Raw genomic sequence first — 134396 nt, forward strand, 5'->3', positions numbered from 1 at the left:
AATGAGTACAGCTGCCTAGCTGCAGGCACACCAGATAATGGACTAAGCTTTCTCCTCTTTCCACCACTGATATGTAAGCTCACATTCAAAACTCCCAGCAAACAGTCCACTGAAATAAATTAATATACCTCTTGATACAGGTGGCTGGTAAATAACTCCGAAAAAATCTGTGTTGACTGTTTTATGTCTAGGCATCTTGGCCCAGAATTAAAAGAAAATGTAAGCACCTAGAAGAGGCAGTTTTCAGGGATAGGACACAGCTTACCACTAACTGGCACTTGGTTTCAAACCCTAGAAATTCACATAACTTTTCTTTACAATCAGATGAGAGGTGTAGGCACCCCAGTGAGGAGACTGCAAATCTTAAGTGAGGTGTCCAGGAGAGCTGGGATGATTCTCTGCCTGATGGTGCCTTTCTCCCTCGCTGACTATGGTGTACCATAAGTGCCTTGCATAGACTTGCAAACTACTTGGTGGGTGCAATCTGGGAGTATGTGTTGAGTAAAATCCTCATTCACACCCTCAATGGCTGCCTAACACTGCTGTTGCAACTAGAAGTATGAGTATATATACCAGCCAGAAAATTAGAGATCACTGTGGTAGAAACGTTTAAAAACCCAATAAGCTAGGCCAGCTTCAAACTTCAAAACAAGACTTAACTAGATTGCTACTCATTAACAATATGTAAGAAGTGGTTACTTCTACTCATTATCAATCATTATCAGTACATATTCAAGATATTCAGTCCTTAACAATCATATGATACATTGGTTGTGACTACACAGTGGCACTGAACTGACGCAGTACAGTCAGCTGGCTGACAGCTGTGGGCCTTGATAGCCTCAGCCATCTAGACTGGGATGACGAGGTCTAAGAGCCCTTCAGTAAATAGTCATCAAATATCTTTTAGGATTTTAATAAACTAAAAATCTTGCAAAAAGTATTAAATTGAAAGCACTTGACCCACTGATTATAAGAAGCTAATGGTTACTTACCGTAATTTTAAGTTTTACTTCTGCTACAGTCAAAATACCCATATGAGGAAAAATGACACACCCTTCATGAGGAACCAGAAATTTATTTTTAGGCTAAATAAAATCTTAACAAGTTTGATTGTGGTTACAGGGGTCCCTTCTTCCTCAGCTATAGCAAAGTAGACGTAATTTTACCATACTTAGTAAAAGCCCACAAGTTCTACCCTGAGCTGAGAGCCCAGCTCTGGGGGCTGGCCTGGGCTCAGCTTGGCGGGCGCAGGCTGGGCTGTTTCAGCGCCGGCCTCGGGGCTGTGTGCCCGCTGCCCTGGGACCCTGGACCACCAGTGCCTCCCTGGGAAGGGTCTGGGCGTGGGGAAAGCGTGGGGGTTGCACTCACCCCTCAGCTGGGAGCAGCCAGAAGGCAGCAGACCAGGGTGAGGAAACGTAAACCCAGGTAGAGCCCAGCACGGAGTACGTGGGGACCCCCATCAGCAGCGCTGCACTTCTCCCAGGGAAAAATCTCAGGATGGCGATGACTCACTGTAATGGCCCAGCACCACTCGGCTGGGGAAGGATGCCTCCATTGGCCTTACGGGCTGGAGGGACACTGCGAGGCTGAGCACAGCAAAAAGAAGCAGGTATTAGAAGGGGTGGTTTTGTATAACATTTTTAAGGATATTAGCAGCATTAAGACATTTCTGTATTAATTTGGACTGCTAGTGCTAATATTATTGTAATGGCTTAAATTACAACCTTTGCTGTATTTTGATTAGGTTATTAAGATTTTAATTAAGCTAAAAGTTACCTCTTAGCTCGTATATGGGGTGCATCTCATTTTTGGCTCACAAGAAGATTTTGAGTTTAATACTTCTGTCAAAGCTCAAGCTTCTTCAACTACAGAGTCAAGCAGAAAAATACCATTCCTCAAAGGCACATTTTAATGGTGAAGATGAAAATAAATTGAAAAACCACCCTGTTTACTGGTTACCATAAGAGGACTGTCCTGCAAAACAGCCATCAGTTAAATAAAAGATACCTGGTTTGTTCAATGCCCAAGTAAGCAGCAGGTTACAGTACCTAGGCAGCTCCAGTCAGATCATTCTCCTCTCATGCATGTTTCTGGATTTGTAGATAATTTTATTTACATTGCAAATGTAAATTAATCTAAAGTACTGGCTTAAGGCCTATTAAAATCATTAGGAGACTTTCCACTGACTTCAGTAACCTTTAATTTACTCTTTAAGTCTTAACACTATATACAAAGGACTTCAAAATTATGGGTTTATTTGAATAGCTATTCCAGCCAGCTTTCTGCAGTTACTACATGACATTGCTTTATGTTGAACCAGATAAGCAAAAGCTTTCCAAATAGATGGGTTACATATAACAGCACAGGTGCTATCAACAATCCATTGCTGCTCATCTAAAGATCTAGCTGTAGGGATGAAATTCCTTCTAGATGCAGTTTGGTTGTCAGCAATCATAACAGCTCGTGCTGAACAGAAGGATGTTTCATTTCTGCAATACATGTGAGAGTCAGGGAAGATAAACCTTGGAGAGCACTGAAAGTTGTGGTGTACTGAACACTTTAAATTCAAGTCCATCCAGTACATTCTGATGTGTCCCTGCAGCAATCAAATGAGAAATCAAATGTCTCAATGGGTCTTTGGAGGTTGTGGAAGGACAACAGTGTGTGAGTACAGATGTGCTACCACTTTTTGCAGACTTAGAATATAGTTGTTCACTGGCAGGGTGAAGGAAAGGAGCAGCCAGGTGAACTAGAGGAAAGGGAGAATTACTATATAAACATCACAATGGCAGCTGATGAAGATGGAGTCAAGATAAGTGGGTAAGCTTCTGATCATCACAAGAAGAAAGCATTAAGACAAGATAAGGAATGTGGTAAGGACACATTTCTCTCCAAAAATGGTATACCTTAACTGATAATCCTGAAGTTCAGTTTGAGTACAAATAACCTGAGAAATCATAGAAACGCTTTAGCAACCAGTTGAAGAAATACCTTTAGGCACTAACTGAAAATGTAGATGATGTACTGGTTGACCAAATCCTTTCAGTTCTGGTCACTTTTCACAGACAGTCAAAAAAGGAGCAGAGCCAACCTTTCACATTCAATCTTCTAACAGTCTTGGATCACTGATGAGATAAAAGTTAAAGCTGACAACTATGTAATCCATCGCTTTTCCTATACTATAAGAACTACTCTTAAACTGGATGAGTGAATGGGTGGGTGAATGAATGAATGGAAGGATAAAATGAGAAAGATAATGGGTGTGTGCATAAGCATATGTATGCACACAGATTTCATGTGTCTAGAAGTACATGTGTACATATATATCAAAAAGTATATTTGCTACATGTAAAGCTTAGTTCAGGCAGACCCCTGGGGAATGCATTCAAAAAGAAAAAGAAAAAACCCCAAACACAGCACTTCAACAAGAAAGCTTTTGAGCACCCTGAAGTTAGCTGACAAACATCCTTTTCAAGCAGATTCAAGCACTGCGGCATGCAGGAATGGTAGACAGTAGTGGCAAACAGAACAGTTTGCACTAGTAAGAAAATCTGATGCTGTGCAGTAGCTAAGGTAACATTTTTTAATTTAAGAATCAAAACAAAGAACTCTAAAAAAACCAAATTAAATAGATGCAGTACAGCATACACAACCTATTAAGTCAGGCACAACATTTCTGTTTTATGCTGCTATTTTAACCACAGACTTCCGATTTTTAAACAAAGCTCCTGACCTCATGCAGGGTTAGCCTAGATTTTAAATTCTGATAGAAGTGATTTCATATGTTAGAGAAAACTCAAAAGATGGAAAATAGATTGTTTTTCTTCAGTGATTATTTTATTCCACAGATCACGGAGCTGCTAAAGGCAGTGGGACACTCCCCTGTGGTGCTTTTTGCTTCGTATTTGTCAAGTGAGTTGCAGAATTGTTCATCCGGTACTAATAAACAATCTCATTAATGCCGTCTGAGCCCTGCTGCCTGCTCCAGCAAATCTGTCCAAACCTTCATAGACTAGCCACTTTTACTGCAACACACTCTCTCACTTGTGTGCAAGGAGAAATCCTCCTCCCTTCTGCATTCCTTATCTCCCTGACTATCTCTTCATGGTCTTAGTCATTAACACAAAAAAGAATCATGTAGAGAAACTAGCATACCAATTTAAGAGATTTACATTGCTTTCACAAATTACAACTCACTAAGTAATACACACCATATGATTCAGGGGACTGAATTTTTCATCCCCCCCATTATTCATGGACCTTTCTTACTCATTGCAAACAGTCCATTAAAACTAGAGAGAAAGCTGATTTACAAACAAGGCTTCAAATCCCTTTTAATGGTACCTCGGATGTCATTCCTTTAGGAAAATCACATTAGTTTGCTCTGCTAGAGTTCAGAGTGGCTGAACTAAATAAAGCAAATAAAGTCTCAGGACTCATTCCTATTGTCTGATTAGACACTACTCAACCTGGCAAAACTTTGCCCACATGGATGTTTGTGTGGTGGGTCACCAGGAATTTCCACCCCAGGTAGAAGAAAGGTGAAATAATTAATAGTTTTCTGGAGAAGGTCCCTTATCTACAAAAGCATTTAAGAATTTTTGTATCTCTAAATAGAGAGGTAGGTAAATAGCCAGCTCTGTTTTTCTGAGACCTTTTTGCTTTGAGAGTTTAAAAACATTAGTTTGGCTTTTTCTTATTCAGTTATTTTTTTCATTGTATGTAAAGTCTTCATAGAGTATTTGTGCAATAGACTTACAGTTCAAAAAGACGTTTATCCGAGTTATGAAAAGAGGAACCATTAATGACAAAATGACAAGCCAGACTACACTTAGAAGAGAAGGTTTGCAGATGTAAAGATATTGAAAAAAGCGTTTAGAGCATCTACATAATATAAATATAAGATATGAAGACTCTGAAGCCTCCAGAGTGAACAAACTCAATAAAAGAAACAGGAAAATAACAAGAGGTAATTACAGAGAATGTTTCTATACAGCCAGAAATCTCAGCTCCTGTTTTGAAAGCTGATCTACACACAAAACATCCAGGTGACAGATTTCTTTGGGATCAGGGGAAGGCATTCATGTGTGTACATGTCACATCACCCCTCTGCTTAGCCCATTTGGGAAGTGAAATGTCAGGATCCTTCTCTTAGAAAATTGTGATGACAGAGGGTCACTCCCTTCTGACTGAGCTAGAGTGAATTCACAAAAAGGGATAGTGCTTTCTAAAGGAATAGTAAAGTAACTGCTATAGTGAGGATCTGGGTAACAGTTTTCCCTTCAAACCTTGCTCACAGCATCCAGGGCATCTGGATTTTTGCTGTATTGCCCAGAATTATTCATGCACATCAAGAAAACTGATTTATTTTATTCTTTGTAAAATATGCTTGGCAATTTATTAACGCCAAAAGGAGAAAAGGAAGATTATTCTTTACTATCAGATTCAGATGTTGCTTCAGAACTGAAAAGCAGAGATTTAAAAGTGGGCTGAGTTCCATTAATGCCATTTCATAAGCTTTTCTTCTGCATTCTCATCTGAAACTCTGCATCCTGCCCAGCACAGCAAACCAAACAGCTGTCATATGAGAGTGACACTTAGTCACTGCCATGCCTAGATCCACCATTCAAGGCAGGTGAAATAGGAAAGGCCTCATATTGTGCTGCCCCTGCTTTCTAACAGAAGTTTTTTACTAAAAATATGTAAAACAAACAGTTTTTCAATATAATTTTGCTTTAAAGATGTAACCACAAGTGTAAATGTTTTCAGTAATTAGTTCTTAATGAATGTTTCCTTGACAAACGAGAGAAAAATGTCAGTAGAATCTGAGATAGTTCCTCAATGCCTAAAATTAATCACGAGTTGAATTCACATGCATAAAAAGTCCACGAAGCACATGGTGAACTCCTGGAAAGAATCCAATACATCAAGCATTCTTAGCTGAATTAGATACTTCTGGTATACTAGGTTGTTAGCTGTCCACCTTTTTTTCTAGACATGTACATCACCAAATCATGGAACACAAGGAAGTGGTACCCTCAGCTACAACAGGCACCATCTACACGGTAAACAATATATATATATCTCTTTAAAAATGTTGCTCTTGAGCTATTTGTTTTAATTGTCTCTATATGTAAAAAAGAACATTACATGCTTAACACAGGTTTGCTTTTCATTTTATGACATTATTAGCCATCAGTATGAAATAATCCCAGTGCATGATTACACTGAATAACCAGTCATCTAGGCCATTTCAGTAAAACCTAGTTTATAATACTCTAGCAAAAGGAGACAGAAATTAAGAAACAGACCTATGATGAAATAAAATCGATTTATTCCTCACACAATTTTCTTATTATTGCCATTGTCCATTTTCTCTTACCATTCCTGCTCATATTGTCAAGTCCAATTGTGCTTTATTTAATTTCTTCTCCTATTTCCATGTTTTTTTCCAGTTTATTTCCAGTTATTTTCACCAATTTTATAGTACCATTTCTATTATCTTTTTTTTCCTTTGCAATTCCAGTCTAAAGGACTTCCTACATTCTTCATCTTTTTTCTTTACAGTGATTCATTTGGTTCCTGCAATCTCCTGTCTAAATTTTCTACCCAATCTTGTATTCTGAACATGTACTTCAAATATTTATTTTTCACTTTCTTTTTTTCCACTGAATTACATTCACCCATGCTCACACTACACTGTTCTGCTTCCTAATTTTTAATTCCCTTAGACATTAGCATTGTACCACAAATTGTTGTTAACATGTCAACCATTTACTAACAACAAAAAAACCGAACAAAACATTCTCAGGTAAGGAAGTCAAAGGTTTGGTATGATTAATATTGTCTTCAGCATGACTGAGCAACTGAGGGGAGGATCTCAAACTTATCCTATTAAATATCAGCAATTTAGAAAAAATCATATTCTTTACTTATACAATATATGCAACTGCTTACATTTTATTCAGTTCTGGGTTTGCACATATATGACCTTGATGAATTTGAAAGATGCAGGCCTACAATGCATATCAGAGTCCAACACGCAGCTCCCTGGTTTCGCACTGACTGCCACATTTCAGTGAGGTGACATGCAGTCAAAACAGCTCGGGTTGGGAAACAGCAAAAAGATTTCTGGGCAGTGCTGCATCTGACTAAATGAGCCCCATCTCCCTTGCACATAAGCTGCAGAGTAACACAGTTATGCTTCACCCCTGGGTCCCAGAATGCCCTCCAATCTCTTTTACACCGCCAGAAGGCTTACCTAAACCAAATGTTTCTGTACTCATGATGTAGATGGGTTCTTAAAATGACAAAGGACAACCATTCTCGTGCTCTTCTTTGGCACCATGGCTGATGGGCTTTTGTACTCTGAAAAGAAGCAAATCTGAACCCATAGCAATAGCATTGCTGTAATTTTGCAAATACTTTTTTTTTTTTTTTTTTTTTTACTATTGCTATGTAACATTAATTTCCAGGGACCCTGAGAAACGTGTGAACCCTAAAATGAGGATGTCTGTGTGATGAGGAACATATCAGAACTGTATTGAATTCCATCTGGAAAAATATCACCGAGATACCAAGGCTTTTAAAATGTCTTAAAGAAACTGTATCTGAAGAAAATTCCCTAAGTTATCCTGACAAATACCTTAAAAGTTTTAGCTGCCTGTGAAAGGTTATCCACAGACAAGCAGCAGATCACATTAATGCAAGCTGGAGTCTTTGGTAGCAAAAACGATCAACCATTTCAGCAACGTAAGTGAAATCACCTCCAAGCTGCATATGCAGGAACTGCAGCAAACACTGCAAATATGCGCAAGGACCCCTTCTCTTCAAAATCAAGGTGCAGAAATTATTATTGTGATGTGCAGTACTGTACTGCTGCTTATTTTAAGAACTGCCTTATCATAAAAGGGAAACACAAGTCTCATATTTTGGCCTCCACTTTACCTTTATGCTCAGTCTGATTATCTGTCCTTGAGGTTTAGTCGTAAAATTTTGATGCAGAAGGCTGATCCCTTTTTGGATAATATTTAAGCTTCTGTGCTTCAGTGTCAAGACTCAACAACCCCGTCCAAGGGAGGCAGTATAATTTGCAACATCCTTCTATGTCAGGAAGCTAATCTAGCACATCAAACATAGGACTACTTCCCAGGCTTGTGCTTCACCACAGTGCTGACTATCACATAGTGCCTATCGAAGCATATATATGTTATGTCAACACAGTACCACCCCACAGGACAGGAGAATACCCCTAATTTGGTACTGATTCACATAACAGCTGTGTCCTTAGTCACATAAAAAGAGCACAGTCACAAAACATTCTTGTGTGTGGTGGACAACACGCAACTCTGATACGAGAGCATCTATGTGAATCCACCACTCCTGTAACTGCAGCTCTTCGCAGCCTCTACTGTGCTTTTGGGGTGGGTTAGCTTTGACTGGCTGCCAGATGCCCACCTGGCTGCTCTCTCACTTCCCCTCATTAACAGGGCAGGGGAAGAAAATAAGATGAAAAACCTCATGAGTGGAGGTAAAGACAGGGAGATCACTTACCAGTTCATGGGCTAAACAGATTTACCTTGGAGAAAACTAATTTAATTTATTGACAATTACAATATCTTTGAAAAATGAGAAACCAAGATTAAAACAGCACTTTCTCCCCCCTCCCCAAACACATTTTCCCAGGCTCACCTTCACTCCGCCATTCCCAGCTCCGCTGCCCACCACCAGCCCTCGAATGGTGCAGGGGGACAGGGGGCTGTGGTCACTGCGTTACTGCCCCTCTCTGCCTCTCCTTCCTCCTCACACTTCTCCCTTGCTCCACTGTGGATCCTTCCATGGGCTGCAGTCCTCCAGGATAAACCTGTTCCACCATGGTGTCCTCAGGGGCTACAGGGGGATCACCTCAGAGCACCCCCTCCCCACCTCCTTCTCTGACCATGGTGCTCACAGAGCTGTTTCTCACACCTTTTTTCCTCTGTCTCCTCACTGCTGTGCAGCATTTGTCTCTTTTTTAAATACATTTCCTCAGAGGCTCCACCACATACGCCATTGTTGCAGCACTCTCCAAACTAGCCAGCTGCAACAAGGTCATTTTACCATCTCATACCAGCACACTCTTCATACAGTCCCTCTGCTGCCTTCTCCTAGTCTCTCCTCATCCAGGGCACTCTCTCTCTTCTCCCTGCTTCTTTCTCCCCTCTCTTCCTCGGCCGCTCCCTCTTCACTGGTTACCCAACCCCTTAACAGAACCAGCCACAGCTGCACCTTACCTACATCGGCCAACCCACCACCCCTGAAGCCAGCCCACAGCTGTATGTTATCAATGCTAATTAACCCAGCTTCATTCCTCTACAATTCCCCCTTTTTTTCTTTTTCTTTTTCACATTTCATACCTCATGTTTTTACCAATCATCACAAACTTTTTTCAAATACACTTTTCATACAGTCCTCTATAATTCCTCTACAGGCCATGGTGCCCAGCGGTGCCCTGCAGCGGGGTGGGTGGGCTGGAGCCAGCTGGAACCGGCCGTGCCCGGTTCTGGGCAGCCCCATCTGCCCCTCACAGAGGCCGCCCCATCCCCACCACAGGCACCCGCAACCAGCTCAGCGGTTTTTCATCACCCTGTGGTGAAGGAATGCGGTATTTGCTACTGCCTAGGTTTGAAAACAAAGACACAGACAGGTTAAATGAGTTGCCCCAGATCTTAACTCTCGAGTGTGACAGAGCAACCTCAGCAGGTGATTACAGCTTGGTGTCAGCCAGAAATTTCTGTCGGGACCCTCAGATTATGTGATTTACAGTGGCTGTGGCTGCGGGCTGTGAGCTGCAGCTGCGTTAGTTCAGGGTTGTGCACAAACACAGCGGAGCAGAATTTTCCTGATATTTATTTAAGCATCTTTAGATATTTTTGTCATTTCGTCCATGGCCAGAGAGGTTATTACGTAAAATGTTGCATTTTTTACCTTTTCATTCCTTTGATTTGTTTAGTTTGCTGCAAGGTCAGTAGGACGTTTTAGCTCAGTGTTGTTTCCTAGATCAAAAAATGCGCTGTGGCATGTTCTGATAAATATACAACCAAAATTCTTGCAGCTTTCCTTACTATAATATCCAAATGCCTTGCAGCAGTGATAGCATTTACACCATTTTATATTTAGTAAAGGCCATATAGCTTCACATGCTTTTAACAGTGTTTTAGGGACTGTATTTTGTGGATCCTGAAGGAATCTCATCTGTAGGGTTTAAGAGGTATCTGTAGTGGTCCGTGTGTATCAATGTGTTCTTCAACAGCTCTGACTTCAACAAATGTTTCAGTTCAGGTGCTCCCATGAAGAATTAACATAATAAGACAAAGACAAACCATAAAAATAAAAATAAATTTATATGAGGAGAGGAGAGGAGAGGAGAGACAAAATAGCTGCTGACTGTCTTGGGAATTCATACAGAAGAAGGAGAGCAACCAAAATGCTTACTTACCCAGCCAGAAGAAAATCCTCATTTATAACAAAAATCAGCTTTTTATATAGAAAAAGGTCTCATTGTTTATATTTACATCTGTTGTCTATAGGTATATCAGGTGGAAAGGTGAGTTAGATGTGCCACGTATTGTCAAAGTTGCCTATGGTCTTCACTGGAAAAGGTGAGACAAGGATGGCTTCAGACCTCTGCAAGCCCCCTTGACCAATGGCTGCCACAGGGACATGGAGAAGTTAATACAATGCAAAGCAATTTTACCCCTAATTTGCACTACTTCATACCTACTTCCTACTTCATACTACATCCTCTGGATTGTAGGAGCAGCCAGGGACTAGGAAGTACTGTACCCTCTCGGTACAATTTCTTTATACTCTGCCAGACTACCTCTGCCACAGCAAACTCCTAGGTACTTACATAAAGGAGCATTTTGTGCCTTTGATCTGCTCTGAGAAAAGATCAAAAACTAATCTAGACTATTCAAAAATGTATATTTGCTTGCCCTCTGAAACTAACATCAGACACATGAAGTCATTTAGCACAGAGAGGTATTTGCACAGTACTAGAACGGTTCAGAAATGTATTGTGGTTGAAATAAGTCATAAACTCCTTGTGATTGAATGTATTCAGGAATGATGTACTATAGATTCTTCAGTGGACTGCACTGATGATAATGATCTTGAATGTAGGAAGTATAACTTTCTGCAGCTTTGCAGCTGCCTTTTCAAATATTTTAGTCTGTTTTCCTCATCTAAGCTTTACGGAAAGCATCTGAAAAAACAAATAGAATCCTTGAGTAGGTTTTCCACTGCTGAGGTTCTTTGACTAAATCTGAATATTGGATAAAATGCCATTCGCTGCCAGAGGACTGCAAAAGGTCTTCTCTGAATATAGCAACCTTCAAATGTCTGTATAATACTTAAACGGCCCTTAATTTAGTAGCTGGACTGAACTAATTATCACAAACATCAAAAGGTTTCCAGAAATACAGTCATTAAATATTTTTTTCCTTTTCCTAGCATTAAAAAGCAACTCCTGGCTTTATTAGCATAAGTTTTCTCTTTAATTGGGTGCTAATGATGGTGCTTTTTCAAGGATTTTCACAGCTAGTACCTTGGGGTAAGTAAACATATAAATAGGTCTGGTAAGCTTTGGGGCTGAAATCTCAGGTTAACAGCATCATTATGCAGAGGATATACAATTACAACACTAAGTATTTCCTTAAATCAGCTTTGGGCTTTACGTATCAAAAAGACTCATAACATGACCAAAGTCATTAATATATGCCCAACCATGAAAAAAAAAAGTTATTTTCTTACAGCTTGAGTCAACCTCTAAACAATCATTTACCAAATTTCAGTGATGCATTGTTTAACAGTATCCTTGTTCTTTTTTATTATTATTATTTTTTAAAGAAAACTCAGAAATGGGGAAGACTCCTCTAGCAGCATGAAAACACCTCTCAAACAACTGGAATGTGAAGAAACAGAATCTCAGAGCAACGTTCTTAATATATACTTTATTTTTCCAGATATTTAATTAAAGACTACTTGCTCACTATAGTCACAACTGATGTTTATTGGTATATTGGGTCCTTCTATAACTTACATTATGTGTTACTTTGTGCCCAAAGATTTCAGGGAGATGATTAAGATTCTGACCTTCTTCATGACTTAAATGGGTTCGGGCTAAGACTTTTTCTTGTATCTTATCATTCCGGTAATGCAGGTGGGTATGGAGGAGTGAGGGCTGTCACTGGTGACATTTGATGCATGAGGTTTGTCAGTGATAGAGCCCCATAAACCCTGGTCCTACCTTTTCTCAGCCTAGTGGTAACACATGTCATTATTCTTTAGGAAACCCAAAACAGCCTGCTGTCATTGACCTCTAGTGTTCAAAAGCACTGTCTTACACCAGAGACGATATTCCTGTTCTCAGAACATAATGACTTCTGCTTTGAGATTCTGGGAAAAGAACAAATCAAAATATTATTAATGTGGTTTATCCACTGACCTTAACAGCAGTGGCTTTAGCTCAGAAAATATTGCTTTTTAGTAAATATTCTTTCCTATTAAAGTGCTTGATACTCTAGGGGATTTAAACCTTCCCCCAATCACACAAGGAAGAAGAGAAGCTGGCAGCAAGTGAGCGACAATTCAGCTATTCTCCAGATTTCCTAGGTCGAATTTCCCTTTACCTGAGATTTTAAAATGTAAAATAATTGCCACACACATGAACTGGAAACACTAAAATCTGCAAGAATTTTGAAAATTTGATGAAAATGATAAATTGGTTAGCCTATGAAATAGGAACGAGGGGGAGGGAGGGAATAGAAAAGTTAACACTAAGTTCATCTTCAACTTTTGTAAGTTTATAGTACCTTATAGTCTGTCCAAATTTTTACATTTAATATTTAACATTTTCTTCATTAAATGAAAAACGGAGCATGATTCTTCTTTTATTTCTCATCAAAAACTTCACTGAAAGAAAGAAGTCCATCTGAAGCATCTAAAAGAGATGACTGTCATCTCTCAACACTTCATAAGTTGTTTGGAGGCAGTGGAGTACTCAGTGTGTACATGCACTGAAATAAAGGCAGCCTTCATCAGAAAAAAACAGAATGAGACTCTCTCTGCACTGTGGTGTCTTGACATTTCCAAGGCCACTGCAGAACATTTCCTATGCTGCTGAGTCACAGAAATGGTATGCAAACTTGCTCCTTGTCCCATGCAACCTTTTTAATTTTTTTTACCCCAGAAGTCATATAAATTGAGATTCTGAGCATAATTCTTGCAGGTCATTTTCCTAACATTCCTGTGGAACTACTAACAGTACTACCTCCCAGATTTTTTACAGACAAAAAATGACAAATTCTAGTGATTTTACTAAACAAATTCATGGTTTGTTTTTTTGTTGAGTTTCTTTTGGCATTAGGTAACATTTCATTGTGAATGAACAATTTACTTCAAAGCACTTTCCTTCTGTCTTTGAATAAGGTGCAACTATAACAATCTGATAAGCCCAATTAAGACCTGGTTCTTATTTTTTACAACTGAAAAGTTTGCTCACTAGTGTATTTGTGCTTTTAGCAGTATGAATGCATCACCATCTTTATTAATGCCCTCTGGTCAGCTGGCTTTCTGCACTAGGCATTCAGCTCCAGACAGATGTGGGGAATATTAATCATGCCCATGTTTTACCTCCTACTGCCATGACCTTCACTGGGGAAAGCAAAGATCTCAGGAATAGAACAGATTAATTTGGGATGAGTCCTCTTCATTTTGGGCCAGATCCCAAGCCAGAATCAATCTAAAGACTCTGCTGAAGCCGACAGAATTATGTTATTGAAACCAGTTGAATATCTTTTGCCACAGCAGACTCTGCACCCCTCAGGATATATTATTTTTCAGTTGATTCTAGGTTACCTGAAATATTAAAAACACTGAAGTAAGTATATCCATATTATATGTAAATGGTACAATTTAGATTCCTTGGGAGCCAGACTAAACCTATCATGATTAGTATTTTGCTAATTTATCTAATAATAATTAATTTCAGTCTTACAGGCTATTTCTCAGATAGCTCTGCAGGCTATCTCCTTGCTGGATTTTTTTCAGCACCTTACTAGTACAATATTGTGAATATATGAAAACATCCAGTCCTGATTTCTTGTTTTCAAAGAAGGATCTAGCCTTTAGAGCTACAGTAAAAAGAACAAAAATATATCTCTTATACTTTAATGGATAAAAAGTTGACATAGTAAATTAAAAAGAAAAAACAAAACAACCACAACACAACCCCCCCGACCCACCCCACCCCCCAAAAAAAAAGCCCAACAAACCTCTGAATATTAAAAACAAACTGGTAATATTCTGAAATGCTGTTCATCATACTTCAGCTTTTGGGACTGGCAATGCAGCTGTTAGTCTGATTTCAGAAATGAAGAAACTGAAGTAGGTTTTTGGATTAGCTGAGGTGAGCTGCTTTTGAAAATGAGCCAAATGTCAGGGTTCAGAGGCAGGAGGGAGCTCTAAGGTTCCCAAAAGCCCCAGGTAAAAGCTGAGACTGTATTCATCTACTGTTTGACTGTATCGTCATGTAATGAGCTAAAGCCTCAGAGAAAACTAATCAATCCTTGTCCTTTCAGGGTGATCATAGTGACAGGCTTCATTTTGGAAAGCCAGAGACCCTAGCTCAAAACCATCAAGCAGTTCTCCAGGCTATGTAACCCAGTGCAACATCATAGCAACAGTTGATTAGCCAGATTTGTATGAAAGTAATATAATTTATTCCAGTGTAAATAATGTAACAAATCCTCACAGATTATTTAACAGTGTGGTACTGGAAGTTGGCAAGAAGCATTTGTGACAGGAGAAAAAAACCCAACTCTTTAATTGGAAAGTGTATGTATGGCCTTCATTTTTAACAAGGAATAAATGTTCATAAGATCTACCGCGTCAATAATTCATAACTTCCTCCAAAAGCAGCCACAGCTGGGGCAGGAGCTGAGTAAACACGCCGATGACAGCAGGTCCAGGTCGGTAAAACTCTGACCTGCGGGACGGGAGAGGGGCTGCCTGCCCCACCAGCCTAGTCACTTCTCAAGACAGCGGAGCACCTGCCCTCTGGGGCAAAGTCTGGCGCTGGCACGAGCTAACAGCTGCCACTGAAGGATCTCGGTGTGCCAGGAGCCCACAGCCCTGCGGCAGCTCCCACGCTGCTTGGAAGTAAAAGGTGTGCCAGGTTCTACCCGCCTTGTTTGATGAGATCCTGCCACCAGATCTTGACTCAGCTGTGGTCCTGAAAGGGACCTGCTCTGCCGTTTCCATGCGGTGAACACACCAGCTGATACCAACATTTATGCTCTCCAGGGTTTGCAGATTATTAGAAACAAAAATACCGAGCTTGGGCAAGGTAACTCCCACCAGGGGCAGTTCAGCTCTGCAGAAGGATGAGGTGAACTGTAGGAAAGGTTTGGAAACCAGAAGTACCACAGACCCTCAGGGTCTGCATGCTGCTGTGGCTGCCACACCGAAGGGCCAGCAGCTCTCTAGTGACAGTCACACTCAGAATGGCACAAGTGCAAGTTCCCTGTGGGCTCAGCCCCTGCCCCGGCTGCGGGGCGCAGGGGGGGCACACGCACGGACAGCTGCCCCCTCCGTGCCAGGCACGCTACCTCCGCCACTGTGCAAACACAAACGAGCCAGGCACTAGAGAGACTTTTGGACACAGCCTACAAGCATGATTATCACTTACCACCATTTTTAGTTTGCTTTGTGAAGGCAAAGGCAATAAGCTTTGAGAGAAGAAAAAAAAAACAAAAAAAAAACCCAAAACACAAAAAAACAACAACAAACAAACCACAAAACTACGACTAAATGTTCTTTTTTTTCCCCCTTCCTCCTTGCCTAGAGAAACCTCCCACAGCTTAACAGTGGGAACCAAGGCCCCGTAGGAAAGAACTGCGAAGAGAGACTTTGGAGCAGCAGTGCAGTATGAATATCCAACTGCATCTAAATCTGCTTCCCTCAAAGTAAAACAAAGTTATTACAGTCTGGGTTTAGAGGAACAAATGCTTTGCATGCTGTTCTTATACAAATCTCAGCAATACAATGGGGTTTTTACACAGCGAGTAATTTTAGAAAAGTTTGGCTTGGTTTGGTTTAAATTATAATACTTTCTATAATAGTTTTTTTTGTGATAACCTACAAATCCAAACAGTCAATTAGGATGTTCATGCCCTCCAAAGTGATTTCTCTTTTAATTTACTTTTATTTTGAGGATACTTTATCTTATGTTTCTTAATGTATGTAACAAGTAAAAAAATAATATTGATCATTCATGCGTTTGCTGAAGAGAAACATTCTCATTTTAATTATTCTACAAATAATACAGCTCTAAATGTAGAAATACAGACTAGCAGTGTACACAAGGTTGTCAGAAATGGTCAAAGAAGAAACCCTGCTCACATATACACACTATAATGCTTCTTCAGGCAGTTTGCACTGAAAAAGAGCTCCTGCTGGGACATTTTAAGAACAAAAGCAATTAACACAAATAAAGGTTGATTGTTTATATTCTCAAGACCTGAGCTCTCTTTTATTAAAAGCAATTGAACACCCACCCCACCCCCCATTACATAACAATACTTAGATGAGACCTTTGATTTTTCTGTCACTTTTCTGCACTGTTATGTAGGTATGTGTTTTGCTGGCATTAGAGGTAAAATGAGAAATTACATGGGTAGGTTTTCTTACTGTTTAGATTACCCTTTTTTATGAGCTTTCTACACAGTGTGAGGATCAGATCTAACCTTCCTACTAGTATTTCTGAATCAGAACTTTCTTTAACAAGCATGAGATACTAAGGGAGAATTATTGCAGACTATTCTAAATGCATTTCACAATCAACTCTGTCAGTGGAAGACACTACAATTCAGTAATATTGCATTCTGGTAAGCTTTGTTTCCCCAGAAATACTAGCTGATATGTGCAAAATACGATTTTTCTCGCACATGCTTAATCAAAAAAATATTGCAGGTGATGAATAGAGGTGAAATAGATTTATTAAAACACTTTGTGTAATGTCTCATAAAACTCTAATATCTCCAAAATTAATTTCAATTGGAATAGTAATAAAGACAATTGTACAAAGTGGAAACTATCTGAATAGCCATAAATACACATCAGTAATAAACATCAAATTTTAGATTTGTGGGCAAAATATTGAAGATCCAGTTTTGTTTAAAGTTTCCCTGTCAGATCTGGAAAGCAGGAGGGAAACTTGATGCTGACAGCTGGAAGTTTGAGAAATAAACCCAAGTATCTAGAGAAATTAGAAATGTGATATCAAAAAGTGGTACAGCTTAAGGATCTACAGTCTCATACCTCTGAGTAAGACCAATGTAGATGACAACTTGAAAGGAGGAGAAACCAGGAAAATAACTTACATCACAAGGCATCAGGCTGATGGCAACTTCCTAAAGCTGTGTGATAGTGTCCGCTCCTGCCAGGCTGCCTACACCTATATTTTCCGGACAAAGCCAAGGCTACAGCTGCCTAGATGAGCTCTTGTCTGTTTGCACGGAGGATGAGCATAGAATCAGAGGAAGGCTTCAACTGACACAGTTCTCTATGGCTACCTTAGCTTTTGTCCCCCTTTCTGAAGGACATGGAAGACCAATCAGGATTTCTGCATTTTGTTTTCCGCCAATCCTTAATCTTTTAACTAAGCCTAGTGAGAAAGAGGTCACAATAGTCTCTGTATACTTTATGCTTTAAAGAAAGGTAGCAGCACCTCTTTCTGATCCTCAGAAAATATAAATAAAATCTAATGCAAGAAAAGAGGAAGCTATTTTTGTTGGCTTTCTTTCAGATAACTTCCTTTTCATGCTTAATCCTGGGATTTTGTCATTTCCATATCCCAAATTCAAGCCTTGGCTAGTTGAGGTGCCCTGAGCAGTAATGAGGCGGGACAGTTTGTTTACTGAATGAATGCAAATAAATGAAGGAATTGATTTATTTATTTTTTTCACTAAGACTAGCAAATGAGGGTTTTCATTGTCCAGGTTTTGAAATATTTTAATCTGGAGGAAACAACTAGACAATCAGAACTCCAGGGCCAATACATATCTGTGACACTTGTGCTCTGCATGTCCTCCTCCAAACACCTTCTCAGGGCCTCCTGCTGCCCATTTGTGAAACCATTTACAGCAAGGCTGAACTGTCCCCTAGGACTACACGAACAACTACACCATGTTAAATAGCCTCATCCTAGAACTGGCACAATGTCTTTACATCTTTCAGTGCCCCATGAAGTAAATGAGCAGCTCCTGCCAGGGTGTGCACCAAGGTGATAATGCTGAATTCAATGGAGCCACACTAGTTCACAAACTTGAGAAGCTACAGCTGTGGTGACTTGCTAAATTCTGATGGCCTCACATTGAGTCAGTGCAGCTCTAATGCAGACTCCTGGAAGCCTGGTTAGTCTGAAAGTGCATCCTAAGTGAAGCTTTGGTGGGATGTAGACACTTTAACCCATGTCTCCTCATTCTCTAAAGTGATAGATACCTAACAGCTGTGGGCAACCATGCTACTGCTTACACTGCAAAGCTGCACCCAGTGCAGAGCCTTTTGTGTGGTACAGCAGTCTGCAGTATGAAAATGCCTGCATTTTGGGTCTCTGAAGGCTGTTACATATCTGAAGTGGTGCTTCTGCCTGCCCTTTGGCCATTTCCTTAAGACCAGAAGAAGGGCTGCCCACCAGCAGGACAGTGACTTGTCAGGTGTTTCTTCCCTTACATCCTTTGAGAAACACAGCTGGAGCTGTACATAGTTAAAGTCTGCAAAACCCCTGTCTCTCTATGGATTTCTCCTAAGCCTTCCTGAGAGAGAAAAAACACTTGTTAAAAGAAGCAACAGTACTTCCAAATTCATAACTTGCTGAGAGGTTATATGTTTTTAAAAGGAGATTGTCAGAAGTTTTAATGCTGTGGTAGGGACAGGGTGAGGTAACATTCACATCCAGCAGATAAAGTGCAGTATGGTTATGTTTGAGGCTTTTGTTTGCATTAAACATACAGAAACCATTTAGAGCTACTCATGCTACTAAACAGCCTCTATACTTTTTAAAAGTTTGTTTCAAAACTGGCCGCTTGAATTAGAGTGGAGATCACTAGAAACTGGTTAGAGCAAAGGAACGTGTTTTTGCATTACTTGAGCTGCCAATTTTGAGGATACTGGGGCACATCTGAAAGTGCCTCAGGGTCAGTTGTAGTGCAGCCCCAGCCAGTAGCACAGCACAGCACACTTCAAATCTGCTCCCAAAGTTGGAAACAGCAGCCAAACTATTAACAGAATTTGTGAAGGCACTCCTAGTCCAAGATTGCCATCTTGTGGACTGCAATTGCAGAAGAAAATTTTTAAAATCTAGGCTTGCCATCGTGTGTGCAGCAGTGACAAATTTTGTATCATCTAGTTTATTGCACTCTAAAAAAAAATTATATTTTAAAGACTTTTTAATGAATCTTTAAGAACAAAGTAAGGCTGTTAAGTACTCCTGAAACAATCAAAGGAATTGCATTTTACAAAAAAAGTAATAATATGTACTAATAAATATTTTACAGTTGCAATGTTTTACCCCACCTGGAGTGCTTCATCCAGCTCTGAAGCCCTCAGCACAGGAAAGACATGGACTTGTTGAAGCAGGTCCAGAGGAGGCCCACAAAAATGATCAGAGGGATGGAGCACCTCTCCCGTGAAGACAGGCTGAAGGGAGTTGGTGGTGTTCAGCCAGGAGAAGAGAGCTCCAGGAAGACCCTAGAGCACCTTCCAGTACCTAAAGCAGGCTTGTAAGAAAAATGGGGACAAACTTTTTAACAGGGTTTGTTGCAATAGGACAAGGGGTAATGGTTTTGAACAAAAGAAGAGTAGACTTAGACCAGATTTAAGGAAGAAATTTTTCACACAGAGAGTGGTGAAGCACTGGAACAGGTGCCCAGAGAGGTGGTAGATGCCCCATCCCTGGAAACATTCATTGTCAGATTTGATGGGGCTTGGAGCAACCCGATCTAGTTGAAGATGTCCCTGCTCATTGCAGGGGGGTTAGGTTAGATGACCTTTAAAGATCCCTTCCAACCCAGACTGTTCTATGATTCTATTCTATGATTGATGGTTTATAAATTCAGACATAAAAATTTAATCACATCTTTCAGAGAGATAGTGGCTTGGTAAAGAAATCTGCTTTTCCAACAGATATTAGCTAGGAAAGCAGTTTTGATACAAGACTGCTCTCCTAGCACACTTACACAAGTGTGGTTTCTTTAAAGAGGTTAGTGGGCATAAAGTATTCAATTTACTCAGTATTTTGATTTAAAACATTTTAATATATCTGCATCCTATTTAACAATATTTCAGAAAGTTGCTTTAAAAAAAAAATGCATTCAGTGCTCAAGGAAAGATGAGTGTAATAAGGGAGAATTTTAAGCACCATTACCTTGATCAGGTAGTATATATCCAATATACATATATGATGCAGCTTTGTGTGTATGATTTACTTAGTTTTACCATTGCCACACTTTTTCAAACTGCCTGCTTTGTAAGCGAACTGTCCTCCTGGAGTCTGATTGCTGGGCTTGGGAATCTTAGGCAATCAGGTGCTTCCAACAGCAGGGCACATCTGGAGAATGCAGGTTCATTACAGGGAATGATAAGCTCTGCTCCCTGCTCTGTCATCTGCTATTAAGGAGACTATTTCATCCAAAGATAAAAGCTAAGAGCGTTGTTTTATGTTTTCCAAGGCCTTGCAGTATGTGTGGCTCCTTCTTTGTACTGTTAACATGTAGCTTACAACAAGACCTCTAAATGCCAAATTCACTTGAGAACCCAATGAACATGTGATGAAAGGGCCTCTTGATCAATATTAACAATATATTGAGGATATGTGATATAGAGGGTTTTTTCTTTAAACATTTTGCATTTCACTTTGGAGATAGAACTAACAATAAATTTGAAATCTAATCACATAGTAGCAATCCAGTAATAATCAATTACTATCAGCCTGACTTGCATTTCATCTACAGGTTCATTTTCTTAAATGGAAAGTTTCCTTTAATATTTTATACTGTATTGCAGCCATTTTAAACTACAGGTTAAATATGTAATATCAGCTAGTTAGCTGTAAGAGGATTCTGGTGCAATTTCCTATAAAATTTTATGTAAAAATTACTCATTCTCAGTTAACTTTGTCTCTGCTCTATTTACTCTGCTAGTTATCTAGTATAGTAATGCACAAAGGAGATTCTAAGTTAACTCACACAACTTCTATCACAGAAGCTGAAAAAATGAAAAATTATTCAGCCATTTGTGTCCATAATAATCAGATGAATTTTAACAGTGAACATCCATCTTGACTTTCCAAGTTGAAATTATTTGTACCTGATTTTCGGAAGCTCTTAACTTTCTCCTGTCTAAATTAAATGAACAGAAATATCGCTGCACTTTTGAAAAAAGAATCATTAATGTCTTGAATGGGGCATGTAAGAAAGGTTGTTGTATTTGAAAACGTTCAACGTAATGCCTCAATGGATACCAGTGCATGTCTAAAAGGCTCAGGTCTACAATGACATGAACATGACGTCTGTAGGGCAAAGAACAGGGCAGAATATTTCAGTCCTTAAAAACATGAAAGACAAGCAAACAGGCCAGCTCCCTTCCATCAGATCCTGAGGTGTGGATTGGGCTAACAGAATGCACTCCCATGCTAACATAATCATATCTCAGAAGAATAAAAATCATGGACCTCCACTCAGCTGCTATGCAGGATGTAAGCACAGAAGAACAGATATGCAATAAGCAGAGATAAGACAAAACCAATGTTAGAGTAAGCTGGCAAGTTTTACTACTTTATCTCTTGTTCAAATCCTGCAGCTTTGGTACTTTTCACTATTATCAAATTTCTTGTATGAGGTATGTGAGTAGAAACAGATATTTTGAGTTACAACAACACAAATATACAGAGGATCATAGAATGGTTTGGCTTGGAACGGACCTTAAAAATCATCTAGTTCCAAGCCTCTGCCACGGGCAGGACCATCTTCCACCAGACCAGGCTGCTCAAAGCCCCATCCAACCCAGCCTGAACACTTCCAGGGAGGGGGCACCTACAGCTTCTCTGGGCAACCTATTCCAGTGTCTCACCACACTCATAGCGTAGAATATATCACATCTTTTCATGCAATATATTTTTATATGTTTATATTATCAACTTTCTGTTAAATTGCAGTTTTGAAGAAAGCATCAGATGTTACACCAAACATCATAAAAAGGAAAACATAATTGTACCTATAGAGAATAACTGCATCTAGGTAGCTAAAGAGTCCATCTACTCTTTAATGTCCCTGGATATCAGCTGACAAAATCCAAAATATTGAAAGTGACTTCTAACACTAAAGACACAAGCATTTAATCTGCTCCATTGTTAATTACTATTGCATCAAAATGTTTCTTCCAACATGAACCATTAAGTGATGCCTAATTTAAAGGCATTTAATGCAACACTGCTGCATATAGACCCATTTGCCACTGAAAAAAAACATAAAGAGATAAATACAATGAGCTCCTGAGATGCAGCTACTAGCTTATAGCTTGTATTTTATGTTACAGCCCAAAGAGACAGAAATGTAGAAAATTCCACACTAAATGAAAACGGCAGCTCCTCTGCCTGGTGCTACAAAGAGAAACACATAAGGAATACTGCTGTGAACCACACCTAATAATTCCTCAATGAAATGAATAGGAAAATAAGGGCAGAATTACTGTTTGCATATGTGAAAAGTAATCTGCGAGTGTCAAAAGTTTAAACTACGACTAGAAAAAAATGTAGGTGTATTTTACTCCTTTGGAAAAAATCAAACACCAATAGAAATTATTTAAACCTGTATCTTGGTCATCAACAGCATACATTTGTGTTATTTTACCTTTCAAGCAAGGGCTAAACTTCTCCAGGCTGAAATCAATAAGGTTAATGCTACAGCTGTGCACATCAACAGTTACAGCTTTCTAGGGCTAACACGCTTCATTCATGCAAACAGATTTATTTTTAAAAAATTATTTTAGCACAGAATAGAGCCCAGTGATTACTGGGAATAATTTCTCATCTATCAAAGCAATAAGGATTTCTTGGGAATTTATGTAAGCATATACTAATCATCTGCTGGTCCATATGTTTGCTTCAGCCACGTTCTGAAATCCACTTTAAAATTTCCATTGATTAAAAAAGTCACCGCCATTTCTCAGAAATCCACTTTTCTGGAAAGACAAACTTGGTCTGCTTCACTGAGTTTAACAGAGCCTCTTATTTACAAAGACACTGAACCATCTCGTTGTGCAGAAGCTGACAGAGCAAAATCTCTTTACAAACCAGCTTTACGTTTTAGCGGTTTTAGAAATGGCTTGAAAAGACATTTCCATACCAGAATACAAGACTTAAAGACCCAAAAGCTCTGATGTATCCACACTTGCCTATGAAGGAACATGCTTTCAGTCTCTCTCGCTCTTACGTTGTGTTGAAAATTCAGCCTAAACGTTTTTATACCTACATTTCCTACCTGCGCAAGTATATAATCTTGGTGGAAACACAGCAATAAGCAATAATTTTAAACAATGCCACAAAACAAGCCTTGCCGTTATTGCTGGCAGGTCTACCATGTCACGGGAACTCTCCCAAACCCAAGAATTAAAATATATTAAAACCACATGACAATATATATTCTTTGTACTTTGTAGCTAGACATTTTTGTGACTCATTTGCTAGGCTTTTCTGGGGGAACAAGATTATGGGCTCCTCTCAATTGCTGTAAGTCACTTTATGTAGAAATGAAGCTAAAGCTGTGGGTATTGTTTTCCATCACCCTTTTAGGGCCAATAGTATATGAGCAGGCTGACCAGAGCTCTAAGGTAAGTGGTTTCTGTGACAGCAATAGCAATCAGCTGTGCTCCTACCGAATTAACCAGCACAAGAGGCCTGGGTCTGCTCCTACAGACCCTTTCTCTGATGAAGGGAGGAGCCGAAGGGTGAGGAATTGCTACCGTGTCTGTAAAAGACTGCAGGAAAGAGCAAGGTGTAATTACAGCAAGGTGCATGTGCTGCTGCCAGAGAAATGTGGCTGAGATTGAGGGATTCACTCTCCCTGGTCTGCTGCTGCTGCAGAAGAGAGGTTTCATCTATGTTCTCTTCGTGATGGATAGATATCCACAACATACAAATGGCAAGAACTTTGCAGGAACTTTCAGGCAGTGAATTGATTGTCGGAGGACTATCTTAGCAGTGCCCCAGATGTCTCCAGGAAAAAGGTAGAAATACAATGTAATGCAATATGATTAAACTCTGCTGCTTTTGCCCTAAATTAATGTAAATTCTGTCCTTAGCACTTAGTGTTTATTTTTTTATGCAAAAGAAAATAATTTTAAAGTCTCAAGAAAACCACCTCTGAACAGGGGGTAGTGGTTTTGCACCCAAGGAATTCATAGTTTCATCTTAAAAGTCACGTAAATATTTTAAACAGACGTATTCAGAGATCTCTGAGAAGAGCTGACCATCTGTCAGGAATAAGGAGAAATCCCTCCAGGTCTTGTTTTGGGCAGGAGGCTGCGTTAACCACCTGTCTGTACATATGTCTATAGGGACATTTGGGACTAGCTCAGTATGACCCCTGTGTTCTTTTAGACTTATTTTAACAGGCAATGTGTTATGTTAAAAAAAAAAAAACGGTTCTGTGATATCATCCATCAAAGAGAATACCCGCAGCATAAAGAGCGGGCCTTCATGGGGGGAAACACACAATCCTTTTCAAAACTGTAAATATTCTTGAGGTTTTATTCAAAGAGTAGTGGGAATACTCTCTGGGTAAAAGTTGGGTGCAGTTAGAATGGGCGTGTTGATTAAAGGTATTAAAACAGGATTTGGATGTGAAGTTAAATCAGGGCTGACAGGAGGAAAAGAACAAATTATTATGTTCTGGTACCAAACCAAGGAACCGCCTGGTTTTAAGGTATGGATGTGAGGAAATTTCTTACATCTTATGAAGAAAGAGGTTTGATAAAGGTTTTGTGACATCTAAACTAGATTTGTAGGATGTTTTTGCTCTCCTTTCTGTAAGCCTTCAAAATGTTTCTGGGCCCTTTTTTTTATCAGATTGATGATAAGATTTACAGTATCAGGTTAGGATAAAAAGATTTACACCTCAGCCACACACAGCTTTCCTGTTCAGAGCACTTTTATGAGAATTCAGATGATAGCAAACCCATAAAAATGAAGTAATTTTCTATTAAAATTATAATAAAATGCACTATCCAATCTCATTGTAGAACAAAGGTGTTCTTAGAGTTTCAACTATGTTACTAATTTCCATATTGTTAACTCTAATACTGATAATGTTGTTTTAAATGTCAGTACTATTAAGTGTTTCACAATTAAAGACTAAGAAATGTGATGAGACTCATTTTAAATACCTGTATCAATATTATAAATACAGATAGCATCAGGCACATGGAAAAACGGTTCAAATGAAAATGCATTTGTGTTTAATAGGTCAAGTGAAATGTCTTGAGCATGAAAAAGTGCAGTTTCAACAGACTAATTTAGCATTACTTTTTCATTTTTTAACACAAAATCCAGCAAAAATAAGAAAATTACTTATTTATGTAACTTTCCACTGATAACTGATATGTTGGTGATTTAATCTCATAAAATCATTTCTTTTTTTTTACAACAAAAATAATTGTGAACTTACATATTGAAATTTTAGCTAGAAAATTCCAAGAACTTTGAACCATTTTTAATGGTTCAGTTTTTCCGCTTGGAATCTTTTTAATTCAGAAACTGCCTATTTTTTTTTAACTCCTGGCAAGTAAGAAAAAGTAAAAATCACTTGCATCAGATGTAAAAGTTTTCATCACAATGAAATTTGCAGTAAATGGGGATTGAAATACTACTCAACAAAAAGAAAAAAATAAAATTCCATCCTGAAATTATTTAGTTAATTTCTCTGTTAAGATAGTAAATAGCAAAAATTCCACAGAATCCATCAGCCATCTAAACATGGGTTGTGAAATTACTGCTATTAGGGAGCTTTTCCCTTAATGTCAAACCTAAATCATCTGGATTCCAATGAAAGCCCACTATTTCTTTTCCTACAAAAAAGTTGTTGCAGGAAAAAAATAATCCTTTTTTAGCTACCTTTTATGTGTTGAAGGCTCAGTTTTCCCTTCTTAGAATTAAAAACCACCAGCAGTATGAGTACTAGACATTTATCCTTCTGCTGAAAATGAAATCTTCGCTGTTGTCTGAAGACAAAGCCAGCTTCACACTGCATAAAACCTCTGGAACGATGAAGGCAGCATGGCTTGTGCTGCTTTGTCTTTTCCTATTGCTGCTGTTAGGAGAACTAAGCAGGAAAAAGCTGACTAGATGACTAACATCATGAGAAGAAAACAGTCTTTGGGCCCTTCTAGATCCAAACGTTTCTCACTCAGTTATTACTAAAAATGTATGTGTCAAGCATATTTTTTTCCTGTAAATCTTAATTTACATGAGCCTGAATCCTGCAGTAAGACTTGTCATGTAATCACACTGCAAGAGTAGGACCGTGGCCATCATCCAGACCAGCAGCGTCAAAAACCTGCAAAAATTGTCAGGTGTATGCAAAACTCTTAGTAGGCCGTAAAATGATCAAACTGTTCCTTGCTGGCTTTTCTCTGTAGCTTCGTGCCTCCATACATGCTTTTTTACTGCAACATGCAAAGAGGATGGATAACAGCAGTGATTCTTCAGCCTCATTAAGGGTCTTGGGACATGGCTAGAGATTGCCTGAACCATTTGTTATCTTTTATACGCTTTAGGTGCCCTGCAACATAGAGTACTTGGAATAAATGAACAGTCCCTGTGTGAACTGGATTCCATTACACAGGTTTACCAATACATGTATACAGTCACATAGAAGCTGAATTATCCAGGTGGACTCATCAGAACAATGTTTCCTGTAATTAATTAAATACCGCTTTTGTTCCTAGACCTCAATGAACTGTTTTAAGTCTTTGTTTCAGCCTCATATTAACAGCAGAGCTGCAAATAATTGCAAAAAAGTTCTTTTGCATAGATTCATTTGGTATATACTATCAAGATATCTGAAATTGTTGCTGGTTCTGTGCCCTTTGAAGTAAGAATCATTTTTACACTACTTATTTCTGAACCCTTGTGACTCTAACTGATTATTCAAATATGAAAGAGAAACTGTGCTTTTTTGAATCTGACTAAACAGTCACCTCTCAGCCTTTGAGGTTTGTTGTCACTTTAAAGCCTTCACTAACAATAGAACAACTGTCATAAAATATCTGTTTTAGCATCAAATTCCTCCAAATTGTGCTATGTTGTTCATATATAATCCAGACTGATGGATCTGCATCCCATCGGCCCAGCAAATACTGATTTAATGGAAAGCCGCTCAATAATTTCAGTAGATTTTAGGAGAAACTCTAACTAATGTATTTTGATGTGTTGGACAGGCAGTGATGAATCAGCATGTAGAAACAGCAGCTTAATGATCAGGAACCAGGAAAAGCAAGAAGTTAGTTCCAGCTAGTCACATTGTGGACTGAGGGGAATAGTAGCACTCTGCAAATGGTTTAAACAAAAGAAATTTGGAAAACAGAAAAAGTTACTAAATGATATCCCTAAACTACGCTGATTTTGCAACAGGAGTGATCCAGCAGGGATGAAAATATACCGCAGCATTTAGGTAACTGGTTGTATGTTTAACATACAGCAGCTTAGAGTGCAAGATTCTAATACTTCTATAGGTACCTGGATAGGACTTCGGTTATGGGAAAATGACAGTTAGGAAGAAAAACATTTTTCAAATAGATAATTTAGTTATTTGAAAAGGAGATTCAAATCTTTAAAATAAGAATTGCCTTTTAATTATTATAGGAAAATCACCTTGACAGGGGGAATTAGAGAAAAATTACAGACCTAATAGAACTTGTTGTATTACAGAAAGCTTTTTAGGGTAAAATACAGCTATTGCCTTCAGAATGGTTGGCATGCATGGAATGTGAATCGCCACAGTGCCCCAGGCCGCACAACCTAGAGGAGCAGCCAGGAGAGCCTAGAGTGGCCAGGCTCTGCTGTACTCCCTGCAGGATTGGGAACCTGGTGGTGGTACCAAACAGCCGATAAGCTGCATAGCGGCTGCCAAATGGAAAATATATGATAAGCTGTCCATTGCTGGGCCAACAACTGTGGCGAAGACGCAAGCAGGAGCCTTGTTATCTGTGAGAGAAGGTCTGGAGCTCGGCCCACTCAGCTTCCAGAAGGGACAGTTAGTACAGACGTAGATGAGCTCAACAAGAATGTAAATAAGGAGCCTTCTGACACGGAAGAGATAAGACTTAAGGATGCTAGGATAAAGTAATTGTGGTAGTGGGTGATCACAACCTCCTACTCAAATAGTCCCCCAAAAAAGGGTGGATTCCCCACTCAAGGAGCATGTGTAGTAAATTTAAAATTATCTGTATCTTTTTAAATGAAAGCGAGAGAATTTTACATCAATCATAATAAAGGAACATATGACTAGAGTTGCTCAAGCCTCACCTGAGTAAAGTATAAAAAGTGAATGAATGAGGGGACAAGTGCGGAAGACGCCACCGAGACTGACTCATGGGACTGGCCAACGGGCTGAGCCTTTCTTCTCCCTGCCTTGGGACACTTTGGGTGAGACTTAAACTAAGCGCTTCTTCGGGAAACTTAAAAGTATCTCTAGAGAGTTACTTTTTAATATGTATAGCCAGGCTGTATTGTTTGTGACTTTTTCCACATGTTTTGTACTTAATAGCATTTTACCTGCATGTGCTTTCTTGCAGACAGTCACTATCACTGGCAATCTAAACACCCGTATTTCTGTTGCACTAATAAAACTGCGCTGTTAAGTAGCTGGTTGTCGCAGTTTCCCATTGAATGTGACCAAACCCTAGCGTGTGGCCATGCTAGTTCATGAGCACGACTGGACTGGTTGTGCAGACTGCTTTAGTATGTCCAGAACTGTAGTAGTTTAATATACATATTAAATGTGACTGGACTTATAGTGGTAAACTGGTAATCACTCAGAATTTAAACCTAGCCGCACCTAACCTCCCACCTTGGTGAGGAGAGTTAGAACACAAGGGGGTTTATTTTCTGCCAAATTACTTCATCTCCATTAACACAACAGTTACTTACTCCAAGACTCTGCAAAATGTAAGAAATTAAAACAACAAAAATATCTGTTTGATTTAAAGCCAAGCTTTTCATCTGAAGTCCTTTAAAATCTATAGAGTTCATTGCTTAGCTGAGGCCACCTTCACTCTGGAAACCCTCTGGAGGTCTGGAAAGATGTTGGCTCTATCAGACGTCTGGGAAGCTTCTCACAGAGGCCACCCCTACCCCCTCGCTACCAAAACCTTGACACACAAACCCAATACAAGGGGTTAACTAAAAGGTCTGTCTTGGACTCCAGAATATTCATTTTCAAAGCCAGTGATAAAGTTTCTCTATATCATGGAAACTTAAGGTTAAGGTTCAGCAAACTGATATTTTTTTATTAAGTAAACTTGTTAAAATTGAAAAGTTCTTTCATACTTGTGCCCTAGAGATTTATCCTTTGCTGGTGTATCTTCCTCGGAGCACAAGTCAGGATTTAATTCTGTCACACCCTAGGGTTTCCCATGATCTTCTAAATAGTTAACTTTCATAATTTGGTCTTAGAACATTATCAGCTTTCTCTGCCAAAGACCTATTGACATTGCTATTATCTATATGATCCTTAGACATCGTTAGCAGTAAGTCCACTCTCTGATTTCGGTTAAAGTTGAAGGATGCTGCAAACTGTCTCTCATTTCTGGACTGCATGAATTAAACAATGGCAAATAGCAATAGGCTGAGTGGAAAAACAACTGATTTACTTATTAGAATATTTTTGTACAAGTGTTCCATAATTCAAAAAGAAGTACCAATCTAAAACTCATTAATTTACCAAAACAAATTGAACATGAATCTATTCTACTTTGTAGAATGCAGGCATATTTACTGAATAATAAAAAGTTTTAATTACTTTTACATTACTTGTGTATATTTGTTCTGTTTGAACTACTAGTTGTAGCATATTGCCTGGAAATCTGCATCTTTCCAGACTTGTATTTGTCTGTATGTGTTGTACACTTGTATGTGTCTGTAATATGTGTTGTTTTAAAAAAGTTAATATAGGAAATCAAATCAAATGGGTAGTTTAAAATGTCTTATTTGATATGTATTTTCATGCAGTTGTAAATGCTTTAGCATTAATCTTAATTAAGACCTTTACTTCAGCAGGCCTGTTGGGGTGTACAGAGCAGGATCTAGCTAAACCCTTTCTTGGGCACCTTCTTAATCTCACATTGTGCCATGGTAAAATCCCATCCTGAAGAACTGCTCGGTTTGTTCACCACCTTCAGAGTAAACGTTCAATTTTCTTTCTCATTCTCTACTTTGAGAGAAGAAATTAAAACAAGTGGGAACCTGAAAATGTCTGTTAAAAATAGACCCCTAAGGAAATAAGATGAAGGAAGATGGAGAAAATGGAAGACAAGGCCCAGTCCTCTGCATTTCTGTTTCCAGGCAGTTATTTTTCAGTTTTATCCTCGAGAAAGGCTGTCAGAAATTATGAGGGATGATTGGAGGGAGGGACAGTATGGCCATATATAACCTGTGTCCAGGTCAATCTTCATTTTTGGGCCTGGGGGAAGTGTGAAATGGCAGGCATCAGAGCAGCCCAGTGGTGGCTCTGTTTACTCGAGAGCAGCTCTCCTACATATTAAAATAGTTCTTATTAATTAAGAAAGGAGGTCTACCGTGCATTAGGATAAACCTTTCCAAGGTATTAGGATACCTTCAGCATTTTAGCAACTCCACAATTAGTTCAGTTACATCAAGCAAATGGCCTGAGAACAAGTTTTCTGTGCTTGCATTTTTATAACTCCTTTAAAACAAGCAAACAACCTTAACAGAGGGAAAGTGCTAGGTTTAGTCTTTTGTCGTCAAAGGTTGTTCTGTGGCTGTAATTTTTCAGTCATAATAAAGGAATTTTAACCTAAACCTGAAGTTTGGGCAAAAATCAGACCGTGAAGGTATTTATATCTTACTTCTGAGGGAGAACTATTTAACTAAGGTTGTGGTCGCTTAGTGAAAATTATGTTTGTGAAAGATATATAAGCAGTTTATAATATCATTGTGTTTTCACAATAAGCTGGTCTTAATGAGAAAAGTTTTCCGCAAGAAAAATTATGCCTACCATAGCTCTCCTACGTCTTTGTAGTATATTTGTACTACACAAGCAGCCCATCCATCAGAATGAAGTACTTAAATCCCTTAAAGACCATTGTGCTAATTTAGTGCTGTCGTTTGATTAATTCTCAGTGTGTCTGCTTTTCCAAAATAAGGTGTGGTTTTTTTCTTTTTTTTACTAATTTAACATACATTTTGGGAATCATGCTTACAACCTGTCATTTTTTTGCCTAGAGATCTAGCAGTATAAAATTAACTTACAAAGAAAATTAAAATATTCATATTTCAATCAGCATGTAAAGAAATGGAAATAGTTTCTAAATAAAGAAGCAGAGACTTGTAAACCCCCATAATTTTAAACAGAATAAAGATGAATTTAAACTCTTTAACTACATGCACTAATTGTTTGTTTTGGTAGTCCCAGAATGCACAGTAAAACTTCTATTCAATCCAGTCCTGTCATGGCATACCTGTATAGATTTTATACTGGGAACAGCTAGTACAAGCAGTCAATATAGCCGTAAATAGATTAGGATCAACTACTATCTGTTTTATGAAAGTTGTTTTATATTGTGCCTCCCATCTGCAGCACAGGAGCAGAGATGAGGTAGAGTCAGGATTTATGAGCAGACAAATAAGAGGACGAGATAAATGACTGTATTGATGAGGAATTTTTTGATTAAAATTATTAAGCTGGTTTTTGTAACAATTTTAATTTTTTGTTGAAGCATATTCATTTCAACAAAGCTTCTTTTAGATGGCTTCCTATTTACAGATGGATGGTTGAGGTAACAGGAGCACAAGTTCAACGCCCACAGATGGGACACGGAAGGCTCACAGGTAAGTACCTGTGCCAAGTTCAAAGTGGGGCCTTAAGTGCGAGTCTCCCATATCCCGTGGGATTGCTCTCACTACAGCACTATTGACTATTCTGACAAAAGGTTAGAAGACCTCTGCCTTGAAAAGAGATTTAAAAATCTATTGTAACAAGCCCTTTGCTGCTGATGCAAGATGAAACCAAATTGAAAAACCTCAAACTTTTTGTTTGATCTGGCTGGAATGGAGTTACCTTTATTTGCAGTACCCTATGTCGTGCTGTGGTTTGGATTTGTGACTAAACCAGCACTGATAACACAACAGTGTTTTGGCTCTTGCTGAGCCGTGCCTCCACAGCATCAAGGCCTTCTCTGTTTCTCACTCTGCCCTTCAAGGGCGTAGGCTGGCGCTGGGCAAGAGGCTGGCAGGGGTCACAGCCGAGGCTGTTGACCTGAACTGGCCAAAGGCATATTCCATATTCACTTACTAAACTGTCTTCATCTTGGCCCATGAATTTTCTCACTTTTGCTCTTCCTATGCCCTCCCTTATGCCCCTGGGAGTGACCAAGAATCTGTGTGGGAACATTGCCTCTGGCCAGGGTCAGCCCACCACACTTCATTTTCTAACAAAATTCACTGAGTGGCTCAGTTAGTGATTAAGTTCTAGATTTAGTAGGTGGTTAAAAAAAGAAGCCATAATTTGGTGGTTGAGGCAGAAGCGTGTTCAGTCCAATTCCTAGCTCTGTCCCAGACTTGGACGAGTCATGGAATTTCTGCTTCGCTCCCTTCTCTGTCAGCCACAGGTAACAACACTTCCTATTATATTCTTCTGTTGCATCTAAATTACAGCCAAGCCCCTCAAAGGGCAGAGGGCACAGGGCAATACAAAACTGAACACAAGCAGGGGAAGTGCATTTCTCTTTAATGATCATTAACTGTACCTTCATAATACCACATACATACATACCTGTCTATCAGCAGGCATGGTAATCTACTGTTTAGTTCTGCATGCCTGACTCGAGTGCAGGGCCACCCCAACTAATGGTTTTTGTTTGCAGACTTACATATATTACGTATATTACAGACTTACAAGATGATTTCACCTGTGCTGTCAGCTATGGGCAGTATTCAGAGATTGCTGCACAGTTCTATATGTGGCCACCATGTGGACATGAGATCTCAATTAGGAGGTTTCTTTCCTAATTTTTTTTTTTTATTACCATCCTTTGAGATAGAGAGTTTCCCTTGATTCTTTAGGGTAAATACTTTTCCACCAACAGGAAGTTTCTGTTTTTACCAAAACTAACTTAATTTCAGCACCAGCAGCACTAAGCCATGTATTGTTTTGTCTTGCCCTAGAACTATTTTCCTTCCTGTTTGCATTCAAATGTGGCTATCTAAACTTACAGCCACACAACCTCTGGCTTATTTTTATAACGGATCCCATGAAGATCAGAAAAGAGAGCGGTAATTTGATTAGGTGTGCTTGAGCAGACTAGCACCTACTACAAAGACTTCACATGTTGTCTTGCTGCAAACATGACAGCTAAGGGTGTGTGTGTGTGTGTATCTTCAGCTTTGTAACTGTTTTTCAACTTTCCAGGGCTGTTTGTTCTTTAGCTGATAATTGTACACATATGGCATTAAAGAGACAGTTGAATACAAGAGCTAACATGAACTTCAGGCTGTCCCCAAACCTAATTTTTAGAAAGACAGGTAATAAACCAGACTTGTGTAGTTCATTAACTACACCTAACCCTAGGACTGATTGAATACATCGCTGTCGGCTCCAGTAACCTTGGACGTAGAAGATAGTGTCACACTAACTAAGATTAATGAAAATACTGAATGTTAAATATGAAACAAGACCAGAGTTTTCAAAGCCAAAACTTTTTATTGCTGAGGTGTTAAAATGCTAATGGTTTATTTTTACGCAAGTAGCTTATATGAAGCATGGAAGATTTGATAGACACTTTGAGCAATTGCAGTAATAAGATGAGCAGGGGCTCTGGCACACAAGGCTCTGGAGGAGGTGTCATGCGACTGTCTGCTGCTGCTGGTGCCTCTGACCTTATCTTTTTGTATTCTGACTCTAACCTGAAAACTCTGCCCTCATTTTTTATGCAGCCTCCTATTCCTTGCCTAGAAATTAGGTCTTTTTAAATAACAACCTTTTTACTGTTGTTTGTCAAATTAAGTTTTGCCTTTTTTTTCTTTGTATTTTCTGGTTGCCAGATATAGTATCTGATAAATCAGATACTTCAGTAACATTTCATTTCTCCCTTACTGCTTGTTTTGATGAAAATGGTTTTCACTCCATTCCAGATCTGAAAAATGGAAAAAAAATTACAATATTGTTTACACATTCACCTGAAATATCATTATCTTTAATAAACTAGAGCTTGTTTACCTCTTAATGATATGCCTTGTATAAACAGCACCCCAACCACCCTTGGAAGAATGCAAATTATGATGACATAAATAATAAAGAGAATGTGACAGTAAGTTAACAAAAAAAAGAGAGCAAAAACCCCAGCACATTTGTTTTTCTTATCTGGGGAACCATTAGCTGTGATGACTTATTCTGGCTTTAATATATGAATTGGGGGAGAGGGCAAAAATCATTCATAGGAGAATTTGACTTATGAAAGAAAAATAGCTAAAAATCCAAAACCAAGTCCTATTTACCTATCATGGGGCAGCTTAACAATTAGGAAGTAGCAACACAGTGTCGAAGAGACCTTCTGGGTCAGCCAGGGCAATCACCTGTTGTTGCAAACAACTGAGTTACATAGTTCCTGTCGCAAAATTTATTAAGCTACCTTTTTTGTTGGTTTGCCCAGTTGTCTCTATGCCAGGGCTTCACTGGCCACATGTCAAATCCATTGCAGAAAGCTTACTTGCTTTCTTTGCCCATGCGTTAATGCAGTGCATGAATCGTGGAGGGGAGTCACTGCTGCACAGAGCACCTCGGCAGGGATTGTCCAAAGAATTGTCTGAGTCATCTGCTCTCTTCTGTGTAACATCTTGTAATTTCTTCTCTTTCCATGCTTCCTAACATGTATTGGTTTGCTGTTATAATTTTCACTTTCAGTGAAAGAGAAACAGCTGAGGAAGAATAGTTTAATGGTAGCACTAAAAAATCAGAATTATTGCAGAAGAAAAACTTGCGGTAAATAAAGCTGGCCCTTTTATTTTTCTAAATTATTTTTTCTTAACAACATAAAATTATATTATCTGTCTTAGTTATTTTCATTATAAAATGGTATGTACAAATGTGCTAAAGAGAAAATCTTAAGCAGCAGTACCTTAGGAACACCACTGTGATCTTTATATTTTTAGTGAGTCCTAGGAAAAGAACGGAAGACGTGATTGGTTTCCTCACAACTTCCCACCCTCAGCAAGGTGCTTCCTCATTTCAAGTGCTACAAAACCTTCGTGAACTCTGCACACTGAAAAATTAGTTGATCTTCAGGAAGAAGGTTAATGGTCCCCTGGGCTAAACTAGACAAAGTATTGGCAGCAGGTTGAGGGAGGTGATCCTTCCCCTCGACTCAGTGCTGGTAAGGCCACATCTGGAGTACTGCATCCAGTTCTGGGCTCCCCACTACAAGAGAGACACGGACATACTGGAAAGAGTCCAATGAAGGGCTGTAATGATGATTAAGGGACTGGAGCATCTCTCCTGTGAGGAAAGTCTGAGAGAGCTGGAAGCGTTCACCCTGGAGAAAAGAAGGTGCTGGGGAACTTTTACAGTGTACATAAATACCTGAAGGACGGGTGCAAAGAAGGCAGAGCCAGGCTCCTTTCAGCGGTGTGCGGTGACGGGACCAGAGGCAATGGGCACCAACTGAAGCACAGGAGATTCCGCCTAAGCACCTGGGAACACTTCTACGGTGAGGGTGACCGAGCACTGGCACAGGTTGCCTGAGGAGGTTGTGGAGTCTCCATCCTTGGAAATCCTCGAAAGCTGCTAGATGTGGTCCTTGGGCAACCGGCTTTAGGTGGCCCTGCTTGAGTAGGGAGGCTGGACCAGATGACCTCCAGAGGTCCCTGCTGACCTCGGCTGTTCCTGTTCTGTGACATCACAAGCACCTACCATATTTTTAGCAGTTTGACACAATCCTCCACTTATCATACCTAAAACCTCAGAGTCAACAACCCCAGCTCCAAGAAACAGGACTAATATCTAATACCCAGAAAATCCTTCACTGTCGGATCTACCCTGTTCAAAGGCTAAAAGTGCAACATTTCCAGTGTACCTGCTTAGTATTAGGTACCTCAGATTTACCCTTTCTTACTTTACTGCTCACTTCCCAGGCCAGGGAAGTAAATTTAATTGCAATCATGGACATTATTTGTGAATCTAATGGTCAGAAGAATGCAAAAAAGCCTTTGTAGCTGTTAGAGTATATATGGTGGTATGCAAAATGAAAAGAGGTAAAGGCTCGGCAGTGCTGTCTGTCAACAAACTAAAGCTATGAAATATAACATTATGCTTACAAGATTTTGAGAAGACCGTTCTGATCAAGATGAATTTGTCAGCTGAGTAAGATTTGAGAATGCTGAAGAATGAGGAAGTCTCGGATGGATTCACCTACTCCTGGATGAAAGTATTACTCTTGTCCCCCAAAACCACCACCAAAGAATCTGGGTGAAACCTACCGTGTACATGAAACCATACACAGGGCTGCTGGATTCTACTTGATACCAAAGGCTATAATAAACATTTCATTACCTATTAAAGACCAACTAAGACTGTCCTTTATTTACCTCAACATTTTTATGGCAGCTGAAGTATTAAAACCAAATAACTAGTCAGTTACATTCAAGATAAAACCAGGAATTTTAAGAGATCTTATAGAATAAAGTTGGTTTAAAGATCTTTGATTGAAAAGGGTGTAATGGAAACTCAGAAAAAAAAGTAACAATTTCTGAGTTTCTAAGAGTATAACACAAAATGTATACACACATTTCTTCTTCCAGTCAGACACTACAAAAAGCCTTTTCTCTACACTGCTGAAATCCCCTTTTAGAGTAACATTTTCATTAAAAGTTACAACTATTTTCTAATGCAATCAACAACACAACCAAGCCCTGTATTTTTCTCAGCTGGAGACACCTGCTGACAAGTACTGCATCAGGCATTTTCAGAAAAAATAAACTTCTGTGGAAAGAAGCAGATAATTATGCAGCAAATTAAATTAGCTTGGTTCAAAATATTTGATGAAGTTGATCTGAAAAATAGATCTTCATGCTTCATCAGCATCTTACCGACAACTTGTATGCATTCGCTCCATAATCATCATCTGGCAGAAGTGCAGAGGAATAACTTCAAATTCACTTCTCTTCTAAAACATCTAAATTAAAGATTACTCAGTTGCACCATTATAAATATGGAACTTTTAGAAAAGGCATACAATTTAGATTGCTAGTTAACTTAATGTACAGTCCGAGTGTAGTTTTACTCGCCTTTTGTTTATCTTGCAAGTCATTTTCCTTGTGCATAGACAACTATTTCCACAGAAAGGAGGAAAAAAAAAAGGCACTTTTAATACAGGTCTTTAATTTCTAAAAGAACTGCTGCCCAAATGCACTATCTTGTCTTGGTTTGGACAAATAACATCTCCTTAATTCCAACTTCCTCCTGAGAGAAGAAAAAACAAACCCTACCGGCATTCAAGTACCACATTTTATGGTTAGTTCAGTCAAGGCTACACATCAGTCTGTAAAGAAACTAATTCTGGGATGTCCATATCATGATAGAAAAGTTGCATCAAGTAAGAAGTGAAGTATGAGCCACAGAACTACCAAAGCAAAAGTTCATTCAAAACATGGGTGTAGATAAACATAAAAGACCTAGACTAGCATTTAAGAATTTTGCAGTGCTATTTAGCATGATCGTATTAAATACTGTTCCCTAATGTGCAGACCCAGAAGGCAGGCTATTGAAAGTGGTCCCCCAGTTTTCACATCAAACCATTGACAGTTTGAGAACTGCTGCGGTTTTTCAAAGACCTGTTTGTTCCAGGTGAGTTTTTTGTTGTTTGCTTAAGAAAACAGGATGAAGAACTTCAAAAGCATTGGTGAGGTCAAAAGTAATTTCAACTGTTACTTGTCTCTTTATCCAACATTAGAACTGTTATTCTATCCTACACAAGTAATAAGTATTTTGACATTAACTAAAAATTAAATTCTCCATAACAACCTTTAACTGCTTATAAATCCACCTAATTTCTATCTTTCTAAAGTAGGAAATTAGGAAAATACCATTGCCCTCTCTCTGCCCATCTCTCAACTATTCCCTTTCCACCTAAAATCCAGCCACCATTGCTTCTCTCCCCATGTCCTTGCAGTGGCTTCATCTTTAGCCAGACTGGTGGACAATTCCCCAAATCCCCCTTTTTAAATGATGACCCTACTTCAGCACTTCTCCAGTTATTTAGAAACCCCCAAGTCTGTCATGAGTTCATGACGAATATTGCTGATGTTTTCCCTATAGTTCCCCATTGATTATTGACAAAAACTGCTAATGTTCTTCCTGTATTTCTCCACCTACTTGAACATGAGCATCAAACCCCTACAGCCCTGAAGAATAATTAAGATAAGGAAGATACTATTGACTTCTTTTTATCAAAGACTAGGAATATGACAAAAAATGAACTGTCATAATCTCAAAACAACTCTCTGTAAAGAATAAAGCAAAGAAATCAATCAAAACAACACCAATCCTTCCTCATCTTTGCATCACCTATTAGCAGCTGCTTTCCCCTTAAAATGACAGGCATAGATTTTCTTTGTTCTTGTATTTTCCATGTATTTAGATAAGGTTTTTCTGGTTTGTTTTATGCTATAAGAACATGAAAATTCCCATCCTCGCAGAGCCAAGCGTGGAGCAGTGAAGGACACGGTAATTAAACATAGATGAGGAAGATGTGTGGGCTCTCCTAACCCAACTTCTTAGGGTAAAATGAATCTTTTTTTACCTGGGGCTGTTGCCAGGTAAGTTGTACAGGGATACAGCCAGCTCTCCCTAGGGTTCACAAAGTGAAGCCCTTCATGATGGAAAATGGCCCCAGACAGCTTCTGCAAGACCAAAATCGTAATAAAATGCAGATTAATGGGGAAGATGGAAAAAGTAGTATCAATAATTAGGCTCATTGTGCAAAGAGAAGCAATCACAGACTGGACATGGGAACTGTTTGCATTACCCTGGACCTCTTTGTACACCCAGACGTTAGCCCAGAGAGCTGAGACTTCCCTGGTTTGCTGGCAGTGCTGACTTGTTGCAGTGAAGACATCAAAACAGATGAACAAAAAATGAGCTGAGCTTAGAGCAACTCTGAAAACAACCAACAGAGGCAGCACAGCTGCAGTTTGACCAGAGGACTGTTTTCTAAGATACGTGGTATCACTGGGATTCATTTTAAAGAACGATTAAATTTAAAAAGGGGAAAAAAAAAATCCTTATCCTGTCCCTCTCTCTCCACGTACTATTTACTAGCACAAGATAGAACAGGGTGACTGCAGCCACTGCAGTGTTAGATTTTTAACACTATGGAAACAACTGAAAAAGATCTTGAATAAACTTAACTACGGCTGCCGAGATGTTGCATTTTCCTCCCTGACTGGCAGAGATGGAGTTTCTGTGCACAGGCAATAAAAGAAAGCTGAATAAATAGGCAGATAAAAATAAGCTCAGAGCCCTCTCCCATCAAAGACCAATTTCAAAAAAAGTTTTTAAAATCTTATTTACCCGTTTCATGCTATTCCAAAAATGTTTTCTCAAACTTTAATTAGCTTGAATTTACTCTTTTCCTACTTTATAAGAGAAGTTCTAGAGGAAATAAGTCTTTCAAGAAAGAACTGATAAAATAGGTAAGTCATAACTGAATGGCATTATACAAAAATGTAAACGAGCTAACCAAAAGGCGTTAAGTAGAATGTGGACAGCAAATGCTTCCCTCATTTACGTTTTGCATTACACTTACGAAGCAGAGGGAAGTGTCTTTTTCCTTATATAGATAACAGCCTTTACCCACACCATCACGTCAGAGCCAAGTTTATTTAATTCCCTTGTGCATATCCTCAAGACAACCCCTTCGCCAGCCTGCAGGACAAGCAGTCGTCCCATCTCGAACCTTCACGTCAAAACTTGAGTGAGAATGGCTGCACGTGTGACTTGCACTGTCACTAGCAGCAAGCAGCTCCGAGTCCCTTTCTAACACTACAGAATGCATGCGTAGCAGTACAGCCGTGAGCAGAAAATCAACAGCTAAATAAAACTGTAACTCACCCGTCGCTAGCAGACAGAGCCAGAATCCAGTCGCTGTTCTATGTACTGGCTCTGCAGCTGAAACAAGCGTTCCCCAAACGGCCCACTCGCAGCAAGATCAGAGAAAGCTACTTTTGATGGACTACAAATGCTAGAAGCAGAAAATACTTTACCAGCAACAAGTTTTAATAGCAGCATTTTGAAAAGAGAGTATCAAATGTTACCTTGGGAATGTCGGTGGCCTGTGTGCGCTGCTCCCTCTAGTGTAAAAAATACAAATCACAATCAACAAACACAAAACCCCCACAAGTTTAACTGTTCCTTTAAAAAAAGGTAATCCTCTTATCCACGTTTTTTTCCTTAAATGTTTGTAACATGATCTCTCACAATTCTAATACAAATGAAGACAAACTTAGTTTCAGCTTCTGATCTGGGTCTCTCACCTTTATTAGTGGGAAAGGATGGTACCAGAAAGGAGCAGCGAATTACGCACACCTAGGCGCCCCACTTACGGCTGCGAACACTCACCCAGAGGTCGGCAAGATACAGTGTGGCATTTACCTTTCCTTCGTCCCCCAGAATACCGATTTCCACTCTATGTTACCAGTTATTTATGGTGTCATAGAAGAACTTGGTCTAAAATGTAGTGAAGCACGTTGTGAATGCACAGATTCATCCGACAGCTGTACCTGGCGATGTACGTCCCAGAACCTGGACATGCAGCGGTTCTGGAGACCAGACTTTCCCTTCCTAAATAGGTATGAAAGCCCTTTAAAACCACACAAGCCACACTGAAGACTGACAAGTCAGAGAAATTATTTTAGACTTTCACCCAATCTGAAGAGCCACTGGATGATACTCGAGCTGCTGCAGCCTCCTCTCAAGCAGCATCTGGAAGAAACTCCTGGGACAGTTTCCATCACGTGTACAAAAGACGACCAGCATCGCCTTTCATGCCAGCTTCACCAAAAGAATATGCTGTGTGGTTCATTAGGATACTTAATGGGCTTTTTGTAATCAGTCAAGTTTTCCAGCTCAGAATTCTCTGAAGCACATACAGACACCTGCAAGATCAAGGCACCAGATTTACCTTCTCCAAGAACTGATGAAGCGGTCTCTGAAGATGAAAGTCAGAAAATGAAACTTGGAAGCCTGAGCAAAATTTGAACTAAAGCTTTCACTGAAGATGCCATTAAACAATGTTACAGACTAATGAAATGAATGCTCTGCTTTTGTTTTACAAAAAAAAGAGCTCTTTTTTTCCTCTCCTATGTTGCTACCATCAGAAGCAGCTGAGAACTTTGGAAGCCTTCTAATGAAATCATTTTGCAACTGTCTGTACGCTTTTTTTTTTTTTTTTGGACTTTTACGGGGACATCATACTTCACAGGTATCAAAATACTTACCATACAAATACCAAATTATCATCTTCCAACTCCTATCGTAACCGCAATTTCAACTTTGCAAGGTCTAACAAATCCAAAAAAAAATGTTTTCTCTTTCTGCCACAACCAGGCTGTGAATCATTATCCAGTTTCACACACACCAAATCCGAGTGTATTTGGTGGAACAAGCCTGAAATAAAATCTGATGCAGGGTGTATTTTTGGAAGACACTTACTAGGCAGTCCTACCAGCTGCAAGTGGTTCTACTGCCCTACTGTTTGATCTAGCTGGAACTAGCGCCTCTGTAAAAACTCAAATCATGGAGAAAGAAAATGGGCACTACAGCAAAATCTCAGGGGCTAAATCCAGGACAAAATTAACAGTTGAGAAAGAAATTTTATTTCAAGCTTCTAAGGGGTTATTACAAACAATAGAGAATAAAAACATTAAAAACTATTTAAAAAGTAATTGTCCCTTTAAAATAAAGATTCAAGCAGGTTTAACAATGAAGTATGCTATTCAATGAAGTTTTAAAAAAAGATTTAAAAAGTATTGGTTTTGCTGTATTTGCTAATCCTTTATAAAAAAGCTGGGCATAAATACTTCGTGCATTCATATGCATTATTTGGTGTTTCAATATTATATAACTTGGTACAGTATTTAAGATATCACTGCAAAAGAGTTCAAACACAGTGCATTTATAAATAATGGAGTCATTATAAATCACATTGCAAACATACCTTGCCATTTTCATTGTTACAAATTCAGTATCTCAGTGAAGGTAGGAATAAAGTAGCTACAACAATCAATATCTTGACTTTATTTTTTTTTCTTTTTAATATAAAAATGCAGTTCTGGAAACCCACCCTCCTTCTTCCCCCTGCCCAAACATAATGCTTTACTTCTTAAAAATAAAAATAAAGTACTAATTCTATATACATCACATGTACCATACAAAAATGTATCCAAAGTTTCTATTGCTACCAAAGTGTTCTAAATTAAAAGTTACATAAATCCCCTCATTGGAAACAAAAGATTACAAGTTACCAAAAAATCAAATTACACACAAACCATCAAGTTATTTTATACAATTTCCAATACATTTTCTCCCAAAGCAAGTTGTCGTCTCATGTGCCTGTATAAAAATGCATATCAATATATTTGTCAATTTTATTTTTCATTATAAAGCAAATTAATACATTTTCTACAATAAATAAAACACAGGGAGGCACACATATCAACAAAATTAAATCAATGGGAGTTAAATGGGATATGGTTTTGAAAAAAAAAATGTGCTTGTAGGCTTTAAGCCAGTTTTTTTTTTTTTTTTTTAAACAAAAACAATCTTAAGTTATTTTGGGCAACAATGGAGTGTTTTTGGTGATTTGCAAGTGATGTACATAGTATAATTCTTTTCGTGATGTCTTTCCCACAAAGTACCCTCCAAAATAATGCAACTTCCTTTCTTAAAATACATATTTGTAATCGTAAATTTACATCAATCTTAAATACGTGGTACTTTGTGCAAAGAGCAACAATTTACACAAACATTCAGAAGTCTTTTTCAGAAGCTACAGACCAAGGAAGAAATGATACAAGCAGCACCATATTGTATATGATTTAGGCAAACATATTGGATGCCATTTTGATATTAGGCTTTAAGATCCACTAAACACCTTCAGCTGGAAGATGGTGCTTAGGTAATTTAACCTCAAAAAGAAAGAAAAAAAAAGTAAAAAAGCATGGAAACAAAAAACAACTCCCTCCCCAGCAAAATTATAAAAGGAATTAAAGAGCTACTTCTAAAATCAGAATAAGTTAAGTGTTGAATATACATTTATGTACAATTATGAACACTATGAACAAGACATTTTAACAGATTTAGTGGAAAATCCTCCAAACTACAACACGATAAAATCATGAATCAATATGGCAATGGTGATTTAGAAGAATTGCTCAACTATTTCAAGTTTGCAGAACTCAGCCACTGAATCAACAATTAAGGGGTTGTATCTTCAATACATTCTTTTAGACAAAGAGGTTCAATTAGTAGAGTTCAAGTCTGTGTGGTATTTTTCATGCCTTGGTAGAATCTCTGTTAGTCAATATCACTGAAGTCACTGACTGGTTCTCCATGGACTCGACTCAGGTGATTCATAGCACGATCAAAAGCAATTCTTACTGCTTTTCGTATGCTTGAGTTACGTCCTTCCATCATTTTTAACTTGTCTATGGTCTCATCTATCCCAAGGGGAACCATTTTGGATTTGGGAAGCCACTGCCTGTAAGAAAGGGTAAAATAAGTATGTTAAATGTAGAATAAAAATCAAGAAGTTTGTCCAGAAATGTCGGTGCTGCTATATTGTGTTTCTCATACAGCATATCAGGTTTACAGTCTTAAATAAACTGATACAATTCCTTTTAAGATGGTACTTACTTGCCTTAAATATTTTAAGAATATGAAATATTAAGAAAGCCTCTTCCACAAAACAAGGAGTACAATCCAATTCAAAGATACTTATTTAATGATTGATAGCAAGTATCAACTTAAAAAAAATACCATGAAATACTGATACAGTTTTAATTTAAGAACAGGCAGCAGCAACTAACAATTAACAATGCTCAAGATTCACTTGGGGCAGTTTGTTTCTCTTCTTTCTTTCATTTCCGCTATTACAAGGAATTTGCAGATGATGAATTTTTGCCTGCATTTAAGACATCTCAATTTGGTCTTTGGGGAAAGCAAAACTGTCAAGGAAGTTCTGCACAGTGTGCTTTTACTCTGAAGTATGAAATCCCACTAGTTCAGTATTCAGAGTATTTCTCCATCTTAAGCTCCATGAACATCATTAATTTCTGGGCGTAGAAGAGTGATAATGAAAAAACCTCTACATTCCATTCTTCTAGTTAAAGCAAAATATTTTATAGATGAAATATTCTCAATATTTAATTAAGAAGTGTAAAGTAAATTTACGTCATTTCCGTAAATATTTATCTTAAACCTGGTTGAAGTTATGGGTATTAAGGAAAACAAAAATCAGGTAAATTAATGACTATCTCTTAAAGTATGTTACCGTAGTCTGCAATCTCAACCCTGCAAATGGCAGAAGCCATGCTTCTGTTTAAAAACAGAACCTCAGTTTGGAAGTCCATTTGGAGCCAAACCATGTGTAATTCAGACAGTAAAGTTCAATATAAAACACTTTATTGAAAGATTTTTTTAAAAACTGAATAAAATTGTCAGTTGAAATATTATTTTTATTAAAGCACTCTAAACTACAAACCTACCGTACTGAGCACACACACTGAAACCAAAAAAATGTCAAGAGTCAGTACAAGGATACAGACAAAACAATAAAGAATCGTAACACCAGCATGACAGGCAGCAGTCTAACCATTATCAGTTTTAATACAGATCACAGAGAAGTTTTAGAGAAGGTATTTTTAACAGAAAGCTTGCCCAGTCCTCCAGAAGCAAGCAGTGAAGGTGAAGAAACAAATCTGATTATCTGAAAAGGTAATCCATAGGTGATAGAAGCTGGTATCACATACTGAAGATGACACATACCCTGCAAGTGAATTGTAGTCATACACATGGGTTCAGGAGTAAAAGACTAAAGGGAGTTAAGAGGGACGAGTGCCAAAATAATCAGGATAAAAGAACCATAACCAAAAAGATTTGGGGGAGTGAGGATGGAGGGGAAAGGGGCTGGAAAAGTATTTAGCCTTTCCTGTCCATCTATGCAGAGTATACGTTAAAGCCAGCTTCACATAATACTTGCAAGATTTAGGACCAGCAGGATTTAAGTTGGATGACTCCCAAGATCAAGAAGCAATCACAGCAATTAAAGTCGCTAGGGAGAGTACACATTACACTTGTGATACCAATAAGAGAAAAAATGAGAAACAGAACACCGAACATGTTTAAATTTGGATGTTCTCCGTGAACAAAGGAGAATGCAGGCTCTTGGGGAATCCTGTGCAACTGAACAAAGGAGATCATGAAGTACCACCAATTAATTAAGAGAAAACCTGAAGAACAGAGAGACCAAGGCAAAGAATCATGATTATGCCAAAGGATCTATGGGGACAGAAAAGCAACCATCCGTTCTGAATTTCAGACAGTAAGTTATTTAGGTGATACCGTATCGAGATGGAGTCAGGAGAATGGCAGCATTACGAGGCATCACATATAACCAGCTAAAGGGGACAATGATTACCTGAAAGTGTAAGCAAATTCAAGAGTAAAACTGAGATATAAAAAGATTCAAAATTAGCTTGACCTGTGTAGAAACACGGAGGGGGGAGAGGGATTAAGAAGAACACAGGAAAGAAATATGCAAGTTGATGAAAGGAGAAAAAGAGGGGTAGATGAAAAGTTTCCTTATCTGGCAAAAAAGAAAACCCAACAACCCAAAACAAAAAACCTAGAACAAACAACATCCAAACAAAACACACCACAAAAACCCAACCCAAACCAAACCAAACAAGCTAGTGGAAGGGAAGAGAATGTTTCATTGCGTGAATTATCCCTTCGGGCTCCACAGAGTATATTGCTAATAATGGAAGAAACAGAAAAAGGGAAGGTTTCATGAAAAAAATTTAGAAAGGGCAAAGAATTTGAAATGAGAGTGTTACTAAAGCATTTACACAGGTTAAAATTTTAAAGAAAATGCACTTGAGCAGACTAGGAGGAAAACAAGTGTTGGCATTCAGAAAGCAATGATGAAGGCTGATACAGATAAATAATAAAGACTATTACCTTAAAAATTTCTTCCAAAGAAGCAATTTTATCAGGTCAATAAATAAAACCAGTTTGCAAATCAAACCAAAAGACTATTAATGACTTAAAAGTATTTTCTCCCAAACTGACCATAAAACGGTCTCTTTCAGTGATGATATTATGTCTTGGTCCAAGAATAGACTCAAATACAAAATTTTAACATTACAGTTGATACTTCCATAGGAAAGATATCCAAAGAAAGATAAAGTTTCAATTTTTTTTTTTTTTTAAAGGTACAGGCTTTTAAATTTTCAACTCACTACATCAAACAATGCATTTCAATAACATACCAACTCCTTTTATTGTCAAAAAATAGTACTAAGAATAGCTTCTCATCTGATTTGGTCTGCATTTGTTCTCCGATTTTCAGTACATCCAGGGGTGGCACTGGTATAGTAACACCGTTGTGATGGCCAGCAACACGAGGCATCTTAGGGTCAATAATCTATAAGAGAGAAAAAAAGGATAGTTCCTAATTTTTAAAACTACATAATTTACTTTAAGAGGTATTACAAATAAAAGTTAATGGGGGAAAAAAAATCACAAACTAAGCAGCCACTGCATATAAATTGGCTTTATGTTACACTTACATTACTTTTTGATACAAACTGAATAGGCATAGCAGAATCACAGGAGTAGATATAACTGGAAAAACTCTCTCTAGAGCATTTTTCACCCATATCTGTTCTTAAAGTTACACCTGAATTTTACTTAAGTACAAAATTCCAGACTGACAAGCAGGTTTCAGAATGAGAAAAGCTGAACCAGGATTTCTAAAAGCCATAACTGGCCTCAAAGTCTGGGTTTTGAATTTCAGGTACCTTAAAGAAACAACCTATATTAAGGTGCAAATATTTGTCTCTGCAAAATACAAGCCCCACACTCATAATCTGGAGAAAAAACACCCTCTAAACAAGCAAAAAACCCCAATGGAAAAGCCATAAATCAGAAATCACTTTCAAGTATCTTACATATCCAATTTAATGACTCTGTTTTCAGCAAAACATGCAGTCACAGTCACAAATCCTTTCTAAACAGCGTTGGGGGAGGAGGAAAGATGCTGCTCACACTAATCGCGCTGATGGAAAAACTCCTTCGTAGTCAGATCACAGCCTTATCGAGCACCCAGCTTCCACCAAAGAAAGAGGGGTTATATGGCTCCGTGCCTGTCCCACCCATCTCTACCCTACAAACTCCCGTTGTTTTTCTAGCATCCACACTGGCACCAATCTTAATCCACAGTGAACTGATTATGGGAACTAAATCAACAGAAAGCTAACACTGTAGGAAGTTTGTAGAAATCAGGAGAACAACTTTCTTCTCTTGACGGAGCTTTAATTCCTCCATCAATTCTTCACACACTCAGATAAAGACACCAGTGCTGACACAGGAGTGGGCAGAAAAGGAGCCCTTTAGCGTTCGATTTAAGCTGATCATGACTGAAGGGCTAACACCATTCAAGAGACAAATCAAATCATCAAACTTTCAGCATCTGACCCAAGACTGTCTGAGTCACCCTCTGAGGACGTAAACTCAAGTGCTCTGAATCTCACCTGCACAGGTTTTAACCTGACGCTATGATTACATTTCCAGATGTCCCCAGCACATTTATTGTGTAAGTCACGACTGTTCAGTCTATTACAAGCCATTGTGTATGACCTGTTTCTATAGCGCTAAATGTGTGAAGTCAAACATTTTCTCAACAACGTTTTCTCTGCAAGCTTTAAGTAGAACTGTGTGTATTCCTCCTAAAATAACATGGGCACAACAGCTTTACGTTTCCAGGACATCACTCACAACTGCATACAATCATTCAATTTATTCCAACTCTACCGGTAAAGTTTTTTGTTTCTTTAATGAACTGCAGAGTATTTTTATATTCATTTTGTAGCAGAAAATACCTTGCGGTTTCAACACTAACAAGATTAGGGACATGGTTTAGTGGTGAACTTGGCAGTCCTACGTTAATGGTCAGACTTGATGATCTTGAAGGTCATTACCAACCTAAACGATTCTATAAGGCTTATTCAGGTGACCCTTTGAACAATAAAGTATATTGCAGAAACAGTCTACTGAGAAAGGTGTGCTGGTTTTGGCTAGGACAGAATTAACTTTCTTCATAGTAGCTAGGATGGGGCTATGTTTTAGATTTGCGCTGGCAACAGTGTCGATAACGCAGGGATGTTTTTGTTACCGCCGAGCAGCGCTTGCACAGAGCCAAGGCCTTTTCTGTCCCTCACCCCACCCCACCAGCGGGTGGGCTGGGGGGGCACAGGGAGCTGGGAGGGGACACAGCTGGCCCCAACTGACCAAAGGGATATCCCATACCACATGACATCGTGCTCAGCGATATAAAGCTGGGGGAAGAAGGAAGGCGGGGTGTTCAGAGTGACGGTGTTCATCTTCCCAAGTAACCGTCATGTGTGACGGAGCCCTGCTGCCCTGGGGATGGCTGAGCACCTGCCTGCCCACAGGGAGTGGTGAATGAATCCCTTGTTTTGCTTTTCTTGGTTGTGCAGCTTTTGCTTTACCTATTAAACTGTCTTTATCTCAGCCCAAGGGTTTTCTCACTTTTACTCTTCCAATTCTCTCCCCCATCCCACCAGGGGGAAATAAGTGAGCAGCTGTGTGAGGCTTAGTTACTAGCCAGGGTTAAACCACAACAGGTATTGCAAATCTCAAAATACAGGTAGGGTAGTAGAGATTATTGACTCAACATCTGATCTTGCAATAATTTTACCATGCATCCAGTTTGTAAAGAGGGCAGAATAATCCACCTTTATTCAATCTGAATGGGAATTCATCAGTTACCTTAAGTTCACACACCAATATTTTCAGACCAGAAACAGTAGTGCATTGATGGGAAGCTGTGTACTTACCAGAGCTGGATAAGAGGGATATCCACTGCATTTGGCCCACACTACTTTTAGAGGCTCAAGAACAGATGTTGCAGCATCAGTTGAAATCCACATACTGCTATGCCCAACTTCTAAGAACAAATAATAATTAAATATAAAATTAAAATGTTAAAGAATGAAATCTCAGACAAATCTTCTGCAGTTCTTCACTTCCTCGTCAGTTTCTTATGACCATTAGAAACCAGATACCAATACCACCTTTCATGTACATACCAATAAAACCAGGTAACATTCATAACGCTCTTCAAATGATATTAGTACTTCAAACTAAGCCTACAGATACAGAATGAGGTTTTAGACACTTCTACAAACAGCATAACTTAGAACACCTTAATTCTCAGAAAGGAAGTGTTTGCCAAATTCTAATAATCCTTTCCCTTTGAAAAAGCTCAAAAGAAAACATAAAATTATGGTACCCCAAATAAGCAGTTTCTTTTGAAACTGCAACGACAATCCTGTCAAAGAGATGATGCTACTGAAGATGCAAACTGCATGGTATGTTTCCAGAGTTTTGGATATCCATAGTAGGATTAACACCTGATAACTTACAATGCTTGTCCGGTATGCCTTTCTATTCTTATGCCTAAATTCTAATCTGCATTTTAAATTCTACTTATTTATTTACGTTTAATCAGCCCTCTAGGCCTCTGCCCAGCCCCTTCCTGCAGCAAAGTTCAAAAAGACCAACAGGGTTCAAGGAAGCGGCTGCAGTAGCAGTTTCTTCCTAACAGAAAACTGAGTTTATGTTACTGCTCACTTCTACCACAACCCTTCGTTTTCTTCTCTGTTGCTCACTACTGCACTGAAGCATGAGACGGGCTGAAACCTTCTGGTCAACCAGAACCACATTTATAACGCATGCATGCAGATATACATTCTATCTCAACATCACAAAAAGTACTGGAAAAAAGTGGTTTCAGACTTTGTAAGAGTCTGAAAAAGCAAGGAAAATTTGTGTAAGGTGATCACAAAACAAACAAAAAATCAGTCAATTATTTCTCACAACATATTCCAGGTCAATTTTCAGCCACAGCCCAATTAATTCAATTATAATTTATTTGGAAGGTATGTTATCAACACCTCAAGAAAATACTTCATTGGGAAGTCTAACTCTAGAGATTCACAACTATGTAACATCAGGTATCAAAATGCACTAGTTCATAATAACTTGTCGCCACAGCATAACGAGACGTTAGATGTTTTTGAAACTAAAAGTTGGTTTATGTTCTATAATGGGTGTGGGTATCACAGGAGAATGAGAAACAAATGCAACTTTTCCCGTGTCTTTAAGACCTGAACAAGTCTCCTAAAGAAAACAAGGATCTTTGCTACCAACCCCAGCAGGCTTTACAGAGGTCTTTAATTAGTGCATTCTATTATATAAAACCATAAAACCAATCTGTTTATTTACACTGTTTCTTACTGAACTACATAACCCTGGAAAAAACAGTTCCTAAATTTATTTACTATTTTATTTATTTGTTCCTTTCTGTATCTTTTTAGAGAGGTCATTCTAGGACATTCTTCACTTTCTCCTTAAAAGCAGTAATAATATTCTTCAGTTGTACAAACATGTAATACACAGAAATAAATTACATACAGGCATTCTTATACTGCTAAGAGAAAAGCAGACTACCTAAAATACTGGACATTATGAAACACACATCAAATCCAGATGAATCATTTCAGTAGTATCTCAGAATAAAACAACCAGAGCAACTACTAACACAATAGTAAAAGCAATCTAGGCAACTTCTTTATTTCTCTATTAATACCAGTATGTCAAGTATTCACATGCCAGTTAGAAGGAATCATGAAAGTTTAGATTGATGTATCCTTCATACATAAACTATTTTGAAAAAAAGTAAAAAAAATAGAGAGAACTGTATCTCGTACTTAAAACCAGTACAAGTCTCTTCTTCGGGGCATCTAACGAAAAAGAAAAGAAACCTGCATTATTCCCAGCTACAGAACCGATAGGAAAGAAAGAAAATGGCATTTTAATGCTGAGTAGAAGCACAACATGTCAGGAAGCATACAGCCAGATTCCCTCAGAGATTTCTCAGGTGTATACACGGTAGAGAAGAGTCTCAGAATTTTTCCTAGTTGAAATGTATTCCATATGGTGATAGGGGGTTAACTACACTAGCACATACAGTTACTAGTTTTCTTTTATAACGTAAACCCCCCTTTACTTCCTCAAGCCATGAGAGACAGCATTTAAGTTAGCAGTCAGGCCAACATACTGCTAAAGATTTTAAATAACAGTACTCTCACCAGCTGAAAACCAACAGTACCGAAATACCACCAGACATAAGACCCTGCATAGTTTAAGATAAGGATGTCTTCTTACACTTTTCATTCCCTTAAAGACTTTCTACTTACAATATTTTTAAAACGACTAGCCTCTGTTTCAATACCATTCTCCTAACAGAGTCACTGTGTTTAATCTTCTGTGTTAAGTTCAGCAAAACACCCATTAGGTGCCACAAGCCTCAAAACTTTAAGGCACTTCAGCCTTCAGAAACAGAGCTAAGAAATTCACACCCAGTGCCTGCATAGCTTTCAGCAAGGAGTGCGAGCTCTTCATAGGCCAATTTTATTTTAAACCAGAAACTTCAGCCACAAACAGGAAAGTCTACTTTACTGAAAGATGATCAGATTAATAGTGCACAGTGCTGAGGGTTTTTTTGGGAGTTTTTTTCTTTGTTCATGGTGGTGTGGCTCATGTTTTGGGTTTTTTTACATAGAATAAACTTCGATTTTAACACCTAAATCTGCAGACAAATCCATTAACACTGAGCATATTTAAGCTCCAAAACTACTGCCACCTAAGAGGTAGCTGTGGTATCTGCAGTGTAGATTTATCATTTGTGCTAAAGAACAATCCATCAAGACCTTTCTTTTACTGTGTAACTCTTGGCTGGACAGTGTTCTCTCTGCTGTCGATGTTACCTGTTGAAATGAAGACCACACAGAGGGGAAAGCTATTTTGAGTCAAACGCAGCAAAATGTTCCCCTACAATGTGACCCTGCCCACCAGTCTGGTGTGACTGAAAGGGAAAACAGCATCTAGACACTGCTGGAAAAAATACTGTTGCTAAGATTTACTGAGGAAAAAAAAACTGACAAGAAGGTGAATCAACTGGCTGGACGAAGATGGGGACAAAGAACTGAAAAAACTGGGACAAAGAGCACCTGGGAACAGGAGAACATCAGGGAACAAGGCATAGCCAGGCAAAAGGATTAGACAAGGTTCAAGAGGACAGGGGGAAGAACACATTGCCACTTTTGATGCAGCAACTTCCTGACCCTGCTAAGGAATCCAAGACCTACAAACCTCAGGACATCTCTGTATACAGCAGCTATTAATGAAAACCACTCATAGCACGTGTCTATTCATCTTCCAGTGCTCCTGCACACCAAGGACAACAAGCTATTACATATAGATAATTCTATCTGAAAACCAAAAAACCTCTCCTATTAAACCTACAAGTCCAAGCCCCAAAGTTAAACAGAATTCTGAGTCACTTTTGAAACTTTACTTCATCCTCTGTGTTTATATCTCAATATAAACTTCATATTTGAATACAGAACTTATTTTTCCATAATAACTTGTCCAGTACACTGAATGGACCTGCCCCTAAAGCATATCTCAGTCTTACAAGTCAGAAGTGCTGAACAGCACTGTTACAGAAAACAGCATGCCCTAACTTGCACACTTGGCTTTGTGATTTCAATAGCACCCTTATACTGAAATATGTTAGTCCAAACACTAACAACGTTATATGTGCACTACAATGATTACACCTATTAATCAATGCAAAACCGCATCCCATCATAACTGCAGGACTCGATGTACCATACTGCAGGTTCTGAGAGAGCATCCTGTAAACAGAAACAAGATTTTCCTTGGACCTGAAGACAGCAGAAATGCAAGAACTGTATTTGTTTCTAAAGCATTTAGAAATTACTGTTTGAGATATTTTGCCAAAAATGAACAACGCTTAAGTTTCTTTGTAAAATCTGGGATTTTACTAATAAAAGTAAATCATGTTAAAATTCCCCGTTATGCACAGACTGTAAGCAGGAATATTCACCTCACTCCTACTTATTTCCTCTTCTTGATATGCTGAGGTAACAGGGTGCAGAAAGCAGACAAAAGAGCTCATATTAGACAGAATACATAGTAACATAAAATAATGCTGTTAAGTGTCATACGGTCCTCCTTTTAGGCAGCTGTAGAATGTATCTGAGAACAAAGAATTAAGAGAGATCAAGGAGAATTCTGAAAAAACAAGAACAGAAACTTGAAGTGGAAATTGTTAAATTTAAGACTACCCAGGACAGAGTAAGAAAAGCAAATGATAAAGGTTAAATGCCGTATGGTTACCATACAGATAATAAAGATACTAAAACTGAAAGTACTGAAGCATTAGCTGGCAACAGATTAGCTTCAAGAAAGGAAGACAAAAACTGATCATATAAGGAGGAAAGAATAGACTAAGGCAAACAAAGAGCCAGATAAAAGCACTAGAAAGACATGAAAGAGTCCTGGACAAGGAACACCCGTGATGAGTGAGAGAAGAGCTGCAAGGTCAGAAACTAAAGTCAGGCCTGCTAGACGCTGCAAGGCTGAAACACAGTTCTACGTACGGAAGAGAAGACGTACTTAAAGTTTGTAATGCAATGAAAATACTAAACAGGTAAAAACCATACCAACAGAACAGTTCTTTCCCTAAAATTTGTTATCTTACTATCCTCTACATTCCTAGAAAACTCCACTTCCTTCCAAATTCAAGTTTTTCCTGAATCAGAGCAGACCATGTCTTACTCATCTGTCAACATGTCTATACAGAACAGTATACGAGGAGTACGTTCTAAACCAAAAAGCCGAACAAGGAAAAATATCAATGGAACCACAAGTAGTGCTTCAGGCCAAGTTTCATTTGTATTACTAGAGTAGCTTGCGCACTTTAAATACCATTTATTAATCAAAAAACCAAGATCAGGTACCATTTTCTTCAGTCTTTAAAGAATTAAAAGCAGAAACCAGTGGTTTCTGCAATGCTATCAACCCCACTTTCAGGATGTTTAATATATTTCAACAGCGAAAACAGAATGCTAGAATCTGTGAAATAGATGGACAAAATTATAGACATTCAATATTATTAAGAATGCAAATTATAGTTACCAGCTGCAATTCTTGCTGCTTTGGCATAGTTCCCATTTTCAATGCATGATATCAATTCACTTCGGTCTTCCAGTGTGTGTCTTCGTATAAGTGCAGGTTTTCCTTTACCACATTTCGGTAGGCTGAAACTACCAAAGTATTAATATTAAAACCATCATTTGATAACTAAAATTGTTCACTATAAATCAAGACTTAAAAAAAATAATTTAAAATTCATCAGTACACCGTAAAACCAGAGCCGCAAGCTCTAACACATTTTACGTAACAAACACAAACTACAACATAAAAGCCAAAACCTCAGATTATTTTCATGTACAGATTTGCCTGGTTATCAGCAAAAGACAAAGAGTACGTGACTGCATCTCAATTGCTCTGCAGGTTATACGTGCACAAATGACAGAAGCTGCTTTGTCTTCAGTGTTGAGTGGACACTGGCCAAATGAAAACACGTTCCCTCTGCTCCAACAGTTCCATTACATAGGAAACCCAATTATTTTGTCTTTCATTTTTCACTACAAATTCAAGTCCTTCAATTGCAGAGCACCTATACGCAAAATGGGAAATTCGTTCTCTGCACACTTATGTAAGAGATCACAGAATTTGAGCAGTAATTATTCTAAATCAACTCCTCAATATATCACATTTACAAGAGATGCAATATTCAGTTCTCTTTGTTTCTGAAAGTCTGTTTTGCCTGCGTCAATGAGTACGTTAACACCATTCCCTTAAACAGTTTAATACTGATCTTGAACACATGAATAAAGCCTTCTTCTTTTCCTCCAACAGATTTACCCTGTACTCCCATATGCCCCATCCTCATAGCTCTGGAATGGAGACAGCTACCTTCTACCCAGAGATTAGCGTGCTTTTACATGATACGCACCACTGGTGATGGAAAAATATTTATCAATGGTGGCAGAGGTGACCACTCTGACAGTCTATCTTTAACCGACTTCACAAAGAGAAGGTCAATAGTAGGTACACAGGTGCTATCGTCACTGCAGTAACTAGACAGTAATCCAAACCACAGACTGATAATCTACAGTTTCACAGCTACCGAATTTACCTTGCCTGTGTACAAAACTCTGCTTTGGAAATGGCTTCTCTCCTTCCCTCACCAAAATAAACACACCCATTTCTACTGACAGGATTAGGAAGGTAACTAAACCAAGATACTATACGCACAAATACGTATATGTATAATCTACATAGTGCAAAAGATGCATAAGTCAAGTATAAAGTGTAACTGCCCGAATCTGCAATAACCTGAATTGATCAAAAGAATACTAGCGATCCTGAAAGTTGTCTCAGATTTGATACACAACTGAGAAAATCAAAAGGTACTCTTCTTTTAAAAAATCTACGCATCCTCCGATGTGGGTCACAAGCAGTATAGAAAACTGATCTATTCAGTTCCAATTCTGTATTTTGGATTTATAGTTTTACCTTGAGTTACACAAAAGACTGTTACTAGATGAAATACTAGATTCTGATGCACAGCGGCGACGAGGTTCGACTTTTCTTCCCGGAGTATCATCTAATGCTCTCTCTTTACTTCCATCTCCAAAACCATTTGACAGACCTACAGCATAACACAAAAATAAATTGCATCAAACCAGAAACCACACCATTTTCATTAACAACTTTTTGCTTTCATTATTTTCTGCACTTCAAGTATTTTGATGTGATGAAAAAGAAAGAACATGAACATTAACAACATATTTCATTTCAAAACACAGTATTATAAATAGGAGGTTCCTGTAGTCCAGATTTTAAAGATAGGATGGAAATTTGGGTATCATAAAAAAAAGTGAAGATTGTAATATGGGAAGTGCCAAATGGAATATCAAATCAGTTTTTCTATGTAATGTTTCCAACCACTACGACAGTCAGGCTGCAGAAGTTGGGTAGGAAAAACAAGAAGAAAAAACAACACACCAAACGTTACAAACCAGGCAAATTTACTAATGACCACAACGCTCATTTGAATGCAATGTTACACCCTTAGGTCAAGAAAACCCTTTTCAAACACTGGAAGTAAAGAGTGGTAGGGATTCCCTCCTGATGCTATCTATTTCTTCCTGAAAGTCCTTCTATTTTAGTAAATTCAGACGGACATCATCAAGCCTGTTCTCTGTGTTCAACAGTTATATGCACATTACTACTTCTGACTATCCTTCCCCTGGCACAAGTTTACATACCTCCAAGGATATTACATGTTAATTTCATAATTGTAATGAAAACATTAAAAAGGCATTTATATTACAAACTACTGATTTGATGGGCTGCCACCAATCCCACTCTGGGTTTGCTAATTCACAAACAGTATGGTTCCTATTAAGCCACTTCCATATTTGATTAAATAGACAAGTTAAGAGGTTTAAAATACTGTTTTAAAGACTTTTCTCCAAGGGCAGGGGGTGGGGGTGGTGTGTGTGTTTGTGTACATTAGGACTTAAGACAGAATCCAACACAGCCTCGGGAATATCAACAGAAACAAACTGGCTAGAGACAATGATACTAGCCTGCAAACAGCTACTGCAAGCTGTAGACTGCAAAGAGAACAAAATTTTAACACTAATTCAATTCTGAGCACACTTATTTCCTTATAATGAAGTTCTTACTTAAGGCATACAACCAGCATGCTTCTCATACTGCAAGAGCGAGCTACCCATCCCAGCCACCCTATTATCAGTGTCTTAAAGGTCATTGTGATCTTCGTTCATTCAGACATAGTCAAATAACCTTATATAACTTCACATGCCCCTCCATAAGGCATTATACTGTAAGACTTTACTAGTTTTAATTCTTCCAGTATGTCTTATATGAAGACCTCCGCAAAGAAGGCTGACAACTAAGGAACTTGAGCTTAGCAAGTTATTTTGTACAATCCAGTCATGTTTCAAGGCATTCCATACAGCAATTAAAGGGATTTCCCCCTCCTCCCCAGGAGACCTTCCATTTGGATTGTCAACACAATTTTAGATTTTAAAGAGAAAAATGGAGAATTTATTTAATGGTCGGAAAGATTTATAGATAAGCATTCTCTTTCACTGTCATTTAGTTTGCATTGTAGAACATTCATTTAAGAGAGTGTTTTTTAACTTCTGTATTTGCCTTTGATTTCCTATGCAAAAAAAAAAAAAAAAAAAAAAAAAAAAGGTAGCATTGTCTCAAGTGTTCAAGCACCAAACTACAGGCTATTGATTAATCTTGTTCTCGTTCTCAGCAAGTCAGTACAAATAGCTGGAGATTAAGAAGTTCAGTCTCAGACTATGCTGAAAGACCTGTCAAAACAGAGTATGCTTTATGAGAAAGCTTCAGTTCCCCTACACACTATTGCAGCACACTTCCCACAGCACCTGAAATGAAAAGCTGAAAGAACATTCTGCAAAGATAAAAAGAAATAAAAGAGATATCTCAGAACTCTGCAAATAACTATTTTTTAATTCTTAGACATCCTGTCAGACCTATTTTTCAAGTAAGGTGTAGAAACGGTTTTGTTTTCATTCTGCCACAAGCCAGAGACACATTACTCAAGTTACCATTCAGGCATCCAGCTAATCTCAATCAGCTATCAGCAGAAGCAAGTCAGATCACAGATTAAATTTTAAAGACAAAGTAATTATTGCTACCAGAGGCAGAGCACAGTTCAGTTCCCAATAGACCAAGAAAGTAGAAGGAAACAGCTGTTTATTCTTGTAAGACTATGTATAAAATGTTTAATCATATGTATGCCAAACATGGCTTGGCAACGTATCTCTGTGCACACCAGTTCTGTATGTGTATGTATATCCAGGACAAAAAAAAAAATTAGGGACTAGATTTACATTTTGATTGCTTCAATCAGTTTATGATCATGCTGCCACTGAAACAGCCATTCTGGCGTTCAGTCATCTGCCATTTTTTTTCTCCTCATCACCACATCAGTACCAAAAAATACATGGTTGTGGTAGTGAACGAGTTTTCAGTGATGCACTGGGCAAAGCAACCACGCGGTTGCCTGACTGCCGATGCTGAGAAACAAGGGATGCAACAGAAACACACGGCTACAGCGACAGAGACAGCTCTCTGCAGTAGCTGTCAAGCCCTATACTAGCTTAGACTCATACTGTAGGTTATGTTTATTTAATGACTCATTTAATTCACTAACTTAGGTTTTTAAGATTACAGTAAGCAAAGTTTTTCCAGCCTGTAGAATGGTTACTAACAGTGGGGAAAAAACTTTTCTGACAAATAGGGAATATTAAAATGCAACGAATTCAGAGCTTCTCACACACATTTCTCTCTTGCTTGTGGAAGTATGAAAACCAAAGCACATGCAGGCTATCAGCAGGAGTAATCTTCCTGCTTGTAATAACAAGCCCCAAATTACATGAGCTTACGCAATCCACAAGACTCAAATTTATACAGTCCACTCTTCAAAAATTATAAGGAACATACATTATTTTAAGAAAGGAATACCTGAATGCTTATTTTAAACGAAACACACTCAGATCTTGTCACAGATGCAGCAGTTCCTAAGTGACCTTGTAACTTGCCAGAAGAATCCAGGCAATAAAATGCAAGTGCTTTATGGTATTATCAATGCGCAAAAATTAAACAGATATACTACATTTATATGCTATAACAGGGAATTTGGTTTTCTTCACTCATTACGAAACTCATTCTCCCATGAATCAAGAAACACTCCATCTCCTGTAGCTACTAGAATAAGTGAGATGAAAGAGCACCGTTTGCTTCAAGGAATTTGCATTTTATTGGCTCGAAAGATATTACTAATAAGATCAAATAAAAAGAATCCATAGGAGAAGTAACTCATCCTGCTTTGAGGGCTAGTAGCCTGGGTAAGCTTGCAACAAACTTCTATGAGTTACTCACATTTTCCAAAAGCTCATGATTTAGCTATATCAAATGAGCTTTCTCTGCAGTCATGGAGAGAACTTTTATTAGGTCAGGTACTTAACTTCTTACACATACCTCCTCACCAACACCCTTGATTAAGAGCAACCTCCCTCACCACAAAAATCCCAAACAAACTAAAACCTTGAATTAGTGGACGATTCCTTTATATTTTCCCCTCTGTTCTTAAGCTTCATCAAAAAAGCAATGCACTAAGGGGCAGAACTCAACTTTTTTCATTTAAAAAAATAATATTCACAAACAGTGAGTCTGCTATTGATCTTAAATGCAGGGTTCCTGTAATTTCCAATCTTCAGTTTTAGACTTGAATTTACATAGAAAGTTTACTGCTATGTCAATAATGCTATATAATACAACAATTAAAAAAAATAATAATTGCTAACAAACAGCTACAAACTGAAGAAAATAAAAAGGCAAGCCAAAGATCATCAACTTAATACTTTTTCACAGGTTTCTCACTACCCTGAAAACTGTATTCATAAGGGAAAGTTGTCTCAGCAGTAGGATTTTTTTCTTAAACTGCAGCTAAAACTTCCACTGACTACCCACATCAAAGCAAGTTAGAATCTTGTTGCCCATACATAGCAAATTAATGGAAGCAGGAAAAGGTAACTCTTGAAAGACAGCAGAAATTCAGAAAAAGTGACAGAACAAAACTCAGGATAGCTCGAGGAGCAGCATGCTCCATCAGTGTACAAAACGCTGCCATGGAATACAGAATTGTGCATTTCAGACTGTGATCGCATCTTGTAGTTCTGCTGGAACAAAAATAAAGAAACAGAACTTGTATAAAATTATCTAAAGCAATTAAAACTTCGTTATACACAGCTTGATGCAAAACTAAGCATATCCAAATGTAAGGTGAAGTGTTGTATTAAAACCACAGCTGAAGAGCTGAGAAATAGTGAAAATCATTAAATAACTTCAACCACTAAATAAGTGGGAGCATTCAAAAAAACTAATGCACACAGCGCACCAGCACTTAACACAACAATATTTAAGTTCATTTTACCAAGCAAGGACTAACCCAGTCCTGACTTGTGCACTTACCCAGCACCAGTGATGTTAAGTCTTCATTAAAAAATACATATTAGAGAAAAATGTGTATTTTTTAGTAAAACTACATAAATGCACAAAAATAGGTAAAAACATTTTTTTTTGTACACTTCTCCAAGGAAGATTAGACTGGTTTTGGGGGAAGGGAAGAGGATGGAGATGGAACATTCTTAACTAATCTGCTCTCACAGAGCATGTTCTGGGAATAAGAATGCTGGGACTGGTAAAAATCTGCGACCAATTTGTGTCACATATACTACAACATGTACAACTTCATAACTTACGGAAATGGGGCAATATATTGAATGAAGAGCATAGTTTCATATATGTCAAAGACTTCCTCCAACAGTGTTCATTTTTTTTTTTGTTTTAAGGATGGCTGGTGTCTCCAACATGATCCAAAATAATTACTTCAAATGTAATTGTCTTTCTGCGTTCCAAAATGATCAGTTAATTGAATTCCATTCCATGTTGAGGATAACAGAAAATAATTAGGATCCAAAGAGATAAATACCCAGCATGATATTAGTTAATATGAGAACCTGGAAGACAGTGAAAAAGCCATTAAGTCTCTCTGAAAGGAAACAGAGCTTTCAAATAAATAAGCCATCCTTACAGCAGCGTCCAGAGACAGTGAGAATGCTACAAGTGTTCCATGTATTCTAACACTAATGCTCAGCTAAAGTTTCAAAAAGGGCAAAACTAGATTAAAGTTTCACTTAGATTCTGTCCTCCTTCTTGAAAAAGAAAATATATGCAAGTCATTGAAAGCACAGAATACAACCTCCATGTGCATGATATGCATCAAGAACATGGTTCTGAAATGTATCTAGAAATCCCTCCATTAAGAGTAAGAAGGGGGATGACCCTAATTTAAGAGGATTTATATATACAAGTATGCACAGGCAGGATAAAGGAATACCTTAAGGTAATAAATAGTAAGAAGTCACTGTATTCTTAAATATGCAAACCTCAAAAACAGATGTACTGCAGCAACAGGAAGGTATCCACAAAGTTGGTAAAAAGTGAACCTTAGAGCAACCCTATAAATGTCTACTTCCAACACTAGTGGAGTGCGATAAGAATACTAGACATAATCCTTCTTTTCAGAACACACAGATGAGTATCTGAGTACATCAAAGTTTACAGGTTTTAAAACAGTCTTCAGTATGCAGCCAAAATGGGAACCAGTTACTCTCAAAGATGATGAAGTTTGGTGTGAAGAGTCCCCCTGGATATAAAGCTTTTAAAACTTGCTGAAAATTTGGTCATGGCCAAAGACGGCAAAGAAAGCTCAGTGTGAGCCCATGACACGGTACCTACACACTGAACAGCAGCAGCTTTCAGTACCCTAAATAGAAATATTTCACCTTTGTTGGTTTAAGTAACACATAAATGAATACAGTTTGGTGGTTCACTGAATAATCAAAGTTTGATATGTTTCAAAAGAGTGCTTAAGAATTTGAAATATAGAAATAAGAAGTGTCTTTGGCTAATCAGATGAGAGTCTGCTAAAACAGCTGAATCTGAATTGCTCATCAGAAAGGAAAACTAATCAACATTTAATAACTACAGCTTCCAAAATATAAGGATTTTCTGTTGGTCTGTGCACAACACTAGGATCACCGTCTAGGATGATTTGTTCAAGACATTTTAAAATATACAAGTCTGAGGCAACAGTAGCGTAGGAGCTTGAAAACATTCCAGAAAAATCTGAAAGGAAAAAGAAAGCAGAAACGTTTCTCAAAAAAAAAAAAAAGTTTACAACAACTTCTAGACAGTATCATCTGTGTCTCTGGTATAGAAAAGACTGATGACGGTAGTAGTACAGTAGAAAATGCCATTAAAAAGTGCAAGCACAAAACTTGAAGAATTTAAATCTAACTTTACAAACTGAATTCTTTAGTCAGCTCTAGTTTATATGATTTATGACATGTAAAACACACAGATGACTAAGTGCCTGAATCACACATAGGTCAATGGTAACCATTCAAGATACAAGAAATATCATGGCTATAGAAAGTCAATAGTATTTAGGATCATTTACTTTAATTATCATGACAAAGACTACTTATGAGGATCTAAGATCACAATCTCTTTTCCAAACATTTTTTCTGAATTATGCAGCAATGCAAACAGTAAAGATCTTCAGGAAAAAAAAATATTTTCTTACACATTTTCCATTTGAAGATTTCTATTTTCTCACCTAACAAATCTTGATATAAATTAAAAGAAAGAAAAAAAATAAAGCAGTCAAAATTATTTTTCTTCTCAATTTATATTGAAAAAGCACGATAATTACCTATCAATATACTGCATCTAACACCTAGCAATCCTTCAGAGCAGTCCACCACAACTCACAAAGGCAACCTAATCCATTTCCGAAACGGAACTAACTTCTTTTTCTTAAATTACTATGTAAAAGATTTTATACAGAGCTTTTACCAACATTTTTTTTTTTTCCTTTTTTGAAAGTAAATGTTTCCTTGTAATTGTGAGAACATAATTGCTTGGCATAGTATCCAAAGAAAAGGAAACAGACAGATGAACTTTAGAGCTCTCTACATATGCACATCCAGCAATCCTCTGTTAAAAAGGAAATAAGTAATTTGCCAATCATTTGCCTTCTACAGCTATTTAAAAAAATTGTTTATTAATTTGTGCCTCATTCTAGGACAGGGAACAGAAACTGAAGTTGCCATCTGAAAGAAAGATGAAGGCAGGAATGTTTACCAGAGATCTGCCGCTCCTGAGATGACATACAGGACAATGCAGTAAACTGCAAGTTCTTGAATTAGCCTGTTGCTTCATTAAGTTACCAGCTGCATTTGTGGACCTAAGTTTCCAGGCCTTTTGTACCCTGAGAGGTATTTTGCACAAGGAGATGAAAACTTCACGTGATTCAGTATAAAAGATCCAGTGTATGATCTGAATCATCTTACAGACTGTAACATCGCTTTAAAATTTATTCCAGCCTAGTAAAAAATTAATTGCGCTTGCAATCCTAAGACTGCCTTCCTGGCTTCAACAAAAGGAGCCGAAAAGACAAAACAACACGCTTCACTGCTCATGCAGTCAACCTGACAGTGCTTGAAGCATTGTAAAGTGAAGATAATCAAGGGATATTAAACACCAACCCAGCGTTGCTATTTTTAGGCAGCACTGAACACAGAGTTAAAATTAAGGCCACCTTGCCTATTGACACCATTGTATCTAATCAGATGAATCTAGAGTATGTTCCCTGTCCCCTCCTTCAGATCTAAAATACTTTTCAAGAAAAAGATATTTTTATAGAACTCGGTATTACTTAACCATTCTTACCAGCTGATGATTAGTTCTTAACATCTGCTTTCATCTCCACTTTTTTCCAATTACATGTTGTTAGAAAGTAATTTCTGAGTGACAGCTGTATTATTACAGCTTTGGAGGGAGGAGAAAAGGAAAAATAAAGGAAGAAATGAAGGAAAAAAAGGAAAATTAAGTGGGCAGAGAGTTCCCATGTTAGGATAGCATGGTCTGACAGTCCAAGTGAGAGCACAACCAATGAACACTGTTTGGGCACCAACAAAAGCAACTTTGTTTCAAGTATTTTACCTGTTCTTGAGTAATACCTGTTTCTTTGTATGGGATACCTTCTCAACCTGTACACTTCCTCTATGCACACCAAAAAACCTGTGTCTGGGTACTACAAGGGGAAACACTGAAGAGCGCTATCAAGCAAAACCATCCCAAAATACTGGCCTGTGTGTATGACATAGTAAAAGAAAACATACTACCATAATTACTCTTTATGAAAGGAGGACCTCCCTCTATGCATGTAACTACATTATCTGTTCTCATCTAGGGGGAAAAAGTGGAAAGTCAAAAAAACCCAAACGATTCAACCCACGCACAAACTTTTTCTGAGCAACATTCATCTTGCAGTCAATCATGTAGGAACTGTGTCTCCCTCTCTCCGCTCATAGTAGAATAAGCCCCAAGTCACTTCTATTTTTGAGTGTCAGGTTCAGTGCCTGAAGTTACTGTACCTTTAATGGTCCCTACCAACCCAAACTATTCTATGACATTGCAGATAGGTCAAATATAATGGTGATCTGCTCAATTCTGGCACCCGATGTACCTGATACAAGGGACTTCACGATATCTAAGCCTGTGAACTGGAAGACAGAAGGTTATCTATACTCAGCCCCAACACCATGGCAAGTGTGTTCTTAATTTATAAGCACAGTATGGATCTCCAAATTCGTTATTTTTTTTTTTTTTTTTAATATCTTCAATAAATCCCACACTTCTCTGTTTACCATCTGCACCACACAGAAAAATTAGTGTTAAATGCCACTGATGAAGCACATAAGGGACTATGACTTTATTTTTAGAAACCCAAACCTGGGACAAGAAATGAGCTAAATTTTTTTTTTTTTTTTTTGAAAAAAGAAAATACCAGAATACAGTAAAAGGCTCCACAATTCCTACAGCATCAAGAAGAACAGAATGGCATGTAGAAATATTTTTTGTTTATTATTACAGAAGATTCAGTTATACTGATCTCAGAGAACACAGCAATTTTAAGTCAGGTGCTAATAATTAACATCTTAAAAATAACCCAAAAAATAGTACTTTCAAAGAAATTAACATGTTTAAAACCCAAGAAAAACTTCTGAAATATCAATGCATACTATAACTTAACGGATGCATAACTTCACAAGCCTTAAAAAAGAACAAACCCCCCATATACATAGCTGTTCATTAAGTCCCACCGCTCTTGCCTATGTTGCTCAAAATTCCCTCCAATAATATAAATCAAGAAATAAGGAAAGGATTTTTAATGGTGAGGAAGTTAATACTATGGTTCTTTAGATGAAATAAAAGGAACATTTATTCTCTTAAATGTCATTGCAATTGCTGACTGGTATATAATAGTTTCCTTCCCCCCTCCTTCTGTCTTATGCGGTTATTTTATTCCACATTTATTACAACAATCATCTCCTCTTTCTCAAAACTTTTCCAGAAATTAAACTGGCAAAAACTTCAGCAGGGCTGCCAGAATTCCTGTCTAAAGCTTGAGTGGGCCAAATACAAATAAAGAAATTAAGCATTCAGTTGTTTTCAAATGTGTCCCCTTAAACTGGCTTATTTTCTTAGCAAGTGGTCAAAGTTCCTTAGTGGCCTACTATCCAATTAAAAAAAAATAAAATTAAAAAAACACCAAACACACAGAAAAAAGCCCCAACCAAACTTGTAAAAAACCAAGCACAAATCCACTATCATCTCCCCCAATAATTTTCGTACTGTTCTAGTCAAGCTTCATTTTTTCAGCCTCTTTGGTACTTATGGGCTGCTGTGCAGCCTAATTTTATCCTGACAACTCAGCAGTGGATGGAGCTCCCTGTAGTCCCTGTGTCCACACACTGACAAATCTAACATGCCAGAGGGTAATTCCTTTTAGGCCTTCGCAATCTCCAATGCTTTGTTTGTTTGCATGTGCACCATAAAAAGTTTTGGTTTGAAACTTCCTGAAGGCAAACAGTTGAAGTTTTTGGATATCGCTAAGTACTTAGATAACTACACTTCACATCAGATTTTACAGGAAACAACCACTATGCATCTAAAGAAAAAAGAAAACAAAAAGAGTAGTTTTAATTCAAAGTACAATGACTCTAGATCTGTCAGTAGATATAGTCAAGTAGTCAAGTAACTGCATCTTACTCGTGAATATATGTATACGTTATCATTCTTGTCAATGTTAATCAGACGAGTAATCATGACAATTTGTTTTTTCACTAAGCAATCTCTAGTTTAAGTTTGTTATTAACTTAGAGGATGTAAGTTACGTTCTTAGACATGCATGTTTTACTTTCATTTCTTCCATTTAGAGAATTGTTCCTGAATGCTGCATAAAGCTTGATTTTTAATCAAATTGGCTGGTGGTCCAGAGCGCCAAGGATTTATTAGAAATCAAGTACTGAAAGAATTCAAAAAAGAACCTGTGTTCTGTCTTACCCAGATATAATCTCTATACTTATCACACCAAATAAAATTTAAGTAAAAATGGTCATTGCTACAATATTCAATTGTATCAGATACAAGTGGAATTCACATAAAGGTAATTTGCAGACAGTTAAATGCTGTCAAACATTTTGTAGTGATTGGGCAGACACAAAGTCAGCCCAACATTTACTAATAGATTTAATAAGGTACAATTGCATGTTTGTTGTATAATGACAACTGCATGCAAAGTATATATTAAGAAATTATAAATTCCCTCATCCCCCCAAGAAATCCTGCTCTTTTTACTGTGTTAAAAACTAATTCAGTGATCCATGTTATAAATATTTGTTTATATCTGTTTCAGTGCCTTGAGAAAATCTGTGTAGCTAGAAGCAAGAATACCAAGTAAATTACATGTTTCACTTAATTTTTTTATTACTGCTATCTAGCCAAGAAATAATAAAAAGCCAACATGCTGCACTATAATAATCACTATTTGCAATTTTAATTCTATAAATTAAAATGATTGTTTTAAGATAATATATTCTAAGTACTCACATAGTTTCTTACTAACTTAATATTTATGTAGTAGTTTCTAATTAAAATAGAGGGTGTAAACACAGTAACTGCAAATTACTATCCTAAATGTGTGAAACCAAGAACAACATGAAAATTTATTCTGAACCTAATCTAGCATTTTACAATGCTCAGAAGTTATCTTAAAACAATCATTTGTTCCAGGAGTTTATTCTACCTCTACACAACTGATAGAGGCAAAGTTTCAAATGGTCAGTAAAATCTACCTTCTATCCATTAATCAGTTTCATTTTTCTCAGATGTAATAACTGCACCAGCTAATTTCCTGACAAAAAAAAAAAACCAAACCCAAAACCAAAAACCAAAACCCAAAAACTACTCTTTGTAGCAAAAGAGGAAGGTAAGCATACAATGGATATTTTGAAAAGGCCATTGAACTGTTGCAGTTAAGATCTACCATGCCTAAACTTCAAGAATCATCAATCTCTGATGTGACCAAGATTTCCTAAATCAAAACAACCTATCTTCTTTTAGAAGTTGCTAGATACCATATGAAGTAAAACCAAGACACATCAAATATGTATAGGAAATTTTTACACATCTCTCCACTATGTACTTGTCAGTTTCCACATAGCAACTACGGAGAAAGATGTGCTGTGTATCTAAGATGTGCTATATGTGATAATGCTCTAGTAGAAGGCTACAAAATTAAAATTTAAGGTTACATTATGCTCTTGTTTCATATTTTTTTAACGAAGATTGACATATGAAGGGAGGTCTGAGTATTAAAGTGAACTGCTTTCAGTCCTCTCTGAAGGTAAGTCGCTGTGCAATAATTGCCTATTTCTGAAAAAAGCTAGTAGTTCAGTAATTATTTTGTATATGAAAACTAACAACATATAGGACCACCATACTTATAAAATAGTATGCCAATGGATCCTGTATGTGCCTTTCTTGAAACTAACTGGCAAGCACACCAACCTCAAATGTAATTCAAGAGAGCATAAAAGGCAGTCTATGAGTAACAAAACATCAGACAAAGTAGGTGTGGTTTTACTTAACTAGGTTAGCTTTAGCGTGTTCCTTTGAACTTCTTCATATAGGAATACATGTGAGTGACATGAAAGCAGGAAAAATTGAGGAGACTGAGTAAGGTGAAGGACAAAACAATAAAGCATCCTTAAGTAATGGCAAAACCCCCACACTGGTTATAAAAAGATAAGGACGAAAAAAGATGTGACAGTGCAGCTCTTGATCACTTAAAAATTTCAATGCTTTGTATATCAAGCAAAGTCCTTTTAAATGATTTTTTTTCCTGTATCCACTAGAACTGAGAATATATACCATTCACACCAGTCAAAGAAAACTGCAACAGTAATGCATTTTCAACGACAGTGATTGCTCGTTAAGTTGCTAACTCAAAAGAACACATGTAAAAAGCCTGAATCACATACCTTTTCTATCACAGTATGGCTTTGGAGGGAAAAGCTCATGTCTGCTGAATTCTTTTGAATCGTAACGTTTCTTAGCAGCAGCATGAAATTAAAATATTGTGAAAAATAACCAGATAGAAAAAACCCCCAACATATTACTGTATAATCTAATTTATTTTTATCAGAACAGAGACATCTGCATGAATCCACACTAGTTTGCATTATGCGAAAGTAAAACAATTCAACTCTGTTTAAATCCTGAAAAGCATCTGAGGTTTATGCTGGTTTCCTGCTGAATCGTAGTTCAAAATAGCTGCCAACTGCAAATTGCTTAAATTAGTGTGGAGAGACAACTCTGAGAATAACATGAGGAAAAAAATCTCCAACATGACAGCAAAGTATTTAGTTGTAAAGGGAAAAAGAATCACTGGAATAACACTTGATAAGCTGACACATTGGTACGGACCATATAAAACATACTATTAAAGAATAACTAGAACACCTTCAGGTGAATTTAATATGGCTAAAACATTTCAATTCACATACACAGTCTCTTCTTGAACAAAGAAATTAAAGGTTTAAATATAAACACCCCCTAAGTATTAGTTCTATGTAAATTTAATTTTGCGCATATCTTCATTAGCTTCAGGAAGAGGCTACAGAATTTTATTTCTTTTTTTTTTTTTTTTTTAAAAAGGTAATCTTTTAACCTTTTGAATTTTATTCCTGTTACTAGCCTACATATTACATAAAAAAAAAATCCACAAGCCTAGAAATTCTGAAATGGGAAGAGTACTAAAATAAGAAGAAAACATCCATAATTGTTTGGGTTGAGGTTTTTTTGTTTTGAAGATAATCAAAAGCATATATGCTCCACATACGCCTAACTCCACAGACAGAAATGGAACAAAATGACAAGATTTTAAATGTATTCAGAAAACTGGTGGGATTGTCTTTGGTCAAGAATTAAGTCAGTTTTCATATATAATAAAAACATTTTTTCCACAAAAAGAAATAAATTACAAAGTTTAAGATGAAGAATTCAAGGAATCAGTATTAATTCCTGGTGTGATCTAGCACAAAATTATTCAGTGTGCATGTGATAAAATGCAATCTATGTAAGAAATTACCTAGATTAAAGACTGGTATATTGGAATATTTGGAAATGAAAGCTTTTTATGTCACTACTGAAGATTAACTCATTTGTATCATCATACTACCTTCACATGATTCCTACTTCAGAACTAAAGTACCACATCAAATCCATACCTCTTTCCAAGCTGTTAGAAAAAAGAATGGAAACTGGGCTTTCCAAAGAGGCAAAACAGAAAACCCAAACAAGAATCTAAATGAAAAGACACACACACACACACATGTCCCCCAATCTTATACAGACAGCTTTTGAATCACATGTTCATAATAAACGTTCAACTACATTACTGTATCTTTCACTCAAACCCACAAAAATACACATGCTGTTTTCATACCTGCATACGGGTTATCAACATGACAATGAAACAAAAATAATTATTTCAAAGGTGATATTGAAGTCATAGCAATGGCCATGGATTGTTGTTAAGGAAATATACTTAAGTAATTTCTTTTTGCTGCTGTTCTTCCTCAAAGAGGGTTTTATTCAAATGTCTCCAATAAATAGAACTACAGTTCACTAAGAAAAGGTGTAATTAACATCTTCAACTGTGCCGCACCGATGTTATCAAGATAACTTTTTTGTTTCTATAATGCTCTTTAGAGAAATCTCACTAAGACCATAATCTTACACTTAGATTCTTCAACTTTAAATAAAGTGCACCGACTAAAAAAAAGAAACACAGGAAATGTCATTATACTTTGGGATTTTAACACTTCCATAAAATACATGGGTACACAAAGCACCCCACACACAGTCATCAGTTTCATAATGTGAAAATATGCTTGGAGTAACACTATAGCAGAAAAGTCATACATGGAAGATGTATTTTCCATGCTCCTCCTCACAAGAGTTCTAGTTTTGGCACCATATATGAAGTTTCCATATAATTTCACGGGGAATTTTTTTAAAAAAAAGGTGCTGATTCACCTTTCCTATTGGTTGCAACAAATAAAACAGAACACTGCCTTAAAAAAAAAAAAAAAAAAAAAAGGGCACCCACCCACACATGTAAATTCAAAGATCCCACTGCTAAGCGAAAAAAGTAAAACTTGGTTCAGGTCTAACTACATAGGGCCAACACAAATTAATTTTCCAAACTGTAACTACTCAAATGTAAGGAAAAACTGTTCTGAGTGCTAAAATCTGAAGATTACCAATTACATGTATGTCAAAAAATTATCAGGTATGTTAACTTTCGAGATGCATCCATTCAAATAAGTTTTGTAACATTTACCTGTATCCAAGCGCTTTACAGGGGACTCATCATCAACCTCAGAATCTCCACATGCACTCCTTGATCTTTTCCTTGGGTGCAGAAGTGTCTCCAACCTTGGAAGGACTACAGACAAAAAGGTTTTGGTCCCTAGCTGTGGAGAAGTTGGCTGGGTTTCAGTGTTCTTTGCAGACTTTTGGGGGCTTATACTTTTCGATTTGCAGAAGAGAATGGATGTACGTCTGTTTACATCAGTTGATGACTCAGCTACAGCAGAAACAGTCGACTCATTGAGATTACTGTCAAGTAAGTGTTCTGGAGTGTGTCCATTTATTTCTTTCTGAATGGAAGTGCTATATAATTCATTATCAAATTTTACTCTTTTGTAAAGCTTACTCTGCTCTGGATTGAGTTCTACTGGTTTGAGGGTTGGTGGTTCTGAATTAGTCTCCAAGTTTGAAGGAAGAGGTAATGCATCTGATGGTTCAAGTTTAGGGGGAGATTTATCTCCTGAAAAAATTATAAATAGAGTGTGATTTTTGAAAACCTGTAGTTATAAAGTCTATTATAAAACTCACTATAAATGTGCAGCCCACCAAATAAATTTCTGTTTGGAAACAAAGCATAACATTTTAAAAACAAACCTTGTCTAGCAACAATCTGTCCTAGTTAGTAGTTCCTACTTTTATACTGGGAATGTAACAGGGATAGAAAAGTAGGTGTTTACAACTGGTGTTAACAATTGACACCTAGAAAAATACTTTTTACTTCTCATGCAGTTATGTTAGTTTAATTAACTAAAAAAAAAAAAAAATCAATCCATTTTTTTAAATATAAAATTGGGGTAGTGGATGATTATCTGTTAAATGCAATTACACTGCCATTCAAGAAAAATTGTTGATAATATACATTTTTAACTATTTCACCTTATCGATAGTTACCTTACCTGCCTAAGACAAATTTTATCACAGAAGCATAAAAAGAAAAAAAAAAGTATTTGTAACCTGATTTACTAGAGTGACCTAAAACGTGGTATAAAATTTACAGAAAGGCAAGATTTGCAAAGCTGTTTTACAGCTGTGGAACCTTTTATACTTCCTTAAGGGGAGGAAAAAGAGCCAACAACCATCTCTGAAGTCCTGCAGCTTGATTAGCCACTAGTTGGCAAATACACACTTGTCAATGTAGACTTGATAGGAAAAATCAGAAAAACCACCCTCTACCATTTTTTCTTCCTTCTTCTTTGTGGTTTGTTTTGGGTGGGTTTGGTTTTTTGCTTTTTTTTTTGTTTGGGGTTTTGGTTTTTCATTTGGTTGGGTTTTTAATTCTTCTCTCTCCCCCTAACATGATCATGTCCCAGTCAATTCCAGTAATTCCATGCTGGGAAGAGACAACGGAGATATAACTGTGACCATACAAAACTAGTTTCAGTTTTATATCCCAAGTGACAGGGAAGAAAATAAACGTTCTACTGTTGCAGAATTCCCAAATAGAAGGATTTCCTAACCCACAACTGTCCAACTCAAAAGATATTAAAACCTTCTTCCTAGCTTCCAAAATATACTTTTAAATTAAGAAGAAAGAAGATGCTTACTCTAGAGTAACTGTATGAGACCAGTGTAATATTTATGCTATCTCATGAAGTTTTAAAATTTAGTTAATTTTTTCTATGTCACCTGGAAAAAAGGTGTTAACAACTCAAGGGTTCAAGCCCTTTATCTGTAGTGGATTAAATATTAACCCTATGTTGTTTTGGTTTTGGCTCAGCAATGCTTACTTGGGAATCAATGACTTCTAAGTGCAGAAAAATCTCTGCCCCATTGTTTTAATCAAACAACAGCAGAGTTCACATTAAAAATATATTTTTAAAATGAAGTGTCACTATGCTCACATCCTTTGAAGGCACACAAGCACTAGAATTAGTATTTCAGTATTTCAGGAAGACATTTAGAATGAAAATTACGATCAGATAAGCACATTTAAAGTACTACCAATTAAAAAAGCCTATAGTTTAGAATGTCCAAGGTGACTGTTCTTTGCGAACACATTCTGATTTCCTTACAATTAATTACAAAATAGTCACAAAAAGATTTAAGCACAGAAGAACACTTGAGAACTATTTAGAGACTAAAACCTAAATTAGTTATTCTGGCACTATATTCTTCACATGATCAGAAAGTGAAAACAGAATTACAAGGGAGTAATCTACAGCTCTTCTAAAATCAGCTCCTACAGAGATCCTGGGCACGGATTCTGCTACTTTCCTCATCTTTCTTTTTGGCAATTTGTTTTCTTCACTCCTCTAAGTACCTTCCATTTCAGAACTGAAATTTGAACTAATGACTATTAGTCTTCACTAAATCAGAACTGTAACAACAACGCCAATCAACTCCGGATCATGCTCTTCATTATGCTTTTTCTAAAAAAGCACACTGTAAATACAACAAAACAGCTACTACTCATTTTTGGACTGTTTTGGACAGCAGCTGCAGTGAAAGACTGTGTCATAAAAATGTTAAGCTACAAGTTAAATGTATTCATTATCTGCCAGAAACTACATTCCTGAAGAACTATATTCAGTAGCATCAACATTTGAAGATTAAGTAAAATTTTAAAAAAATCATTAAATGTTTTAAGAATACTTAACAGCCTCAGAGCAAGATAAGCATGCTGATTCATGTACACTGTTTCTACTGTTGTTCAAATTTCAAACATATAACTTGTTTGAATGAATAAGAATTAAAACACCAAGCTGCTGTTTGAATGGCAGTTAAGGACAGTCATTTTAATAACTTTACCTTTCAAAAACTCTGATAGCAACAAGCTGCACCAGACACAAACTGCTTTGTTTATTACCATGCTTCCACTTTCCCTTAAGCTTTTTCCTGCTCCCATTTAATGCATTTACTCAAAATGAAACATCTCTTTAACTCTCCTAAAGCACAAGTTAGCTTTTTAGAGAAGAGCTGACGGCGAAAGAAAGTCAAGATAGCTTTTTTTTTTTTAAGAGAGACTAGGTTTTCTTTGCATAATTTAAAAATGAGCAATACAGACCTCAGTAACTGATTTAAAAGCTAAAAATGCAAATATGATATTCAACTGAAATATAAAGTTAGTGCTCTCACTGAAATCAACGGGAATTTGCCAAAAGCACATGCAGTCCCAAGACCAATGTTTTGAGGAGTAAGAGAAGCTCAAGGGGAAAGGCTGGTTAGATATAGATGACTTGATTCTACAACGTGAAGTTTGTTAAATCCTATCAATAGTTAGGTTTATTTTAAAATAAATAAAACCCCAACCAAAACCTACCCTCCCCCCTCCCCAGAGTCTGGAGTAGAGAATAAAAAACCAAAAAGCTATAAAAGATAGTACAAAAGCCAGAGTCTTCAGCACCACTGAGCTAGGCTCACATGATCCCTAATACATATTTTAGGCATTTAAGTGTATTTCCAAAAGTGTGTTTTCCACTCAGGCATTTGATTCCTTTTTGTACAATTGTCTGTATTTTCAATTCTTAACACCTCAATTATTAAAAAGCCTTGCTATAACTGTGAAAAATAATGGAGGGCGGTTCTGTTTAAGATCATTCTCATATTCTGAAAACATTTGTTGTGATTAAGTGGCTATTTTATCCATTTAAAAATTAAATAATATTCATAGTAATAACAGTAAAACAATTCTTTAATTCACATGATTAAAGCACCTGACTGAAGACATTTGGAACAGTACTGATTTAAACATGGTTTAAAATCTTACCTTCTTCTTCTCCATCTTGTTCTAACGCTGCACTTTCTTCTTCAAAACTTCCAATACCTGATTCTATTTGAGGAGCTTGGTTGTGTTGCTGACTTAGTTTGTTGCGAATAATGCTGATTTCTTTCTTTAACAGCTTTGCTCTTTTGCTCCTTGACCCACTGGATTTCATTGCACAGGTGAGATCCAGTTTTTCTAGCAACTCTCTCAGCTGTTCTTCCAAGGACATATGCGCCCTGTTTGCAGGATTCAGTAACCTATCCACTGAAGTCAAAACATGTATAATTGGAAACGTGTTAGTGTTTCCCAGAATACCACCACCAACAGGAGGAAAAAAAGAATAAAATTCACTTGCCAGAATTAAAAAATATCATCAAATAGCTACTTAAAGTCTTAGTAGCTTCACCGTTACCAGTGAAGAAATGTCTAAATGAATTCCTACTATATAATTATTATTCTTCTTGATCAGCATTTTGAACAAGAAAGCTAAGTAGCAGAGCAAAGAATTAAAAGGTCAGAAGGAAGACTAATTAATTCTTCTCACCCTAATAGATGATTTCCTTCTTGTCAAAGAGAAGGGCAAAATTATGGTTATAAAAGAAACATGTTAATTACTGTCCTTCACTGCCAAAACCTCATACAACTGATGTCTGTGTCAGAAGTAATTTTAATTCCTAGTATTACAAGTGTACTTGATTTTTTAATTCAGTACGTTATTTAAGAATGTGCTTAAGTTTACGTGCACTGGTAGCCATTTTCCATGACTTTAAAGCACATACAATCATGTGAAAAAGCACTCTATTTAAAAACCTTTTTCATGTATCTTGTTAAATTAGGTTCTGGCATTGTCAGCATCAAAATCTGGATAACACTGTTTTCTAGCAACAGATGTAGTAGAATAGAAACACTTGAACCTTTCAAGCAACGTTTTTAAGCAGAGGGGTGTGAACACTTAGCAAACTGAACAGCAACATTACAACATTTGTATGGAATGTACAGGCTGTATGTAATGAAAAAAAAGCAACTTTTAAAAGTAATTGAAAAACATCTTACCATCTTCCCAAGAGAAAGGCTGGGGTGACTCAAGTTTAGGCCGTTCAGGTAAGTGCATTCCAGTTTCATTATTATAACCGATTCCTTCAGCATCTCGCCTAGCTTGCCTGAGAACTACACCTCCTTGATCTCTTAACCGCACTGCAGCTCTATAGAATATTGTATCTTTTGCATTGTATTTCATACAGTTATCTATGATAAGATTGAAGTCTTCTTCAAACTCACTGAGGTTTTTATAGCCTTGAGCATCTAACCGTTTTCGCATGGTAGAGAAATCCATAGGATGTTTAATATGATCCAAATAGTCTGGAACCTTTGAATAAATATTTAAAACACAAATGGGTAAAATTATCTTATTACAGACAAAATAACATTAGCTATTAACTGATCCACATTTTTAAACATCTTTTGTAACACCTCAAATCAAGAACTTTAAGATGTAGCTTAGAATTGCACATCTTGATATTGCAAACGTTTGCATGCCAACAGAACTTCACGTATTACAAGACCCTGCATCTTGGGCAACAAGCTGGAGCTCTGCTAATAGATGCTGAAACTACATGATTTTAGAATTCTGTGGTTTTATATACATGTTATACACGTATTTATGCATCCGCCTACTTAGAAATATGTTTATACATATGTGTACGTATGTATAATATATACATGTGTATGTAGCAAATGTACACATATATACAATGTATATAGGCATGCATGTTTACATATTATTTATACACGTGTGTTGCATATGCACATATGCACAGACACTCTGTATCTAGTTTCCCGGTGAATGAAAACGAGTATCACCTGCAAACAAGAACACAGCATCTACATTCAAATTTTCAGGCACCCTTTGAGTTTGCTATATCAAATAATCTTATTGCAAAAGATCAATATGTACCCACGTCATTCTGTACAAGTATTTCCCAGAAATTATTTTGGTATATAAGCATAGACTTTCATAGCAGCAAGTCATAACTCATAATGTAAATTATCAGAATAGAGATTAGAAGTTAACATTGCTCCCAACTCTGCATGCAATGATTTCTTTCTTGTACTCAAGGGCCACCAAGTCATATCTAAACATAAGGAAACAAAACATACCTCTTTAAGGTTCACTGGCTGAGCAAATATACGAGCAGAATCCTTTTCCTGCAGCTGGTCCAGAACTGATCGCAGAAGTACAGTGAATGGAGTAAGCTGCAGTTCCATAGCAACCTGCTCAATCTTGACCTAAAGTAGTAATAATTATCCAACAGAGCATTTTTCATTAAGATACCCTTTTAAAGTTGTTTTGCAGCAATAGCGAAGTACTTTAGACATGGAATACAATATAAATGTATTTAAGTTTAATGCTACTTTCAGTATCATCAGTTGGCATTTGTCTGACAAACATTTTCAGCTGATGACTTTATAAGAAAAGTCATTCTCATCCCCTCATTGTAGACTCGACTTCAACTCCAGCTTCTCAGAACTCAAATTTGTATTTTATCTATGAATTATTTTCCATTTTTTTAACTGTATTTTTCTTTGAAAAGATGTTACATAACAGCTTTACACTTTGCCAACAATTTGAAAACATGACCAACAATTTGAAGTTAACATGTTTAAAATTAAATTTCCGTTGTATTGCCATGTTCAAAGTGTAAAAAGAGAAACCGATGAACATTTACAGGCTACCTAAGGCCAAAACAAAAAGTAATTTTAAAAACAATGTTTACTGTAAATTCCAAGACAATAATTTAAAAAAAACAGAATCAACAACGTATTCAAGTACTTGATCATCCTTCAGAATTTTCATTATTTTTAGCAATATTACAAGTCCTCTATAGTTTTATTTTCAGGCCATTTAAAAGGATTTATCAACATTTGAACAGTGTCATTATGGCAAAAATAAATGCTTAATGACACATTAATGGGGTGCGTGTATACATATAATAAAAACACTACAGATGCACGTACACACATAAAATACATATGTATTGGAAGTGATATGTAAATGTACAGGAATGATGCATGAAAATTCCAGAAAGCACTCAAGAATTACAAACTATGTAAGCTTGCAATCAACGTTCACAGCTTGCAAAAAGTAAAAATGGAATAGTGCTTTTATAGATAAGGACAAAGACTCTTAAGTGCAAACATTTTGCTTTCGAGGTTTTCATATCAAATGCTATCTTTCGGCATTATCACTTCATCAAATCTCTTCTCCCAGCAATGTTAACTCTAGTCTTGTAGGACTCAGATGCAGCTTTATTTTTTGGTGACAGAAGAATAAAAGTGCTACTCAGTATAGGCACATGTATTGGGAAAGCTTGTAGAGATCAAAATTTCTACAGTTCTTCAGAAACCAATTGTCTCTACTAGTCTAACAAAATGGATTGTTAAATAATTTCTCTACACCAACGCACACAGCATGGGCAACAAACAAGAAGAGCTGGAGTCCACTGTGCTGCTAGAAAGCTATGACCCAGTTGCCATCAGTGAAACTTGGTGGGACAAATCCCATGACTGCAGAGTGGTTATCAACGGCTGAAGGCTGTTCAGAAGGGACAGCCAAGGAAGGAGGGACAGAAGGGTCACCCTCTACATCAAGAACTAGACAGACTGTGAAAAAGCTGTCTCTGAAGAATAGCCATGAGCAGGTTGAAAGCTTATGGGTAAGAATTAAGAGTTCAAGGCAAAGGGAACCTTGTGGCTGGTGTTCACTACAGGCTGCCTGGTCACAGGGAGCCTATCGACAAAGCCTTCTTATCCCAGCTACAGGAGGCATCAGGCTCACAGGCTCTCATCACTCTGGGGGACTTCAACCATCCCAACATCTGCTGGAAAAGTAGTACAGTGAGCTGTAGCCAATCCAGGAGACTCCTGGAGTCCATTAAGGATAACTTCTTAGGCCAGGTAATACACAGCCTGGCCAGAGGGGATGAAGTACTGGATCTGTTAAGTCACCACCAGAAGTGAGCCAACTGGAGACATCGGGATTGGAGGCAGCCTGGGCTGCAGTGATCAGGCACTGGTGGAGTTCACAGCCCTGACAGATATGGGTCAGGTGAAGAGTAAAGTCAGGACCCTGAATTTTAGGAAAGCAAACCTCCAGCTGTTCAAGAAGTTAGTCAATAGAAACCCCTGGGAAACTGTCCTCAAGGACAAGGAACAGAACAGACCTGGCAGATCTTTAAGGACATTTTCCATAAAGTGCAAGAGCTCTTGATCCCTAGGTGTAAGAAATCAGGAAAGGAAGTTAAGAGACCAGAACAGGCAAGTCAAGACCTGCTGGTCACACTAAAGGGCAAGAAGGAAATGCACAGGCACTGCAAGCAGGAACAGGTATCCTGGGAAGAGTATAAGGACACTGCCCAGTTATGTACAGATGGGATCAGGAAGGCCAAAGCATGGGTGGAGCTGAACTTGGCAAGGGACAAAAAGAGTGGTAAGAAGGACTTCTAAAGATAAGTCAGCCAGAAAAGGAAGGTCAAAGAAAGCATACCCCCTGCAATGAACATGACTGGCGAACGTAACAATGGATGAAGAGGAGGCTGAGGTACTCAACAACTTTTTTGCCTCAGTCTTCACTGGCAACCTCTGCCCACACCTCGTGAGTAGACGGACCACAAGATGTGGACTGGGGGAGCAAAGTCCCTCCCACTAAAGATCAGGTTCATGACCACCTGAGGAACCTGAACGTATATAAACCTATGGGACCCAACAAGATGAATCCCAGAGTCCGGAAGGAACTGGCTGATGCAAGTTGCCAAGCCACTCTCCATGATATTTGAAAAGTCCTGGCAGTCAGGTGAAGTCCCTGATGACTGGAAAAAGGGAAACACTGCACCCATTTTAAAAAAGCATAGAAAGGAGGACTGTGGGAACTACCAACCTGTCAGCCTCACCTCTGTGCCTGGGAAGACCATGGAACAGATCCTTCTAGAAACTATGCTAAGGCACATGGAGGACAGGGAGGTTATTTGGGACAGACAGCATGGCTTCAAGGGCAAATCTTGCCTGAACAAACTAGCAGCCTTCTATGGTGGAGTGACCACATCTGTGGACAAGGGAAGAGCTACAGATGGCATCTATCTGGACTTCTGCAAGGCCTTTGACATGGTCACCCACAACATCCTTCTCCCTAAATTGGAGAGATATGGATTTGATGGACTGACAATTTGGTGGGTAAGGAACTGGCTAGATAGTCACATCCAGAGAGCTGTAATCAATGGCTCAATGTCCAAAGGAAGATCAGTGCAAGTGGTGTCCTTTAGTGGTCTGTACTGGGACCAGTACAGTTTAATATCTTCATCAATGACATGGGCAGTGGGATCAAGTGCACTCCCAGCAAATCTGCAGACAACACCAAGCAGACTTGTACAGTTGACACACCTGAGTGATAGGATGCCATGCAGAGGGACCTGGACAAACCCAAGAAGTGGACCCATGTGAACCTCATAAGGTTCAAGAAGGCCAAATGCAAGGTCCTGCACCTAAATTAGGGCAACCCCCAGTACCAATACAGCTTAAGGGATGCAGGGATTGAGAACAGCCCTGAGGAGAAAGACTTGGGGGTACTGATGGATGAAAAGTTGAACACGGGCCAGCAATGTGCACTTGCAGCCCAGAAGGCCAACTGTATGCTCAGCTGCATCAAAACAAGCATGGCCAGCAGGTTGAGAGAGGTGATTCTCCCCCTCTACTCAGCTCCCGTGAGACCCCACCTGGAGTACTGCCTTCAGCTCTGGGGTCCGCAGCACAGGAAAGACATGGACAGGTTCAACTGGGTCCAGAGGAGGGTCACAAAAATGATCAGAGGGATGGAACACCTCTCCTATGAAGACAGGCTGAGAGAGTTGCACTTGTTCAGCCCGGAGGAGAGAAGGCTCCGGGGAAACTTTACTGTGGTTTTTAAATACTTAAAGAGGGTTTACAAGAAAGATGGGGACAGACTTTTTAGTCAGGTCTGTTGCAACACCACAAGCAGTAATAGTTTTAAACTAGAAGAGAGTAGATATTCAGACTAGATTTAAGGATGACATTTTTTACAGTGAGGGTGGTGAATTACTGGGACAGGTTGCCCAGAGAAGTGGTAGATGCCCCATCCCTGAAAACATTCAGGCTGGACGGGACTCTGAGCAACCTGATCTACTTGGTCCCTGCTCATTGCAGGGGGTTGGATTAGATGACCTGTAATGGTCCCTTCAAACTCAAAGCATTCTACAATTCCACATTAACTTTATATATGAGGAACGCATGCACATATATTTTTTGATCCTACATGAGGGTTAAAAGACAAACTCTGCAGTCTTCCTATTGCAAAAACTCTGTGTGAAAATACTTAAACTATCTTTCCTTCAGAGAAGTTTCACCAAATTAAAATGTGGTCCATTTACCTGTTCTCTTTTTAACTTTTCACGCTTACGTATAAGTTCGATCAACAAACGTGCTCTTTCAAGATCATGGCGCAGCCTTTGCCAGTACTTCAATTTCTCTTTTAAGGCTTGCATTTCTTCATCATCTTCTCTCTAAAAAAACAAAAGGTTTTCATGAAATTAAAGCCACTAACCTCTTTTTATAAGCTAGTTTTATGCAACTACAGAATGTATACACAGGAAAGGAGAAACTACTGGTCAGAGTACTTCTAGAGTTTCTTGACCTTCTAGCTGAAAACAAAAATCTATAAGCTGGAAAGCAATCCTATGGTGAAGGCTATTTACATCAGAAAAAGTAATATAGCAAACAGCAACCTAGCGGTATAACAAGTCACAAAATAAGGTTTGGTATTTTCACATCAAAATCCAAAACAGGTGAACATCATCAGCTTCTTCAGAGACTGAAGCCTGGTAGAAAAAAAATTTTGTTATGCTCAACACAGCACACCTCCCCCCGCACCCAGCACAATTAAGACACATGCTTTAACAGAACAAAATCATTAGGACTTCTGAGGACAGGAAATGAAAAGCAATCACTTAAATAATATAGTAACTTCAAATGGCACTGCAAATGGGTAATGCAGTAATACAATCTTGCGGTGAATGGAGGAATTTAATTCACACATTTCTAGGAAGAAGTAGTGTTTAAATACTGCAAGTACTTAGTTTGATATGTACGTACAGAAAACAGCCTTTCTTGTTTTTATTTTTTTTCCATAAAAAAGGATATTGTAATACTACCTATAGTGTTCAAATGGTATTGGTAATTCACCAGAAACAAAGCCATAAGAAAGCAGAAGTCCTAATATTAGTACCAAATACACAAAAGAAACATTTGCTTTGGAAAATTATTACATTTAAAATGAGTATTTTATGAAAGAACCTCAGAAACAGATCCAAAACTTTGTACGCTTCCCTGTAACTATCATAATCCAATAAACACTTTATAAGTAATCATGGGTGGGTTTTTTTAAACTAAAACAAACAATACATTCAGTAAGTTATAAAAAAATAGAAGACAAAGGAATAAAGAAAACTGGCCAGGCAAATGAACAATAACCAACATTGCAAACTGTTACATTCAAAGCAAAAACCTTCCAAACAGAAGGATAATTTTAAAAGTATCATAGGTCCTCTAAAGGAAGCTTTGCAATTTTTCAGACAGAAGGTTCTGAACACAGAACTGTAAAACCTGGCAATTCAAAAAAATATCTAACAGATTTGCAAGTGCTATGATTCTGTGATCTGCATCACGTTCTACTGCTTTATACATTTTGTGAAAGCAAAGGCAAGTATTTGTGGAAGTTAGTTTAATTCAGATCTGACTTCACTGAAGTTGAAAATCGTTAACTATCAACTATCTCTGTATTACAATACAAGAATCTGGAATCAACTGTTTGTTCCTCTTTTTTTTTTTTTTTTGGGGGGGGGGGGGGGGGGGGGACCACAGGAGGAAAAAAAAAAAGACAAAAAAATTTGTAGCTAGAAACTTCTAGTTCCCTTTCCTAATGACTATTACTACTGACAGTTACAGTTTCTTTTAACGAGTTAAGTTTTAAGACGCAACCATTTAACTGTTGAGGGTCAGAATAGTTCAAAGTAGATTCTGAAATAAATAAAAAAATTAATAAGCACATTTTCAATTCCTTAAAATTCTCAGACTCAGTGAATTACAAAGTCTACACAGCCACTAACTGCTGCTCTCTTACACCCCTTCATCTCTGAGTACAGATCCCACGTGTGGAAAAACAACCTAACTGTTCACTGACATAGCTACAAAATTTTTCCATAGTTTCACTGTTTTTTCAGATCTCAAATGAAGTTATGGCTATCGCTAAAAGTGGAAGGCTTGTCCTCCCTTTGCTTGCAGCCATTTTGTCCTATGTAATTGCATAGTTCAAGAAACTGGGGAAGCAATCCTGTCTGAAAGCCAAGTCAACAAAACCACACTAGTTTTAGGGTGGGTCAGGAAAGTTAAATACAGCAAGAAAAGAAAAAAAAAAAAGTTACTTTGTTACAGCAGATTTTGCAGTAGTTCATTAGAAACTTAAGTATTTGGCTAAATCTGAAGGTATAGTTGGCTTTTTCTTAAAAAAAAAAAATAAAGCTTATCTTTTTAGTTGAATCATTTGTTTGACCAATTTTATTCCATAAAATAGGCAGGTAGGTGTAAATCTGCACATGTGGCCCTAAGTATCAAGAGGACCTTGCTTGCCCCCTTTTTTTGTGTGTGCACATACACTCCCTTCTTTAATGCCACTCACGCTTGGGGATTAATAGCTCCAAGACTACAATTTTTTGACACTTCTATGCAAACCAACGTTGGCAGACATGGTTGTAGTAGCTAATACAAACCTCCTTTACCCTAACATATTTATTACCTGGCATACAACATATACCTTAATTGCATTAAAAGATCCAGGCAAGCTCAAAAGAGGTATTGGAGGTATTGGAAACCAGAGCATTGTGCTAACTAGTAATAAACTTGGATAAAAAGAGTTCTTTTCAATTTTTTAATTTTTTTTTTTCCAAAAACTTTCTCACAAGGAAATTTCTATTAACTTCCTTGTAAAAGAGTTCTTCCAAATCTTCCTTTCTATAACAAAGCCAGGAAGTTTCTTCTGGCTGATGACAGAAAGAAACTCTCTGGTATTTTCTGATTGACTTAGTTCCTGCTGACCACTAAATATTACCTAGAAAAGCTAAAACTGACACAATTTATTAAAGTTGAGGAAAGAGGGAAGCACTGCTAAGTCTACACAGAGAATATGTATCAATTGAACTGGTCTTCAGCTCCAACTCCCACAGTGAGTACGTTACCAGTCTCTGCATACTAGCAGGAAGACTGGACCAACAGATCACTCCTTATGCTGGATGTGAATACATGGGCACAGCCTCACTCCCTACAGGGACTGTAATTTAATATGAGCCAAACAAAAACAGAATTGTGGTGATGAAACGGGACCTTGACCAATACAATTATTTTTATTAAAACTCTCTGCCGGCACTTGTATGCCAATCAGGCGAAAACATTCAGTAGTTGCAACTTGTGTTCTTAGTGAAATCCTCAGTGCAGATGTCCTTAGCCACCTGCACCTTCCACTTTATTTCTCTGAACAGCTGTTTTAAACCAACTGCATTACAGCTGCAACAAGTTACTGCACTTAAATTTCACATCTTATTCAAGCATTCTTTACGTACAGAAAAAAAAAATAATGGGGATGCAAGTTTATTTGAGTATTTCCAATATCTTTCCTGAATTTCTAAGTAGAGAGAGAAGTGATAGTATAAACCATTATTTCAGAGGGTTCCTTGCTCCTGCAGATGGTGAGGTAGTATGTAAGTTAAGATCTTCTTGCCTGGTTTGGAATTGTTAGTTGATATAACGTCACCTTCAAAAGCATACCGTAACTGAGCTCTGAAACACATTCATTAGGAAGTCATCCTAAATCATGAATGCTTCCCCCCCTGTCAAATTTGTTCTAGTAAACAATCATTAGAGGGATCAAAACCACCTTCCACTAGACATCTTGAAACCATTATCAGGGTTTTGATTCCTCATAACATTTCTTTTCGGTTTAAGTAACAACAACAATAATAATAATTTAGAAAAAAATCTCCTCTGAATCTGTATTACATCAGTGTTTACATTCCTTTGACTGACTGAAAACCTATTTAGTATTCTCGACTTTCTGACCTCTCACATAAAATAAGGTAAAAAGAATTTTCCTTTTTAGACCAAAATAACCATCTGTATCCCCAAAATTTTGAGGCATTCTCACAACAGCTATGCCACAGCTGTTTTAATAAAATCTTCATTATGGTTTGGCTTATACTTCGAGTAACAAAAATGACTAATGCATCAAATGCTTTGCAGTTACAATTATTTTACTAGGTATTATAAATACTTATTGATGCTGTGGAGAAGAGACAGTGTCATATACTGGACACTTGCTACTCACCGAAAAGCACTAGCTACATATTTTTCATCAATGGAATCATTTAATATTCAACTTTGCCTGAAATTTGCTTTTTTCTTTTCATAGGACAAAGTTAGTTTCAATTATTAGTTTTGAAGAATAAAGTCTCAAAGTGCCTCAATTTTTAATAAACAAATCAAGTATTTTCCAATTTAGAAAATGATGACATTATTTTCTTACTTTCTTCTTTTTCTAATTTCTGTAATTGGAAAAGAAATAGTGTTTATACAGGACTGCAAACAGGCAAAGATTTTAAACAGCCACTACCTAAGGCATATTCTATTATACCAAAACATCAATTATAAGAGTAATATTATCTTGGTAGCTACTGTTTAAGTATTTAGAAATGTTGCAGTCTCATCATGCCATCTCAATAGGAAAAGTACTTTTGAACTGCCAACTAGCAAGTATAATTTTTCAGACACTAATTATAGTCTAGATTGATAATGCCACATGAGCCCCAGATTTTTTTGCTTGATTTTATTATTTATAAGGACTCAAGCTCATTTTTTTAAAAAAGTCTACTATCTGAATACATTAATTTCAGCTATTATAAGGTCACTGCCAGGCACCACCGTTCAGAATAGAAACTTCTCCAACAGAATTAAAAGATTAATCCAAGATCAGAAGTAGAATACAAAATATTTTAGAGAAGTTACAACCCAAAAAAATAGTATTAAAATGGACTAATATAGAAGCAATGAAAGGAAGATGAACAAGTGGCCAATTTATATTCAAAGTTAATTCCACCTAAAAGGAATCTATCGCTACATTCCACCTAAAAAGAATCAGAGATTTCAGCTATGAGGAAAGGCTGAGCGCGCTGCGGCTGTTCAGCCTGGAGAAGAAAAGGCTTAAGGGGAGAAATGTGATCAATCTAGGGAAATGTGATCAATCCAAACAAATACCTCAAGGGAGGCAGAGCCAGGCGCCTTTCAGTGGTGCCCACTAACAGGACAAGAGCCCAGGGGCACAAAGTGAAAAACAGGAGGGACCCTCTGAACATCAGAAAACACTTTTTTGGGGGGTGGTTTTGGTTTTTTTTTTTTTTGTGTGTGGTTTTTTTGTTGTTTCTTTGATTTTTGTTTGTTGTGTTTTGGTGGTTTTTTTTTTTTTTGGATTCCTGTGAGGGCGTTGGCACTGGTTGCCCACAGAGGTTGTGCAGTCTTTACCCTTGGAGATACACAAAAGCCGTCTGGAAGTGGTCCTGGCCAACCTGTTCTAAGTGGCCCTGCCTGAGCAGTGGATTTGGATCAGATGACCTCCAGAGGTCCCTACCAACCTCAATTGTTCTGGGAATTATTAATTATTTTCATGAAAAGCTAAGAAAAAAAAACCATACACAAAAATGTCAGATCAAATAATTAGGAAGCAGTGTTGACAATTGTATTTTTATGACTACATCAATTAATGACTTAATCAGCAAACAGCAATGCAATTCAAACAAAAATAATAGTTAATCCTTAAAGAGGAAAAAAACCAACCTCAATTTAATACAAGTGAATTATTATCAAATACATTCTTAAGTCCTAGAGGCTATTTTACATGAACAATTCCACCGGAAATCAAACACCTGGAGAATGGAAAGAACACTGTCAGCAACATTTTCAGTTCAATTAGAAAAGGTAACTGGGATGCAGTAAGAATTTCCACGTTATGATGCTTCACAGTGTTTCAAGGTCTACACATATGGATCCATACATGGGATTCAGAAAAAGACCTTTTAAAGTATTTTCGAAGACACCCAGTGACTTGAAACCAAAACAAGGAAAAACCTGCCAGACCCTCTAACATCACTGAAGAGCTGTTCATATTACAAAAATGGGAAGCAGAAGAGTAACACTTTCTGAATCTGATACACATCTGGAGTGACCATTTTCCTGTTTTTCAGCAATTTTGATGGGTAAATGTATACAACTTTAACCAACCTAGACATATTTTATCTAGGATGAGTTTGACTTTTCACAAAATACCAGCATGTTTATGCTTGTCTACAATCCAATTTAACTACACCAAAAGTGAAACTAAAAGTTGAAACGGGTCTCTGAACTTCATCAACAGCTTGTTCTTTGTTCTGTTTTTACCAAACAAGACGGGCAATAAGGATCTGAAGTAAAAATACCCCTTTTCTTAGTTACAAGTATTGAAGATTATATTTGCTTTACATTTTTTCATGAATTTAAAACAAAATTTATTTATTTTACTAACTCACAGCACATTGAGTCAGTTCCAAACACAATACTAGTCAATGAACAATGGTATTAGGATAGTTTTGGTGACAGCATTTTTGTGAAACATTTAAGCAAAATGAAAGAAAAACCCACACAAATATTTTTTTCTACCTCACAAATTAAAATGGATTAAATAATGTCTGATTTTCAATATAGGTCATATTACTTAAGAATAAATAAGACAAAGAATTTACTCAGTCTTGAAGAAGAGAAAGTTTTTACTCCGTGCTGCTTCCTGGTTAATTTTTTACTCTATAAAATAGAGATTTTCTGATTTCTTCTTAGAAGTAAAAAGTGTATCACATACCTGTTGTGTGTTTCTTTGTGACTGTAAACTGGACTGCAGCCTTCTCAACAGAGGAACACCATTCCTAGACAGTCTTTTAAGCAACCAGTAACTGTGAACTCGTTCAACAAACTGCTTCTTCCGCTGAATGGCCACCTGATTCATAATCTTATTTAATCTAAAATATGGAAAAACTGAGATTGTATTTTTCACAGTAAAGTATAGAAAGTATTTGTCTATGGAAGTTAAACATCAGATATGCATGAATGTATAACATAACAGCAGCGATCACCAGATTACTAATTTCTTTCAATGACATCCTTTTTAGTACAATTATTTCTGAGAAGTACATTACAATCAAATACATCTGCTTGACACTGTGGTTTCTACCAAGTATGTTCAGGTACTTTATAAAGCTAAAGGGTATCAATTTTTTTCATGATCATTATCCCAAGAGCAATCCCAGATTAGGGCTGTGAATAAAGCTTTATTCAGCATAATTTTCCTATTGAAAATACAATCAGAAATAAAGCTCTAAATGCCTACGAAAGTTTGCAGATAACTTGTTACCACCTTCACACACAATTAGTAATTTATTTTGAACATAATACATGTTCAAACTTTTTACATAAAAACATGCAACAAAAAGCTTGTATGACTCATCTACTAAAATTAAATTTTGGTAAATAAAGCAAACAAAAAATGTCAAACAGAACACTTACGATTTTACCCCACACATACAATAAAAATGTCCACACAGAAAAGATGCAAGAGAGGATGATACAGTTAAGCAAAGCATCTTGATTAAATAAGTAGTATGTTCTTCAAACTTGTTTAAGAGATGCAAATACTGTTTACATACCCTCTGTTTAAAAATAATAAAGTGCTGTATAAATATTACACACAACAATCTTGACTATTTTTTGAATAATGACACGTTAATATTTCCAAGTCACACACATGAAAACTAACCTCTCAAAACTTGCCCTAAAAAAAAAGTTTATCTGAAACAGATCTTCAACTCTCTGTGAGAAATCAAGGCAAAATATTTCAAAAAAAAGTTAATGGTTGTAGAATTAAAAAGTTTTGGTTTTGTATGATATTGCAGGGATTTGTCACAGGTGACAGTCCTTGCAAAATTAACACAAGATGCCCCAAGGCACCAACCACCTGTATTGTTAGGGGGATTGTTCATTTGTTTGAGGGCATGGATGAGTTGGAGAGAAAGGATCTCCCCGAGCTGAATGTAAAAATTACAGAAAAGATAGTATCAATGAACAGAAATCTGTCAATTCTTCACTCAGTATATTACTGCCCATAGCAAAACTCTACAATGGTAGGAGGTTTATCAGAGAAATAAAATTTAATAACATAATAGGAAAAATTAAATTCAAGAAGTGTCTGATTTGTAGAGCACAACCACAAAGCATTTAAATGGGGAAAAAAAAACCACCCAAGAAACACCCAAACCCCAAAACATGAACATACACACATAGTAGTCTTTTCCTGCTTTTTCCCTTTTATTATTAGAAATAAAGCAGTTTCTTAGGTGAGTGACAGAAGAAAAGTAGTTAAATACCTAATTAAAATTTAAAGGTGTAAGTAAACCTTGGGCAAAACGTTAATTTTAAGAACACCTGGGAGATGTCAATGATGATTTTCACTGACATAAGTGAGTCTACCCTGAGTTCACCAAAGGTCATCTATCCCTGGTTGTTTTTTCTGGGACTGCATAGAAGGTAACGTGCAATATAGGTCTACTCAGTGCTATGCTAACTGTAGCTACAGAGCTTTGAGTCGTAAAGACAGAGCAAACACAGGTTTTCTTTAAAATACAGTCCCACTGTGTCCTTCAGTTCTTCAGTGACATATTTTTTTCAATTAATAACTAAGCCAGTTAGGCATTCTTGAAAAAAATTAGCTTAACTTAAAGGTGAGAAAGCCTCAAGATGGGCTTAGGACTGTCTTTTAAGTCTTTCACTGAAGGGCAGAGGCAAGCTCCACAAAGACTCACTCTATGCAGAACACACCTTAATGTGACCATATTAAACTTCAAACACAACAGAATTACAATTAATTATAGAATGCAATCAAAATGAAATAATTACTTTCACATCTCTTGGAAACAGCAAAACCTACTGAACCAAGTCAAAAAGCCTTAGCAAAATATATACCTACTTGGAAAGATCAGAAAATCATAACTTAACATGAAGAAAGGTGCCTTGGCTTCACACCCATCAGATGTGGCAAGACTAGGCAAACATCTTTAATTACAGCTTTAAGTACATTTGCCCATTCACATAACAAACCATTCTATTCATAGATAATTACAATGGTAAAGTGCTAGAATAAGCTTAGTAAAGATGTTCACAGAAGATATCTTCTGTTTATTTGTATTTTGAAAGTTGGAGGAGAATAATTTGGAGTGAAGAAACTACTTAACAAGGGGTAAGAATCTACTCCTTTCTGCCTTCCCTCCCAAAAAACCCAAACAAATACTGGCTGTTCATACTTCAGGTAGACACCGGATTTCAGTAGTGGCAATACACCACCAATCACCCCTTAGTTTCTCAAAATACAAAGGTCAGAAGCTCTTCACAAGGCATTTATCTACAGGGCCTCTACACTATGATCTTACTGATATAACATGTTTATCTACTGCTAGACCCTAAGAACCCACTAACTATAGCAATTTCTTGATCACCTTTTTGCTTTGTCAGATACTCCCAGTAGACGTTTACTGTCCAAAACACTTTGACAGACAATACAACTGGTTTGAGAAAATAAGACACAATTTGTCCACTGCTGTAGAACGCTAGGAGTAGCACAGACTGGGTATTGATAGAGAAGCTCCTACCCGTGGCAGCACTACCATTCTAGTAAACAGGTTCTCACCACAAAGATACGTCCAGCCACAGCAAAGCTGACCACAAAAGCACGAAATAAGGCATACAGGTATGCACCAGTCTTGGACAAGCTCCTTTCTGCTACCTGAGCTTGAACTAAATTTCTAAATGTTGAAATTAAACCGTCAAACTAGAATTTTTAAATTATTAGTCGTCTTAAAGGAGTTTGCTGCATATTCTACATTTTTTTAAAAAAAATTACATCTATGTTGGGAAAAAAGCATTAATGAAGAGCAGAAAAAAAACACAGATCCTTTTGAAACCATAGTTCAGGCTGAAGCATAAATTATGGCATCAAAAATATGTTGCATTTACAAAAGCAACACAAGGACGAGAAGAAGAAATTGGTTTGTTTTGAAAGAGTAAGCAAACTCAAATTTAAATTAAAATGAAAATTAACAGCTTTGGTGAGAAACTGTAATTTATATGCTGCACTACATTAACCCTCTATTCACACAGACATTTGATGGATAATCCACCCTGTAAAGAGTGATACTCCTAATGCACTGGTCAAAGCATTCAGAGAAAGCTAAGTGTTACTCAGTCCTGTATTTCCTCATTTTTTATAAATGCATAAAGTATTTTTTGTCAACATAAGAGATATGATCCTCTCATATTTGTAACCTCACAGCTTCCTTCTTCCTACTCATGACTGCCTTCCTCTCCCAGTTTGTTATGTGTCACTGTGGCAACTACAGCAACTGGTTACACGAAAAAGTGAAAACAGTATTTTTGGTGACTATGTGGCAGCTTAACCTTAGAAAGTAAATGACATTCAGCAACTTTTCTATTAATCATCACTAACTGCTCCACAAATCATACAGGGTTTTTAGTCTCATATATAATTTCAATATTATATTCAGACTTCTATAGCAAATCTCCATTCTCAAGTTTTCAAAACAAACTGAAGAGAAAATTTCCTTAAGCAAGTACGTGCTGTTGCCAGTATTTGCAGAAGAGGAACTTAATATGAAAATCTGTAAGATCAAGTAAGATCAAATACCCACTAAAACAAATCAATTTTCAAACTTGAACTAAACCTAGTATTTTAATTACTATACTTCCCCTGAGCCTCCAGTTTCATCAGTTTTATTTTGCATCCTCCTTTATCTAACATAGCTATATTAAAGGTACACACAAAAAACTGAGACTATATTTTATTTAGTATCACTAAAATACCAGTTTCTCTTGAACTATGGTAATACCCATACACGATCACATTAAGTTCCACTTTACTGAGCAAATAAAATACCCTTATTTTCCCACACAAAGATTGCAGATACGTTTCTAAAACCTGTCAGAACTAAAAAAAAAAAAAAATCTAAATTGAACAAATGCTAAAAAGTAAACAGACTTTCAAGAACATCTGAATTTTCAAGCCTTGCTCAGTAGAGTTCCACAGAACATACTGAGACTCATAGGAAGCAGAAAAGAAATAAAAAATTACCTACAAACGACTATGGTAATTCCAATTACACTAACTGGAAAAGAACTAACAGAACAAACAGAATAAAAAGCTATGGAAGTGTCTATTTTGGGAACTGGAATTAATTCTGGGGTCTTGCCAGCTATTCCTCCTAGTTCCGTATCAAAAAAATCCAGCTTTCAATGATAAGAAAGCCTGCTTGGACAGATGAAACCCTACCCTTCGCAGAGAACCTTTGGCAGCAGATGCTTATCATTGTTTGTACAATGCCTTTCCATATACCAAAACCAAAAAAAAACACCCACAGTGGAGACAGCTTTGTTGCTGTGTCTGCATTTGTAATACCCTCAATAAAAAAAAAAAAACCAAAACATCAACTTATTATACTGCTTCCTCACTAGAAAAAACCCAAAAGCAAGAAAACCTTTTGATCAGCTTTCAAGACAACACAGATAGATGAGTAAGTAAAAATGGGAGTCCATTTGCATGTCTTTATTTCCTTTGGAAAAAGGACAAGGTTTCTTTTGTAACCAGCAGAAGTCCGCTGGGTATCCAACAGGGTGCATATCAAATCCCGGAAAGGGTGACAATGATTTCATTTAAACTTCTATAGAACACAAGTCTGCAGAGTCCCCATGTGACAAATACACGCTTTCCTAATTATAACTACTTTCCAGATTTTGTATTGAAGATCTACTTTCCAGATTTTGTATTGAAGATTTCAAGAAACAGAAACGTCCCGTTCCCAGATCACTTCCCTCATAAGTCTACCAGTTTTGAATCACCTTCACATTCTTTCCTTTTTGTCTGTATATTTTAAAATTCTAGCTACTGATTTTGCCTTTCTCTGCTACGCTAATAGTCCAACAGGATATATTTTATCTACTGACACATCTTCCTAAGCCTGAAAGTCTCTTCAGGTTCCTATTCTTTATTCTGCACTTACTGGTATTTAAGTAGTATTTGGTTTTGACTGAACATGTAGGAAGCACTTTTTCTTGCTTCAGACGACTATGAAACCAGCCATCTATTTTTCTACTTGAGCAAGCAGCTTGTAAAATTTTTCTTGGACAGGAAAGTAGAACATTGTATTTAAGAGTTAAGAAAATTCTGTGTTATTTCAGTCAATTCTCCATTAGCTATAACAAGTTACTTAATTGTTAGAATAGAAACAAAGTTCGTGATCTTCCAAACCTCTAGATAAGGATAAAAAAGAAAAAAAAATACAAAAAAAACCAACCAACCCCACCCTGTCACATTGGAAAACCTCTTTAGCCTTCTCACAAAAATCACATGTATAGATTTACTTCTGCCACTTCCTACACGTAATACTGAGTCATGCCTTTTCCTTAAAATTACTCAAAATATTATTCTGTACTTCTTTTTTTATAGTATTTTTAACCATACTACACATGATTTTGAAATCTAATCTCAAAAGGATTCATCAAAAGCCTTCAAAAGCAGAAGATACAAGTATAAATCAAAAATCCATAATAAAAAGAAATATCGGTATTTATCTGCTAATTTTTGTGCACTCTAACTTGTCTATTGAATGGAAAACTACCAGGAGATATTTCTTCAGACAACACACTCTGCAAATCATGTTTTTGTATAGCACTTACAAAAGGCAATGCCCTCTAATTGCCACCAAAAAAACCCCTCTTCATGAAAGTTCACATAACTGGGGAAATTCAGAAGTATCAAAAAATAAAAACACATTAATTTTGTTCTTCATAACTGCATTATCACATATATAATTAATTGTGGACTGAAATCCTTAGAGGACACACAGAATACTAACGATGCACCTTTTACAGACATATCTAACATGAATTTCTGTTTCAAGCTTCTTTGCCCTGTACATGCGAAAAAAAACAAAGAGAAAAGAAAAAAAATATTCTATGTTCTGCATATTCCTATATCCACTTTGTGAAAAGGGCATATGTGAATACGAGACAGCAATTCTATCCTCTGGATTTTTAGCTGGGGAAATGACCCCTTGGACATCAATCAACATGTGGCTTTTAAGACCAGATACAGAAGTCTTTTCCCAATTTTTTTTCCTCAAAAAAATCAAGATCCACTTTTACAACTATTAAATAAAGTCACACTTCCTAACACACATTAATTCCCATTTAACAAGCCAACCAGAGTCAAGATGAACTAGCTTGAAAATAAAAGTTCTAAAGCTACCTTTTTTTTCTTTTTTCTTTTTCCTAAATACCACTGCACCAAAGTTAGTGAACACCATAATAGCTTTCTTCTTGATTCAGGTGCAAATTGTTTTCTTATTTAAACACAGAGGTCAGGATGACAGCAGCAGTAGTTTCCACATGTATCAGAAAGGTTTCCAAGAGAATCAATCTTACAAGAAACATCAGTGGATGATGACTGCTAGTATCTCCTCCCACTTTACCTAGGTGATTCCATCATTTAATTATTAGGTACAGCCACAAGGCATACCAGCATCATAGTCTCCTGCAATTAAAGTATTTCCGCATGATTTTGTGAAAGTATACATACATGTATATTCAAGGATAAACAGCTAACAGACATTAGTCTGGGTTTATTCAGCTTTCAATTTTTTTCACAACGCAGCCAGCCTCTAGTAGTACTTTTCAATGGCTTTTTTAATGCTGAATTTTAAGTGGCATTTCTTGTTCTTTTCCCCCACTTAAAAGCTTTCTGAAAGCAATAAAAAAAATCCCAGTACCCCAAAAAATATTTTAAAAAATCCCCAGAAGAAACCCACAACCCACATATATGATTAAGAAGCATCATCTACGAATGCAGGCTAACAGTGTCTCAAAGGCCTTGTAAATGTTCCTTTCTGTTTATGCTGCGTTTCATCACTTTGTGTTCATTTATTTTTTTGATCCATACTTCATTTTAGAGACAATCAAGATTCCTGTGTTGAAATAACAAGGCTACATTTAATTATCTGGTAAGAAAGTTCAGGATAGTTCATCTGGATAAATTCTAAAACAAAAGGAAGTATTGGTTTGGCCTCGAGACATACAGTAACAGATCCAGTTTTATTACCCAGTGTAACGTGCTTTCTAATAAAAGCAGAGGTCAACATAGAAAAATCAGTTAATGCACAGTACATAAATGTTGATTTCTAAAGACAGCTGAAAATATTTTTTAAGAGTCTCAGCAATTTTTGCTCAGTTATCTGCCCACTACTTACCTACTTTTATAAGGATATTTTAATTCTCTTCCAGTAATATGACACAACACAACTGATGCATATGACATGGAAAACAAGTGTAACACCTCATTCCACCTTGTTATGAAAGTGGAGCTTTTTTGCTTATCTTTTGCTCTCTGTACAAGTATTGCATTTCAAATGCTTTCTTAATTTCAGACACTACAAATATACCATGTAGAAACTAAAACTAAAGATGAAAGCAAATATTTGCTTTAAAATCTCTGTTTTCACTTACAGTAATACTTGCATGAATGGTATTTTAATACAGCAGATTATACTGTACCTCAGTGTAACTTTAAAATTATTGAAGATTAAGTATTTTACATCACATTCAGTTTCCCCAAAGTATACAGCCACAATATCCTAGTTTCACAACATTTTCAGAGACCATGAATATTGATACTGGCTTTGCTTTTCATGAAGTAAACAAATTTTAAATGCCTCTTTCAACATATAAGATTAAAAGACTACACCAAAACTATGTTATACTAAAGGATCAAGCACTCAAACGTAAGAGAAACCAGGTAATTTTCACAGCTAACACTCCAACTCTTCTCTGTGTACCCATCCTACTCACTGAATAAGGCAGCAGGGGGAATAAAAAAAAATCCCCAAGACATGGAGCACAAGGGGCTGTACAAGATAATTAACATAGGCAAGAAACTAGATTTAGATTGTCAAGTCAGCCCTACAAGTTAGGATTTCTTAACTGGGAAATTCTATACCCGTAAAAATTAAGAAAAAAAAATATCTCCCAGGCAAAATTCAAAGAGTATGAACACTGCAAGAACAAATTTGCCACTGTCTTCAGACAAACTAGTTGGTGGCAGCTGGAAGCCACTTTTCTGAGAACCATTTGCAACAGGTGCCAGTTCTGCCTGTCCCTCCCATACAGAGGTACAGTTTCAAAGTGTCTTCCCCACTCACCCCTGCACATAACACAGCTGCTCTGACACTTCTCAGAAACATGTGACTTTAGACTAAGCTCATTTCTGCCTTTTCAAAACAAAGAAAGAACAACAAAAAAGCCCTGTTCAATGCAAGCAGTACCATCCATGTAAGCAATAATTTTCAGCAGTTCTGTATTTCAAGAAAAAATGAACGGTATTTCCCAGTAAAGAGGTAACACACTTCTGTAGCCAAAAGGCTTGATGCAAATCGCATGTCATAGGAGGTTCCCTGGTGGTCCCATTATTATTACAAGTGCTAAAGCAAGTTACTAAGAAGTCAACACTGAGAGCACTGAAAACCATAGTCACCTTAAGGCTCTGACATGATCTACTGCAACTTTGGAAGTGGATACTTAGGTACAGACTTCCTAAAATACCTAGGCAACTGGACAGATAGATGCCCAGCATTAAAAAAACACAAAACCAGAAAAACCAAAACCAAAGGACAGGGGAAGCAAGCATTCATCTCTTATTAATGGTTAGCAGCTTCTGATCCTACACTCTTAAATGAGCAGTTCACAGATGACAGCCCGAGAGGCCATATAATTAATTACAAAAGACCTACAGAATGACATTTTCCACATAATTTAACAGCAAAAAGGTTAGAGTATGACATCTGTGTAAGACATTGTGGCAACTGAAAAGTGTACAGCTCTCAAAATCATTTAAGGCAGTAGCATAGAAACCTGACCTATAGATAAGCTGATACAGAAATTCATGAGGTACAGAAGTTGTGTAGACAATATGAAGGATGTTGTTTTACACCAGTCTTTTTAACATACCCTGAACATTACGATAGGTATTTCAGAAAACGGAATTATTACAAACGGTGTTATTAAAATGCCCAGTCTTTCATATACACTCACTATCCAGGTAAGGAAACAGCACGCAATTCTTCCACCTTAAACTAAACTTAAATGGCAGGACGGTTTTCCTCAAGCTTCAGCAGGTGCGCTCAGGGACTAAATCTGCCAAGTATTTTCCTCTTCATTATAATCTTCATATTTCTATACTTCTCCAGCTACCAACTCTAAAGAACCAGCTATATGTCAAGGAGCTAAAAACACATTCATTTCAAGTAATTTAGTAAAAAAGCAGTACTGTTTAAACAGTAAGCATAAATAGCTTAATTGCTCTTCCTCAAGATCTCTGGAAAGGCAAATCATGTTTCAGCTCCAAGTTAAAAAAAGCACATTAAAAAACAGATCAGAGAATAGGGACCATTTAAATGAAGACTACAGAGAAATGATCCACATCATTCTATTAGTTTACGAGTATGTATATAACACAGAGGGGTTTTTCTAAGGAGGTGGGGGGGAATAAAAAAAAAAAAAAAAAGAACAGCCAAAGAAAATTAAGACAACTGAGATTTGGATCTGAAGCATATTCACTTTGCCTTTTAATATGCCCATTTCTATTTTGCTTTTAATTCAGGTATCGAGTTTTCTAGGCCTAAGGACATTCACATTACAGAGTCAAACAGTACTTAAGCAACAGTCTCCCTCAACTAAAGACAAGCAATTTACAACGTTTAAGAGTTTTGAACTGTGCCTATTTTTCACACTTCTGACATAAAATACAGGAACTAGACTTGTGTCCAGTAACATGAAACTAAGCATAAAAGAAATAAAACTTAATCTCTCTCTGCAGTCTTCGAAAGAAATGTAGTCCTTATTAAAAAAAAAAAAAAAAACAAACAAAAAAACCCAAACAAAACACAACCTCTTTATTTCTGTTCCTGGCATCTAATGACAGTACTAAAAACAAATAAACAAAAATCTGATGATAATATCCTTTTAGGGTCTGGCTTTTATGAAAGTTAAAGATGGGGAGAATTGCCAGAGGCTATACATTCTAATCCTCAACTCACTTAGTTCATGTTCTTTCTTACTTTGTCTTAAAAAAACAAAAATACACTACACCACCAATCAGGACTGCCCTAAGACAAAGCCAAACTCTTTTATATGAACCCCCCCAACAGTACCTGTTTAAGTAACAGTATTAATTGCTTACTGCCAACTTAAGATTTTCTGCAGTTAATCACTGAATTAAATACACCATTTCACCAAGCAAATCATAACAAAGAACAGTGCCATCAATTTGATGTTTGTAAACAATACACTGCAGCTAAAGGCTGTTTGTCAAAGTCAGTCAATAGGTAGCTACTTACATTAACAAACATTATTACAGGAAAGGACTGCAATCTCTCAACATCTCTTTTATTTAGATTAATATAATCAGCCTGAACAGTCTAATACCTAAGACCTTGGAGTCTGCTTTTAAAGAAGCATGGTTTATTTGTATTATTTTAAGAGCCCTCCCTGTCTGAGCATTCAGAGTCCTATCACAGTACGAACAATGAACCTGCACGTGGAAATGGTGCTTGTTTTAAGAAACTTTAACTACTGTTCTTAAATCAGCAAGTTTAATTCAAGAGGTAAACATATTGATGTTGAAAACATTAGGAACAAAACAAATATCCCATACAAATTCATTTTTGACACTAGTCCACTCTTGCATTTCTCCACCCAGTATGTCTCAAACATTCAGTAAAGCCAAAACTGTATCCTTCTGCCACAGAGCTTTCTATCATTGCTCAAATCACAGAAACAATTTCAACTTTTAAAATACATAACTCAGATTAACTGAAAGAAATATGAGAAGAGATGCTACTTTTCTTTTAAATTAAGATATAGCTAAGTTAAAAAACTCAGCATGAACTTTAGTTAACTCCTGAAATAAAATAAAAAATAATTTTGCTCCAATTCTGTTATTACTTATGAAAACAACACTTGAAACAACCCTGCTTTCTGATCTGTCACTTCACTAATTTCACCAGATCTGTGACCATCTGCCAGCCCCCCCGATCACCCCTGTTAAAATACAAAAATATAGAATTAAACATAAAGAGCGATTACAGTTCTGGTGTTCATGCTTTATATATTAGTATTCTCATAACAAAAGCTCCTGCCAGAACCACAGAAGACTAATGTAAAAATCAGCATAAACAGAACTTCTTACAAAGTATAAATTTGTAAGCAAAGGCAAAATTAGGATTAAAACTCTGTCACAAACCTTAATTAATTTCTGTTCAAACAAACATTTTACTACAGTTACAGGACAGATATTTGATAGCATCACTGAACAGGAGGGCACACTCATTTCAGGTTTCATGATTAAGAACACATTAACCACTTATTATTAACTATCAGCACTTACTTGTAACTTTTCTAAAACAAGTCTGCAAAGTACCAAATTCAGCCAAGCCTTGATAAATACTACTGCATTTGCAAAAGGCAAAATGCAAATTTAGGAAGAACTTCCTGAAAAGTTAGTCTGTCCCACAAAGAAAATATTTCCTGGGCGTTGGGGGGGGGCGGTTTATTACTTATATAGATCTTACAGTACAAGTTTATACTTAATTTAGGGTATAGGAACAACTTTCAAATCTTATATATGCAAATGTAGTTTTCATTTTGGGGCTCTTAAAATTAGGAAAAGAAGTTGAGATTCCCCAAATTAGGAATACAGTTAACCTTGAGCTTGGCTGTTTTTTGAATATGAATGAAGGTCAACTACATATGCTATTCTGAATTCAGCAGTTAATTCTCAAAAGTACAGCGAATGACAACAACTGAACACAAAACATGATTTGGTCTCACAAGAGAAAAAAAAAAAAAAAAAAAAAAAAGGTTTCTGAGGACAAGACAGACCACTTGACCACTTACTGACTTCTCTGGGGAAGTTACTGCATTTTTAATGCAATTTCACAAAAGTGTAATGCACATAATTTACATTAATCTTCCAAGTATGGCCTTTAAGTAAAACATGTAAGAAATGCACAAAAGCTTCCTTCAAGTTGGGATCTAAAAGCATTGGTTTAAAATTAAACAGATAATTAAATAGAGGTTTCTCTCACTTGGATGGTTTGCTTACCTCTGGGGGGGGATATAAGGAGCAGATACTGTTGGCATAACTGTACAGGGTTCAACCACCGTTTTCTTGGCTTTTTTTGTCTTTTTTCTGACTTTTGATGTAGACCTAGCAGTTCTGACTGATCCCTCCTTTCTACAAACACCGTTTTTTATTTCAGCTTCTCCATAAATATTTAGAGGTCTCCGTGTGCAACCTGGTGGAGTATGTACATCGCAATAGGCAGTCTTTTTTACAGAGAATGTTGTCCCACTGCCAGTTAGTTCTTTCACAGGTTCCATTTTCATATATAGACCGGCCTTTTGAGCACACGTCACATGGAATGCAGTATAGCAGTTTGCTTTGTGGCACTGGATGCAGGCACCAACACCCTTCTGTTTACAGAGGTAGCATGTTAACTTCCATCTGGCTGGGGGAATGTTCCTGACACCATCAATTGGCTCAATAAAAACTGTATTGGCAAATCCAACTTCTGGAATCCACAAAGCACACACCACGTGTCCCCAACGATCATCATCAGTCTTTTTAAAGGCACCTCCCTTGTTTGGGCACAGCACACAGTCTACAGGCCGAGAACGGGACTGCAGACAGTGTCTGCAGAGCCACTGGCCCTCAGGTATATATGGCACCCCATAGCATTCCTGATGTACTGCTAAGTTACACATGTCACAAAACAGGATTACATTGCTGTTCTGACATTCACCATCCATGCATATACAACACACCGCATCTTCATCAATTAAAGACTGATGATCACCCTGTTTTTGATTCTCACAATAAGACTCTTTTTCAAACCTATCCATAAGGAATTCAAACATATTTTGTGAAACAACTGACACTCCATCACTTTTCCGCTTCTCATTTATTATTTCTAACCATGCATAATCTTCTTCATCCATGTCATACTCAACTTCATTATCAAGTTCTTCTGCTGATTTCTCAATGAATTTGTAATAAACTGGAGGTCTCCGAGGAGCCGAAGGAGGACTGTATTCAACAATCCGTACTTTTGGTTCTGGAAGAGGAGTTGTTGTAGCAGGTATACCGTGTGAGCTCGGAAGAGCTTCATTTTTCTTTTTCACTTTGTTATTTTTATGCCGCTTGCTTCTTAGACAAACCGGTGGTCTTTCACTATTTTCTTTATTGCTGTTGCATTCACTCATTTCCTGGGCTGTAAGATCATCTTCTAAAATGATCTCTAAAGGATCAAAGATACTGATCCTATGCAGGCGACCTTCAATTTCTATTTCAACCATTCTTTGAGCTTGAGCGTACGTCAAGGTTTCTCGTGTGGGGGAGTGCTTAATACTGCACGGGGAAGAAGAATGCCTTGCTGCCGATACTCGATGACATCTTCCTTTTCTCCTCATTTGGTAATGTTTACCTAAAATTAGAGCAACAGTTAGTATTACAACTCAAAACCTTCATATTAAAGTATTAGCTTTATTATAGCAAAAAAACCCCCAACCTTCAGCTCTATAGCCCTCAACATATCTACTCAACTTAAAAATAAATAAATAAATAAAAGCCTGTCACCCTTACTCAACGGGACTGCTCACAGAGTTTTGCACAAATTTAACCTAATGATAAATAGATCTCCTAAATAACAGCTTCTCTAAGTAAATACAGCTATGCAAAATCCTTGATACAAAAATCCTACGGAAGAGCTATCTGTAAGACCTCTGCATGAGGAAAAAACCATTTCTTTGTGCCACAGAAAAAGAAACAAAATATCACACTTGTTACATTGTAATAAAACCTTCAATACAGTATTTCCTAATACCTTAAGGGTGTCTGCAGTTTCAATATTTTTTTTCCAACAGCTAGATTACTTTCTCCAGACCTCCCCCCAAAAGAACAAAATTGTGAAAGAAAAACAGTCTTCCCTGCAGTTTTTTCCATTGCAATCTGAAATAGTCAGGTTAACAATCCAATTACTATAGCTATACTTAAAAGCTAGAAAAACACGCATGCTTCCAAATTTGGCAAGTATGTACTTTTGACGGCTCTTTTGCTGTTTTACTTTTCTCAATTCTTAAAGAGCCTATTATTCTTTACAAAGTAACAAGAACACAACTGAACGTGCAGTGCCCAATATGGCGCAGTATGGACTGCAACTAGTTTTTCCACCTGTAAAGCAGATTTGACTTACAGCAAAAACATGCTCCCTGCATGTATGGGTGCATGTACACACACACCCTTCTCCCTCAATATTCTTCTAGAGTTGTTCCCAGAGCAACGGGGGTAGGTAAAAATCTCCCTGTCTTTAAATGCAATCCCAAGTTCCTTAATGTAATTTTCAAGTTCATCACCTACTGCAAAAAAATCATTCCACAAACCATACAAAAGGTAGCTTCCCCCCTCCCCCAACCATCAAGAACCATTAGTAGGACAAGTATGCGCTTTAATTATAAAATTTCTAATTAAAAGCTTCCATACTTATGCTTTTGACATTTTCATGTTGGTTTTTTGTTTGGGGTTGTTTTGGTTTTTTTTTTTCCCCTGTGAGGGTTTGAATTATTACAAAACTGGTAAGGTCAAGTTTAAAAGTTCTGTCCCCCCTTCTTCCTAATAAATCATTAACAAATAGCAAAACTCAACCTCAGCTACAGAAAACTCTTGATCTTTAATCACTGGCTTGAAGTATTATTAGGTCCTTACCATTTCAATTCGGCACTTCAAGTCAGTGTTGTGCAACTACTGTTAGCATGTGTTGCCAAATAGCAGAGAAGCAGAGATCAAAACATAACTACTGTTAATGACTAGTTTATCTGTTTTAGGAAAAAAACAGCAAGGCCTGGAAGAATTACATAAACTACTCCATGTAGCCTACCTTTTGTTTAAGTCTAGATGCCACAAAGGTGAACCTTCAAAGTTGTCCTGGTTTCAGAAGGACCTGTTTTTACAGGAAGACTAAATGACTTAGTCAGCTAGCATTAAAACTAGTTTTTGAGAGGGTCTGATCTATCTGCTCTCGCAAACTGACCTTGTTTTCCCAGCCTAAGCTGATGTTATTATTCATGCAAGAATTGCATTGCTTACAGATCTGACTTTTACACAAATAATCCTTAACCTTTACTACTTGCTTTTACAGCACAAGCACAAAAAGAGACAACAGTCAGTGCTTAATCATGACAGAACTCTGACCTGCTCTATATAAACACACGAATAAAAAAGGCTCCATCTCGTCAAACAAGCTTGGAAAAAACCTTTGTATTTTAATTCTGTAAAACAACACAGCATTAAAACATACTGTTTTCTTAACTGCAGAGAAGTTTAAACCACTAATACTGCTACAGAAGGTCCAATAAACAAAAGCATACTGATAATTCAACCTGAATTAAAAGTTAGTTCCCAGCTTCACAACAGATGTTATAATTCAGAGGCAAAGATAAAACAACAGCCGCAATTTCTGTTTATTATTGTGAACAAGGAAGGAGGGATTCTTCAGCTAAAATACACCGATGTGTCAATGTACAGCAATCTACTACAGATCAGAATGGTTTCATTTTATGGGCATTTTTTAGTATCTGTCTTTAATTTAGTCACCAAACAAATTATTTAATTATGTTTACCTCATATAACTGCATTTTAATTCTGTCTAGATGTAAAAGTCTGTATTTCTCTTCTTAAATGACCCTTCCTGCAACTTAGCTCGTTGTTTATCTACTCATAGTGGTTCATAAGGATAGCGACTGTTTTGAAAATACTGGGGGAGGGATGAGATGTAGCCTTCAGAGACTAAAAAAAAAACACGTGCAACTTGTCCAGACTTCACTATCTGACTCAACCCAGTATCACAAAAAAATAAAGCATTAACGCTAGGTTTCCAAGCTCTCCATCCCCCTCTGTTCCCGAGATTTCTTAAGCATGGCCGCAAGCAGAACAGGAAGAAAAATATTCAAAAGCACAAGTGTTCTTGCTTTAAGAGTCAGGACAACTATGACAAAAGTCAAATAAGCTGTACGAACCAGAATGATAAAAACCGACTGAGCTAACACCTAAACATCTTCCCTTTAATACTCAACTGTGAATAAAGCTAAATCAGGAAGCAAATCACAATCACAGCTGAACACAGAATAGATACCCTACAAGTTCAATGCAACGAACACTGAAGTGGAACTGGTAGTACTCTGGCCGAATTTCATAGAAACTTAGCACAAATAACTTAAACGCTCCATAAGCCAAAGGAGTGTTTTGTTTTGTTTCTCCAAATTCTGTTTGCAAATGTCCCATAAGCATTCCAGATAAAGACCAGATTTCTGCATAGCAAATTCACGACTGGCAATTGGTTTGCTTTTCCGAGTTAATTATCAGGTATCTTTTTTCTCTCCCACCCCACCCGCCAGTGTCCCGTAGATTAATAGGAACAAAGACCAGGGATTTAAGTTTGAAAAAGAGTAAACTAAGAGAGCTGCCATTCAATATTAACAAAGATATCACACTAACAGCAAAATGATATTACTTCATGCACTTCTGTTAGCACTCTTCTGTCTTTTACAACAACTCGAAGACTGCAGGAGATAAAACAGGAAAGTTATCCACAGCTTTCCTCTCTTGGAACTGCATCAGCTGCTTGGGAAGAAAGTCACCAGCAGACGCTTTCCCTCACCACAATGAAAGCACAGGAAGACAGCTGTTTGTGTGGAATACGCGGTATGAGGCAAGATATACTTGTTATCAACGTGCAGGACAGCTAAAGCCAACAGGAAAAGTATGGTAAAAATTCCTTTTACAGCCTCCGTCCTAGTTACCTTCCTCCTCTGCAAATAAATTGCCTTTGGCCCCTAGACGCCCGGCTCAATGGAAAGAGGGAATTCCATTCTCAATGGACACTTCCATGCAGACCATTAAAAAGAGAAAGGCACAGGAATGCTCTTCGCCCCTAGACAATGAGGGAAGGTGAGCAAGCGCTGCCTACACCCAGCACGGGGCGGCCGCCACCCACGGCGTCAGCTGTGGAGCAGCACCAGTCCCCTCAGGGGAATGCCAGGGGCCGGGGCTCACGCGGCCCAGCCTGCCGGGCCGGGGCCGGCGAGGCGGGATCCCCCGGGGCGGGATCCCTGGGGCCGCCCCCTCCCGCGCCCCCGGCCCGGCTACCGGCGCGGCCGCCCCCTGCGCGCGGCCTGCCCACGCCCACGGGCCCGCCCTCGCCGGTCCTGCGCGAGCACTTCCTGCCCACGCCCAGGGAGCCTCCAGCGTGCACACACCCCTCCGCGCCGATGGTTCCTGCCCGACCCCGACATTCCCCCCTCCCGGCCCCCGGGAGGATGGTTCCTGCCCAGGCCCATCAGCTCCAGCCCTTCCCAACAGTCACCTCCCTCCCCTCCGCGAAAATACTCGGCCCACAAATATGGCGGCTGACAAAACAGCTCGAGCGGCGCCCTCCCCCAGACCGCCGCGCTCGGCTCCCCCCCGCGCAGCCTCCCCGCCCGCCCGCCTCGCCCCCGGCCGCCTCTCCCCACCGCCGTGCCCAGCCCGCCCTGCCCTCCCCCCCCCCCCCCCCCCCCCCGTCGGTCTCCGTCTCGCCGCGGCGGGACCCGCCGGCTCCTGGCCCCGCAGCCCCCACCCGCCAGCCCCCGCCGCCCGCCCGGCTTCACTCACGCTGTGGGAGCCGCCGAAGCGCGGCTGACAGACCTCCCGTTCCGCCTCTGCGGCCGACGCTGCGGCCGGTTTAATGGCGGAGGTCCCGCCGGTGCTGTCGCCTGGCCCCGCGTCCGGCAGCCGCGGGCGGGCGAGCGGGCGCTGCGAGGGCCGCGCTGCCCGCGGCGGCGACCCGGCGCTGGGTGCGGGGCTGCTGCTGCAGCCGGGCGCGGCGCATTCGTGAGGCGCGGCGCAGGTCGCCGTCCGGCTGCGGGCTCGGCGCTCAGCTCCCGGGGCTGAGAATCTCCCCTCCCCCCTCGGCACAAACAATGCGGCTTCACCACAGCGCTGCGCCGACGGGGGGGGAGGAGAGGGAGGGAAGGGACGTGAGGGCGCCAGGCACCGCCCAGCCCCGCCGCTGCGGGGCGGGGCCTGCGCGCCGCCGCTACCCCCCGCCCCCGGGTGGCGGAGGGCCACGAGGGGCCGCCCGGCCCGGCACCGGCCGGCACGGGGCGCTCCGGCCGACGGGGCCGCGCCGCGGGGGTGGGGGCTGGGGGGAAGCACAGGGCGGGAAGGGCCGGCCGAGCCCGCCGCGCTCCCGCCCAGGGCCGGCCGGGCCGCGCCGCCGCGCCCCCGGCGGGAGCGTTCAGACGCCCCGGCGCAGGGCGGACGGAGCGGGGGCGGGCCGCGGCCTGTTACAAAACCAGCGCTCCCAACTACCAGCGAGCGGCGTTTATTGTGTCTCCGGGGGCAGCCCGAGCCCGAGAGCCCTACGCTGAAAACGTGCTCGCAAGTTAGCTCCTGCGCGGTCCCCGGTCAGGCGGCTGCTTGCAAATCAGCTGTGGACAGCCTCACGTTCGGCCCAAGCAAAAGCAAGTTATTCCTGGATCTCCCGGCGAAGGACACCCTTTGTTACGTATTATTTTTAGACAGCCATATTCCAGTTCTGAAGGATTTTACTGCAGTACGTTTCTGCCAGGCAGCTGCACCCACACGCTTAAAAACTAACTTTTTGCTGGCCCACCCAGAGACAAACACTTGCCTTTGCCGATCATACCCAGCCAGTCCCGCGTGTAGTAAAAAGCAGTCACGGGTAAGTGTGACTCTCTTCGCCCATCTGCAACAGCCGTCCACCAAGCAAAGCTTCCTGCGAAGTGGCCTAAACCCACACTTAAGTCTTCTCCAGTGCTACGTCTCCTTAAGCAGCAGCTGGTCCTACAATAAATTTAAAACTAGGAAATCAGAAATAGATGCACAGGTCACTACTTAAAGAAAGCAAATGAAGGTCTGGAACGCTGAAGTAACTTCCCTAAGGAAATCCTGTAGAACAGGCAAAGTACTTTCTCACTCCTTTTCCCCCATCAGTGACCATCCAGCATGCTGATCTCCAGAAGCTTATTAGAACAGCTAACATATCTGCGGTGCAGTCAGTGTAGAAATACATGTCTATAATCACATAGGCCGAGCAACTTCCATTTCCAATATAAAAATTAAAAAAAAAAATTAAAGATTGCATAAACTGGAGAGCCATCTGGTCATTTGTGTACTTGCCTGTGAGGAATTATTCTCCAGTTATATTGCTTAAGTGATCCTACCACCAGCCTCAGAAGTCTTACAACGTGCTGATGTGAGCTAATGTCGTTGCACTGGAATTTAGCCTGTCACAGAATTAAAGAGGGAGAAGCATACTAAATCATACATGTTAGTGTGTAAAGTATAAAAATGACTAGAAATTATAAATGTCATCAAGAAGCTAGTAATAATAAAATCTCATTTATGATAGAAAACATGTCATTTTCCCTTTTAAGTGGTAATCCCTATGTATCTGCCCTGCAGCTATATAAATGCTTTAAAACTGGAGACAAGTTTTGCATAGCGAGCATGACTGTGTCCATGCTCTGGTGCATCTGATGCACAACTCTGGCACTTTTCCCGTTTCTTTTTTCTGCCAGGTGGACTACAGCATTCCATAGCTGGATATCCCTGCAATGTTTCAGTGTTCCTTATTGCTACTTGCATCATGTAACCATCTTTTTGTAGTTTGAACTCATGCTTCTAGATCCTCTCAATTATTCTTAGTAAGAAGGTATGAGGAGTTTTCGCTATGGACTGTCCAGGCTCTGGCACAGAATGCATGTCATTCCTTGATACAGCACTCCAGAGCAACGGCACAGAGATCAGGGCAGGCTCAACACATTGTTCAGTGTAAGGAGTTGTTAATTACACTTTTGAATCATTTCTCACTGATCTTATGACATGTTACCAGGTCAGGATCCTCAACCCCTCCATGTTAAATATTAGCACGTTAGCCCATATTATTTTAAAATGCAACAGTATGTATATAGTATGGTCTGGGGCATTTGACCAGTCCCCAGCACATGCTTCTATAATCTCAAAGGTCTGTTTCTTTTGCCTTTTCCATCTCACAAGTGAGACTTGGTGCTTCAAAATACCATTCCTTCAGGTTTCGGAAAAGGAGGAAACAATTCTACTGGGATACTGTACAATTTTGCAAAAAACCAGCCCTCTGAACCATAGTTTGATGGCAACAGGACCTTCACCACCTTTTTTGGCAGTAGCTCAACATGTACATGGGACTTCAGTCCCTATAGATCAGAATCTTCAGACCCTTACTTCGGGGAATCAAATTTGTATTCAAGTTGCTACTGCTGACTGACCCTGCGTGGAAGATTCCCACTGAAGGAGCATCTTCTGCCTACCAGCTTTCACCTGCCCTTGTTATCAAATTCTCAAGAGAAACATATCAAGGAGGACTGTGTAAACAAGCGTTTGGCATCTCCCTTGGCATCCTCCTCTGTCCTTGCAGAATCAAACTTCATGAGGCACATTTCTATCTTGCTGAAGCATATCACCTACACAGTACCACCTTTGTTTTACAGATCGATAAAGATCAACTCAAGACTTGCTGCAGCACTTCAGTGTTAGCAGCGGTGCTGGTCTTCCCTGAATGGAACTCTATTTCTCTCCTGGTCTGAACAGCTGGCTGGTGAAAGGACAAGCAAGAGGCAGCACCCATTCCACATTTTCTTTAGAACCTGCAAGAATCTTTCCATTTCAAGATCAGTTTTGGACTGCTATAACTTGTCAGGGGGGTCTTCTTCCTATCACAACGACAAATCTGTCTAACCTTGCTAAGTCACGTGGTGCCTCTGTATGATGCCTCAAGCCCATCTACCCCTATAAAGTTTTCAAGTCTGGCTTCCTCCACTATACAGTTTGCACCTTCAGACTCATCTGTGCATGATTAATATTTCCCTTCAGAATACGGTCTCATAAGATGCAACATTACCATGGTCCTCTCATCCTGCAAGGGGATGCTTTTTGATCTCACTCATCTCACCAGTAGTGCTATATGGCACTGGTAAAGTACTTGCACATATGACTGTGCAAGGTTGGCTGTTCTCAAAAATATTCTCTAACCTTACAGAAGCCAGAACAGCATGCACTGTGGAAAAGATACTGCATCCTATCAAAAGACACGTTACAGCAGTGTGCTGACAAACAAAACCACAACTGTTTATCTTCAGTCTGTGAGGTGGTGTAGTGCTCCCCCACCTCTTCTGGCGATATTTGAGGACAATTCCACATATCACTGATCCATCTCCTAGTTATCATTGATACTTTGGCAGGAAGTCTGACTTCTTTTTCATACTAGACCGAGTGGGATATATGGTCTAAAGTCCTAGATGACAATTCCAGAATGGGGATCAGCCTTTCTGCTTCAAATATGGAAGAAAAGTGTTGGTTCTTTTTACATGTTTACCGAATATCTTCCTTGTTCTCCGGTTAGGAAAAATTGCCTGCATTTTCCTTTACATCCCTCTGGTCCTGCATTGTTAGCTGTACTATGACAAAAGGGTGAGTAAAGATGAAACAATATTGGTGTTCATGCATGTTCACCAACTGCTAAGGAATCAAAGGTTTTTGCTTCTTACTGCCATACTAACTCTTACTTCCTGCATGCACCACCTTTCTCATCCTCAGAATTGAAGTGATTCTCTATAAAATTGAGAAGGCGACCCTTTAGATCTCCAGAACAGTTCATGTTGATCCAAATGAATAGTCTTCACTGAAACACAGGGTTTAAGACAGACTGGAGGCTGCATTGATGCCTTTTATGGTGCTGATAAAGACAGAACCCTTTTATCATGAGAGCTCCACCACAACTCAAGCTATAATAGTGTGCTTGCTAAGAAATACCTTTATGAGTTGCATGTGCTAAGCAGTCCTACAGAATGTAATCTATAGATAATGAAGATATTTGACAGAGTGGTCTTCAAGCTGTACAGCTGCCCTTACCCCATTTCCATTTAAGCATTTGTGGAAACTACTGCTTGGAGTCACCTACTGCAAGGAGAGGTATGTAGACTGTCACTTGCAGACAGAAAGATACCTTAAGCATTGCACTGAGATACACAACTGACAGGGAAACCTACTTCCTGCCTCACCCTTCCACTATCTAGCTTGAGTCCTTTAACGTGATGTACCTTTGGGATTTTGCAGTTCTGAGACACTCTACCATATGTGCTTGTAACTGTTGCGTGCTGAAAGGTGGGGCTTGATCTCACCCCTACAGACCCTGCAAAGTTAAAAAAATAGAAACATCTTTGTATTTGGACATACATGAAAGCATATGTAAACTACACTTCAACAAAACAAAAAAGAAACATTCTCAAATTACAAAATGCTGCAGCAAAAGCACAAAACTTGCCCATGTACTCACCTGTAGGTCTTCTAAATAGCAAAACTGCTACCTACTGGAGACTATTTTATCAAGCACAAACCTTTGGAGCAGAGGTTTTTGCACTCTTATGTATTTCTGTTGTTTACAAAAGAGCAGACAGAGCCATAAAAAAGGGAACTGTACTCCCCTTCTCTCCCGTCGTTACCTCTTTGGTATTAATTATTCAATTCCTAGCATTTATAGTTTGGCACCTTTATTATGTTCTCCATAGTAACTCCACCTGCAAAGGTCTTTCTAGGAAGCTATTCCTGGCAAATGGAAACTGCCATCAGAATAACCCTTCATAAACAAGTTACCAGCTTTCTGTTTAGCTCCCAGAACTACCTCACTGCATGATCAGATGAAAACAATTGCCAGTGCAAGGGAGGCAGCAGGAAAGTAAAGCCAAGGGTTGGGAGTGCCCCTTCAGCATCCCGAGTTATTAGCCATCATTAGCTTAGCTGACAAAAAAAGGTGCATGTTTAGAATTGGAGTGTCTGTTAATTCACACAGCATAACTAACTGAGCCAAGTTATAGGCAAAGACAAAATGCCAGTGGTAATGGGTAGGAATCAAAAAGCGAAACAATAATTGCTATGTGAAAAGTTCTAAAAATATCATACTTGCATAGCAAAGAATTACAAAACACGAGCTAAACAGTTTACATTGGATTTTGACTTTTTTTTGCAAGACATGCCGAGGAAACCTCCGTAGCAGATAAAGACAGAATTTATAGAAAGCTAATGCAACAAATAAAAGTACTTATTTTAACTGAAACTTTGTAAAAGGCAGACACAGCAAAGGGAAAACAAAGTGCTCAACACAGAAATATCTGATACACAATATATTTCTCAAATCAAACATCAGCTTCAGTACTTTTATTTCTAATTTCTCCCTGTGGTTGTTCACCCCATTGGATTTGGATTTCAGAAGATACTTCGTTTAGCACAAACTCAGGTAACTGCTTAAGCCAGCGTAACCCATATAAACAATATTACTGCAAATACATTATTACTTATTCTGATAACCCTTTCTTAATCCCTGATCCTTTCCTCTATACTAGGAAAGATCCATTACACAGCCTTCACCCAAACAAAGAAAAGTTACTCACTGCTTTCATAAAGTTTAATACTGTAAAAAGTTTATTTTATTTATTAAATCCCTTAAAGTGACTTCTCTATTCTCAATTCCTTGCTGTCAGTATTAAAACTTTCAAGGGTAACATACGATGAAGTGAAGTTGTTTTCCTACTCAGGTCACTCACAAATGTGTATCTCCAAGAAATTATCTCCAATGTTTACAATGAGTTAATACTTCAGCCTTAGCATAATTAAGTTAAAACTCAATCAGCAATCAGACAATTCCAGTCTTAATTACTTTATTACCTCTTCCTGATTCATTCCAGAGGACAAACCTGGTCTGCAGATGATTAAGACTGTACGCAATGGAGGAAGCTTTGCTGTTAGAATCCCTAGTCATTTACTGCAGAAGAAATCTCAAAATAGATGGGCTCATTCAGAATTAAAACCTCGTCTCCTCATTTACAAGGGGAAGGACTAGAAGCAAAATCTGGGGAGGAAAAACAAAGTGAGAAAATAAGTCAGAAGCAAGACTCAATACAGTACATCCACAAAGAAAAATAACACAAAAACAAACAAGAGAAGCAGACCTGGCTCATAGCTTCCTCTGTTCAGAGAAACATGACTCGTATGTATCATTTAACAAACATTAATGAGCCCTACGCAACTTTGCTTTGTCTCAGACAGGTCTACAACCTCAGCCAGTGCCTGACGCTGGCTAACAAAAGAGATCTTCCAAACTCATATATATAAAAATAATATATCACTGATTTACATATGTTTATCTAATATGGCTTTGTAATGCAGTCAAAAATCTCAATAGGCTTAATAAAATGCCAGAATAGGAACTTCAATTTCAGCACTACAGAAAGATGTACTCCAGCACCATCCTCACTCCACATTAAGGGCAAGTATGAATAAATCCTGTGAACATGCTATCATACGCTTAGCTCCAGGTCAAAAATCACTGATGTACACCTCTGATGGGCTATAAATCCAGGGTGATAAAGAGATTAGACAGTTGTGTTTGTAACAAATGAGGTAATTAATATAAAAGCACAAAGGTATCATGGTTTTGGCAGTGAATGCTGCTTAAGAGTTGCTCACAACTACTGTGTAATTGCTCATTCTTTATTTTCTGAGCACCCAACTTGACACCTTGGATCTCATGAGCAGAGCCAAGTGCCTGCTGAAGTTAATGGGGTATTTATGCTAAATACATAAGTACTCTCCTATGTTAAGTATTCTTAAAAAATTGTGATACTAAATTGGGCATCCATATCTAGTACTTCTGATTGCTATTTTAAGGTTTTTATCACTAAGTCGAAGCTGTCTAGATAGGGCCCTGGAAAAGGCTGGAGTCTATACAAGGAGGAAAAGAGATCATTTTTATTAGATATATTACCTCAGTGCATACAGAAGGCAGTAATCCTTTGTGCTTGGCTTAAGAACTATTATTTCTTGATATAGTTTTTATCTTCATGATTCCCTACAGAAAATGCATCACTGATGCAGAAGTTGCTAGAGGTGAGGCCAAAGATTTGAGTGATCAAGCAAGGAAAATAAGCTTATCAGAGCAGGTTTGGAGATAAACACATTAAGTGTTCAATTCTGCTACAACAAGGTAACAGCAGCAAAATGATTAATACTCCCAACACTGGTATTATCAATATGCCATTATATCATTTAATGTTTCCAAAGGTATAGAAATTCAGAATGATAGAACGACATCAATTTATCATTGCAGTATCAAAGTTATCTTTACCACCAAGACAGAAATGGATGGAAAGAAGCAAAAAAAAAAAACCCAAAACAGATTAAGATGAACAGCTCAGTGACTGGGAAGACTCTGGGACCATAGAACACAAAGCTCTCTCTGCAGAAACTGAACATCTACAGTTGTCTAATAATACACTGTTGACAGAGAAACAAGTATATTTAAGGCATATTTTAAGTTCTGTCACAGTAGGAAGGGACAGAAGTATTTAATCTAGTTTCCAACTGGTTTTAGGCTCTTGTTATAGCCTCCCTGGGAGCCTTCTGGGTTCAGTGTGTACCCCAGCATTAAGAATGACAAAGAGCTGGTTACTTACAGTTACTACAATGACATTTCCTTCTTCTCTGAAGCTACCACCTATTCTCCAGAGAATCCTGCTTCTTTGGGAGCATGCTCTTGTAGCTTTCCAATATTTTACATGAGGAGCTAGGTACTTGCAGTTTGCTCCAGGGACTAGAGCAAGAAGTTACCTTTTTATATTCATTTAGTTATCGGCCCACTTTTAATTCATGCCAGGTTCAGTTACATGTGTAAATAAAGATGTTTATTCACAATATCTGAAACAGATAACAAGTTTATAAAGGCATAAATGGGGGAAAACTGAAGGAAAATAATTACTCCTCTGAAGTTAAATAAATAGTTTTGGTTTCTTTCTATCAAGACTCCTTGCACAGTTTCCTAGTATCTATCTTGCCAAATGACTACGTTCTTTCACATAACCTACAGCTCAGACTGCATGGTTTATAGAGAATCTGTATCTTTAGACTATTGCTGCACCAGTGCTGCTGCATTCACCACAAGCCGGCAGTCTGGAGCATTCTCCAGGAATTGCAGCTAGTTACTCTTTCCAATGCCTGTCAGTAATCATCAGCATCTCTGTTTCATTCTTCATATTGCTAGGTTGTTTGTGAGAAGACTTTCTGGCCTCAGCTTTGCTCAAATTTTTAAGATCTACTTTCTTAAGTTTCCAATGTATTTTTTTAAAGCAGAAAAGCATTCCAGCTATTTCGCTGAAACTGTGATATATACCTACAGATTATATACTGAATCACCGAACGGTTCTCCAGCCAATTAGAAGATAATTCAAAGAAATGGTCAAATTTCATTAATCTCAGCTTTCATTAACCCTTATGGAAATTTTCAGAATTAGATCTATTAAAAAAAAAAAAAAAAGATAGTAGTACATACAGAAAGAGAAATATGCAGTGGACAAGCACAAAGTTAATTACCAGTCCTTTTTAATTTATTGTAAAATTTTCAACTACAAATTGGGAAACTCTTCAAAGTCATAGCTGTTTGAAAAAAGCAGTTAATAGAGTCACATATTCTAACACTATCAAGCATTCAGTGGCGGGGTAAGTGTAACTATGTAACTCCACATAAAATTCAACATAACTGTAACAATTTCACAGTTCTCTACAAGATGATTTATTTCTATTTATTATTATTATTATTGCATGTTGAAGAGTCACCACAATTTCCTGAACTTCTTGACAACAGACTGGTGATAGAGGCTTCTTAACTAACCTCTCACACCTCTATTACTGAGTCTAGCTGGCAGATCTGGCCAAGACAAAACTTTATTTTTAGTAGTTGTATTCATAGAAACGCAGTTTGTAACAGTGGAAACTGGGCAAGTCAAAGTAACTTCACCTCAAATCACTTTGGTCTCAGTCACTTGGCCTCAAAGGTCTATAGCAGCACTTTATCACTGAAAACACACTGTACGTTATGAAGTAACAGTATGGAACAAAGGACTGCCAGCACACAGTGCTTTTGTGTTGGGATTTTGTGCAGCGTATGGATGAAAAAGAAAACTTGACTTGAAATGAGATTTCCGAAGGAAGCATTAACCATAACAGATCATTTACTTCATGTTGACTGGCACTATCCACTTAGAAGACCGCGCCAGTACTATGGAAGTACAAACTTACAAATACTACAGAAGAATGTTCAAAAGCTCCACTATTTCACATCAAAAAGTGACCAGCAGATTTCTTCATGTACTGCCATATATCCACCAAAACATTTTTTGACTGAATCTGTGCAGTGTCAAAAAAAAAACAACCACAAAACAGCCAAGAAACTGAAGAAAAAGAACTCAGATCAAAACCCGAGTACTTGCTTAAGCACTGTTTCTCTCTCTAAACAGTATCTTACTCTAAAATTTGGTATTGCTCTCAAAACAGTGCTGTTAATAACTTGCATGTTCACATTTGGAAGTGAAGCAGGAGAAAAACATTATGACCAGCGACATCAAAGTCAAAGAAGGGGAAATCTATAGCTATCACTGGGAATTTGACAACAAACGTCAAAGTCTCACCAGATCATAACTTTACACCCCGCTCTCCGTGGACACGACACGCGTTACAGAAATCCAACACACCACCCTACTTCACCCCACACCGCCCAGAAAGCCTGTACCAGCCCAGCCGACTTGACAACCTTGACTAAACTTCCGAAGCAAAGACAAACGCCAACCCACAACTGCACGCCAGAACTGCCGGAGCTTCAGCCAGAAAAATTCCACCACCTCGGGCACGCGGCGTCCCCCGCTGCACGGAGCCGCCACCACGCGCGTCCCGAGCCCCCGAGCCCCCCCCGCCACGGCCGCGCAGCGCGCATTAGGCCGCTAACCGCTGTCAGGGTGAGCTTTGCTAAGCGCGAATACGCAGGAAGGGGATCAAACTCCTGGGAAGGCGAGGGCCGCCTCCAGAGCGGCAGCCCGCCCGCGCCCCCGCGGAGCGATGCCCACGCAGGCCGCCCGCGAGGTGCGGGCCAGGGCAGGATGCGGGCCGCCCCCTGCGAGCCCACCGCCCGCAGCGCACCCGCCGCCGCAGCGCGGGCAGGAGCGGCCGCTCTGAGCGCGGGGCGCCCGCTCCCGGCCTCCCGCAGCGGGCAGCGCCTCCAGCCCTGCGGCGCCGCAAGAGTCCCCGGGCCGGCGCCGCCTCGCCCCCGCCGCCCTCAGAGCCGCGGCAGCCGCCGCCACCGTCCCCCGCAGCCGCCCCGGGAAGGAAGCTGGCGGAGGCGAGCGGCCGCCGCGGCCGCCCCTTTGCGGAGGAGGCTGGCGTCTCACCCCGGCCCCGCCGCGGGGGCGGCGCGGCAGGACCGCCGGCTCCCCGCAAGCGCCCCGATACGGGTGCGGAGCCGCCGCCGGGCGCGGCGGCCCTGGGGGCGGCCATTTTGCGGGCCGCGGCCCGGATGACATGTTGCGCGTCGTGCGTGCGGCCGCTCGGCGGCGGCAGCGCCGCCCCCCGCGCCCGGCGCCTGCGCAACGCGCCCCGTGGCGGCCGAGCCGGGGCAGCCTGCTCAGCGCCGCGGCGACGGCGGCGGCCGGAGACAAAGCGCCCGGCTAATGAATGGGACGGTCCCGCCCGGCCCTTCCTTTTAACTCCTTCGGGCCCGGCCGGGTGGCGGCGGTGACCTCCGGCTTCCCCTGCGGCGGCCGCCCGGGGAGGTGAGTGGCACCGTTCCGGCACCGGGAGGGGGCCGGGGAGGGCGGTCCGGCTCGCGCTTCCCCGGCTCCCGCCGCCCCCCGCCGCCGCCGGGTCCCGCTTCAGCGGCGCCGGTGCCTGCGCGGCCGGGGGCCCCGCGCCCCGGGCCGGTGGCGCCCCGTCCCGCCTGGGAGCGCCCGCAGGACAGCGCCGCCAGGCCGGGGAGGGGGCGTGTGGCGGTGGGGCGGCGCAGGAAGCCGGGGACTAGGCCCGCGGTGCTGGCTCCATTGTCTGCGAGGCCCCGGGAGGGGGCCCGGCCGGCCCGGCGGGCGGGGGTCGCCGGTCCCCGGGGACTCGGCGCTGTCCCGGGCCGCCTGGCAGGCTCTGCCACCCCCCGCCCGGGGAAGGGTGCCCGCCGAGCCGCTGGCCGCGCCCCGAGCCCGCCCGGCATTGTGCGCGGCGCGGGCCGGGCCGGGCCGGCGGGACCCGCCGGGGCTCCGCGCCAGCTCCCACCCGCCGGGGCCGCGCCGCCGGGAGGCCGCGGGAGCCGGGCCGGCGGCGGGAGCGGTGACCATGTGGCCGGTGCCATCCTGAGCTAAGACGGCCCGAGCGGCCCCAGGGGCGGAGAGCCCGCCGCCCCCCGCAGCGGGCGGCCGCGGCTCGGCGCGGGGAGCGGGCCGGGGCCGGCGGGCGGGCGGGCTCCCCGGGCGCCGGTTCTGCCGGGGCGCCGGGCCGGAGCGCCCAGGAAATCCTAAAAAGCGTTTCCTCCCGCGTACGCGGGGCGCCAGGGGGGCAGGCGCCCGCCAGTGGCGGCGGCCGCGGCGTAAACATCGCATCTCTCGTGTGGGGTGAAGCTCCCAGCCCCGTCCCCCTCGGGCAGAGCCGCTCAGGAGAGGTGCGTGTGAAGAACGGCAGAATTTAACTTCCATGTACTGCTGCTCTCGCGTTCTACCCGGGACGTGGTAATTTTGCTTAAAAGTGCCTTCTGTAACTTCTAGATCTGCGCTGAGACAGCTGCTGGTGGTAGAGGCTGGCTGTGTTGCGATGCTTACTGGTTTTCAGAGGGTGCCTGATGCACTTTAAGTTGTCTGTGGCACGTGCAGTCTACTAAAAGTGTAAAAACATTCATTAACGAAAGGTATAAGGCCTCGCTTGCATTAATGGCGTTTCTAATCATCATTGCTAGGTTTAGTATTTGCTAGGTTTGGCTTTGCAGCGTAGGAAAAACTCTTTCCCCAATCCTTTTCCCTGCTGCTTAGGTGTTAGAAGCAGTCGTGTCTTGTTTCTGGTTGGTATCTCTGATAGATTTCAATAATTTAGTGTGAGCTGTCACGCTACGCCTATAGTGCCAAGCAGGAAAAGTCTTTCAAGCCCCCATAACGCAAACATACTTCTCAGGCTTTCCTTATGTGTTGCCTGTATGGCCCACTGTGGATATGCACGTGTGTTGCTTTCAGGAGAGTAGAGCACAGTTCTAGCCTTCTAAAGGTTATCTTCAATAACGCAGCATTTCACTTAAAGCACAGATGTGCACCCTTGGGAGGATGTTTGTGGAGAACATATTGAGTGTAGTGAAGTCTGGGAGACTTTATCAACGATCTCCAAGATACCATACTGCTACTAGAAAGCCCGTATTTGTGCAAATACTGGGCTGGGGCACTCCAGTTGTTATTTACTATGCAGATTAGTTTTGTGGAGAAAAAAAAGTTGTACGTGTCTTCATTATATATTAAAAGCAGCAGAAGTTCTTTTGCAGACTCTTAGAAGTTTGAGTGCTGCCTGCTAGGTGCAAGACCAACAGGCAAGGTGCTGAAAGTTTTTATATGGTTGGATGTCTATCTGCTTTGCTACTTACAGTGCTGCTAGCATCTTCCAACTTTAACAGACGTTGAGGTATTTATTCCCTAAAAGTTCTCCAGACATATATAAGAATGGATTTAGAACAAGTAAAATGAAAGTAGAATGAAATAACCAAACTGAGCTCCTCAGCTAAGTTTTCTAAAAATTTTGTGCTTTTGAATAACTGTAACTCTTTTACTGTTACTCTGTATAAAGCAAAATTGTGACAGGTGCAGCATCCTCAATGATAATGTGAAAGGCAAAGTATAGAATAGCGGAAGGCTAGGCAGATGATGAGTTTAGAGTAATGCTTATAGTCTTTCTTCTACCATGTCTGCTACAGCCTCTCTGTTTGGTGTGTCCACCTAATTCTGGCTCATTTTAAACCTAGACTGCAAACATCCTGAGCAAGAGCTGTGTTTGTAGAACAGCTAAAGTGTCATGGGGTCACGGGTGGTTAGTGCAGAAGGGGGTCTGCTTCGGTACACATAACGCATCACTAATGCTCGTAACAGGTCCTTTGGAAGTGCAGGAAGGCAACTGAGTTTCACAGGTTCATTTAAAATTGTCTATCCATGTAAAGTAGAATATCCTCCTATCAAAGATGCTTAAGAACTAGATATTACAGAGGAAAGTCCTGGCAAACTTTTAGGTAATAAAGAATAGTTACTGGTTTATGTGGCCTTTGAGCCTGTTATATCTTTCTTTCTCCTCTTGGAACTTGTTCTTTTCTAATTTTTAGAACCCTTAATACAATAACTTCTCAGATATTTTCTTTTGTGGCTCTGAGAAAGTTTGTATTAAGGAATGCAGATGATGTATATCCCAATACCTTGCTGCATTTTAACACCGCTCACAGTGAAGATTCTGTATGAGAGGATTCAGTAAATCCTGTCTTTGGAGGCTTACTTTTAATTTGTAGGAGTTTTCATCTTCAAAATGAGTGTATTGTGCTATGGCGTTGCCACTGTAATGTATAGTTAATCTGCTTTATGCAAATAGGTGTGATAATGCATGTATATTAGCCTAGGTTTAGACAGAAAGCAGAATTATAGATAGTTTATTTGGAGATTGTGCACAGTGTAGACCATGGCATTTAACTCATCATCATGACTGACTTTTTTTTTTCTAAGTAGGGACAATCTAGGTGTTTTAGTGGTATTGACATAATGTAATTTACATAATGTTATCTGTTCTAGTGTACACTTTCAAAACAGGTTTCACAAAAAGGTGTTCTCTTGCATGTGGAAGATGTGCATTGTTTTCTGTACAACTGTGGCTGTTTATTCTGCATTCAGTACTGGCATCATTGGTATCTGTCAATTGACAACTATGGGTGTATTTGATTTCAGCCAATTAGTGAAAAAATTGACTAATTTCCGTGGCCTAAAGATAGCTTTCAAGTGAAATCTAGAGTTTAAAGCACATACAACATGAAGTTAGAACGACTGAAGCTTTTATTGGTTTGTTTGGTTGTTTTTTTTCCCTGAAGCAGAGGAACTTCTGTCCTAAATTAGTGTGATACATACTTGAACCATGTTAGTATTGTTTTGTTTGTTTAGGGGGCGTGTGTGTGTGTTTGGTTGTGTTTTTTTGTGATGAGACAGCATAATATGATGCTCTGCTAGCGCAACAAACAGGGAAATAGTTTGATTTTTCAGGTCCTTTTTTTCATTCAGAACAAATTGTGAAGTTTTTTCTTTTCAACAGCATGTCAGCCTTTCTTACAACCTGTGTAAGACTGGATTTCATTGGATGTTGACATAAGAAATGTTATGATATTACCATGATCTTTATTTAAACCTGCAACCTGTGTGTTCTATTTAGCTATTACTGCACACTTGCCTCCATCTCTCACCTCTTTCCCTTCCCCCTCTACTTTGTAATGACAAATAGAGTTGGATGATCCCTCTTTGAAGGTTTAGAGGGTTACTAGTTAGTTCACTGTTACAGCTGTCTGAAAGCTTGTTGGATTTTTAAATTTTTTTTGAGTCATATCTGCTAGCTTACATTCACTAGTGTCATACAGATATATTTTTCCCTTGGTGTGTTAGAGTAATTTTTGCACTGAGTGCTCAGATTTTCTGTACTTTTAATACAAAAGCCGGTTCTGGATTTCAGTAGTCAATAGCTTGAAAATTACGACTGAAAATGGACTTGGTTTAACAGCTGTGACTTATTTTGGCAATACTCTTGTGCAATCCTTTGCAAAATGTATAGGAAAAGGTATTTAAAACTACTAATATATTTGTCTCATATGACAATGATCAAAGAATTTGTACCAATATTGCCCCAGATAGGTTCATTTAAGTAGCATTTCAATAATTACGCTGTTTACTTGCTGCTGTAATTCTGTATGCTATTTGATGAATCAGTGTTTGCCTCTAAAGAAAATAAGCCCAGATCCAGCTAAAATCATGACTTCTTTGTTGTTCTCACAAAAATGAGCAATCAAGAAAATGCAAACATTAATGTGAAAAGAATTAAATGTTTGGCCTTGCTTGAAACTATTTTGTAGTCCTCTTGTAACAAGTGAGAGAATGGGAAAATGGGAATAGAAGGGTTGTGGGATTTTGGTGGTGTTTTTAAGAAATCGGGAAGGATAAAGTTGTTTGTACTGTATCTTGCCTGTAGTCTGATGGCTCTGGCGCTTGGAAGGAATGTGGGAGAGCCAGGTTCACTTCCCCGCTTTGCCTGAGGACCTGAATCCACATCTTGGGAGAGTTCCCCAACTGCTCCTGCTGAGCACCCTGCATCGGGTGGGTCTCTGTCTCCTTGGCTGACACCTTCCTCTTTGTATACCTTACTTAAAGGTTCGCTGTAGTAGTGACAGCAGAAGTGTCTCATCTTAGCAGTCAAATTAGCCAGCAGCACATCTTTGAGATGTTTTCGCTTGCTTAAGAGGAAGTACGGAATTATTTTTAAGTGAAAGTGTCAGTAAAAGGAGTTACATGTAATTTATTTCGTAATGCACAGTAAGCCAGCAATCAGAACTTTCCACCCTGAGAGGTGGTCTCCTGCTCAAGGGGAAAAAAAAAAAGTTTGTGTGTAGATACATATATGTATAGATATCAATCACAGTCTCACAGTCTGAATGAGAGCAGTAAGCACCGACTGGTGGGGAGAGTGCTTTGCTGATTTAACCCCTGTTGGTGCTTGAGCCATACTAAGTTTAGAAAAGAAGACAAAACAGCATCCTGACCACTTTGGGGCATTTTTGACATTGCAGAGTTCAGCATTTTCTGCATTTGGATTTGGAGTCAAAGTTTACTTTCCGGATTTTCTAAGATAGCTAAAAAATTTCTTAGTTTGGCTGTTTTGTTTTTTTTTTTTCAGTGTACTAGTGCAATGAAACAGCTGGGGCCTCTGCAGAATGACGCTTATGTCTGTATAATGGTCAGTGGGACTGAAGTTGCAAAACTCCAAAATATGTCCTGTGATAGACTGCTTTGGTTTGTTTTGTTGCTAAGTCAAAATATCTGACTTAATATGCACCACTCGCAATCGTTCCTTTCTCATACATGGGTAATGATAATCTTGTGTTGATCCTGTGCTATTGCATGTTGATTAATATGCATGCTGGGCGCAGTGTGTAAGCAGTATGTTCAGCTCATGAAGAGAAGGTGTAACAGGCTGCCAGATAAATCCTATAGTGCATTGAAAGGTGTCGGCAAGCTCCTTTTAAATCTTGCACATAGTGTAGACTTGGTTTCATTCATCATGAGATGTAGTCATCCCTGAGTATAAAAAAGAAAATGGACCAGTGCTGAGACAGGTACAAAAATTTGACTTTTAAATGTTTTTTTTAGTACTAATCTTGGGGTGGAGGTGTTTGGGTTTTTTTGGTTTTTTTTTTTTTTTGCTTTGGAGCTCTTATGTTAAAAATGTCTTCCTTTTTCTTGATAATTATGAAGCCTAGGGATTTTGAAAAAAGGCAATAGCTAGAGCTAGTCATAGTAAGTGCAACTCCTGGAGCTGTCACCTAAAGAGAAACTTGAAATGCTGTGACTTGCCACTGTGACAGTTTACATACTAAAAAAAAAAAATAAATAAATCTATTAAAAGGAATTACTTTCTTCTTTTCCTTAGATACAATCATCATCATTAAGTTTGAGTAGCAAGTATTTAACCTCACATGAAGCCACCTGCATGCAGTGGAACAGATGTGTAAGTTTTTCTGGGTTTTGTTTTGTTTGTTTTGTTTTTCTCAGTAAAGTAGTGGGCAGCTTGTTTGTTTTGGGTCTTGTATCTTTGTTATTGTTAATTTAGAGTAAGCCAATGGATAAAGATAATGAATAATTGTGCATCTCTGCATTGACTTGTATGTAGCTTAATAATGTAGCAGGAAGTTTGTATGAGTGCCTGAGACTTAAAAATCTTTACAGTGTTACAATAATAGTAACTAGTTCATGATTTGTGTGGTAACAGCTGGCATATATACATCCTTACCCTGCAGTCTACCCCTTAAAAAGGGGGAAAGTAACTTACATGCTACATTCATCCTATACTTAAATTTCACTCATTCAAATTTTCGTGTCCTCACTGATGAAGCAAATTTTAATATTTTCTTCTAGAGTTTCTGTCTGAAACTTTTTTTTTTCTTTGCATATTCAGTTTGAGCTGTTGGGTACAGATTTTTCAGAAGCCTGAGATTCCTGACTAAGATACAGTAGAAAAAGAATTGTTCATATGCAGATCAGCATTTATGTGTAGATTAACAATACGTGTTATTCTTGCACAGTGTTTTGGAGCTTTGTGTTTATTTTTGGTCCCTTCCTCCCTCCCCACCCTGAATAAAGTAGTTCAACTTTTAAGCTGCCTGTATTATTGGCTAAAGTACGTGTTAGCAACAGAAGAACAAGATGTTTAAGATAGGTAAAATGTTGAGCTAGGAAGTCTTGGTGAGGTCAGAGCATCAAAGAAATCGTTAGGGTTGGAACGGACCTTTAAAGATCATTCTAGTCCAAGCCCCCTGCAGTGAGCAATGGCTTCTTCAACTAGATCAGGTTGCTCAGAGCCCCAGGCAACCTGACCTGATGTTTCCAGGGATGGGGCATCTTAACACCTCCCTGGGCAACCTGTCCCAGTGCTTCACCGCCTTTGCTGTAAAAAATGTCTTCCTTAAATGTAGTCTGTCTACCCTTTTTTAGTTTAAAACCATTGCCCCTTGTCCTATTGTAACAGGCCCTACTAAAAAGTCTGTCCCCATCTTTCTTACAAGCCCCCTTTAGTTACTGGAAGGTGCTTTAAGGTGTCCCTAGAGCTGTCTTGTCTCCAGCCTGAACAACCCAACTCTCTCTGCCTTTCCTCATAAGGCTTTGGCCTTTGTAGGAAAAGAAAAAGAAAAACATGATTCAGCTTCACTTTCTAAAGGAAAGTTTTCCTAGGTGACGGATATAGAAGGTGTGGGGGATTTTGTTACATACTAAATCTGCTTGTGGATCATTCTTCATCAGTGTCTAAGCGAAAATGAACTGCTAGTGTTTTCCAACTCTAGCACAGTCAAGGAGCAGGAAAGAGTGGTCATCGTCTGTTGCAGCAGCCTTTTGAGTCAGTTCTAGACTACCATAAAGAAATCTGACAAAAGGGACAATGTTGCTTCTGACAGAATATCCAAAAGTTCACTCTCATGTATTTAATGCTGAATTTTAATATGCTCATCTCAGGGTCGCTATATGCTTTGCACTGTTTCATTACATGATGTCAAGCACTGTAGCATTTTATAGTTCTATTTAAAGTGCCTTACTAATGTGGCTCTCAAGGTTAAAAGCCTTCAATGAAAGTACCCATTTTAATACTACCTGTCTACTGCAAATGAGTATCTGGTCTTAGTGTCTTCAAGAACTCTTTCTTGAATTATAATCCCAGATGAAATAACTTGTTGACTGCAAGTTAGTTGTTCTGATAGGTAATAAAATCTGTAGGCGATTAGTCTTAAAAAAATTAAATGCCAATGTGAGTTCCAACAGAAAAGTGTATACATTTTGTCACCTGTTTTTTTGTCATATTTAGGTGTTTTATTGAAATTCAAGTTGTCCGCACTGTGGGATAGAGTTTAGATCATTTTGGTCAGCCTAAAAAATGTATTTATAGAACATAATTTGAGTTCCTTGAGACTTTATTTTTATTAAGGTTTTATAGAACACAGTCATTTTTACATGTTTACTTAAAAAGATTATGTATTCGATATATTCCTTATATTTTACATTTCCCAAAATAATCTCATACGATTTTTCCTTTATGGCTTGGTAATTGAATACTGACTTTGTTTTTTCCTCTGTGTTTCAGCGTATCAATATGCAATATGTGATGTGTTCACCAGTACAGATTTCACCATGCAGCATATTATGAACAAGTTACTGCATATTAGTTCCTGGAGTTTAGTAGTGCGGCCCAGAGAGCTAGCATTTTGCAAGTGTTCCTTTTGTCCATGATGCTTTCTTCATTTGTGATTAAGAAGGCACCCTTGGTGGAATGGGTGCTTGTATAGTGCTGGAGTCTCCTGAGATCAAAGTTGGGAATATTCTGCTGTTCAGATGTTATCTTCCCTGTTAAAATTTTAAGTTTCAGTAGGTCAGAAATGTTATAGGTCAAAATACTTTAGCATCCACTGTAAGAATTAAAGTCTTCTAGTGCATATGCAATGCAGTAGCTTTTATGTGCAGTTAAGGTGGTTGAAGAAACTCTAGTTCCTGATTAAAGGGATCTAGTAGTGTTAGATGTGCCATCACAAGGTGGGAGAGGAAGGAGCAGTGTAGAAACTGTTACCTGTTTGTAACTCCCACCCAGCTATTGGCTCCCAGCTCTTTGAGAGCTTTTCTTATCTAATATTTGGGTCTGCAAGTTCTTGCTAAAATGTGGCATAGATAATGGCAATCATGTAATGTTTTCTGGTTTTACTCTGTAGTTCCCTTTCTTCTGCATTAAGGTGAAAACGTGATATGCTAGTAACCGTGAAGGCATATCTACAGACAGGGGGGAAAAAAAACAAACAACCAAAAGACAACAGGGTAATAATCGTTACATGAGAGACTTGTTGTGACTTGTATTAGTAGCCACTGAGGCAGTAGGAAGAGTGGGTAAGCTTTCAGGGAGCTGAACAGTGTGCGGATGATGCTGTTAGCAGCATCTTTCCTTTTGACGCTGGGAAGTGGAAGCAATTGAGGTTCCATTCTTCTTTTCCTTTCCTAACAATTTTGAGTTGTTTTCTGTGGCTTACTGCACTGTAGGGAGGCCATTATTAGAAAATACAGTGATGCTTATAAAGAACAGGGAGATTCCTGATCCTTCTCCTTTCTCTAAATGTTTTTATTTATTTCCCTTTTCCATACCTCACAAAATACCAGGTTTATTAAAATAATTATGGCTTTTGTCTAATAATAGAAATCAAACAAATGGGAAGAGCAAGGGCTGTCCTTTACCTGCTCTTGTACTAAAAATGTTGTGGATTGTGCATCGTTACACCCATGTAACATTATTCTGTAAAACTTATTTAAATTACAGGTTGCATTACATGAATGAAACCTCGTGAACTGCACTGGTTAGAATAAGTACTACAAACAGCTTTATTGTTCATTACAATTCTTGTTGTATTTTTGGTTTTAGCTCCTCAAGTAAAACCTGATTTGCTGAGGTGTCTGTGGCAGTAGGATGGCTCTCCTATAAACCATTTATTTTGGGAGAAGACTGAGCTATTTCTTTGCCAGGGACAGGAGTGTCTCTTTTGGATTTCCTGCTAATGCTCAGGTGGAAACAATGTCGGCTCTTGTGGCTTGGTTGTGTCAACAAGGTCTTTGCTGCAAAGTCTCACCTTGCCTTGAAGAAGCCAAAGATTACGTCCCTAAAAGAGGTTAAGAGGGGAAAAAAACCCTTGTCATAGAGGCTAGGGACAGGCTGGTTTACAAGTAAATAGGGAGTACTGTTACACTGGTTTCTCTCTCCCTCTCCGTTTATTTTGAGAGGGACAGAGCTGAGGTGATTGTGTTTTAAACTGGGGTATCAGGTGAAAATGTCAGGTGCTACGGACAGTTTACTTGGAAAATACTGAGTGACTTGAAAGGGGAATAAGAAGTTCACCCACGTCATGGGTATGATTGATTATGCCTGCATGTGATACGGAAGTTTGACTTCACACATAGTTACCAGGTTGTTTTGTTGCAGTTTTTGTGCTCATCAGCAAGGTGAAACCGAGTATTTCTGAACTCTATAAAATTATCCTGGATGGCATTGTTAATATTATTTTCTTTTATATTTAGCATATGTAGTATATTTAGTAAAGAGATGGTCTTTTCCTTGCTTCAAGTAAAATCTAGCCATATTTCTTCAAATTATTACTTAAGGAAGAAAGAAGAGACGCGGTACAGAGAAGAAACAGATTTGCAGTCTTTTGCAGTTGAGGGTCTCTACTGACTTGAAATAAAGTTTTGTGACAAAAGAATGATTAAGCTTAGCTGTAAAAAAAAATCCCTATGAAGTATTTATATCCTCTTGAAAATATTTTTTGTCTTTTTGGCACTTTGAGCTGCATTTTCTTTCTACCTTGCCTTTATGTGCACAAGCATTCCAGAATACAAGTATGTAATATAAGCGTAGTACCATGTCGTACAACACGTACAGATACGATGTATGTAAATCATGGACAACCTCTCCATGGCACAAGTGAAACTATCCGAGGACATGTAACTAATTGGCATCAATATGGAGACAGAACACTATGAAGGATTTTTAAAACACACCTCTTCAGGCTTGATCTGGTTAATATCAAAATAGATACTGTTGTACAACAGTCTTAGCAGTTCAGCAGATATCGTTCAGGTTTTTGGTTGTTTTTTTTTAATTTTAGAAAAATTCTAGTTCAAACAGGTTAATATAATAGTACATTTTGTAAAGGACCCTGTTTAGGTTTTGTGAGATTTTTTTTTTTTTTTCACTTTACTTACATGGATGTTTTCAGCAAGAGTTCTGAGAAGACTCTTCTCAGTACAGAATACGTGCTGTGCCTCTCCTAACTGCTTTTTCATTCTGCATCATCCTGCCCATTTAGCTTTGTAGCCCTCAGCTTCCGCCTTTACAGGTGGCTCATTTTTAACTGTTTGAAATCATCCTTAAAGTGATTAAGGTTTGACTCTTACCTGAGTTTAAAGATAGACATTTAAAAAACAAAACCAAAACCAAAACAAAACCAAACCAGAACAAAAGTGTGTGTTTTCTAGTATATTGCAAGCTGGGAAGGTGGACTAGTCAGGAGAATCTTGTCTCCTAATCCTATCCCATTTCTTTCGTCAGCTGTGGACTGCACAGGAGGAGGAAGAGTGTAATGGGCTAGGCAGAGGAGCTGATCCCTTGGGGAAAGGTGTCAGAGGAGGATTGCTTGGAATTTTTTGGTGCTTTTCTGAAAGCAGACTACTGTTCTCTAGCAACATGGAGTAAATGTTTTTTGTCTTTTGTCTTTCATTCTTTCCGAACTAAACTTAGGTGTTACTGTGGTTTTGGTTGTGTGCTGTTTCCTGTTCCATGATAATGCTGATGCATCTTCCCTACTCTAGTCTTTATCTGCATTTTACCCTTGTGTTATGTTACTGCAACCTTCATTCATCTCCCCTCAACCCAAAATTGTACAGTGTGAGAGATTAAAAGCAGCTTTGACGTGCTGCACTAAAAATGCTGTAAGCCAAACAATACGTTCTTCAACTGTTTAAAAAAAACCCTAAACTTTGTTCTTAATAAAACCATGTTATCTCTTGTAAATTGAGAACTGCAGCATCTTATTAGCATATAATTGTTTGTCAAAAATTGAGAATTATAAAAATATCAGAGTATAATCTGTAGCTTTCACTTGGAGCAACATTAAATGAAAGCGTAAGACTTCAGAAAATCCTGCTTAAAGTTTTAATGAAATTATTACATAAATTACATTAGCATTTTAACAAATGACAGGCTGATCTGACATTTGTTAGGTATGAACAATAGCATAGAAACATATCCTGCAAGTATTGCTTCAGTAGTATCATACCAGATAATGAGAAAGCAACACTTCAGTATTTGAGACAGTTTGGATCTTGGACAAATGTTATAGTTTACTTACCGTGACAGATCTGTTTTTTACGAGATCTCCCTTAGTAAAAGCTGAGACAAATGATTAGTATGTGTACACCCTGCTTGGTTTTCCTCTTTTTTTTCTTTCTTATTGTGTCCTGCTATGGAAAGTTAGCAAAGGATGTGTGAAGGAAGATAGCCCCATTTGAGATCTGGTGGTATGCAACAATTAAAGGCTTATCAGGTGGTTGTAGGTGTGAGTAGTGTTGTTTGTGTTGATACCTAATATTGTGTAAGGTGGTACATGCAACACAGTGATATTTCTTTATTTTATGTATAAAACTTGGGAGTGGCATTGTTTTGCCTAAGGTGGGGTTTTTTTTGTTGTTTTAGCTTTCCGTTTTTATTTTGCCCGCAAGATAAATGCTGTTTAAAATAATGTGGAATGGGGATTTCTGGGCTTTGTAGTGCTGCTTAAACCTAGGTGGTGGAGGATGATGCTTCAAATAGACCTGCTTAATAAATTGTCAAATAAATTTTGAAGACTGATTTCTCAAGAAATAAGCTTGAGTTTTGACTCCCTACCCTGTATCAGACACCTGCTTTATTCTTAAACATGCTGAGCAGTCAGACTGTATCACTGAGGTCTGATGAAACATTTTGGTACCAGGCATGTTTAGCAAATCCTGTTGGGTGCTAAACAGGGATGCCAGAACTAAATGTCAGCCAGCTGTGAATAATATGCATGATAACACAAACATCCCTATTTGTGTCAGACTCCAAAAATGATGAATATGAAATGTATAATATGTAAAAAGCAGTATCTCAATCTCTCTAAGAAGTTCTGTGGTTGAGGATATACTGGTGTTAAATCTCAATCTTTTTAAGAAGTTCTATGGTTGAGGATATACTGGTGTTAAGAACTGAGTTAAGAACCAGATCCTCTCCTTTTTTTTTTTTAAAAAATATTTTTTTATATTATCTGACTTTTTCTCCTTTGTGTCTATTTTAAAGTATTTTTTAAAATTATGCTTATCTGGAAAACATACAGTTTCTCTTCAGTTTTGCCATTGTCATGAGTTTTTTACTCCTTTTACACATCAGCATAAGAGCCAGTGTAGTTTTCTGCAGTGCCAGCGTGCACGCTTTCTTCCATACACAGTGATGCAGGTGATGTAGGGTTTGAGATGGAGATGTTTGTTTAAAGCTGTAGCTTTTAGTTCTGAAATCTTCCCTGAGGTTTCAGGGAATGTCTGAAAATAATCAGTAAACAGAGTACCATAGACTTTTTTATGTTTACAGCAGCAAGAGGAGAAAACGGATGTACAGAATAAATCAGCTTTTGAGAGTAAGAGGCTAAGAGTTTGAGTTTGTGCAATGTTAGGTGTGTTCTGTGTGCAGGTTTGATTTTTAATTTGACACTGCCCCTTTAGTCTTAAGACTAAAACTGTCACTTTAAGCTGTGCTGTTGATTATCTTCCTGCATTATTATTAATTTAGTGGTGGGGTGAAAATAGAAGGTAGAGAGGAATCCAGAGGCTGCTAAGCCAAAAAAATATAACTTGGCACTAGCAAATCTATTTTACTGCTTAATATAAGAGTCTGTGTTCCATAGTAAAATTATTTGATGTTTTGGGAGACAGGAGGCAAGAAAGGGGGAATGGATATTTACATTTAGCTGCTAGTCCTTTTAGTCTTTTCAGTCTCTACTCTAGCTAAATTCCTGCATTTGTAATTAGGGTTGAGTACTCAAGAGCCCAATGATGATGGTTATGGCTGTAACACTCAGCAATCCACACCTTGGTTTTGCACTGTCGGGAATGACTGATTTAGGACCCAGCTTACACCAAGCACAGAATTTTACAGCAACGTGAAGAGGCATGAATGAGCTTTATACTTGGATAAATCGGAGGTCTCTGTGTCGTGTCCTGACAAGTAGCATGAGCACAGCAGGGAGCTCACATACCTTTCTTGGAGGGCTCTCATTCTTCCTGCCTTGTCTCCCAAACCTCTGAGCAAGTACCTTTGTCCCATTGCTTTCCAAAGTGTGTTTTTGTTTACCTCCTTACGGGTTACTCTGGATATGTTATTTTCTCTTTGTGACTTTTTTCCAGCGTCTCTTCTCCTCAGGGATGAGGGAGTTGAGGGCATCGGTTGCCCTGCAAGGATGCTGCCTTGTTTCTTCCAGCAGCTGAAGCCCAGCAGACAGAATATCTTTGGGAGCGGCCTGGTTCCTGCCTCCCAGCCTGTTCGAGCTCCTGCGCATGGCATCCTGCTCGGCTGGCCACACATCCGTGAAATGCTCCAGCCGTGGAGGAAATAATCCTTCCCCACACCTTTTTTTTTTTTTTTTTTTGTTGTTGTTGTTGTTGTTCCCACTACCAACCCTAGTGTGGTAATGTTTACACAACCATTGAACTGTTTGTGAATGTTCCCTATTTGTACACTAGGATTTTTCTAAATGTTTGCCTCGCTCTAAAATGGAATTTTAAAAATAATTGTAAAAGCTTTAAGCCATGTAGTAAGATGGCCCTATAAAACTCATGGCAGAATAGATGGAACAAAAACAAAAGATGAAAGGTACGGCCCTCCTAATTGAGAAGGGATCACGGAGAAAGAAATTTAGACTTCTGCAAGACCAGTGGCTTGTGACAGAACAAGAGCTAAACCTAGGTATTATTTCTCAGCCAATATTCAGAAATGTTGTATATTCATTACTTCCATATATCACTTTTTTAAGATCTAAGTAGGAAAAAAAGCATAGTAAATCGTTAAAATGTTAAGTAAAATTACTTTCAGTTTCTAACATCAGAGGTTTTCTCACCAGTAGAAGAGAGCACTAAACAAAAGTAATAGTTTCTGTCTTTTTTTTCTGTATATGCCCTTTTGGGTTTTTTTATTGACTTAGATATGATTTTGGTTATGTTGTTTCCCCTTCCATTAACATATGCTTCTCGGGGGTCTTTACTACTATTTTAATTGTTTACATATTTTCTGTTGAATACACAAATTCCTATAAACTTCAGCTCTTTCACATTAGATCAATAAAAACGTCTAATATTACTTGTCCTAATTGTTATATTCTGTTCCAGTATTCGGTTAGGGCGAAGGCTATCCCTGTCAACAAGGAGCAATGTATGGTATTGGTGGTGCTGTTCCCACACTTGAATCCTTTGTGTCTGGATGGAGTACCTGGGGTTGTGTATACAAGAGGGTATTTTGCAAATTGGAGAGAATACCTTTGTAAAACCACAGGTTACTGGTTAATGTAAGATCTACCTTTGAGGTGACTGCGAAAGTAACAGAATAGTAAAGGTGGCTTTACCTTCCTCTTCTTTTTCTTTCCCATCAGTCTTCTACAAATCATACCTCCCATGAGGTCCAGAACAACTAGTTTCTTTTATTAAGCCTGACTTTCTGTACTTCGATCCCAATTGCACTATTGCATCCACTAGTTCATGCTTGTACGTTTGTGCGGATTCTTGTGAGACTGGAGCTTAGGACCCACCTTGCTTCAGTGTTTGACTAACATGCTAATTTTGCAGTCTCTTCTAATACCATGTTTTAATTGCTTGGTATCTTCTTCTTCCAAAGAACTTCTGTAGTTCTTTGTGGGTGAGCTAGTACTGATATTTTATAACAGGAAACCTGTATAGAAAAAATGCCACTATTCTTAAGTTTCCTTCTTCAAGGGATTTGTAACTGAAACGTGGTAAGGTTCATCTAGGTTATACATTTATAAGAATTTGTTCTGCTTATTTGTTACAGGTTTTTGGGTGTGTGTTTCAGGTTTTCTGGAGTTCTGATTTGTTTGGGTTTTTCTTTTTGTGGGTGTTTGCTTTTTATTTGGTTCTTTGTTAGCAAATATTCCTTACCTAGCATAGTATCCATCCATTGAAGTGGAAGCTGATAATAATCTGTTAAAATTTATCCTCCTTATTGCTTTTATTGCTTGCTTTTAGAGATTTTCTTTTAATTGATGTTCTTAATGATGCTTGTACATTTTAAAAAAGTAAACAAGATTAGCGCTATTTATTCTAAAACTGACATCCATTTGTGCAAATTATTTTTAATGTGCTTTTGTGTACCTCCTACACTCAAAATCTGTCACTGCTTTTGATTTTTTTAAAAGTAATAAACAGTTTTGCTTTCACTTTGTTTCCACATTTTGCATCTATCTTGAAACATCTGCTTTTGCATTTTGCAGGTGTGTGTGTTTACAGTATATGTAATTGTATAAGTGAATTTTTTTGTTGTTTTAAAGTGGTCTTTCTAGACTATTTTCTGCACCAAGATTCTGTAACACGATCAACTCCATGATTATTGCCTGACTAGTCAACCTAAAATCTAAAATGGTTTAAAGCTTGCAGGCCACTATCTGCTTTACAAACAAATAATCTGCTCATGGTTCGGGTTTTTTACGTACTTTTTATACTTCACTGTATGTTAATGTATGTCTCTGCAATCCCAACACACCAGTGTTTCTCTACACCAGTGTTTCTTTGGTTTGTTTTTGTTTTTTGGGGTTTTTGGGTTTTTTTGTGTGCTTGGGGTTTTTAACCCCCTTCCTTTAGCAGTGATTTCTTCTGGTCATGGCAGTCTGCTGTGGCACTCTGGATCAGTGACATTCTCCTGACATTTCTTGTCAACCACCATACGCTTTCAATAATCCCATTTTGAATGGAAAATCCTATACAATGTTTCTGCAGGCTTCTTACCATAGCAAACCACTGACTGTCTACAGTTGCTCAGGAGCTAATAGTCGAGAGTAGTACATTTGAGCAGATAATTGTTCTCTAGTTCCATTTATTTTCTTTTGAAGATTTTTGTTGCAAGGTGACTCTTAATTCTCTTTGTTTCCCTGCTTGTCTGTATCTAATTGAGGAGATCTCAAAGGCATAAATCATTTTCATTTTAAGCTGATTGCCTGTAGCCTTTTTTTCCTTTGAAAACATTTTCCTTCTCCTTGAACATCCTGTTTGTTTAGCAGTAGTCCATAACTTCGAGTAGCTTGTGTCTAAGGGTAGATGAGTGATGTAAAAATGGTCATAAACAAATTCATACTTTGTTGTAGGTTACTGTAAAATTTTAGACGATGGAGTATTTTGTTTTGTTTTTAAAACAGATTGACTCTTCTGTAGAGTTGGCATGGGAGGAGGGAGATGAAAAACATCCGTATTCCTATACCCTGAGCATTTGAGGACTATATTCTAAAGAAAATTAGGGCTGAACCCTCAACGGTGTTTGAAGGGAAAGAGCTTGACTTGATTTTACGGTATGATGTAGTAACACTCAAAGCAACAGAGATCATGCTTAGATGTTTGAAAGAAAACGGGGAGAAAAACCCCGCTAAACATGCAAAATCTTCTAAGGGGCATCCAGCTTTGGGGATTTCCAAATCCAGGAAGCGATCTAGCAGCCCTGACAAGTCCCCTTTGGGAGTCTCAGCTTTTCTGCATTCCTAGAAGGCAGCAACAAAGCCCAGAAAAATACGTATTATGTAGCCAGAGAGCTGTAACAGCCGTAAAGTGGGAAAAGATATAATTAAAGTTTTCTTGTCTTAAACTCAAGCATAAGTACACTAAAATACTGCAAATGGCCGCAGTATATAAGCAGTCCATAACACCGCTAATAGCATAACCGTCCTAACGGCATGAAAGCATTTTAAATCACGGCTGAGCATAAATACAGAAATAATACGTAGCTGCAAAGAGAGACCTATGTTTAATCGCATAAATAGGGGACAGAAAAA

General features: G+C 38.5%; 1 protein-coding gene across 4 annotated transcripts; it reads right to left on the reverse strand.

Annotated features, from left to right (window-relative positions):
* Positions 1 to 42179: 42179 nt before the first annotated feature.
* BRD1 (bromodomain containing 1) lies at positions 42180 to 105994 on the reverse strand. 4 transcript variants are annotated; one of them, XM_056339976.1, is made up of 14 exons: positions 105758 to 105994; positions 102987 to 103049; positions 100157 to 101537; positions 87749 to 87905; positions 81192 to 81323; positions 76912 to 77040; positions 75808 to 76120; positions 74758 to 75018; positions 71023 to 71127; positions 56145 to 56280; positions 54699 to 54826; positions 49466 to 49575; positions 46877 to 47031; positions 42180 to 44085 (listed from the first exon to the last, which is right to left on the reverse strand). In XM_056339976.1, exons 3-14 carry the CDS (start codon positions 101521 to 101523, stop codon positions 43902 to 43904), a joined length of 3177 nt encoding a protein of 1058 aa, XP_056195951.1. In that variant the 5' UTR covers positions 101524 to 101537; positions 102987 to 103049; positions 105758 to 105994; the 3' UTR covers positions 42180 to 43901. The 4 variants fall into 4 exon arrangements, with proteins under 4 accessions (XP_056195951.1, XP_056195950.1, XP_056195952.1 ...); XM_056339975.1 differs by having other exon boundaries at positions 71023 to 71511; XM_056339977.1 differs by lacking the exon at positions 71023 to 71127.
* Positions 105995 to 134396: the final 28402 nt, after the last annotated feature.

This window comes from Falco biarmicus, chromosome 5 (assembly GCF_023638135.1).
Source record: "Falco biarmicus isolate bFalBia1 chromosome 5, bFalBia1.pri, whole genome shotgun sequence".
In the NCBI taxonomy this organism is placed as follows: Eukaryota; Metazoa; Chordata; class Aves; order Falconiformes; family Falconidae; genus Falco; species Falco biarmicus.

Coding starts and splice junctions, on each gene's coding strand:
- BRD1 (XM_056339975.1), bottom strand. CDS start 101,523: ATGAGGAGAAAAGGAAGATGTCATCGAGTATCGGCAGCAAGGCATTCT. Junction 56,281..71,022: donor TGTAAAGCGCTTGGATACAG/GTAAATGTTACA, acceptor GTTATGCTGTAG/GTCTGTCAAATGGTTTTGGA. Junction 47,032..49,465: donor ATCCCTCTTATCCAGCTCTG/GTAAGTACACAG, acceptor TCTCTCTTATAG/ATTATTGACCCTAAGATGCC.